We start from the raw sequence: 139,354 nt of genomic DNA, 5'->3' as shown, positions 1-139,354 counted from the left end.
AGGTTAAGACGATGAAACTGAGATGGTGTTCCTTAAGCTTCCTGTGCCTTTCTCATAGACACTCAGGCTTTCTCTAAATTCCATACTAAAGCACAGCATTTTGTTCTGGTCCATGAGACGTGGCTTTGTCACATGATTATTCCGATTTATAGCTGTGACTCCAGTCACATAATTGTTTGATTTACCACTGGGTTGTGAGATCAGAAGTATTCAGCTGAAATAAGAGTAAGACAAGAGGGGATTAGCAGGGAATTTCACAAGTATGAAGACCTCTCTCCAAGAGGCTGTGGTCCTGCTGTTTTCTGTTTCCAACTAAAGATGCGCCAAAGCACGAAGTATTTAGATTAAATATGAAAATAAGGGTTGATACACACAGAAATAGATCAGCAAAAGGGATCAAGGACTCCATTTCCTGGGAAGTCTTTTGAAAGGTTAGGCTTTATCTCTCCAAGTTGGCTTATGCACTTAGTTTCAAGATATAAAAACATCTTGATGGAGAAAGAAAATGCAATCAGGCATGTGCCTACAAGACACCAAACAAAAGAGTATAAATATCCTTTGCCATGTGTTATAAATGTGTTCCTAAAAAAACTGTGGATTGATTGAACTTTTAAAATCAGTTGCTTTGTTAACTGAGAATTTTGAATGTGACATAATTTGCAAAGATCTTAAGTATAGGGTGGCCATCGTGAATCTTTTTTCTATGAAGGGAAAGCTCCTGTTCTAATCATTGCCTACTTTACCTCTTTTAGATTAATTAGAATGTTGTGATATCAAGTTTGCTGAGTGCAAAACCCATGTATATTTTAAACTACCATGTTATTGTGGGCATTTTTTCTATCCAGCGTTTAAATGGGTATAGACCAACCTAGCACGATTCTTTTTGAAGGAACTAAGACAGAAATAATGAGACTACGCAATGTCAAGTAGGTCGATGACTATAAAATGATGTGAAACAAGAGAAAAAAATTCTTGCAAACACAGGCCCTTCAGACCTTTTTCCTTACAGTAAATAACAACTTTTGCCAAACATAGCCCTTTTTGACAATTCTCAGCATTTTTTTTTCTTCAGGGTGCCCACCTGACTGGGAGAAACCCAATTTAAATGGTCCCAGGCAGTGTCATTTTTTGTTGTTGTTGTTCTTTCACAAGGACAAGCTATAATATCTCTCTTTTGTCACCCTGAAGAGCTACAGGTCACAGAGGGAGAACTGGCATAAAGTGGAGAGGAAGACAGTGAGTCGAGGCAGGATGTGCTCGGTGTGAGGACAGACAAGGCTGGGGTAATGCCATCCATCAACGTGCAGGATCAGGAGATCCCTGGGCAGCGCAGGGAAGCAGAAAGTTTGCACAACACACCCTGGCTTTGAGGCTCAGCTCCGCTTCTTCCCAACCTTGAGATCAAACCAAGTCCTCCTCCTCTAGGAGCTCAGGCTCCTTGGATTTAAATGGTGGTTGTTATGGCCCTGCCTCTGCTGTGGATACATGTAAGGTCTTACTTAACTCAGATTTCATACCAGGAGGTAGTGGCAGGATTAATGCGGGGGGGAGGGGAACACTCAGCTTTTTGGTAAATTCATGAACAATAACTCAAGCTGGAGATTTAGGCTTTTCTAATTTGTGATCTGGTCTGATGAGAATGTTGGAGGAATGTTAGTTACCAAGAGCCTGTGTGTGAAGGAGTCTTATGCCACAAGAAACAAAGTTAAAAAAAGATTTAGCTCATTCTGCTAGGAAGTCAAGATTTTATTTTCACAAAATCCAGTCCCTCTAAAAAATCCCACTAGGAAGAGGATGTCAAAGCATCGATGATAACTATACCGCTGACTCCACCACCACTAATAACAGATGAAGGACAGCTCTGTGGTGTTTTCTATACATCGTGCCCGATTCCAAGGGCAGTAGAGATATTAATAGATTTAATCTTCAAAGCAACCCAGTGAAACAGATTGACTCATGAGCATCACCATCCCTCTTTCATTCTCATGAGGAAACAAAGGCAACAGAAGATTAAGGACTTGGCCCCAGGTTACAGAGATAACAAGTAAGCGGGCAGAGCAGCGCGGCTCCCCCTTCCCCGCGCTCAGCACCGCTGCCCCCAAGACCAGCAAATCACAAATTTGTATCAAACAAGGGCCTTAGAGACAGACAGCTCTTGTCTTCACAGAGCTTACAGTCTTCTTGAGGAGACAGACAGTAAACAACCACGTGGGATTATTCTACGACAGTATAAAGCGGTCTTGAGGGATTTTTAAATTATGTCCAGTTTTACAATTGAACCAAAGCTTGCAGAGTATCAAGCCTAAAGGGACTTTAGAGATGATCTAATTAACGCCTTTTATTTTACTGTTAAAGACAGTGCGGTGCCTGAGGTCCTGTAGGAGCAAAGGCCTTGATGCTTTTTCTCTAGAAAGTGATGGTGAACCTTCAGCTTCTTCAGTTACTAAAACAGATGTGCTTCTCCTGAACACACACGCTATCCGTATGCAACCTTCCTCAGAAGCTTTCAAAAGACTCTTTTTTAAACCATAGATTTTTTTTTTTTTAAGCAGCCTTAGTGGAAAATTTCTTTTTAAAGGGTCGGGAGTCTCTTTGCAAGCCACTGAGTCATGTATTCCTCACGTGCTGTTTCCAGCTGAATCTCCGACACTAACCCAGCCCCTCCCTCCTTTGGCTTTCAGCCCGAGACAGTGATGGAGCTGAGGAGGATGTAGCATTAACTCCATATGGTACCCTCACTCAGCTGCAGGTAAACGTGCTTGTTTCTGCGCTCCAGGGAGGGACACACCAAGAGCTCCTTCCTTTGGAGAACTGCCAGGCTTCATTTCCAATGGCTTTCCTGACCTCAGAGAGGAGAGACAGGGTCATCCCTACAGGCACATGGAGCTTGAGCCATCCAGATTCCATCCAGCCTGGGGCAGTGCGATAAAGGGAAATCCTGCCTTTGCCTCTACCCGAGCCCCTCCCAGTCCCCCGTGGCACCAACAGTATATTCTGATGCAGGTCAAAGTCCCTGAAAGAAAAGGCAGCTTGAAGGGTCTGTGTAGGGTGAAGAGGAGCAAGCTCACCACTTTTTGCCTTGGGGACAACGGGGAACTGAAAACACGTGTGAGTCTCGGATCTGTTTTTAGTCTCAGTTGTCTAAATGTTATCCCCTGGGCCATACTGGCTGCCTCTCTGAGTCACTGTCTAGCTCAGGCAATCCAGGCTGCCTCCAGAACAGGGCGAGGTCTGTCACCATCATCTGGACACCCAGATGGGTGTACCAGTTTTAATCCTTGCTGGCAAAAACAGAGGGACACTGCCGAGGAGAACTAGAGGTGACTTGCATTTGTGCCCTAATGGCTTAAAGACCCACAAATCTGGAGGTGGGGATAGAGCTCAGTGATAGAGCATATGCTTAACATGAGCGAAGTCCTGGGTTCAATTCCCAGTAATTCCATTTTAAAAAAATTTTTTTTTTAATTTTACTAAGTTACTAAGACCCAAGAGGGAAAGCCATGCTCAGATTCTTTGTTTACTGAACGTGCTAGGCAACTCGAACTAGGTGAATCCCTCTGATCTGTTATCTGAGACTTTGCCTATTCCTGGAATGGCACACAGACCAAGACATACCTATATCATTTGCTGTAATTAATCCTCCAGAAGGCATTTCCACAATGAGAAAATCTTTACTCTCCCTGCCAAGAATTTCTTGGATTACTTTCAATTTCCAGTAATCTTGCAAAAGGATTCTTGCTAATGGCTAAGAGGGAAGATAGTAATGTATTTCCATTATGGGTAGGCTCAACTTTTTTTTTTTCCTTAACAAAGGATTAAATGATGGTGAAATGATAATATCTCAGACATAGTTCTAGGAAGTATCAGCCCCTCTGTTGGCTCAGAAAGTTGATGATGACATTTCTTCCTTTCCAGACTGTTGATCCCCCCCAGGAGTATTTCATCCCACGGGCTAAACTAAGCTCCCAGCAAGATGCAGAATTATACAATCCACAGGAAACATGAGCAGTGAAAACCCAGAAAACCATCCTGATGTGGCCCTGGGGAGCCCACCTGCCAACAAAGCATCATCTCATCGTTCCTTCCCTGCTTCCTGGTCCTCTCCATCCATCTGGACCCTTCATCAGGAGACCGCCCTTTTAAGCATAATTACATTCTTGCTGACCACCCTATCATGACTATGTGTCTCTTTCTTCATTCACATAACTGAAAGATTCCCTTCCCTAACAATGCTAGGACAAGTTGGCACCTCTTACTAACAGGACCTAAAGACCTTGGTTTGATGAAATTAGGGTCATGCTAATGTGACGAAGTAGAAGTGTCAGTGGCACCTTACTACTGGATCACTCCTCTAGTCATTTTTGCTTAAGGGCCCCTAAATATCATGGACCCAGAACTTGCAATAAAATGTATAACAGAACCTTCAGGACCCCCACAATTGGGCATTTCAGGGACCTGCAGTCTGGCAGGTTTCTCCCACAGGGTTAGCACCCTCATGACAGCGAGCAGGGCGGCAGATGTGACTGAGGTCGGGGACCTGCTTTGATGAACCAATAACACCAAAGAAAGGGCCACCCAAGGTGATGCTCACAAAGGGTGTCAGGTTGTGCACATGGAAGGCAGAGTCCACCTGTCTTGTTGCTTCTAATGTCCTGATGCCTCGGCCCTAATTACTTTGCCCTCACCCCTCACGCAGCCCCACATCCTTTCCAACGGATTCATCTGTCCGTAAGACCCAGGGTCTGTAAGACCCTGGCATACAGGACCAGAGTCAGAGGCATATCACCCAAAGGGCTCTAAGGGTCTAATTCAGCCTTCCACCTCGCAGACCAGAAAAGGGAAGCTTGGAGAAATGGAATGACTTGCCCCAGGTCGCACAGTAGTTAGCAGTGGAGCAAGTCTTCAGACTCGCAGGCCACTCCTCTCCACACCTATGTTTCTGTATTAACAAGTAAGGCGTGCACCCCTGAGAACCAAATGTGGTAATTCAGACCAGTGAGTGTTGGGCGCCTGCTATGTGAAAGCACTTTTTCCAAGACTCCATACATTGAAAAAACACCTTTTTAGTGACCAGTGTACAGCATGGATGGGACTCTTCTGAGCACCTGCAAGGTACCAGGAACTGTTCTCCGACTCAGCAGTAGGCAGACAAGACACACAGCCCTGCTTTGATGGAGCTTTTGTGTCTTGTGGGGGAGATAACACACCGCATAGAACTTCAGGAACACTGCTCCCTCTGTTACCAAGTCCAAGCTCATACTCCTCACCCCACGACAGGCCAGTAAGTCCAGAGACAAAGTGTTGAGGCAAGGAAGGGTGACTTTATTCAGAAAGCCAGCAAACCGAGAAGAGAGGACTAATGTTGTAAAGAACCATCTTAACTCGGAGTAAGAATTCAGACTTCTTTTATGCTCAGGGAAAAAGGGAAGCAGGAGGGTTCAAGATTAAAGGATAAAGGCAGATGGCAGGCTTCTTGGAGCCACGTGGCCTTCAAGGGAAGAGCAGCATTTCTTTGTTCTTCTGCTTGCTCGCAGGGGCCAGATCACAAGGCTCTTGTAAAACTTCAAGTCGTTAGCAGTTATTTTTACTTTGCCATCCTTATCTCTGCTTATTGGCAAGGTTTCTAGGCTGAAGGTGAACTTACACACAAGCAGTAACAGCCATCATTAACCCAGTCCCGTGGGAGGGGAACTTCAGGGAACTTAATGAGCTGTTTGGGCAAAAGCAACATTTCTGTAACATTTAACTCTCCACATATGGGGCTAATGAGATGGCAAACCCAGGCTGAAGGGTGAGGGAGGCAGTTTCAACACGGTGTTAATTCTCTTCTTCCTCTGCGACATCTCCTTTTAAGAAGAGGAAAGCGACTTAATTGCCCGGGATCATATGGCTTGTCAGGGGCAGAACTGACTAGAATCCAGTCTCCAGCTGCCGTTCAAGGGCTCACCCTCTACACAACATTCCAACATTTCCCTGTATTTTTCTGCCTCACTCAGATGAGCAGCTCCTTTTTGAAATCTGTACCCTGAGCACTGTTCTCAGCGCAAACCAGCACCGAGGTAAGTCACCCAAGAGTTTGACCTCCTGCCCTTATTGGTCATAAGAAATGGACAGAAAATGTTTAAACATTAAAACTCTGACCTATCGATTAGGTGGCAAACTATTCAATCAACCACATAAAGAACCTCATTTGGGTTCTGTATAGTTTTAATAAAGAACTATATTCAATACTTTGTAATGGCCTATAATGAAAAAATATGAAAAGGAAATATATGTATAAATGAATCACCATGCTGTACACTAGAAATTAAGACAACATCATAAATCAACTATACTTCAATTTTAAAAAAATAATAAAAATAAAAAAGAACCTAATTTGAGAGGGCAGCAAGACGTGCAACCTTACACCTGCTCTGGAAGAAAAGCACTGTTACTGATCCTCCTAGTTTTTATCCCCAAAGTGATACAATGACACTTTCGACATAATTTTGTTTTGTTTAGTTTTGCAGGTGAGAGATGTTTCTGTTGTGTCAGGTGACAAATTTCAATAAACCCATTAATGTCGCGTAGGATGGCTAATGTTGTTTCCCAGTATGTTTTCCCTAAAGTTAGTAAAGGTAAAATTGAACTCCTTTGCACCAAATTGCCTCTGAGATTTACAGCACAGTTTGACGAAATTTTAGACCACGTATTAGTTAGATTTGGGGGGTTGTGAGGCTGCAAGTGTCTCCCTCAGGCTGTTTCAGGAGTGGACTTCATTTGTAAGGTGGCACGTGGCAGAAGGAAGCAAAAACACCCTCTGGGAACCCAGTACAGCCCCTCGGTCCGTTTCATGGAGCTGGAACGTTGTCAGCTATTGGGAGGACCCTGTCGTCTCCTGCCCTCGCCCCACAACCCCCCTCAGCCACGGGGATCCACGAGGAACCGCTTACAAGAATAGATAAAACCCTTTATGATTAGCATGTTGCACTCAATTACTTAATTCAACAAGTACCATTTGAAGATCTAAACTCATTCACTTATACATAATGGGTTACATAATGTGAAATGTGTCTATTCTTTGGAGTAATTTAGATCATCCTCTTCTGATTTTATTTATGTGATTTTATTTATTTACCAAAAGAAAGGGTATCAGTGAAACACTTCATTGTAAAATACCTTCCTGGTGGAGCGTGGCTGGTTTGCTCAGTTAGAACATGGTGCTAATTAAATACCTGTCCAGGTAGAGCGAATATATCCTGCATCTTGATGTTTGGGTTTGTTTTTTTTGTTTTTTTTTTTCCTGTTTCAAAGAGCATCAAAGGTTTGTTTCCCTCCACATTAAATTTCATGATCTGCCCATAAGCTTAAAGGGTCTTCTACTTAAGCCTTATTTCGACCTGTGGTCTGGTCAAGCTAAAGTTTCCTCATTGTCTCTACCCATTATTCCTTCTTTCTTCTTTTAAATAAAGGTTCCCTTTTCTGAGGATTATATTGACTTTATATTGGCCAGATTCATGCCTCCTTAGTCTTTTCCTCCTTCTATAACCAGTTCCAAATCTACCTTTTCCCAGAAACTTTCTCTGATGATGTGGTGACACAGGGTTGGCACACACCAAGTCTAACTTAACTTATGGCAGAATGAGTCTCTTCAAAATCAGATGGTAAACAAGATGCTTCTATAGCATCTTTCTCAGAATAAGCCAACTCATCTATCTTGAAAGCACATGATTCACGAGAAATAAACCAGAAAATCTTTTTTTGCTTCCGTGGTAAAAAAGCCTCTGTATTTCGCATTTGAAGGAAGTGCTTCTCAATCAACATGAAATGGGAGTGAAGACCTTGACTTCTGAGAAGTCAAGCTTGAGAGCTGAGTAAAGAAAAGACTTTTTCTTGGAGTTGTTTAAAATGTGTTAATGGCTTATCCAGTTTTAAACTGCTGGTCTCCTGTGGGAGATCATGTTTGCAACTCTCCAAAGATAAATTAGTTAAATAAAGTTTGCATTTTTTTTTTAGATTTTTAAAACATTTTTTATTGATTTATAATTATTTTACAATGTTGTGTCAAATTCCAGTGTAGAGCACAATTTTTCAGTTTACATGAACATATATATATATTCATTGTCACATTTTTTTTCTCTGTGAGCATTTTAACATATATCAGAATTTATTTAATCAAAGGACTTCAAAGTGATTACCTCAGGAGGCATCAAAGATGCACTGTTGCTTAAAACATTATTAGAATGCCCTTCTCAGACTGCCTTCAGGAATGTCTCAGGGAAAAAAAAAAGAATGTCTCAGGAAAATCAAAGGGGTTGTATGACTAGGATGGTCAAACTGTCAGATCAGAGAGGTGAGTTCAGTAGTGACTCTGGTACTGAACTCATCCACCACTCAAAGAACTCCCAAGTGTGCTTTGATAATACCATTGGCTGTCTTTCTGGATTTTTACAAAGACAGTGGAACTATTAAAACTTGAATCATATTTAGGATGTGGTTAAATCAAGTCTGGGTTTGGGAAAGAATCCTCCAGGCAGACTTTTTTTTTTAATGTGAAAATTAAGAGGATTTTATTGACTTTTGTATGTTCTTGGAGAAACCCATTCACATCTAAATGTTTGACATTTGCTGTGAGATTTATTCACACTGTATTTTACACGGAATTCTTTCATTGGGGGTCAGACATAATTTTTCATTTCAACAGGAATTTCACATGATTATAGTCACAAGTTCTTGAGTCACAAATTCTGTATCATCATAAGGTTCAAGAAAAACTAAACTGGTAGGAATTTCAACTGCATCTATTATTATCCACTAACTGTTAATGAAATATATGCTTAAAGCAGATACAGAGGAAGCTATCCATTTAAAAAGATGTAAAACACAGATAAAGAAAATATACAAGTTATAATATTGCAAATGTATTTCAATTTATGGAACTGACTTTTTTTTTTTTAACTCAGTAGCATGTTCTTTATATGGTATAGATGCACCAAAGGATCACACTGTGCTTTGAAAATTCCTTTTTCATGTGAAATTTACCTCTTATTCTTCTGTTTTTTAAGAGTTTAAGGATTTGCATATATTGGTGGGGGAAGGCAGGTGGGCTTTTTAAAATATATGCTACAAAGGGAGTGTTTTGTTGTAGTTTCCCCTGTACTTTATTTGTATGTAGAAGAAATTGTATAGACTTTGTCTGCAACTCATTTTTAAATTCCTCAACATCTGATTCAGTGGCGTCATACCCAGGGCAATTCGTTTCTGGAAAAACTGAGCTTTTCCATTTCTGTTTTGAATATAGAACTGATTCAGATTAAAAGAATTTCCGTGGTTCTGTTCCTATTAGAGGTTTGTTTTAAAAGCAAATGAAAATCTGCAGGAAAGAAATGAGAAGATACCAACAGCAGGAAAAGATCTTAGAACACAAAGACCTTTGGGATGACTGGTCCTTTGGGCTAGTAATAATTTATTTTTAAATAGAACTTACATGTTAGCATTTTACAATTTACAAATGGTTTTCACATCCACTGTCAATTTCATGTCATCTATTGGATGGATTAGGCAATTTATTTTATATATATATATATATATATATGCAATTTTTTTTTCTATTTTTACTAAGATCCTAAGAATTTCATCTAAAACTGCACTGGGGCCACTATCATTCCACCGTTTTTTACAATATAATCTTAACTATGTCTATAAAATAAAAGACACATACCCCAAAAGAATCCTTATTTATGGGCAGAGATGTCACTGACAGATTTCCAGAAAAAGACTACGTTTGGGGGTTTTAGATACAGCTGTCATTGCCATGTTCTGCTGTTGATAACTCATCTTTCTGAACACCAAAACAACTGGTAGAAGGGGCTATTTAGGGAATAAGAAAAATCAGTCAATTTTATGGAAAGTGTCAACTCTGGTAGTCATAGATGCTATTTGCCAAATGTTTTCAAACCCTCCTGCCTTCTAGGCACATGGCAGGATTGCACTTTCTGTCCCTTTTGAGGTTGGGTGGGACCATGACACTAATTCTGGCCAATAATTTGGAGCAGAAATGATGTCACTTCCAAAGTCGGTTCCAGGCAGAAGCAATTAATTGTTGGTGCAAGCCTCTCAGGAGCTTTTTCCCTCCACCGTGGTGGCACGCAGTGCTTCAAGTGGTGGTTACCCAGCCATCTAGGTTCCATGCTGAATACGCTGTGTAAGCAAGAAGCAGAACTTTCCAGATTTGAGGTGGTTACCTCAGCTAGACCCGCCCAGCCCGACTGACATGGCCACTCAACTGTTTGGTACCCTGAAATAAAACAAGGAAGTAGCCATCTGAACGTTTAACCTTACCACTTGTTGCTCCTCAAAGGCACCCTTTGATTAAAGAACCACCCTGTTCCTGACTGATGGATGCCAGACTGCTCCGCCTGCACTGTGGCTCCGCAGTTGATCACATAATTATACTTCACTGAGTTAGCTGCCATCATAAAAGCAGGCAAAGGGTGAGCTGGTAACAGAGTCACTCTGTCTGGGAGACTAAGGGCAAGAAAGACTTCACAGCGGGGGTCAAAGCTTGAGCTCGGTCTTGTATGGGAGGCAGGAATTCATGGGGCAAGAGATGTTGGGAATGATACTCAGAACGGCCACTAACAGGGAGTCTTTGTCTAAGTTACAAAAACATGTCTCCTCTGGGCGGGTGAATTAGAAAATGTGCCGGCACCCCCACCCCCACCCCCACCCCGGGGATGCAGCATCACGCTGAGGGCTCGGGGCTTGGAAGTGGAGCAAGGCTGAATGCCAGCCCCACTCACCGTCTCAGCCTGGCGTCCTGGTGCAGTGCAACAACAACAACTACGCAGCTGACTGCAATGCCCCAGATTCGCAAGGCTGAAAACGTGCCCGTGTGAAGGCGTGGCTGCTGGGGAAACCAAGGCGCACTGAAGAAACGCAAGGCACGCATTATTGTCAGAGCATCAACGCACGGAAAGAGGAGACGAGGCCGGAGAGCTGGGATTCACACAGGGCCTACATCCCGAAAGGACTCTGGACGGGGGTGTGAAGGGCACGGAAGCAGCGGCGGGTCACCCGCGCTGCGCCAAGCCGCACTGGGCGCCGAGGCGGCGCCACGGTGTGGACCCCTGTTCATGCTCATCACACAGCCTCCCGTGCTTTGAACCCAATGGAAAAAGTTAACAAAAGCTCTCCCGTCAAAAAAAAAAAAAAAAAAAAAAAAATCTACAGCCCTTCCTTGCGCAATCTGTTTACACGCCTCTGTCAACAGTATAAACCCACGGGAGGGACTTGACAGCCACACCAGCCCGGGAACCGCAGCCTGATTGAAACCAAGTGTCCCTCTTGCGAAACCACGCAGGCTCGTAAGACAAACCGCAACAGCCTGTTTTGATAAAATTTCAATGTGTTGTTTATCATGGACTTTTTACACTAATTTTGATTTTTTTTAATATTGTAATTTATCTTGACGGAGGGTTTTGGCCCTTCCTTGAATTTTGTGCCCAATGTGAGAGCCTCCCGCTCCTCACCCTGGCACCCCACCTCCGACTCCCTCAGATCAGATTTGCCTTGTGCGGAAGGGTGGAACAGGGGATGGGGAGGGGATGCTGGCTGCATGTTAGAATCAGTTGGGAAGTTTTTAAAGCCCTCCATAGCCTGACCTCACCACAGACCAATTAAATCAGAATTTCTGGGAGTGGCGCCCAGGCAGGGGTATGTTTTAAAATCTTTCCAGATGATTCTGTTTTGCAGCCAGGCTTGCAAACCACTGTTTTAAACAGCTATTTAGGCTTAGATGTAAGGAGTGAGGAAATGGAAGAAGTCAGGACCCTGGTCTGGGTAACTCAGAGGATGACACTGATACTTTGTAAAACAGATAAACCCAGATGGGGGGATCAGGAGGAGAAACAGATCTGGAGGTGGAGAGGACAGCAAATGAGTAGTTTTGAACCAGTTGAATTGGAAGTAGAAACACACAGATGAATTTATAAGGCTGTGAAGTTCCAGCAAAGACAGAGAGAGAGATTCGGGAATGAGCTTGGAGGTAGAGGGAGGAGCTGCAGGGGGAGATGTGAGGGTACCAGGGGTATGCGGAGAGGGACCCAAGGCTGCCTGGCGGTGGAGAAGGCTGCTGCATCCCTAAGGGTGTTCTCTCCTGCTGCCTTTGCCTCCATATCTAGTTGCACCTTTAATACTTGGACTTCTCCACCAAGATCCCTCCAGAGCGAGAGGACTGTTTGCAGAACCCTACCGGTAGGTCTGGATGAAAAACCCAAGAGGACAGACTGAGATGCCTCCTATGGACTTGAGCTCAAAGGTTGGGAAGGCAGCTGCTGCGGCTGGCCTGGAAGACAGGTGGATTTGAAAATGAGGAACAAATGTGGCCAATGCCTTTCCCAAACCTGCCCAGTCAGAAGAATCAGCTGGGCTACTTGTTCCAATACAGCTTTTCATACCTGGACCCACATCTACTAAAACAGAACCTCCAGGAGAGGGCCCTGGGACTCTGCATTTTTAACAAGTTCCCATGCAACTCCTAAAATAGTGTGAGTTTGGGAAGTGCTGCTCTGTTGATCAGAGAAGGCTTCCTGTTTGCTCTGGTTAATAGCAAAGACTGTCCAAGGTTTTCCAGTTTGGCCCAGGAAGGCAGAAAGCGATTGGCCTGATACGGCATACATACTCAATGGAAAGATTTAAAGAGTCAGCCCTGTCCCTGAGAGCACCTCAGCTGCCAATCTGCGCCTTCCCGCCCTTTGTCCACTGTAAAGCTCACCCGCCCCTACGCCATGTCTGCTGCACCCCAGTGGGCCCTCGCCAGCTCCCACCCAGTCCCAATCCAGGACACACACACCCAGTGTTCCTAAGAGAAAATGTTGCCACAGAAGCAGCTTGCTGCCTTGAAATTTAGGAAGATAAATCCTTCCCGGGCCTCTCTGCCAGCACTCTCATCTATTTCTAGTTTGGTTTAAACAGTCTGAAAGGTCCTTGCTCATCCATTTGGGTCAAGTCAGTTTAGAAAACTAATGTACTTGGAAAAAAAAAAAAAAAGACTGCCATTGATCTTTGGCAGGGGGTGGGGGTCAATCTAAAATGCTTCTGTGATTTTTGCCTTGGGGGATGCTTTTCTCTTTTTTCATATTTGAAGTTTGTTCTTGTGTAGCTCTCCTAGGAAACTGCGCTTTCCCAAGCTTGACAAAGAAAAGCCTCAGGGAGATGAAACTTGGACGTGATGACAGGCACTCAGCTCGAAAAGCAAAGAATTTCCTTTCTTTCCTCCAAGCCTCAGGCTTGGGAATAGCTTTTATCACGTTGGATTTAAGTGCTCTCATATGGACACACACACACACACACACCCACACCCACCCACCCACCCACACACACACACACACACACACACACACACACACCCACACCCACACACACACACCACCCCCCCCCCATGGTTGATCAGCTGAAATTCATCACAGTTATTTAAAGATACATGGCACTGAAGACGCCAGAGCCGCCCAGAGGGAATCTGACAGCGGTGCTCCGGTGCTCGAGATACCACAATCCTGATTAGCCTGGGCCAAACAAAACAATTACCTTTCTCCCCAAAAGTGCAACATGCGACAAATTCTCCTCTGTGTGCAGGCACTGTGCTAGGCCCTGGGGATACAGGAGGAAACAGAACAATCTTCTGTGTTCTTAAAATACTCAGAATAGTGGGAGGAAAAACAAATAAAACAAGAAATAAAGGTAATTTCAAGTAACTGCTCTAAAGCAAACAGACTGGTGCTCTGAAGACTAGCAACTAGGGGAAACCAGCATGAAACTGCCTGGTGGTGGGAGGCCTCACTAAGAAAGCATTGGAGGTGAGATGCAAATGCTGGGGGAAAGTTGGGGAGAGTTGGGGGAAGACTCCAGTGAGAGGTGTGTAGGGCTGGGCACCCGGAAGGAAGCCTTGATGGAGAACTCCTCTCAGAAGTGGGTGATTGGAAACATTAAGAACTCTAACTTGAAGGAGCAGAACCAGACAGGAGAGAGGCAGTAAGCGAGATGGATGATGAGGGTGGGGAGATGCTGGTTCCCCGAGCAGGCAGGGTGTGCAAAGACCAGAGCCCCAGACTGGTTATGTCTGACAGAACACAGCAGGGTTCGTTTACCCCCGTGTGCCTTGAGATACCTATATCACTTTCTAAGAATCCCAATAGGTGAAACCATTAGAAGCCCCTGTGTAAGGCTTCAGGGCCAAACCGAACTGTTTTGTGAAAACCTACTTGGGATTAACCTCAACTAGGTATCAGATTATATAGTACAATTTCTTCACTCCATGGAGGAAGGGTTTTCAGACTGGCATGCATTTCTGGTTGATGGGACACCTTGAGAAAAAGCTGACCATGGTCATTTTATTTGATTCTTTCCTCAAGCACTTGCTTTGGGAAAAATAAAGTGTCTGAAACTGACCACACAAGTTTTGACAGTAGAAAGAGGACAGAACCAGATATCCGAGCCCAGCTGTATTAAGTTGTTTAGGCCCGAATTCCCTGTGGACACCAAGGAAGGAAGCTCTGTGACCTTCTCAAACACGGACATTCTAGGCACTGGAGTGTCCCACTCTGAAGGGTCAAGGAAGTGGTAGCCATCAGGAGGGTGCAGAAATCGGGGTCAGGCACTGATCCACCACCCCGCACACTCCTCTACATACCCGGAAACCCTACAGCCAAGGGAGGCAAAGCATAGTCTGCCTCAATGGAAAGGCTTCCAGAAAATGACCAAAGGCGGACCATAGAATTTCCAAAGGCAGCAGGCTACCCACTGGAGGCCAAGTTCCCAGATCTGGGACCTCAGCAATCAACACCCGAGGAAGACTGTTCTGATGCTGCCACCTCCAATTCTGAAATAACCCCACGCTTCAGGTTGGGGTGGGACCGCGTAAAACCTGCAAATCCCGTAGCAACAGGAGGAAGTGGACAAGGAGGGAAAGATCAGCCGGGCGCTGTTCAGTTGTCAGCAGTGATGACAAGTCTAAGAAATGAAGGGAGAAAACCCAGAATGTGTGGGGTGGGGTAGGGAATTTACTGCTGTATTTCCGGGTCCAGGCTGCAGTCTTTGTTTTGGCAAACATTTCCTGACAAAAAGCCAATGTTCTCAGCACATAAATACTCGTCGACATTAGTAACAACAGCATATGAGACTAATATCTGTAAAGACGCCAGATTGCAGGCAAAGGAGCTGGAAATACCTTAAGAGAGTCTCACAAAAATAAGATGCAAGGCAATGAAACTCCAGCAAAGGAGATGGAGAGTGAATTCTTTAAGGATGGTGGGAGGGAGGACACAAACAGTTCACCCCTTCAAGACTTTTAAGGTGGGACGCGTTTGCCTCAAGCTCGCCGAGTAAGTGCAGTCCTGCCTCCTGGGCTTGGAGGAGAGCAGCCGGAGATGTTTGCTGAGTCCCTGAGGGTCGATGCCTGAGGCTTCACCGCCACCCAGTGGAACCTGGGGGTATGGCAGCTAAAGTAAGAGGCAGAGACCAGACTAGGTCTATTCCTCATCTGACAGTGAAAGATGATGGTTGAGCTTCGTTTCACTATCACCCATTTGGTTCAAGGGGGGTGCCGTTTTGGTTCCCAGCCATCGATCCCAGCTTCACTCAAGGACCAGGTTGCGCTAAGTCTGCACATTCTTTTTCGGTGCAGGTGTAAGAGGGAGACTTACAGGAAGGGCTACAGGAAATCCTTTCTCCAGGAGCACAGTGATTCTCAGATGCCAAAACCTCCAGTCCCTGTTGAGATGTCCCTATTTTAATGAAAGAGTTTAATTACGTGCAGAAGTCAGTGACCTGAAGCCAGGTTAACAGTTGGGAGTGAAGGGGGTGGGGATGACAAGTGCTATTTGAATGGGGAACATCCTTTTAACACCTGGTAAGGAAAAGAACTCAGTGAGGTGCTGGTCAACTTGTACAAACTTTTTTTTTTTTTTTTTTTGGCAGGGATAGCACCATTTATTAAGGACAATCAAAACAAAGACCACAGGAGAGTCCCTTCTAGGACACAGCGAATTACTTCTTAGAAACCAGCTTCCAGCAATGGGGGTGCCACTTCCAAGTCCGCTCTTGTTTTTGAAGAAGTTGACTTGAGGATGGTTTTCATGGGGTTACAAGACCTGGGACATTCTTTGCTTAATCAGAAAGCAAACCCAGAGAATTCTGTGGCTTTCACTCAGCCCCTTTTGTTTGGTTGACAGGCCGGAGACCGAGAGGGAGAGAGAAGAGGGAAGGAAAAACATATTTCTTGAGCACCCGCGCTGCCTGTGATGGATGATATACAAGAAAGTGTATTGTTTTCTCCTCACAACAAACCTCATTGGGTTATGGCCTCTTTGGAAAGACTTGAATAGTCTAGAAGGATCTGAATCATTATGTTTAATTCCCCTTTTCAGTATAAAACTAGGCTAATGTTAGTGCAAAGCCATGTGGAAAACAATCTACCAAACCTTCGTGGAATGTAAGTGTCCCTGATTCAGCGTGTCATGGACTCACCTCCAACCTCAGCCCACCCCTCCCCACACCGGGTTTTCTTTTTGATGAGAAACAGAGCCCTGAGGCGGTAACTCCCTCACCACCTTGTAAGTGGCATTCAGTCTCCATGGTTTTTTTTTTCTTCTTCTACTTCTTCTTCTTCACCAAAAAAGCAATTTTCTATGGCCCCATCCCACAGAGCTGTTTCTGGGATTAAGTAAATGATAGTTGTTAGGTACCATGTCTTTTCTGAGAGAGATCATGAACCAATTCTGTCAAATTAGGGATCTGGATCTGTCCCCTCCTACAATTAAACCTCGGGTGAAATGTGAAACGGGCTTTAAGGTCTCCTCCCTGCCTGACCTGGGCTGCCAAACCCCATTCCAAGGTGGCCACGCCTCTGTTTTCCTGGAGCAAAACCTCAGGTCTGTGACCCTTCCTGGCTCCCCCCTCAGCCTTACCACTCACCTCAAAAACTGGGGAAGACACATGTCATCGACATAAGGAGGAGGAGAAACCCATGGAGAAAGGTCAGGTTCACACCCAGTGGCACTGAACCTTGAACTTCAGGTCCCACATGAAGACAAGAGCCTGAGGCTCCCCATGAGTCCAGTGCCCACCCCTCGTCCTGCCGCAGCCACAGTAAAAATAAAGTTGCCTTCACACCTTTATTGCATCTCCAGTGAAGAACAGTGAATAACTTATTTTACAAGGAACACACCCCGGTTTGTAGACAATACCCACTTCCAGGAAGCAGGAGATGAACCTGGGTAAATCTATTTACAGAGGCTGAGGATGGGAGAAGGATCAGTGGCGGGAACTTAGAGCAAGACAGGGCACGTGTCCTCCTGGCAGAGAGACACTGGGCGTGTCTGCGCTGGTGAGGTCTGGAGGGAGAATCCTGGGGGAGCAGTTTGGGGGCTGACACAAGTTTGGGGACAGTGCCAGAAGAGAGAGGTGATCTGCGAATTGGCACTGGGGACCCTATGTTAGGCTGCACCACAGAGATGAGCAAATTTAGGGTGACTTTTAGCCTCTCCTGTCCAGGCAAGGGAGAGGCCAGTAAGTCGGCTTCCAGTGTAGATGTGGGCAGGGTGGGCTGAGAGACAGGCTTCTGCTGTGTGTGCTCAGATGTGCAGCTCTGCCCTGAGCCAAGCGATCCTCGCAGAACCAGCCTTGAGTTGGACGAGTTGGCTTCTGAGGCTGAACGAGCCAGTGTGTGGTCAGATGACCAGAGCCTTGGTCACACACACAATGACAGGGACGGTAGGATAACCCCGAGTGGCCTGAGACTCCCCCTTGAGAGACGTAGCCTAAGTGTGGGGCGAAGGGAAAGACCCACGTGCTGCTGAGAACTGGAGACAGGCACCCTGCTTCAACTCCAGAACAGAAGAATGGCGGCCGGGCCTCCTGTAAGGCTCTGGACAGCTTCCTGAGAAGGCTCGGGACTCAGCCCGCATCCCACAAACCCCCAGCGGGCTCCGCTGACTTGCTGCACTCGTCCGTCCCTTCAGGACGTGTCGTTAACTGACATCTTTCCTTCCTTCGTAGTCACTGTAAGGGCTGGCTCGAGTCTGGGCCCGCGGAATGGAGAAATCCTTCGGGGAGTTTCGATTCTGAAAAGGAAGCATTCAGACTGTGAAACCCGCTCCAATTCCTGGCCATTTCCACCACATTCCAACCTGGGCAGGAGTCGTTTACTTCCCCTTCTCCTAAACCCTCCCCTGCCCTGCACTCCCGTCTCCTGCACTAACCCCCACGAGGCAGATTGCAGGAGAGCAGACACGTAACTCCCAGGGGGCCTCTGGCGGCCATCGGGGTGGCATCGGCATCTGTTCCCAAAGGACAAATGCTTCTGGGGTGCTAACACTGCTGGCGACAAAGGAGAAGCTCATTTACCTGCAGCTGGAAGTGGGTGGAGTAAGGGGCGTAGAGCGTGTCGCCTGTCTCTTCAGTGCCTGAAACAGAGAGGAGCAAATGAGCTTGAGGGCCCCTCCTTCGTGCCCCGACCTGTGCTCACCTCCCGCCGACAAGTGGAGTCATTTATCAAAGTGTGACCCATTATCCATTTCATCCTCTGTCTCCCGAGTAGATGGTCAGTTTCACGCAGGAAGAGACTGTGTCCTCAGGCCCAGCAGCAGGCCCAGAGCAAGCTCCAAACTGGTCGAAAGCATGAATAACTATCCACGTAGCATCACTAGGGAAATGCTTTCCAGAACCTCTCCAGAGGCCTCCCCATCCTAGGACCACTCAAAAGCACATTTGAAACCAGTCTTTTCAGACATAGATCTGGCCAGAGGAACACCTAGGGTGGGTCTCACTGGGGAGGTACTCACTTCCTTCACTGCCCAACAAGGAGGGGGAAATGTTACTGTTTTCTTTGTGAAGGGACGGAATTTGTTTTCTATGTATTTGGGGGAAATCAGAGGGATTAAAACTCGGGAACAAACAAGTCAACACATACACCCATTGTGAATACAAGTTAAAGCAATCCGTTTATTATTTCCCACCAAATTTACCTGTCCAATTGACTCCATAAATACCTAAAATGTTGTCTGAATGTAAGATATTGTGAAGAACACAAGGATGAGCCAGAATGACTCCTGCGCAGAGGATGCCCTTGGAGCACACGGCAGCTACACTTGAGTGTGCAGTGAGACAGACTCTGATCAAAGAGCATCGCAAAGTTCCACAGAAATGCAGGCGGAGCGCAAGGGAGACGGGAATATCTGACTCTGGACAAGAGCAAGAATGAGGAATGACATGTCAGGCAGAGGATGGACACGCCTTGAACCCAGACACACCGGCAGGGAAATGTGGGGACTTGGTTTGTTTGGACTGAGAACACGGCCGCAGTGGTGGTGGTGGGGTTCCAGCTGTGAAAACACTCACCGGGGATAGAGGATTCGGTAAAGGCAGTAGATACGGGGGAGCCAGTGAGATATGTGAGCAGGAAGGGGTGGTGGCCAGAGAAGTATTTTAGGGAGAGTAAGCTGACAGTGGCCCATAGAAGGATTAAGGGAAGGAGGATGAGTTAGGGAGTCTGGGCGTGAGGTGATGGAGTGAAGCCGTGGACAGGAGAGGTGGGGGTGAAATATCCCCTCCAGCCCCCCCCCCCCCCGCTCAAGTTTCCAAGTGCACAGCAGAGGGACCACGGTGGCAGAGACACCAGGAGGTTTCGCACAGCAGGCTTCAAGAGCAGAGGGACTTGCTAGCTGGAGCCAGGAGCCTGGCCTTGGAGGTCCCTCACTCCTGTCCCAAACCTATTCCCCTCCCCTAATTCGGCCCAGAGACCGATGTAAACCCTAGAGACCGATGAACAGATATGTTTCAGCAAAGGCAGCTTCTGGCTATCGGTTTAGCCCAGTGACCCACAACTCCAGGCAAGAGCAAAATTGCCCCTCCCCGCCCCGTGGGCCAGAGACGTGCAGTAAAATGTAGCTCTTCGGGCTAAATCCAAATCTTCAGTACCTTTACGAAGATTACCACTGATTAACGATAAAACAGACTTCTCCCTGCTCTGAGCTCTGTGGTCACTGCACGGCTGGGCTTTATGCCCTCAGATCTGCAAAGGATCCACACTCCTGGAAGGACTGCCTGGTTGTCTTTTACAGAGAATACCACCTCACCCGCTTGTCTCTAGGAACTTCTCTAACCATTCCTTTTCCTTCCCTTTGCTCCATCTTATTTTGATTCAGAGAAACCTGCATGGTTTTATGTAGAAGGTACTAGATAAAGATTCTCGAGGGCAGCTGCTAGTTCTGCCTGTCGCTGACCAGCTGGATGATCGTAAGAAGACCCGAGCCTCGGGGACGTTATCTGTTCTATGAGGAGTGTGCCCTGGATAATCGTGTGTGCTCCTTACAGTTATAATATCCTAGGATTCTCCCCCATCTTTCCACAGGGGATTCTCCCCCCAGCCAGGCTCTGTACCTTGAGTGATTGCCTCTTGAGAGTAAGCTCTGTTCTCCACACCGTAGCTCTTCTTCATGAACTGAGGTTGACACAAAGCATCCTCCATAGGATAGTCCATGGGGTCCCGTTGCTTTGTGAGCAGCCGGAACTCAGGTAAAATATAAGCCAACAGGAAAACCCAGCCACTGGCAACCAAGGCTGAACTGAGGATGGTGTCATCCCACTGGGGGCCAGGGGTAGGGACCAAGAGCAGGGTGATCCACGCCACCCAGATGGCCATGGAGAGCAGCGTGGTGAGGTAGATGTGGGCCCCGTGCCTCTTCCAGCCACTGAAGGAGCCACTGAAGATGCAAGAGGCCGTGAGGAAGGTCAGCGCCATCAGGAAGAGGACGTAGATGAGCAGCATGACAAAGTCCTCGTTGCGCCGCGGAGCGGGGAGCTCAGCGAAGATGTTGACGTTGGTCCGGTTCATGGTGAGGACCACATACTCGACAGCAATGACGTCCTGCACCAGGCTGAAGCCCACGGCCAGGCCCAGCATCACCAGCAGGGAGAGGGGCTTCCTCCCCCGGACCAGCTGCGTCAGGCTGAAGGCATGAACCAGGAGGCAGGAGAAGCAGAGGGAAAAGAAGACACCGAATAGGAAGAAGCGCGTGGGCCCAGTGCCACCGTCGAGTCGGATGATGAAGGCGAAGGTGAGGCCGAAGATGCCCAGCACGCCCAGGAGGAAGAGGAGCTGGGTGGGGAGCACCTTGCGCCTGCTGGGGTCCTGCACCTTGCAGATGAGGACCAGGAGGGTGATCACGAAGGCCACCGAGGTCACAGCCCCGACCCCGGCCAGCGCCTCCAGGACGATGCCCCAGGCTGCATTTTTATCACAGAGCCTGTGGTACCTGGACTCCAGGCTCGAACGGCAACCATCAGGGGTTGTGGCCATTCTGGTCCTGCAAGAAAGCAAGGTTGGGGGTGCAGGTGAGTCTCCCAACGCAGGCACAGAGGACCAAGAACGATTCGGAACCAACTCTGTATATTTAGCCAGGGTTTTGCCCCTGAACTTACAACATGAGATCAAGATACGAACTTTTCCTCCAACTGTGATGGTAAATGCTAAAGGCTGATGAAGGAAAGGCGCATCTCAGACCTCCAGACCTCCCTCCCCACAACTGAACTACATTAACATTTACCCTGAAGCTGGAGAGCCTAGGGCTCTGATGAGGTGTTTCAGAGTCTCATCTCAAAAACTAGGTCACAAACAACTTGCCAGGGTTCCTGGTATTTGGGGCTGGTGTCTTCTTAGGAAGTGGTGACAATGGTAGTATCTAACCTTGACATTAGCCCTTAAATCATCATTTATCGTCCCAAGTTCTTTCCCACATTTGGCCCTGTCTCAGACATTATTTGTAAGCTTCTCGTTCTTGTGGATGAGAGAAGTTATCTGATCTGTAGATTTCTCTGCAGATGCCAGCCTTCCCTTCTCAGCCACTGCGTCCTCTTCTTCAACTCTGTTGTAACATATTAGAAGGTTTCCCCTCCTTAATTAAGGTTTATAAGGATGGCTCTGCTAATCCCAAAAAGCAGTGGATGGAGTCTTCCCTGGCTTGGCGAGCTCTTAATTAGCTGCTTAGGGGGAGGATGTAGTTCAGCAACAGAGCGCGTGCTTATCATGCAGAAGGTCCTGGGTTCAATCCCCAGTACCTCCACTAAAAAATTAAATTAAATTAAAAATTAATTTAAAAATACGGAAAGAAACCTAATTACCTACCCCCCCCACACACACACACACAAAAACAAAAGATAAAAAAAGGAGGAGGGAGGATATAGCTCAAGTGGTAAAGTACATGCTTAGTATACACAAGGTCCTGGGTTCAATCCCCAGTACAACCTCTAAAAATAAATAAATAAACCTAATTACCTTCCAAGAAAGAAAAGAAGGAAGGAAGGAAGGAAGGAAGGAAGGAAGGAAGGAAGGAAGGAAGGAAGGAAGAAAGAAAGAACTCCCTATCTAGCTGTCCTTAAGCTCCCAGGTATGCTGCCTTCTTTCTGCAACCTCCATGTCAATTTTAGACCCAGCTGATTTCCCAAACCCCATGAAATCGAATTCCTAGAGATGCAGGGCACACGTGGGAAGATAAGTTGAGAAACAGGAAGAGAAAGGACTTTGTACATTTCCTCAAAAGAGATGGTTCTCAAATTCCAAAGTCAACGTCAGATAAGATGTCGAAATTCAGGATGGCTGTGGTTTTAACAGCTTCTCAACAAAACCATAATTTTGTTTTCCGAATTTTTTTTTTTTACTGTTTATAAGTTTCTATGACACTATTCTTTTTGTTTTATTGTGAGCTATTTGTGCATGGACTTTTTTATTTTTTTATTTTTTGCTTTAGTTTTTCTTTTCCTGATAGGATTGCTCACTCAACAGGGAAAAGTTCTGAATTGACAACAATACGGTGGGGTGGGGGTTAGAAGATGGGAAGTCTCACTGAGACCCCCTCCATAGAGAAGCATCAGTGAAAGCTTTCAGCTGCTTCTAGTGCCAAACTGGGAGGGAATGTGCAGAAAGAAGTCAGCAAGAAGAGCAGCTGGGACTGAGGAGCAGGAAAAAGCACAAAATATCCAGAGTCCTGCCTCTTCCCTTATAGCAGAAAAAACAGCTTCAAGATCAAACCACAAGGCAAGCACAGCACGGGGGGACACAGAATAAACCATCGCCGGCTGACTGTCCAGGGCAAGTGGACGAAATTTAAACACCTGCTTCCCTTAAAGATGCAAAATCATCATTCCAGTTCGATGAGATGGTCACGTCCCAGCAGTTTTATTCAATAGCAATCAGGAAAAAATTATACACACACACACACACACACACACACATATATATATATACACACACACACATATATATACACACAAACACGCACATGCATTATAACACATACATATACATACATGAATTTTTGATAGATGTTAGAATACTATATGTGTGGTGTATTCAGATAAAATAACTTAAATAATATAAGTAACTTAAATCACTGATAGCTTAAATCTATCTTCCTAATGTAATGAGATTTGCTTCTCCAAGCTTGACTCTGTATTACAGAGTCATTCATTCAACCAGTATTTACTGAGCACTTCTGCGTGTCAATCACTATTCTAGACGCTCAACGGTGAAGGAGGAAACAGATGTCAGACGTGTTCCCTGCTGTGGTAGAAGAGACAGACAGACGGACCTCCTCTGCCACCACTGCCACAGCCTTCCCGTGGCCTTCCCTCACCCAAGGGACTGACACCTGCACTCCAGCCCATGCAGGTGACACCCTGGGCATCCTTACCGCATGCAGAGCACAGAGAAAAGAATGCTTAAGTCCCATCTCCGCAGGGCAGGACGAGACACAGGAGCAAAAAGAGAGGCAGATGCGACTCAAGTACAGGCAACGCCTGAAATCCAGGGACACAAAGTCTGATGGCCTTGCCCTCAGTAGTGTGGGACAGGGAGGGGGACCCCCTAGTGATGCGGAAGTTGCAGAAAGGCTAGAGCCCAGTCAGCGGAAAGACCAGGCTCCTGCACTCTCTTCACTCCCTACCTCACGCTCTCAGATTAACCACAAGGGCGGTGTCCTGCTGGAAAGGTATTTCTCTCACCGTCCCTGCCCCTCCCTGTGCCTTCCCCACCCCTCAAGTCAGTGCTGTTTGTGACAAGTAGTTGTTGTAATTACCTGATTATCATAAAGGAACCTGATGACTCTAAATCTTGAGAGACTGACGAGGTTTTCACCTAAAGGATGGTTCTCGCGCTGCCCAGAGGGACGGTAAGGCAGAGACCTCCTGCCCCCAACTGGGACCTCTGGGGCCCTCACTTCCATGCAGCAGTGCAGCCAGCGCTTGTGTCCTGGGGGCTCCTGGGACCTCTGGGCCCCTCACTTCCGTGCAGCAGTGCAGCCAGGGCTTGTGTCCTGGGGACTGCTGGCGCCCACTGACCAGGGTCTCACACTGTGAGCAGGTAAGGTAGGGGTCTCCAGAGAAAGAGAAGCAGGCGTGGCTTTCTTGGCATAAGAGAAGCCATTTTTGGCCTGAGCCATTTTGCTTTTTTGTTGTCTGTGTGTGAGTGCTTTTATTGAAGTGTAGTCGATTTACAATGCTGTGTTAGTTTCTGGTATACAGCATAGTGATCCAGCTATACATATATACATTCTTTTTCATTATAGGTTCTCACAAGCTATTGAATACAGTTCTCAGTGCTGTACAGTAGGACCCTGTTGTTTATCAATTCTACTCATACATGGTAGTTTGTATCTGCTAATCCCAAACTCCTAATTTATCCCTCCCCTCCTCCCAGGGCCTAAACCTTACTTGTCCTTGAACAGGTATCAGTAATTAATGTTCTTAAGGGAACAAAAGAATGCAGGAACAGTCTTGTCTGTTATCAGACAAGAGAAGTAACAATCACGAAGATAATACATCAATTATAAAGATTCCCAGGTCTGCTTCAGTGGGATGGGTTAGCCTGAAGCACTCAACCACCGGTTCAACTGGACCCTAAGGGAGGAAGATGACCTTTCCCAAAGCTCATGACCTCAATCAACTAAAGCCTGGACTCTGTCAACCGCCCAAGCCCCTTCATGAATATGCATGAACCTTCGCTTAAAAGGCCCCCAGTTTTGGGGGGAAGGTATAGCTCAGTGGTAGAGCAGATGCTTAGCATGCAGGAGGTCCTGGGTCCAATCCCCAGCACCCCGGTTAAATAAATGAATAAATAAATCTGTAAAAATAAACAACAACAACAATAAAATAAAAGGAAAAAATAAAAAGGAACAAAAAAAAACTTCCCGTTTTGTCCTATGGGGAGATAATACTTGGGAAAGATGCCTGGTGTTCCCCTTTCTTGCTGCGCGAAATAAATCTTACTCCCGTTCTTTGGCCTGGTTGCGCCTTTTGGCTCGATACCCACCAAGAGGCGAACCCAGTTTTTCAGGTAAAAACACAAGCAACAAGCAGTGAGGATGGAGAGGAGAGAAAGCCCATTTCCCCCAGTTTCACTTCACCTGCCGCCCCTAACCATGCCGGGGAGATGGAGAAACAGCCCCTGAAGTATCTTTAAAACACTTTTTTTTAATGCTCAAGTTTTTATTACAGGAATTTTCAAGTATACTAAAAAATAAAGAGACGAGAATACTGGGGGCCCACGTACTCATCATTTGGTTTCAAAAATAACGTGGCCACTTTTGCTTCATCTATGTCCCCAACCTATTCACTGGACTTTTTTTTTTTTTTACAGAGGTGCTGGGATTGAACCCAGGACCTTGTGCGTGCCAAGCACATGCTCTGCCACTGAGCTATATACCCTCCCACGACTAGGTATTTTTTAAGCAAATTCCAGACATCATATCATTCTATGCATAAATACTAAAAGATAAAATTTTCTTTTAACTTAATCCCACTTTAAAAATTAACAATAACCCTTTAATAGCAAATATCCAGTTAGGGTTCCTCTTTCTCAAATCTCTCACTAACATCTTTTTTTAAAACTGCTTAGTAAATATTTTTTTACCTGAGTGACTATAATTTTTTGGAATAATCCTTTTAAATTCACCCCTCTTAGCCCTCCCCCACCCCTTCCCCAGCACGACAGGGACTGCGCAACGGGTCTGCAAGGTCTAAAACCTTTGCATTTTGTTGGATGAAAAGATAACTCACCCAACTCCCTAACAAGCAGGTCTGCCCTGAGAAGCTGCGAGGTGACCCAGGGGGTGGCCCAGATGGGCCGCCAGGAAGGTGGCCGGGTCCTGAGCAGCTGAGGACTTCTAGAAAGCAGAGTTGGAAGACGAAAAGGGAAGAAATCAACATTTGGGAATAGAAACTGCCAGGAACTAGAGCGACAGCCTCGGAGAAGAACGGAAGGGCTGGAGCAGGAGAAAACGGCACGAGGCCAGCGGTCACGTGGACGTCATTTGTAGCCAGAATCAAGAGTGGAGAGACCTGGGGCCCAGCCCAGAAGGAACTTGCTCCTACAAAGACTAAGCGGGGAGGAAAGCAACAATGGACGCTCAGACTTGCTCTGAAGGGGCGGGAACGTCTCATAACTCACTCTCACCAGGATCAGGCCTGGTTGTGCACACCTGGCTTGTCTAACCCTCACGACCACCTCAACCTGCAGCTCAGTTTATTACTCTCCCTGTCCTACAATTACAGCAAGGTAGCGGACGCCCCAGGGTCACACTGCTAGTAAGAGGAAGGGCCAGGATTCAAACCCAGATTCTAACTCTATCATAGGTCTTAACACAACACAGTACAACCCCTTTAAAGCTGTGGGGGGGACCTGCCAGTTAGAAATGGGGGTGAATACACAGGCACTTGGGCTGCTTTAGGTGTTGAGCTTGGGTTAAATCCGCTGAGAAGCACAGCCTGCCCTGTGAACTGCTCCCACTCCTCAGAGTTATGCATACCCTCAAATTCCTACCTGGTAAAGAAATGACTGTATTTACAGACTGGCTGTGTGTGCCCTTCTGCCATAGAACGGGCAGGAAAGGAGGGTGTGTGGAGAAGATGAGGAAGTGGGACAGGAGGCATCCCAGGGTCTCCCCGTTTGTGAACCCAAGGCAGTGGCATAAAAGCCAACTTAAGACCTAAGATCTACGGAAAGTGGCCCATCACCCAGGTCTATCAACTCCACATGTGCATTGTCTCCTGAGGACGTCCACTTCTCCCAGCCCTAAGTCAGCCCACCATCATCTCTGCCTGGACCAGTTCAGAAGCTCGAGCACTCCATCCCCAGGTTTGCCCTCTTCGAGTCACTCTATTTGCAGCCAGAGAAAGAGCCATCACCTGCACAAGGCGTAAGGCTCTACACCCCCAGCCCCTGCCTGCCTCTCCAGCATCATGCCTCCCCACGCCCTCCTCCTGGTCCAGTATGCGTGCTTCTTAGTATCCTCCAGACAACCCCACCATCTCACTTCAAACATGCTGTCCCATCTGCATGGACTTTCTCCCCCACGACCCCCAGGATCCATCCCCTTAGAGGTCCCTTCTTCCAGGATGCTTCCCGGGCTGCCCTAGTCTAGTGAGAGACGCATCCCATGAACTCCCTGAGAGCCTCCACGTTTCCTGCCATAGCACTGATCACGCAGCCCTGCAGTGCCTGTTGGTGAGTCTGTTCCCCGCTAGATTCAAAGGCTCAATGAAGGTGGACACTGAGCTGTTAAATGTCTCTCCCCAGCCTCTAGCTCAGCGCCTGAGGCTGGTGGGCGCCTTGCCAGGATGCAAGAGTGAGCCTGCAGACAGAAGTGGAGTCTAGTCTGGTAGAATAGGGGCTGCTCCCAAGACACGTGGGGTGAGTGGCACCAGGCTTCCTCACGAGCCCCGTCTGCATCCTCAGTTCCAACCCCGTTGCTCCTGTCCTCTTCATGTGGGTCTGATGTAGGAGCTCTGGCCACGTCTGGACTCCTATCTGAGGAACTCCAGGTGTCTCCTGGCAGAGCATGGATCCTGAGGTGTTCCCAGTAAGCAGGGAGACTGCAACCCAGTCATTTGCTCCCACCCAATTCCCGGATGACTAAACCCTGCGCTCTGGAGGAAGATGATGAGGTTTTAGTGTATGTAGCCTCTGGCTTGGGACCTGAGAATGGACTTTGAGTCATAAGGGTGAGAACCCCTTCACTTATTACAGCTGCTGACCCACACACCCTGTCCGGTAATCCACTGACACCCACAACAGAGACCCCGAAATCCCTTGGCGATGTCTTAAACCCTTTTCGGATGAGTCAGGGCCTGACCAAAAGGTTAAAACAACGAAAGAGGGAGGAAAGGGAGAGGGAAGGAAAAAGAAGAGCCAGAAGTGGGGGGAAGAGGGAGAGGAGAGGGAGGCAGGGAGGGAGGGAGGGAGTCACTGGGCTCAGTTCCAAGCCATCTCTGACTCCACGCCTTTAGGAAAGAGGGGTTTCAGCGGCCTCTGTGTGCAGTACTGTCTCCTGGAGTCTCCATCCTCTCCTCTGTAAAAGGGGGCCAGGTGCTGAGCCAGGCAGTCTGAGCCCATTTCCAGCTCCGAGGTTCATCCCACTGGGGAGCTCCTTGTAGACAATTTCCAAATCTCTTTCTCCCTCTCCTTCATCCTCCTTCTCACCCCATCTCCTGTCATTAAAAGACTATGTGCCACAGACTCCTCACCAAACCCCAAACCAGGACTGGAGGTGAGGTGGAAGGGTCTGAGAGGGACACTCACCAGCAGGACAGAGCCGCAGGGGTCCGGGAGCAGGACTGGCCCTAGAGTGACCTTGACCCACTGATTGATGTGCAAGGACACATGCCAGTTTGGGAGGGGTCTCCCAGCTTCTCCTTTCCAGCCTTGGAGACCCCTCTTTTCCCAGAGAGGTGGGGAAGGTGTCGAGTTACCTATGCCCAGGCCTAGAAGGTTGCCCAGCTGGCTGTGTGCAGCCCTCCCTCCCCAGGTGATCTGAGCGTGAATTACCTGCCACCCTGGACCTGGCCCAACGATAACCTTACGTTCCTCCTTGCGAGATTTATCTTCTTCTGTCGTCTGAAAAGAAGAGGGCTTTACTGACCTCTCAGCATGACTGCCAGGGAACGACATCCAGAAACTCAAGTGCTAGTTGAAGCTAAGCCATCCCACCAGCCCAGCCAGGCAAATCTGTGAGTAGCATTTTAATTTTCTCTCTACTCTGGAATTGCCGCATTCAATCAGTAGTAATAACAATAGTCACAATATAAGCGTAACTAAAACTAATGGCGACTGTTACCACATACAGAGCCCTCTTGTGAGCCAGGCTTGATGCCGCATGTTTATGTTTTTATATGTATTCTCTTATTTACTTGTTTTGACATCTATTACCTCATTTAATATTCCTACAACCCATTTTGTAGGTGAGAAGGCTGACTCTCGGAGAGATAAAGTTACACAGCCAATATAACATAGTTAGAAAGCATACCCCTTTAAGAGTAGTCCTAGTTAGAATTTAATCTTTTGTTTCATCTCTAAATCACTCTTACAGGCACTGAAGCTTTTCTCCGACTCCAGCCTCTCTCTATTTAAACTATCTCTAAGAAATCTCCGAAGCAAGCAATCCTGCATGCGTGCAATCTTCCTGTCAATCAACAAACATTTGCCTACTTTGTGCCAGGTACTATATTAAGTGTACAAACCTCGCATACCAAAAGTGTGGCTTCTGCTCCTGGGAGGACCAGCAGAGTCACAGTGACACACAAGTAAGGTTACAGAGTGTGCAGGAGATGCTGACGGCATGCAGAAAACAGTGGCCCACTTTACCTAATGGGTTTTTTTTAAAAGGCTTCAGAAAGGAGACCAGGCAGATGAGGCTAGAAAAATAGGCAGGGAGAGGTGGGAGATTCTTAGGCAGGTAGCAGCAAATGGGGTTTAGAAATCCAGGCTTGTGAGAGATGCCCAGCTTGGCTTCGCTGAATCTAAGATGAATATGGGACATGCTCATGGAGGAACCCAGGATTGACAAGCGCTAAGTCTCCTGGGAGTTTACTCTGGACCACACACAGTATCATTTAATCCTCACAAAAGCCCTCTGGTTATGCCCCCTTTTCACAGTGGCGGAAACGGAGGCACAGACATTAAATAACTTACCAAGACCACATGGCTCTTAAAAGCCAGGTTCCATGACACCCGCTTGTGCTGACTCCTCTGCACGGGGACGTGGACGTGCTGAGCCTCAGGCTCAGAAGGGGTCTGGGCTGTGAGCACAGGCTGGGGGTCATGGGCCCATAGCAGGGACCCCAAGGCTTTGGAGGAGACCAGATCACACGGGCAGCTCATACGGGAGCAAGAAGGCCAAGGACAGAACCCTGGGAACACCGTCTCATCCCAGCAGGAGTCAGAAAAGGATGTTAAAAAGAAATTGCTGGGCTTAATCCAAGAAATAAGCCCAGGGCGGGGGAAGGGCATAGCTCAGTGGTAGGGTATGTGCTTAGCCTGCACGAGGTCCTGGGTTCAATCCCCAGGACCTCCATTAAAAATAAATAAATAAACCTAATCACTCCCCCCTAAAATAAGTAAATAAATTAAATTAAATAAAAACAAAACCAGAAATAAGCTTGGCTGGTTTCCCAGATGCCAAGGAGCAAACTCCTTCCCCCCCCCCCCAAAAAAAAGAGTGCTCAATAGAGTTAAATGCTATAAGGGGAGCAAAAAGAGAAGCCTGGGAAGGGGTCTTCAAGTTAAAAAGCGTATCAGCTCCTTTCTGTCTATCAAAACAGATTCGATCTCAGTTTGAGTTTCCAGGCTTTTCTCCAAATGGTCCTCCCACCCACCCACTTCTTCCTGCCTTCCTAACTCCCTTCCCCACATCTATGCGAGGCAAACAAATCTGCCAAGAGTATTTTCTATCCGGAAGGATACTGGAGCCTAAGACCAACCCTCACCAAGTCACTCCTGCTCACGCATTATTCTCTTTGCCAGGAAGACCCTCCTGCTCCTAGCCACAACCCATTTATCGTATTTCTTCAGAACCTTGGTCCAAAACTTACCTCTCTCTTGAGGGTTTTTTAAATTATTAGTCCCATCTCATTCTAAATTTGTAGTTCTCCTCATAGCTTTTAAAATTAAGTATTCATCCACGCTCAAGTTATTCCATATGTATGTTACATGTTATAGATTGACACCAGTTCTGACTGATAACATCAGCGCCTATCAGATAACAAGTTTTCGAGGAAATAGAGCAAATCTTCTATTTGTTGGTGTCTTTTTCACTATGTGCTCTGCACAGAGGTTGCTGAGCAAACATTTTGGATGAAGACTGACTACTGAATATAACTCAAAACAATGTATTTATTAGCAAGTGTGAGTAATGGGGAGGAAGAATTTTTGGAGATGAATATGAGCTGATGCTAATCCTCATATTTTTATACAGGCCAAGTTAAAGACGAGGGTGGGGTCGCACAGAAGTGTCTCTGAGCTAAGTGAAGGATTAGTTATAGATGGAAAGTGTCTCCAGGGGAATCTCCAGGATCCCCTCTTCTGGGTAAGCCATCTGAATTCTGATGACCTAAACGTGATGCATCAAGGCAACCGCTTATGAATAGCATCTGAATAATATCACTGGGTTGAGTTTCTATCTAGTAACTGGGAGAAAATAAATCGTTCTCCCACCACGGGCAGATCTAAACAAGCATAACCACACTCTTCATCCCAATTTCTTCACTTTTGGGTAGCTCTGCTTTGAGGGATACTAGCATCTTCCTCTATTCTAAACAAAGCAAGTGAACTTTAAATTAATATAAAATAAATTACTGAAATAGAAAAATAAAATACTGGAAATCACTTTTCTTTTTTTAACTTAAAGAGTTTGAACAAAACTTCCAAATCTCTTAGGCCCAGAATTTTAAGAAATGAAATTTCCAGAAAATAGGTGGATAAAGTGAAGTCCTCTCCTGGTATACTATCTCAAAGCCTCAAAGGCACCTTTTAAGTATTTTATTTCAACATATAAAGGTACCATATTGACGTTCCCAGGCTAAACTTGTCATTTCTCCTTACAAGCCTGTATTTCCAAACCCTAAGAATTGTACTACCCTATGCTCAAGTGTACCTAAAAATACAACATAGACTATCTAATGTGGGAGATGATGGAGAGAGGAGACTGCATGGCCAAAAATTAGATGACAACAGCAAGCAACTATTCTTACAATAAATGTAATGGAAACTTTTTTATTATGAAAAGACTGAATTTGAACCATACTATACCTATTAGAACCTCACCTAAAACAACAAAAGTCAAAAAGTTGAAAGTAAAACAAAGGAAAAGATGAAAATAAATGCAAAAAAAAAAAAAAAAAGCCATACTAACAGATGATGTTTATTTAGCAAGTATTAGGTTTCAGGTACAAGTGTAAATACTTGCTCAAGGTGAGAAACTTAAGTAAGAGTTGAAGTATTAAAATCACACAAAGTTTAGTCAAGGCAAAAAGCTATTATAGTGACCAAAAAGCTCTTTTTTAAAATAATAATTAAGAAAAAAAAAGAATACCCTACACTGAAGACATGACCATCATAAACTTCTATGCACTGAACAACATAGCACCAAAATACACAAAATAAAAACTACTAGAGATACAAGGAAAAATCAAAAGAAATATTATGGTTACAGCAGACTTTAATACTTCTTTATCAGTCCTCAACAGATGAAATAGGAAAAATAAATGGTAAATTTTTATAAGTGTTCTATGAATACTTTAATCAAAATATGATCTATTTCATATTTTATTAGATCTCTATTATTAATTATGTAATTCAGATCCTCTATATCAGTGATCAGCAAACATTTTCTGTAAAGGGCCAGATAGTAAATAGTTTAGGCTTTGTAGGCCATTTGTTTATATCTGAAAGCAGCCATAGATAATACATGGCAATAAGCCTGACTGAATTCCAATAAAACTTTATTTATTAAAATAGGCTGTGGGATGTTTCTGGCCGGGAATCTAGCTTACCAATCCTTTCTATATGATTTCTTCCATTGATGTGATCATGGAACATTTACAAAAAGCATATTTTAGACCACACACAAAAAACTCAAAGTCTAAAATAAAAAATGTACAGACTATATATTCTGACCACAAGGCAATCAAAGTAAGAATATAAGTCAAAACAAACACACCAAACTACTAAGAAAATTATAGACTCCTCAAGCAAAAACACTATTCAATTCATTGTTTTTAAAGCCAATACATCATTTCCTCAGCTCAATCTGTGGATTTTTAAATGGCAGTGGACCTGAAGACAAGCCCCCAGAAGGAGAATAAAATCAGTCAAAACTCTTCTTTACACCCTGTCGTCATCAATTCCCAATGAGGAGTGGAATACAAAGACGCAGATTCCAAAGAGGACTCCCAAAGAGACCCACGCAGATGGAGAGGGGCTAGAATCTCAGCCCTGGGAGGGGGCTGGGGGCCTTTCCAAGACCCACTAGGAGGGACTCAAGGCCTAGCTCTGGCCCGCACACAGCTACAGGGCCTGCAGAGCTGATGAGAACTTGGACTTCCTGACTCAAGGCTGAGAGCACTCCCCAAGAATGTTAGCCCTTCTGAGTTCCGCTCATTCCCGTCAGCCCTGGGAGCACCCACCTCTCCACTCCCCAGGTGGCGCCTATCTCCTGGAGATAACCTCTGCTGACCCTCTCCCGCCCTCCCCTCCACTCTGCATTCCTTCCCTCTTCCCTTTCCTAGCACACAGACCTAGGGGGCAGAGTTCTGACCCCCATCCTCGCCCCTCCCCAGGCCCAAGCCCATTGTATCTGAAGTGGCTCAAGTATTCCTTTTCTGGAATGAGCCCACAGCTGAGGCTGATTCAGCCAAACCCTTCAACAGGTGTGGCATTTACACCCTCTGAGGCAAAAATCAGCCTGGAAAGAAGCTGGGCATGGAAAGTCCTTCAAATTCCTTGATTCTGAGCTGTCTTCCCCTTCCTTCCTCCATGGATGTTTAAGGGACCATCTTGGACAGTTCGGGGCCATTCCCTGGGTCCTATCTAGTTGTTGCCTATCTGTTACTGGACATTCAACCCTGGGGTCCAGAGCAACTCAAGGGACATGAGAGGATGACATGCTGTGGAGCTGAGGGCCCACACTCACGTCAAGAGGTGGCTTCTAGAATCTACTTCCCAAAATTCAGAAGGGCACGCTTGTCATGGAAGAACAAAATAAATGGACACTTTGCAGTACCTCAGTGAAGTAGCAGTGGTCGCCACCTCCCTCCTCCTGCCAAGCACCCCACCTCCCGCACCCCACCTCAGTCCCTGCCATTCCTCTAGATCTTTCTCTCTTTTCTCTTCCCCTCCGCTGACCCCTCAACTCACCTGCCTGGCCAGGATTCCACCTACTCTGAGTTTGTTCAGTGCGTTTGAGCAGAAACTATCCAGATTGTCGTTCTGCTCTCTGCCTCTATCTTAGCTCGGGAAGCCCAGAGCGGGGGAAGTTTGAGTTGGGATAACCTAAAGGAATTCTTTTCTTGGGACTGTTTTTTCTCAGAGCCAGCTGCAGTCCACACCAGGATTTCTCTCCTCTTTATCCCCCCGCCCCTCGGGGGCCCGCTCTCCCCCCCGAGGACTTCAGTGCGGAAGCCGGGCGCGCTCGGGGCTCGGCGCGCCTCACTTACCCTGGTGCCTTCGCTCTGGCGCGTGAACTTGGCGCTGCGTCCCACGCGACGGAGGCAGCGCGGGAGCCCCTCGGTGCTGCGGGAGCCCGCGGGCGGCGATCCCGCCCTCGCGGCGCCGAGCAGTTATAAAGGCTGCTGTCGCCGGAGGGAGGGAGCCTGGGAGCGAGGGGGTGAGCAGAGGGACAAGGGGCGGGAGAGGGTCAGGGGGAGAGGACACGCCTATTCCAGTTCCACGGCACTGCATGCTGTTATGAAAATAAAGTCCCCGTGCCAGGGAATGAGCCAAAAGTCGCCTGACGTCAGCAGCACAGTCACCCTCGGAATAGGTGGTGGTGGCGATGGTGGGAGGAGGGGACCCACCCGGCCTGCCCGGCCCATCAGGCTGCTTGGGAAGTCCCCGGACACCGGGTGAAAAAAGGAATCAGAGGGGACCGCTCAGTGTCCGCCTTGCAAGGTGTCACCTCGGGGAGGGAGCCACATCCGCCCTCCCCGCTGGGCACCCCGGTCGGCCAAGGGCGAGCGCCAGGCCGCTCGAAGCTCCTGTGTCGCTCCCTGGGTCCCAGGGGAAGCCGGGCGCGGGAAAGGAGGAACTGGCCACCGTCTCGGGTCCCCAGTCAAGGCAGAGGCCGAGGAGAACCTCGTCCCGGGGCCCAGGGTCAGCTCCGCTACTCCGCTCCTCGGAACTGTCCCCAGATGAGCGCCATTAGCGCTGCCCCGGGGCGGGGAGATCGTTATCGCTCTGCTTTCCCAACCACCTCTTTTAAAGCCTCGGCAATGCAAGTGGAGGAGAACGCGGACGCCAGATAAAATTATGAAATAAAGGAATTTGCCTTTGGTATCTGGTTCCCCCTCCCTGGGCTGCCCACACCTCTTCCACGATCAAGCCAATCCCCCTGAAACATGCCTTTATTGACTGGTCAAACAATCCGGGGGTGGCTGCCTCAGGCCAGACTCCACCCCGCTGCTTTGGGGGCGGGGCGCTGCGTGTCCTTGAGGTGCTGGTTAGGGCAGCTGGTCAACTAAGCTGGGGTACTCTATATGTAAATGGACCTGGGGGTGGGCAGGCCTAGGGCTCCCCAGCTTTCTCCTCAGGTCCCCTAACACCTGAAGTTTCCAGAGTCTAATAGGCTTTTTAAAGGTGACTTTTGAGAGACAATGCCTTTACCTTTGTTAGGTTTTTATTTCAGTCCCAGGAAACCACAGCCAATGTCTTGAGTCTTGGAACACATCCCTTGAGGCTTGCAGCCCAGGGGTTTAAGTCTGCCTGCTCCCCAGGAGTGTGTATGTGTGTGGGTGTGGGTGTGACTGTTGGGGACTGGAAGTGACAGTGCTTTTCAGTGTGCGCCATCTGCTGAATCGTGTCTCCCCTGTGGACCTCAGTTTCCAATCTGTTAAAGGAGCAAGCTGAACTCTTCAGCCTTGTCCCATAAATATGTCATTCAAGCCACGAAGGAGAGCCACATGTGTAATTTAAATTTTCTAGCAGCCACATTAAAAGACGTAAAAAGAAATGGGATTAATTTTAATAATATATTTTATTGAACCCAAGAGATCCCAGACATTATCCTTTCAACATGTAATCAACATTTCTGAAATATTAAGGAGCTAATTTACATTCTTTTGTTTCAGATTAGGTTCTCAAAAGTCCAGGGTGTGCTTTATACTTAGAGCACTGGCTGATTTGGACCAGCCACAGTTCAAGTGCTCAAAAGTCCTGTGTGACCAGTGGCTGCCACGCGGGAGAGGGCCATCTCTAAGGGCTTCCCAATTCCAGTATTTTAGGAGTCTGGATCACCAAGACTAGGGTGAGGTTTATGACATCAAGAAAAAGATGTCAGATTATACTGTATAGCACAGGGAAATATATACAAGATCTTGTGGTAGCTCACAGTGAAAGAAAATGTGACAATGAATATATGTATGTTCATGTATAACTGAAAAATTGTGCTCTACACTGGAATTTGACACAACATTGTAAAATGACTATAACTCAATAAAAATGTTTTTAAAAAATTCAAACACTACAAAAAAAAAAAAAGAAAAAGATGTCAAGTCGGAGGAGGAAGTAAAAACAGAAGGGTCATGACTTTGGGGATTTTTCCCGCACCCCCCCCCCATCCTCTCCCCAAGAGGCATCTTGTTTTTTCTGTTCCTTGTTCTGGACTGAGGTCTGTCTGGTGGGTCCAGAGCTGTGTGCAGGAGAGCTTTGTGGGAATGCTTGTTTTGAAGCGTTCTTTGGTCACCATGTCCATTATTCTCCACTTTTCTGTTAACTTGAGACTTCCCACCTTGTCCTCTCAGCACTCTCTCCTCTACCCTCCTCTGAACCTCCTTTTCTCCTCCCATCCCTTTGATACACCAGCCCAGCACCAAGCCAGCCATGCCTGGGGTGAATTACCCAGGGTACAATGTTTAAGGAGGCACAGGGGCATGGCGGACAGAGGAGGATGGGATAGCGGAGTAATTCTGAGATGCCCCTTCCCGTCCAGAAGCCAGGGAGGGACCCAGTAGACGAAATAATTCTTTTGCTGACGGTCCACAGAACAAGGCTGAGGCCCTTGGAAATCAGTAGGAGAAGGACCACAGATGGAGTCTAGAGACCCAGGTATGACTCACCTCAAGTTCGCCTCCTGAGTGTGACCTGGCTCTGAGGGACAGGCAGCATTGCTGAGGGACACAGAAGGGATGCTCACGTGACTGGAAATGAGAGAAGAGAGTCTCACGGTAAGGGTTCTTGTTCCCCCTAAAGGAGAGGCTGGAGAGGACCTTCATTCAGCTGCAAGGCTGGAAGGGGGGGCCCTTTCCACGAGGACAGGCCTGGGTCTGCCTCAGTCTGGGGGTCCCAGGACCCAGTCCCTGCCGACACCTCCCTCACCACCCCCCACCAACCATAGCCACCAGGACACTCACCCTTGACTACAGGACAGAAGCAGGAATACGGCCGGCTGGGAGCAGGGCCTGGGTTCCGACCCTTTACCAAGGCCACCTCGGCATTCGGGGGCTCCCCCTTTCTCTGCTCGCACTTCTTCACCAGCAAGATGGAAGGTATCCCCTCCCTGACCTCAGTTAAATCCCATTTAAGAAGCACCTGAGTTGGGGGATAAAAGGGGAGTTTTACTCCTCAGGTCATCACCCTAATGGAACTGCTGGTGTCTGGGAACCACAGCTCCGGCCAGGTTTCTGCTACTTGTGGCTTCTCTATCCAATCGCTAGACCCTATGGAAAGCATTTGAGAGCCAACTACACACCAAGCATTGCAGGGAATATAATACAAGTGCGAGAAAGATGCTGCTCAGTCCCCAGCCCCTGAAGGGAACTTCCACTTTTTCCCCTGCCATTTAGCAGCTGTGGATGATCTGTCTAACCTGCTGGGGACTCATAAGAAAACTGCCAGAGGGAGGGTGTAGCGCAGAAGTACAGCATGTGCCTAGCATGCACAAGGTCCTGGGTTCAATCCCCAGTACCTCCATTTAAAAATAAAAAAACACCCTGCCTCAGAGGAGCTCAGTTTGGAGGAGAGATGGGTGTAATGAAGCAAAAACATGCATTGTATTACACATTATGTCAAAGGAACACACAGGACCATGGCTGGGCACAAAACGCCAGGGTGTTCAGGGTAGCCCACCCTCCCTGAGGAGGAAAGGCTTAAAGGATAACACGTAACAGCTTTTCAGGTGGAGGAGGAGGAGTTACAGGGGTTGTAACAGCCCCACCCATTAATACAGTGTGAGCACCAAGTGTGGGCAGTGGCAGAGGACCCTTGACAAGCGGACAGTGGCCAGATGGAGTGTGGGGTCCCAGACTCATCCTGGAAGCAGAAAGGCAGTGAAGCACGAGGCAGGGCGCCAACCTGAGGGGAGGTGTGAGACGCGCAGCCCCACCCGAGGCCCTAAACCCAACAATGTGTCCTTCTAAGAAGAGGACATGGAGAGACACACGGGTCCAGAGGAGGTAGAGACCCAGAGCAGGGGGCCCGGGAAGACACAGGCAGAGGCTGGAGTTATGCTGTCTGTAGTCAAGGAGCACCAAGGATGGACAGCAGCCACCAGAAGCTTCTCCCTCAGAGCTCAGAAGGAACCAGCCCTGGACTTCAGACTTCTAGCCTCCAGAGAGAATAAAATTCTGTGGTTCTGGTCTGTGACACTTGGCTAGCAGCCCCAGGAAACTGACACACTGTGAAACAGAGATGATGTTGCGTGTGCCGCTGAGGTCTGTGAAATGCAAAAAAGAGGCCGCCCGGCACCACCAGAGTCCCAGGCCTTCCTCCTGAAATGGCCTCGGTTTTGTCCTCCCCCCTCCAGCAGGAGGAAGCCGAGAAGCGGAGGGTGCGAAGGGTAAACACGGGTGCACAGGACACACGACACGAGGCCACAGAATGCTACCTGTGGGGAACCAGCACTGGTGGTCCGCACAATGGGCCAACCACCAGCTACGGCTGTCCCCTGCCTGTCCTCTGTATCGTGATGTCAGGCCATGAAAAATGCCAGGGGCACAGCTCACACCTGCCCACCTTTTCTATGACTGACTTTAAGATTGGGCTCATACTCGGTCTTCATTTAAGGAAAGTTGTGAGCGGGAGCCGCCACGCTGAAACCAGAGAGCTGCCACCCGTGACCCCAGGGCTGGGTTAGAGAATCCCATTAAGTGCCCAGACTGGTTCAGTGATGAGAACCCAACGCAGCTGCCAGCCTCCTATTCCAGCTGCCTCTGCACCCGCCCAGTGGATCTGCCGTGACCTCTCTCTCTGTCTCTCTGGGACTATGCTCAGCCCAGCGCAGGGAGTCAGAGAGCAGTGGGGTTCATCTTGGAATGAGCTTGTATGAATTGACCCTTGGGGTGAGGAAGACCTGGCCTGAATCGTATAATCAGTTCCACGGTTTATTTCCTCATCTGAAGGAAGTTCATAACATTTTAGTTCACAGGGCTGTCATGAGCATCAGACAAAACTAGGTCTAGCGCCCGGGAGATACTTGGTAATATACATTCGCTCACTCGTGAATCTCCGGCACCGAAGGCAGGAAGGCAGCGTCCCGAGTCTGTACGTGAAACCCAAGGAAAACGGTGAAGCTGGCCAAGTTGTCCTCCAGCGTCTTACCCTCGTCAGGCCTCTCCCTCACTTCCAGCTCCCCAAATGCCCTTCTACTCTCCAGATGCTGCTCAACACAGAAAACCCATTTGGACTAAAGTGTCAAAGGACTGAAAGGACGGCCTATGGCCTCTCCGGAGAGGATTTTCTATTACAAGAAATGTTGGGGGGAAGGTATAGCTCAAGTGGTAGAGCACATGCTTAGCATGCATGAGGTCCTGGGTTCAATCCCCGCTAACTCCTCTAAGGATAAATAAATACTAAAGAAACCTAACTACCTCCCCCCACCAAAAAATTAATTAATTAATTAATTAATTAAACTTCAAAAAAAAAAAAGAAAGAAATGTCTACCGATTCCACTTAGCAGTAAAAGGGACCTGGTACACACCGCAACATGGGTGAGTCTTAAAAACCTCATGCCCGAGCACACGGATAGAAGAGCGCAGGCTGTGTGCTTCCAGTTACAAAGTTCTAGAACAGGCAGAACTTATCTATGATGAGAGAAGACAGATCAGGGATTGTCCAGGGCCAAGGGCGGGGGCCGAGAGCTTCCTGCAGACTTCGGGGCTGAGGAAAATGTTCCAGACCTCCACTGTGGTGGTGGTTACACGGCTGTATCATTTGTCGAAACTCCACGAACCATACCCTTTAACATGGGTGCACTTCATTATATGTAAACTGGACATCTATGAAGGTGATTTTACAAGAAAAGAAGGAGCCTAGTGAAAAGGTTGATGCGTAACACTAAAAAATGAACCCCCTCAGAGTGGAATTCTAAGGAAACTGAAGGATGACAGAGCTGGGCTGAGGAGAGTATTTCAGGAGAACGTTCTGCTGGGACAGAATTATTTGTTGTCCTCTCCAGACAGAAGCAGCTGTTTCGGAAATGTGGTTTAGACCCTGAATCTGGAGGACTCTGTGATTCCCCACGCTCCTACCTGCTTGTTCCTCACCCCCTGGTTTGAGGCTAGGATACTTAATCGTTCACCAAATACGTGTTGAGTGTCTCTCCACGTCCCTTCCAGAAGGTGGGGACTCCACCGTGAGTAAGACAAAGCTTCTGTCCTCATGGATCTTACGTTTTGGCGAAGGGAGAAAACAACCACCAAGTGAATATATGACCTTCAGCAGAGTTGAGGGGAGGGGTTGGGGGAGCAGGTGCACACACAGGGTGGCCAGGGAAGCGCTCTCAGGGAAGGTGACATCAGTCAGAGAGCCTTGCACATACCTACGTTTGGGATCATCCCAGTTTCAAGTATTCATGCCACAACTGATCCTGTAAGCCTTTAAAACATCCCAGACGTTTCCATATTTAAGTCTTTATATCTTTGGAGCCGCCTCTTGCGCTTGGTGTGTGGCATCAAAACCGTTTGGTAAGTCCTCGTTGTTTCATTTCTTATTTTGAAAAAAGTCTCATAATAACCTATAATGGGAAAGAATCTGAGAAAAAAACGCATATTATATAAAACTGAATCGCTCTGCCGACACTAATACAACATTGTAAATCAACTATAGTTCAGTTAAAACAAAGAAAGAACCACTTGAGGGACGAAAGAGGTAAGAGCCAAATACTGACTGAAGGCCTACTTTGTGCCAGCTCCCTTTTCAGTGCGAAAGGACTAAGGAGAAATACCCATGTATTCTCTCTGTAAACATGTGCAAAGCACCTACTATGTGCCGTGTATGTGTAGTGTTTCAGATGAAACGGAACCAATGACTAAAAGAGCTTCACCCAGGTCAATAAATCACGTCTGCAGCACAATGTCCTCCTTTCTTGAGTTGGAAAATCAGTGGGTTACCACCTGTGCTGCCTGTCCTTCGGTGGCTAAGTTTATTCAGTGTGTTGGAGTGGGACCCACAAGGAACATGGCCCAAAGGGCTAGTGTCCCACAGCGGGTGGAATGAGAAAGGTCCCCAGTCTGCTTTCCAGCCCCCAGGCCACGTCCAAGTCTGGTTCCAGCCTCATCCCAGAGATGCACCAATGGCCAATTACAAGGAAAACACAGACCCAAACCAGAGTGAAACTCCAGTGGAAAGACTCTGGGCTGGCACTGGGGCAACACCCTGGGGCCCCCACTGGCAGGGCCACGCTGTGGCAGGCGGAGCGAGAACAGGGTGCTGTCGGGCCGCACTTCCCTGCCAGCCACGTCCTCAGTCTCTGGTGCTGCCCCAAAACACGACTGCTTGAAACGCCCATTCAAGACACTGAGGGGTGTGGCCTTGGGAGGGAACAGTGTAAACAGGCACTGACAAAGGTGAGTATTGAGGAGACTATTTTAAGAGAAAGTGGGAGACGATCAAGCTGCCTTCATCTTGGTAAAGACGAAGGCCCCAGGTACTTCCGGGCATGACTGCTCAGCTTCCCAGAACCAAGGCTTGTCCTGGATGCCTTGAGAAAGAACTTCTGAATTGAGACCCATGGAAACGTTATTTTCCCACTGTAAAAAAGGATGGCTCTCTTCCCACAAAATAGTAACAATACTGCGTCTATGTGATATATATATACATGTGCTTTGCAATGTTAGTTAATAATATTTGGGGGTGAGGGGAACACTTAGCATAATGTATCTGGCCCATGATGCAGCATCAGTAAACAGCAGCTCCAGGTGGGAATGAGCTTGACCAATAAGAGGAGTGAAGTTCAGAGACACCAAGGGATGTGTCGGTCCCAAATCTAGTTAGTCAGGGAATCAAACCTCGAACCCAGGCCTTCAGATTCCCGTTTCAGGCTCCCAGCCGTCGTGTCACCCCAATTCCCACTTCCTGACTGGTTTAAGGATAACAACTTAGATAGCAAACTCTTTCACAGCCTAAATTTTTTTTTTAATCTTGCATTTTTACTCCCACCCACCAAAACAATGGAAGAGACTCTTTGACGTCCTCCAGGATCACCAGCGGTCCCTATTTCGGTAGTTTATCTATTTTCTGTGTAGTAATGTGTGTCTGTTAATCCCAGTTTACTTCCTTTTTCACGATAATCACAGCTGGTGTCGTTTTTTAGTTTCCGCAGCACTTGTGTTTTCTGACTCATGTTCTATCTTTCCAGAAACTCTCCAATGCAGACATTATTATCCTTGTTTTACAGATGAGGAAACTGAGGCCCAGAGAGGCAAGCGGCCTGCATGCTGCCCAGCCTTCGAAAGGCGGCGCGGCCACCCACAGCCCTACTCCAGAGTCAGGCCGTCCTGGGGGCGTCCCTCGGCCCTGGGTGGGGCTAGCCGTGCAGGCACAGCAGGGGCTGCGCTCTCTGCCAGCTTTTCCCCAGCGGCCCAGGCGGCCTCCCTGCTGCCCCGCCCGGCTGAGCTCAGCTGCTGAGGGTGCTGCCCTGCGGCTCTAAGCTGCTTTTCAGCCATGTAGGTTTGGCAGGAGCTGCGGCTCCTCCCTTCATTTCTTTTTCCCAAGTGAAAAGAGCTGACAAGTTGACTCCACTGGGGCCAGGCTGGCATCTCTTAGCAAACGTCTCCATTCACCACTTGTCCTCCATGACTCAGACTCGGTGCCACCGCTGCACTCCTGCACATTCTGAGATACGAAACCGAGCTACGGCACAACTGGGTGCTGGTCAGGGACTTCACCTCGTTTCCCCGGCTGCAGCCCTCCTGTAACCTTAAGGGCTTCAGGCAGGCAAGGCCACTTGGTCTGGAGCAAGCTGGGAGGGGGGTGCTCGCAGTCCTGTCTCCGGCCCCCTGCCCACGCCACTCATCCCATAACCTTCCTGCTCTCCTCTGTCTTCTGAACACCTTCACCATCTGATCTGCTCTTCTGTTTTCTGTTTTAAGCTCACATCTGCAGAGAACCCTCTTACTCCAGACACTGCTTTACTAGCTATATATCCATGATCTCAATCCTTTCCCCCTCCCAGGAAGAAGCTGATAAACACATTCATGGCAAGGAACAGAGGACAGATAAGGTTTAATGGGTTAACCGTGGGGCACTTCAGTGGAAACTGAACTTCCGGTAATACTTCTATAAATACAAAAGTATTAGTAAGCCTGTTAAGGCAGGCCATGGGCGGTTTGGTTAATTTGGTAGACTTCCTTTAAGACCTTGAATCATGTTATCATGTTATCGTGATCAGGCTCCTGTCCCTCTTTTGCAAGACTGTTTCTTCGGCAAGTATCCTTCTTCACTTGGTTGATTCAACACAATGGGACATATTAAGCACCTACTGTGTGAGGGGGTTGCACTACTCTTGCGACACCAAGATCTCTACACAAAGGAAGCTCCTGAACGCCCGAGACTGCAGGAAGTGCATGAATGTGTCTTTGCATCTTTCAGGGGAGAAGTTACGTATCTTTCTGAGATTTTCAAGGTCTTTCAACTCACTAGTGGTTAAGAATGACTGCTTAACAGATTTAAGTTATAAGCCCTCTCTGTAAAAAGAATGAACATAGGAACAGAACTACTACATACACGTATACAAACATAAAGTCCCCTCTCCCTGTCACCATCTGTCATGGAGGCGTGCCACGACCTTGTGGAACAGAAGGACCCTCTCCCCACCTTCACTCTCTCTTCGACTCACGCAGCATCCATCTGGACTCAATCAAAAGAGCTGCTGTCCAAGGGACCCCATCTTCCACTGAGTTGGAAGGCTGAGGAACTGACCAGTCTCTTATTTAACCTGGACCATTTGGTGTTCACTTGCTGCTTTTCCATGTATATCTACTGTTTGGTTTGTTTCCTTGACTAGATCTGCCTTGAGTAAAAGCAATCATCAAGATAAGCAATTTTAAGTACACACACACACATACACACATATTCCTATTGTAATTAAAATCAACAGACATCTGGTTAGTCATCTGGTTCATTTATTCATGCGTTTAATCACCATTTACTGTCCTACCTGGAACCAGGCTAACCTGGAGTTAAGGACAAAAATAAATCAAGTTTTGCTTTATAAAATAAAGACCCTCACAATCTAATGAGAAACAGCCATAGAAGCACATGATTACAAAACAGTAATGCAAAGTTAAAGCAAAGAAGTAAATAATCTGGGAATTCAAAAGAAAGAGGGCCATTTCTGTTGGAGGGATAAAGAAGGCAGGAAATGTTTCACAGCAGAAGTTTCTCAAGAGCTGACAAGTAAGTTAAGACCAGACGTGACAACCCAGGACATGCTGTCCCTCCAGAGGGCTGCCTCTTATTCCCTCAAGCATCCACTCGACAAATGTGCGTGCTAAGCTCTCACTGCCCAGCCTTCGGCTCTGTGATGGCAGCATTGCACAGTCAAAGCATCCTTGGGTTCTGCCCCCTGCCCCTTTCTCCAGAGTAAGAAAGACAATTTGCATTGCAAACTTCTTGGCTGGGGTGGCGGGCACTTTATAGCAGGGGTTCATGAGCCCAGGCACTTTATAAGACCAATTAAAGTCTACCCCCATCTCTGGCTAAGTGAAAGGCAGCCTGGGACATGAGCTGTGTCAGCAAGGCCCACATAACCCCTAGACCTCCTGCCGCAAAGATCCCTGCCATCTGCCTGAAGGTGGACCACGAGCATTGGTGAGAGTCTTATTTTGAGATGCATGTACGTCGTGAAACGCTAGTAAACTAATCTGGTCGTTAGGCGGTTACTATTCATACCTTGTGTGTGAATTATAATGCAGTTCTCTCTTCCTTCTTTGGAGCCTGCTTTGCCTGCACCTGTCAAGAGCCAGCAGTCTCTGGGAATTGATGCTCTCCGGGGCCCTGAACCAAGGCCTGGCTGCCCACTGCCAAGTGTAGGTGGGAGCGGGCATCTGAAAGCTCAGGTCGGGTCCAGTCTCCTCACTGCTCTCCACCCCCATGCAGGCTTGGCATGCAGAGCTTCACCCTTATCTGGCTCCTTCCTTTGTCCTGCGCAGCTGTCCCGTGGTGTCCCCCAGGAGCACTTCCTTAGGGACCCTGACTTCAGGTGCAAAGGGAGGAGAAGCTGCACCGGAAGCTGGAGAGGGGAGATGGAAAGGCCTGGAGGATAAATCCCTTCTCTTTACAGTACGGCCTGGGGAGGCCTCTGAGGAGGGGACACAGAGATCCGAGACACTGTGAAAAGCGATGGGCAAAGCGCCCAGGGACCAATTTCACCTGCCTGCCTCAGGCCTTTAAATCGCCAACAACCATGGCTGCCGTTCACGGTGCTCAGTGATGCGAGCCACGCACACATTTTCTCACTTAATCCTCACCAAAACCCCAGGAGGCGGGCATTATCTGTCTCCCCCACTTTACAGGGAGGAAACTGAGGCTTCCTGAGGTTAAATAATCACAAACCTGGCCAGGAGGAGAGACAGGGCCAACCCCAGATCCCCCAGGCCAGAGACGGGGCTTTTTGTCACCACCGTTGAGGTTCGTGGTCACTCTCTGCAAGCGTGTCTGTGGATTGAACCTAGATTTCTAAGCGGGAGGAGAGGCCCAGCCCAGGACAGAAGGCTCCCTGCGCGCCTCAGGGGAGCTGCTTGCGCACCACGGCGCCAGCCTCCTCCCATAGGGCTTTCAAAGGAAACCAGGAAGCAGGAGGTAAGGTTTCCCTTCACACAGGTGTCTGCTGGTACCACTTTGAGGGAAGCAGAGGCTGCTATGAGATCCTACTCTGAAAGCAGGCAGACCAGCCTGGTCTTCACAGGAAGGCAGTGATGACTTGAACTGGGCGGAAGCTTTTAGTGAATAATCACTCACTGAACATCAATGAGGCATCAGGCCCCAGGGTCGCCAAGATTTAAATGAAAACAAAAGCTTAACCCCTGCCCTCAGAAAAGGTAAGAGTCTAATGTGCAGGGGACACAGGTGGTACCCACGTGTTACAAGGTGGGACGTGATGAAATGAGAAGCAGCCAGGAGCGAGACGGCCTGGGTGCTGGTTCTGAGTGGGTCTGGCACATGAGTGCTGTGGGGGTTATCAAAACACTGTCCATTCGTTCCCTCAGCAGTAAAATGCGGATAATAGGACCTACCTCTTAGGGGTGTTGAAAAGATTAAACAGCAAATGTAAGGGCAATGTTTAACTAGGGACCATTCCTGGTTAGCTCCAGAATAAACGCTAGTGTTCACAACCTTGGGCAGGGGACTTAACCCCTTCCTGTTCAGCTTCCCAATCTGCAAATTAGAGCTAACACACCCTCCAGACTTCTGAGTCTGGCCATCCACAGAGGCTGCCTGGAAACTCTAAGAGGTGTTGTGGGGACGAGGCGAGGAGAACCACTGACACCAAAAGGGCTTCCAGTAAAGCTGGGAGACGCTGAGCAGCATCAGCTGGGAGAGGAGCATAGCGCTGAGTCAGTGCTGAGTTACAGGACCCCTGCTCTCCCTCTGCGGGTCTTCAAAGTCTGGGAGGGGGTTAGGTGTGGGGAGGTGACCCAGGGGTTAAATAGTCAGGAGAGACTCCCCCAGATGTGGGACCTGAGCCGTGCCTTGAATGCTCCATATGGAGTCTGGAACAAGCACAGGGTGTTCTTGGACAAGAGATTAGAATGGGTCTTGTTAGGGGTCAATTAGAACATAATCTTAGACTTTCAGGGTCCTCTCATTCAGTGGATGAGACACCGCTGGGCTCATTCTTTGCCTAAGGTCCCAGCAACCACCTTTGCTGCCACTGGGGTCCCCTGTTCCCAGCTATTCCCAGACCTTCTGAGAACTGTGGGCTCCATAACCAACCTGTGTCCACAAACGATGTTTGAGAAACACAGCTTGAAAGGCCGAGGATGCCCCAGCAGAGTAGCTGATCAGAACTTCCTAGTGTTTTACACACCAAATAAACCAGAAAAAGCAAGTAAACACTCCCATTCTGATCCAAAGAAGAACAGAAGAGGTAGTTATAAAAGATAGGGTGTGACTCTTCAGGTACAGCTGGAAAAGAAACTCTCCTTCAAAGAGAATTGATTGCCTTGCTCAGTTCCTCTTCGGAGCAGTAATTCCTGGGGGCACATCTGTTCATTACTAGCAACTGCAGGCATAACTAATGGAAATGGGAGCCATACCTCGCAGCTAAGACATCTCTGCCCAGTTACTTGTAGCTACTTATCTGTCTCCATCAAATTGTACACATTAAACCGGTGCCTAAATAAACAAGTAAAAAAGGTTAATTTCCTGGCAGGAAATTCCTGTGTAATTAGCCAGTAGCGCCAGTCCCTGCTCTGCCACTAACCAGCACTACGACCTTCAGCAGGTCCTCCTCTCCGCATTTTGTTACCATAACCTTAGGCCAGGTCACTATGCCCCCATTCCTGGACCACACCAGCTTCTGACTGATCTCTGTCTCTAGTTTTTCTCTTCCCCCAAGACTTCCCTACTCCAAAGACCTTTAGTATAGAGATCTTCCTAAATCCCAAATCTGATCAAGTCTCCCCTCCTTAAAATGTGAACCATCTCTTCATTTACTCCAGCATAAAATTCAAACACCTTTGCACAACTTACAAAGTCACGCTCTGGCCCCTGCTTACCATTCCAGACCCTTATCTCACCCTTTCCCCTCTGGAGTCCTGTGTTCCAGCCGTATTCCACTACCCATGTTCCCCTGTATAATACGAACAATAACCGATTTATTGAGTCTTTTCTATATACCGGATATTCTAAACAGCTCTGCACGCATTAAATAACTTAATCTTTATAACACTACTAGATAATGCAATGATCATCTCCATTTCACAGATGAGGAAACCGGGATGCAGAAAGGTTAAATAATCATCCAGTCGCCCAGAAAGTAAGTGATAGAACCCGAATGCACCATACTTATCATCCGCTTGCCACTTTCTTATCTCTAAATCTTCATACAGGGGGTTCCTTCCACCTGGGAGGCTTCTCTTCCTACCATTTCCCTTCCCTACCCTTTCATCACCTGGCTACCTCCAAGTCTGCATCTGAGGTTCCCCATGTATACATATATCCCCTCCTCTGAGCTTTCCTCCCCAGGCTGCCCTCTCCCCTCAATGGCAGTGAGTCGCCAAAGATGGCCTCCCATGAACAATGGCTCCTAACACTCACGCCCTGATGTTGTTCCTTCACATGTTGACTCTCAGCGGGCCCTGTGACTCACAACCGAAGACAGCAGATGTGATACTGAGTAACTCCTTGGCCCAGGCCAAACAAAGCCCAGCAGCTTCCACCCAAGTCTCTTGGAACACTCATTCTGGGGCAAATCAGACACTATGCAAGAAGTACCTCACGCTGTGGGGAAGCCAAGGTAGCCACGCAGAAAACCACATGGAGCTAGAGAGATGCCCAGCCAATCCTAGCTGTTCCAGCCATCCAAGCCCGTAAACCGGATATGTGATAGAGAAATATCTTGGATGTCCAGCTCTGTTGAGCCTTCAGAAGACACCAACCTCAGCCACCACCTGTTGTAACTGTGTAAGAGACCCCAAGAGGGACCACGTAGCTAAGCCAGTCAACCCACTGAACTGTGATTTGTTACTTTAAGCCACCAATCTTTAGGGTGGTTTTGTTAAGCAGTAATAGATACCCAGAATGATGGGGATGCAGTGGTGAACAACAGATTGTGTCTTAGTCTAATGGCAAAGTCAAGCAAACAGGCAAGTACAACATGCTGTGATGAGTTGAGCGGTGGGGGAAGGGTGAGGGAATGACTGTCCATTTCTTAAGCACAACCAAGCTGAAAACCAACAAAAGAAAGCAGTATGGTGTGGTTGACAAAAGCATGGGCGTTTAACTCAAAAGGAGTTCTTTGAATTCCAGCCCTGTATGTGCTTTTTGAGTGATTATGTAACATACATATCAGATGTGACCTATTTATAGAAATATATTATTAATTGCAGAAAAAGAATATGGTCCAATAATAACCCAGGCCTGTCAAAGTTCACCTAAAACTAACACAGTGGAAAATTCCCTCAAGACATGTGACCTTATCTCCAGGTTGTACATTTTATGACTAAATCATTAATTATATTCCATTTACTGGAAAACCCATTTCTTTGGGAGAGAATGAATATGGGGATTATTCCTTAGACTTTGGTGCATGCTGAACGGGAGACTGGATTGGCCACTCTTTGGGGCGGGGGGAGTCAGTCTTGTTCATTCCCGCATCTCCACACGGATAATAGCACCTGGTACATGGTAGCGCACCCAGCAACTACCAGGGACTGGCTAAGAAGTGGGAAAACTAGAGAACTAGCATATTCTGATTCCTAAAACCAGCCTCTATATTTTGGTTGGGGAGATGTCCATGCTTTTCAGAAGTAGCAGGGGGAGAAGGATGTGAGCAATTCTGAGCACTGATACAGCATGGTGAGTGGTTTTTTTATATGCAGAGACACTTTTAGCAATGAATGTATCTCCAAAAGCACAGAAAAGGCTAACCAAACCCAGCGAGCATTGACTGCCACTTGGGGCTTTGTTCGTTTCAGCTCGCTGAGATTGCAAGATCACTTACGAGTCGCCTCACTAGGTCCTCCACCTTGAATGCTTCACTTCACCTCTCTGACTCGTTTCTATCTTTAGGCCCCTTCACATTCTAGAGCCTCTGTGGAGTCTTCCTTAATTTATCCTTCAACTCACTCCACAAATATTCACTGAGTGCCTATTAAGTGCTAGGCATGATGCTTAGTGCTGAAAACACAATGATGAGTAAAAACAGATTCAGTCTCACCTCCCACTGTGCTTATAATCTAGTGGGAGGAATAGATACCAATCAAATAACCAAACAGAATACTGTGATAGGTGTTACCAAGTCTCTACTTGGAAGCATGCAATGATGGCCTCTAATAGTGTTTTCAGCCAAGGCTTTCCTGAAGAAGGGTTTGCTTGATTGAGCTGGGATCTGAAGGATGAGCAGAAGTCGTACAGGTGAAGATGGAAGAAGAGGAGAGTAGGTAGAGCTAACAGCATGTGCAAAGGCCCTGTGGCAAGCAGGAGCTTAGGGACTAGAAAAAGGCCAGTAGGGGAGGAAGGACAAGTGAAAGAGTTGCCGGGGAGGTTAGTGGGGCCATGCAGAGCCTTGTAGGCCACACTAAGTGGCTTTGTCTTTATACTTTCTCCAAAGAGCAATGGGAAGGCAATGAAGGGTGGATGGGTAGGTGGGTGGGTTAGTTGCTGGTTTGTCTTTTTGAAGGTTGACAACGGTTGCTTCACCTGGTGGAGATCTCTGGAAAAAGACCCAGAATTGTGACAAACATCTCTGACTTTATTACTCTGTGTTGTTTGTGTCCCCCCTTCCCTGTGCAACCTGGAGCAAGCTACTTATCTGAGCTTCCTCTTCTGAAAAGGAAGATACTGATAGTAGCCACCTTTGAGAACTCCTATGCAAATTAAGTTAAATTAAATCATGCCCACAAAGCACTTAGAAGAGCATCCAATACATAGCATGCGCTCGGAAATGTTAGCTGTTGTTATTCTACTATTACATCTTCAGCATTATATTATCCATTGATTTACTCTCTAATTGCTCATGCCATATAATCAGCACTCCATTGCCATTTTCTTGAATCATCCTTCGTGCATTTCTTGATTTTTAACTCTCCAATTAAGACTGAAAGCGCCTCAAGACAAAAACTGTTAGCTCTCTCATCATCTAACATGTTGCTGATCTAAGTATTTGTTGACTGATTAGTTCTTCAGAGCTCGATCTGCATCTACTCCCATTTTTTGTTTTTAATGGAGGTACTGGGGATTGAACCCAGGACCCTGTGCATGCTAAGCACATGCTCTACCACTGAGCTGTACCCTCCCCCAATACTCCCATTTATTTTGAATGATGGAGGCAGCATAGGAAGGTGGAAGAATGATATGGGTGCTTGAAAAGAGGTCAGAGAATGGAATTCAGTTCTGATTATGAGCATTGATCTTCAGGGATGAGTGCAGAGCAGATGCCAGGGTGCACTTAGAAACTGCTCAGGACCCAGAAACAGAAACCATCATCACCATCAGAACCAACATTTGCTGAGTGTCTACTACTAGTACATGAGTTAACTCTTTTAATCTTCACAAGAACTCTGTGACGGTGGTATTATTGTTACCCCCGTTTTACAAGAAGCAAAGGAACAGCAGTGCAGAGAGCTGAAACACCCAGTGTGACATGGCCCGCATGCAGCACAGCCGGGTCACCCAAGTAGCGAGGACTCGTGGTTCCTGCCACCACCCTGGGTCTGTGAGACCTCCCTCAGCCTTCCCTGACCCCTCAGTCTGTCCTGCATCGGGTCTGCTCCCCAGCCAGCCTGTGCTGCCCAGGTCAACTGAGGTTGTGTCTACTCCACCAGACAGGCATTTAAGGCAAATCACCTGAACTCTCCATTTGCTGTTTTCTAATTTGAAAAACAAGAGGTGAAAAGAAGGGACTCCCAGAAGTCCACACTTCCACAGTGCAGAAGTGAGCCACCGCTGATCTCCACGTTAACCTCCTCCCACCCACTGGGATGAAGTCAGACAGGCTTCTGTGCCAGACGTTTCCTGAGTTTTCCTGGTCTCCGTATTCCCACCACACCCCCTGTAGCTGGCGACTTGGTTTAATGCTGCACTTTCTACAGCACTTTGTGCATTTTGGCATCTGATAAAAGTTCATTAGAAAACCTTAATGAGGCATCACTGCATTTATCTTGGCTTCCAACTTGCAGAAAAGATCCTTGTATTATTTTTCCAAAATCATAGGATGAATAGGAAACTGAGCCAAGCCACTCCAAGTTGAATCAACAGAGAGCAGGAGGCAGAGATAAGCGCGTATTGTCAGTACCACTTGGGTAGCCCGTCCAAAGCAAAGCGGGAGGGTCACGCACCACTTAACGTGGCGGCAAGCCCAGGTTCAGGATCAACACCCACCGAACCTTGTCTCTGATTCACAAGCTGTGGTGAAAGAAGATGCCGCCTACAGGACAGATTGAGTTGGAAATAACAGTACGAATTCTTAATTTTTCCTCTTTAAAAAAACATACAAGAAAAGGCAAAACAAAAGGAAAAGAAAGCAAATGGGCCTGAGGAAATAGCAAGGTGAGGGAAGCATCCACAGGGGATGGAGGGAAGGAGAAGGGAGGGACGGGCCATCATGACAAGCTGGAGCCCAGGGAGATGAGAAGGCATCCGCACAGAGGGGTGGCACGGGGTGGTGTGTGTGAGCCACAGCAGGGTGAGGAGGGCATATGGGCGAGGGAGGACCAACATGAGATGCTGGGGGCCAAGCAGGTGAGGAGGATGTCTGTGCCATGGGACAGGCTGGCACGAGGTCTCAGAGTCTAAGCAGGGTGATACGGAGGTCTCCATAGAGAGTAGCCTGAAGTTGGATGCTGGAGCCTGAGCAAGATGAGGAGGGCATCCATACCTGAGGGCAGCCTGGGGTGAGAAGCCACAGGCCAAGCACGGTGCGTACAGTGTCCAAGCAGGGGGGCAACCTGGCACAGTGTGTGAGAGCCCAAGTGAAGTGACGGGGCATCTCTGTAGGAGCGGGGTTAGTAGTGGCTATGGGAGATTGGTGATGTACAGAGGGACTGAGCAAATAAGGAATTAATGTGAAGGATAATAAGAGCCATCACTGTTGGAAAAGGGAGTTAGAAAAATGGAAAGGGAGAAAACTAGAATAAACCCTGTGCTGTTAGACTGGAATTGGAAATACTGGTATGAACTCATGTTTCCCAATACAGAGAGAACAGACAGAGAAATAGAGATAAATGTAAATGTGTGTCTGCATGTATGTGTATATATGCATGTATATTTATATGTACATAAGCACATGCATATATTGCCTAATTCTGTCCCCTGAGAGGGCCTGGGGACAGTGATACTCCAAGAGCAATGACCACACATAGAGCCCAGATGTTGGCTTCTAAATGCCATTATGTACTAAAAGAAACCAGCGTCCCTTGAAAAAAAAAATGGCTAATTCCAAATTGGGGAGGGAAAACACAAGATCTGTCTGGAACATCTTGTGGTCCCAGAAATAAAGAAATGCTCAAAGAATCATGGGGACATATCAAAAGGACATAGAAGCCAGTTTACAGAGGAGCCCTACTCCAGCCAAATCCGGGGTGATTTGAGCATCAGTGTAAATAATGAAACAGGAAGCTATGAATCCATACTGATATAAAGGATAAACTGAAAGTTTGATGAAGAGGGAGTAATTTATATGCTTACAAACTACCTCTTTGTAAAATAGTTATTAATTATAAACAGGACAAAAGATAACTTTATAGTGAAGAAGCCTCAGAGACATCACCTGAATCAAATGATCAAAGTGAACAGCAGCAGCAGTGAGAAAATCATAACCAGGAGCCACGAGAAACAGGCTGCCATGAGAAAAACACACGTCATCTCTCTGACATCCAGTGAAAATCATGAGAATCCATCAGGTTCCAAACTGAGGGATATTCTACAAAATAACTGGCCTATAATTTTGAATACGGTCTGAGGATTAGATTGTAGTAATATGTCAATGTTCACTTCCTGATTTTGATGGTTGCATTTAGATCATATAGGAGAATGTACTTGCTTCTAAGAAATATAAACTAAAATACTCAGAGATGATAAAGCATTGTACTGACAACGTTCTCTCAAGTGGTTCAGGAGAAAAAAAGTTCCTTGCTATACTTGCCTCTTTTCCATACATTTGAAACTGTTTCAAAATAAAAATTATTTTAAAAAACATGAATAGGGTCATATCAAAAGGACACAAGAGGGGTTTCTCCTTCCAATTAGGTATTAGAGAGTTACAAGAGACTCATTCGCACTCTAACAATGAGAATAAGGAAGTTAATCTATAAAATTATAGTTCTGTTTTATTTTATTTTTAATAGAGGTACTGGGGATTGAACCCAGGTGGTTTGGTGTCTGACATTAATTTGGGGGAAATATTAATAAAAAACATAGAAAACCTAAAAAGAAACCAAACACAAACTCTAGAACTGAGAAGTTCAATAACTCAAATGAAAAATTCACTCGAGGAATTCAAAGACAGATTTGATCAGGCAGAAGAATGAATCAGTGAATTTGAAGAGAGGACAATGGAAATTAGCTAGTCTGAGGAACAGAAAGAAAAAAGACTGAAGAAAAGTGAACAGAGCCTAAGGGACCTATGAGACACCACCAAGAAGACCTGCCTCCATGGGAGAAGTCCCAGGAGAAGAAAGAGAAAAGGGAGCAGAGAGAATATTTATAGAAATAATACCTGAACACTTCACAAAGTTGATGAAAGACAAGAGTATAAACATCCAAGAAGTTCAGTGAACTCCAAGTAAGATAAACTCAAAGAGATCCTTACCGAGATAAATTATAATCAAACTTTCAAAAAGCAAAGACAAAGAGAGAATATTGAAAGCAGCAAGAGAGAAGTGAACCATCACACACAATACAACTACCCTCAGTAAAATACGATCACCAGCATAGTTCTCATCAGAAACTTTAAAGGCCAGAAGACAGTGGGCTAATACATTCAAAATGCTAAAAAAAATCCACTATGAATCCTATATATAGCAAAACTGTCCTTCAAAAGCAAGGGAGAAACTAAGACACTCCCAGATAAACAAAAGCTAAGGGACTTTGTGACCACAAGACCAGCCCTGCAAGAAATGCGCAAGAGATTCCCGCAAGGTGAAATGAAAGGACACCAGATAATAGCTAGAAGACATATGGAGACACAAAGATCTCAATAAAGGTAATACATGGCAGCGGGGAGGGTGTAGCTTAGCACACACAAAGTCCTGGGTTCATTCCCCAGTACCTTCTCCAAAACTAAATATGGAAACTTAATTACCCCACCCCCAAAATAAATAAATAAAACAATTTTTAAAAAAGGGTAATACATGGGCAATTACAAAAGCCAGTATTATTGTAAAATGATTTGCACTTTTTGTTTTCCATGTGATTTAAGAGACTAATACATTTAAAGAAAAAAACATTGTATAAAAGCTAGTGTTACTATAACTCTGGTTTGTAACACCAAATCTTGTTTTCAACATAATTTAAGAGCCGAGTGCATTTAAAAGAATTGTTAGCTCATATTTTGGGCTGCACAATGTATAAAGGTCTTATTTTGTGACATCAACAACAGGAAGGACTGGGGACAGAACTATAAAGAAGCAGAGTTTTGTATGTTATTGAAATTAAGCTGACATAAATTCAAATTAAGAATGTTACAACTTTAGGATGTTAAATACAACCCCCATGGTAACCACAAACAGCTAAAAGGAAATGAGAAAGGACAGTGAACAGTTCACTATAAAAAAAGCAATTAAACACACACAAAAAAAGATAGCAATGCAGGAAATGAGAGACAAAAAAAAGCCATTAGGCATATAGAAAACAAATAGCACAATGACAGAAATCCCTCCTTATCACTAATTACTTTAAATGTAAATGGATTAAAACCTCCACTCCAAAAACAGAGACTGGTAGAATGGATAAAAACACATGATCCAACCATATGCTGTCTAAAGAGACATACTTTAGCTCCAAAGACACAAACAGGTTGAAAGTGGAAGGATGGAAAAGATATTCCAACCATATGCTGTCTACAAGAAATCCACCTTAAATATAAAGTCACAGATAGATTAAAGGTGATAACAAAAGGAAACATAAAGCCAACAAAGACCTCAAATCAACAACCTGACTTTACAACTTAAGGAACTAGAAAAAGAACAAACGAAACTCAAAGCTAGCAGAAGGAAGGAAATAATGAAGACTAAAGCAGAGATAAATGAAATATAGAATAGAAAACAATAGAGGAAATCAATGAAACTGAAAATTGTTTCTTCAAAAAGATCAGCAAAACTGACAAACTTTTGGCTAGATAGACCAAGGGAAAAAGAAGACTCAAATTACTAAAATCAGAAAATCATTACTATCGATTCTTCAGAAATAAAAAGGATTATTAAGCGGGCACTTTGTTGGCACTATGTTACATGCCAACAAAGTGGATAACCTCAATGAAATGAACAGATTCCTAGAAACACAAAACCTACCAAGACTAAATCATGAAGAAATAGAAAATCTAAACAGATCTATAACTAGTAAGGAAATTGAATCAGTAATAAAAATCCCCCAACAAAGAAAAGCCCTGGACCTGATGGTTTCACTTGTGAATTCCACTGTTCTTCAAATAGCTTTAAACTTCCTTAAAGAACCAGTATCAATCCTTATCAAAGTTTTCCAAAAATTTGAAAAAGGAATACTTTCTGATTCTACGAGGCCTGGATTACCCTGATACCAAAGCCAAACAAAAAAAGAGAAAATCTACAAGAAAAGAAAATCACAGACTGATACTCTCTATGAACAGTGATGTAAAAATCCTCAACAGAATAGTAGGAAACAGAAATCAGCAACATATTAAAAGGATTACAAATGACCAAGTAGGATTTATTCCTGGAATGCAAGAATGGCTCAACATTAGAAACTGATCAATGTAATATGCCACATCAGGAGAATGAAGGGGAAAAAACACACGATCATATTAATTAATGCAGAAAAATAATTTGACACCCTTTCACAATAAACACATTCAACAAACTAGGAGTAGATGAAACTAGGAGTAGATGAAATTACAACATAATAAAAGCCATATATTAAAAAGCCACAGCAAACCTCATATGCAATGATAAAAGACTAAAAGTTTTTCCTGTAAGATTGGGAACAAGGTAAGAAGGCATGAATTAGGCAAGAAAAAAGAAATAAAAGGTACCCAAATTGGAAAGGAAGATGTAAAATTATCTGGTTGTAAATGATATGATCTTATATGTAGAAAACCCTACAAGATTCCACAAAAAACTATTAAAATTAATAAATGAATTGAGCAAAGTAGCAGGATACAAAGTCACACACAAAACTTATTCGCATTTCTATATACTATCAATCAACAATCTGAAGAAGAAATTACAAAAATAATTCTATTTACAATAGCATCAAAAAGAATGAAAAATAAAATACCTTGGAATTAACCAAGAAGGTAAAAGACTTGTACAATGAAAACTAGAAAACATTGTTGATAGAAATTAAACAAGACAAATGAAAACAATCCCATATTCATGCACTGAAAGACTTAATATTGTTAAAATGTAATTACTACCCAAAGCAATCTATAGATTCAATATAATCCCTGTGAAAATCCCTATGATATTTTTTGCAGAAATAGGGAAAAAAAATTCTAAAATTCATATGGAATCTCAAGGGAGCCCTCCCCCAAAAATCTTGAAAAAGAACATAATTAGAGGAACGCTTTCTGATTTCAAATCTTAGTACGAAGTACAGTAATCAAAACAATGGAGTATCGACATAAAGACAAACATATAGACCAATGGAACAGAATAAAGAGCCCAGAGATAAATTATCTCACATATGGTCAAATGCTTTTTGATGAGGGTGCTAAACCATTCAATGGGGAAAGAACAGTCTTTTCAACAAATGTTGCTGGGAAAACTGGAGATCCACACGCAAAAGAATGAAGTTGGATCCCCACCCAATACCATACACAAAATCAACTCAAAATAGATCAAGGACCTAAATGTAAATAAGACCTAAAACAGTCAAACTCTAGAAGACAACAGGACAAAGGCTTCGTGACATTAGATTTGGTAATCATTTCTTGGGTATGATACCAAAGGCACAAACAACAAAAGTGGACAAATTGGACTTCATGAAAAAATTTTAAATGTTGTGCATCAAAAGACATTATCAGTAGAGCAAAAGGGCAACTCACAGAATGGGGCACAATATATGCAAACCACGTATCTGATAAAGAATTAATATCCAGAATACATGAAGAACTCCTAAAACCCAAAAATACAATCTGACTCAAAAATGAGCAAAGGACTTGAATAGACTTTTCCCCGAAGAAGATATACAAATGGCCAGCAAGCACATGAAAAGACACTCAACATTACTTAGGGAAATGCAAATTAAAAGATGGCTACTATAAAAAACAAACAAAACCCTGAAAACAACAGGTTTTGGCAAGGATGTAGAGAAACTGAAACACTTGTGCACTGTTTGTGGAAATGTAAAATGGTACAGCTGCTATGGAAAATAGTTTGGTGTTTCCTAAAAAAATTTAAAACAGAATTACCTATGATTTAGCAATTTCACTTCTGGGTATATACTCAAAAGAATTACAAGCAGGGTCTCAAAGAATTATTTGTACACTCGTGTTGATAGCAGCCTTATTCACAACAGCTAAAACAATCCAAGTGGAAGTGGAAGCAATCCAAGGGTGCACTTAATGGGTGAATGGATAAGCAAAATGTGGTCTATGAATACAATGGAATATTATACTGCCTTAAAAAGGAAATGCTGCCATATGCTATAACATGGATGAAACTTGAGGACATTACACTAAGTGAAATAAGCCAGTCACAAAAAGTCAAACACTGTATGATTTCACTTACATGAGGTACTTAAGAGTAGTCAAAATCATAAGGACGGATGGCATAATGGAGGTTGCCAGGGGCTGAGACGAGGGGAGAATGGGTATGGTTTCAGTTCTACAAGATGAAAAGTTATGGATGGATGGTGGTAGTGGCTGCACAACAATGTGAATGTACTTAAAACCACTTAACTGTAATATACTTTAAAATGGTTAAGATGGTAAATTTTATGTTATGTGTATTTTACCACATGAAAAGAGAAGTGGGGGGAAAAAACCACACAGGAATGTTTATAGCAGCTTTATTCATAATTGCCGAAACTTGGAAGCAAACAAGAGGTCCTTCTGTAGGTGAGTGGATAAACTATGATACACCCAGTGGAATATTACTCAGCGCTTAAAAGAAGTGAGCCATCAAGCTATGAAAGCCAATCTGAACGGCTATATACCGTATGACTTCAACCACATGGCATTCTGGAAAAGGGCAAAACTGTGGAGACAGTAAAAATATCAGTGGTTGCCAGGGTTTCTGGGCACAGCAGGAGACAAACAGAGGGAGCACAGAGGACTTGTAGGGCAGTGAAAATGCTCTGTATGATACCACAATAGTAGATCCATGTCATTATACGTTTGTCCAAACCCCGTAGAATGTATGGGGGTCACACCAAGAGTGAACCCCCAGGTAAACTATGGACTTTGGGTGGTTATGATGTGTCAGTGTAGCTTCACTGATCATAGCAAATGCATCGCTCTCGGTGGGGGGGGGGCGGATGTTGATCATGAGAGAGGCTGTGCGTGGGGCGGGAGGGCAGGGGGTGTATGGGAAATCTCTGGACCTTCCTCTCAATTCTGCTGTAAAACTAAAACTGCTCTCTAAAAACATTTTTTTAAACTATAAGGCTTTATCAGAGTTTTGTTTGAAAATTAATTTCAGAATGGAATGTAATTCTTCAAAAGGATTGCTGTCAGAATAAATTCCTAGTTTTTAGTTTCAAACTTTCCTGATACTGTATCTGTATTTAACATAACATTTAAAAAAATACTTCCATATTTGTGTATATTTATTATAAACTGTCATTAAAATACCTTATGTTTATTGTAAAACATATGCAAAAATACAAATTCAAAGAGAGTGAGTTAAAAATAAATATAAGTAGAGGGGAGGGTGTAGCTCAGTGGTAGAGTGTGTGCTTAGCATGTACGAGGTCCTGGGTTCAATCCCCAGCACCTCCGTTAAAAAATAAGTAAGTAAATAAAATCTAGTTACCTTCCCCCGACAAAAAAATTTTAAAAAACAATAAATATAAGTAAAAATTCTCTTATTTTCTTCCCATATCCTGACAAACATGTCATGTCACTCCCCCGGGTGCCTGGGCCCCACTGTGGCAACCACTCCTCGAGGCAAAGGGAAAAGAAATGAGCCCTGGCCGCAGGCCCCTGGCCAGTGAGTGACTCAGGGAGCCTTGGGAGTGGAGGAGAAGGGGCAGGAAATGACTGTACTGTGCTCAGGACCATAAATTCTGCAGTCGACGTCAGGCTATCAGTCTCACAAGACACACTCTCCCTCCCTGCACCCTACCCAGGTGATCAACACAGAGGCGGCCCCTCTCTCATTCCCGCTTAAACTGCTCAGCCTGAACCTTGTCCTTGTGGGGCGTTGGCCTCCTCCCAGGCCACCCTGGGTGATCACACATCAGGTGGAGTTCACCTGGGCAGAGATGCTGAAGAGGTGAGCTATGAAATATGATGTACCCATACTCCTCCCAAGACAGCACCTGGAACTTGGTTGGAAACAACACTGGCATTTGTTCAGAAAATTAGGCTAACCAGGGTCATCTGAACCCTGGTTTGTCCCTCAGCATCTTCTACCACTCCTCAAAAAGAAGACTTGCCTGAAGCTGCTGTCCTGAAAAGTCAGCATTTCTGCCCCCTGCCTTAGGTAGGTATTATGAACAAAATTCCAATAGAATTTTTTTGAAGAACAGTGTCTTTCTTTAAACTGCTATAACCTTGTGAGCACATTATAAAACATACACAAACACAAATTATAAAACATATACAAACCTACAAAGATACATATACTTCTTTTAAGAATCCTCAAGGGAAAAAATGAACAATCTGGTTGATCACCAAGGTCCTCTCAAACCTAAAATTCTGATTTTGGGTGAGGTTTCATGTGAATATTATGGCAGAGTCCAAACATCAATCTTACTCATTTTATAGAGACTTGGTGAAAATATAAAACTCTGGTGGAAAGGGGCCTCTCTCCCACTCCCCTTCTCAGCTCCAGCCCTTTGAATTCCACCCACATCAGTGAAATGGAAACAGAAAACACAGATTAACTATGATGTGACCAAATCTCTACTTCGTTCTGTCAGCATACGCTCACCCTACTAAGTTCCTGAACACCCTTGGATGAATTTAAGAAGTCATAGAAGACACAGAATGAGGAATGACCAGGTTGTGGTTTTAAAATATGCACAACTGAGCTCTTCTGTTTCCTCAAGGAACGATTCATCACCTCCAGTAAGTGCTGTAACACACGCCAAGCACCGAGCAAGTGCGTAAGCACACAGCAGGCTCTCCACGCCCTCACGTAAGGAACCGCACACCAACAGAGATACACACAGAAATATGCCAAATAAGAAACCTTCCCATGGTCCCCACTCTCTGGACCCACCCAGAAAACACAACAAGGATGTTGGTTTGAAGTTGGCACTGGAAGTAATAGCTCAGGTTGGAGAGTTTCTAAGAGGTCAGGCATGGGGCAGGAGTCACAGTGGACTCTTCCCACAAGTGGAATGTGTAGGGAAAGAGCCAGCACAGAAATCAGTGACAGTGGGCTTAGCTCCGGACTTCCGACCACCACGCCTGACTGCTGCCATCACTCTTTTGGAACCAGAGGGACGATTCCCTGTCATGCGGGGCTGAAAGATGTGTCTTTAGGACAGAATGAACAAACAGGTAGCTGGACAGCTAACCAGAACCAGGCTTATCTGACGGAGGAGTGAGGGCGATGGATAAAGCTTACTAGATGGATGCGCAGTTTAAGAGAGTAGGGTCTGGGAAGGGCACTGATGGCTCCGCGAACTTACTTTCAGAAACACAAACAATAGGTACTGGAGTAGGTGGTGGGGGTGGGGGGTGGAAAATAACAGTGTTCTAAGGTTACAGGGTGGGGTCGGGTTGACAGGGAGGGGGAGCATAAACAGAGGGCTAGCGACTTAATCAAAACCCCAGGAGGGAAGGGCACACTTTTGAAAAGAACAGAGCTGCATGAAGGCTGGAAAAGAGGGAACGCAGACTAGGACAGTGAGGAAGAGGTAACAGTGGAATGCAACTTCTTCTTCTTTCTACATCTGACTTCAGTTTACTTTTGTCTCCCAGTCCTCATCTTCTGGGTCAATAGTGGAGCCTCTTGAAGGCTGACACCTTCAAATACCTGAAGGTAGTTCTCATATCCACCTTGACACCCAGCCCTTAGTCACTGTGGGCCAAACATCAGACAAAGAGCCCTTTTAATCAGCCACTGTGTCCCAGTCACTCCTCACCACAAACCATCCCGGCTCAGGGCGAAACCTGCCCGTGCAGGGGTACGCTTCTCCCTTCTGCCACCTATTGGTTGGAATGAGAATGTCACATTCTTCCACCTGCTTTGCAAATAGATTGGAGTCTGAAAGCTCATTTGTCTTGTTATGCGGACCACATTCTTCGAAAGGAAAAATATATATATTATAAACGATGGTTCAATAATCACTCAATACACGCTTGCTAAATGAATAATATGAAATTATGCACACACACACTGTATTTAGCGTAATCAAATTTGGTCCCTTATGAGCTGTATGGACAAGCTACTTAGCGTTCCTCACCTGTAATAACAGTACTAATAATGGCAATCGCAGTGGCTAACACATTAATCTCTATGAGGATGAGCCACAGTACAGTTCATTTAAATCTCACGAGGTGGGTTTATTACTATCTGTGTTTCTTCAGATAAGGAGGCTGAAACAAGAAAAGGCTGAATAATTTGCCCAATGTCTCACAGCTGGTAAGGAGTAGATTTGACAGTCCGGCTCCTTAGAATACAAATGGGAACAGTAATATCCACCTGTTGTGATTTTTCAAGGAACTAGAGATACACGTGTCAAGCAGTCAACACACAGTATGTTTCAGAAAATAAGAGATATTGATCCTTCCCTGTGTGCTGGGCCCTGTGAGATGTTAGTCACATCCACGAAGAGGCCATGGGCCCTGCCCTCTGGGTAAGCAGGGTCACAGGACTACACTAAGTCTGAGTTCAGCCAAGACAGCACCTGACTTTCCTTCAGTACTGTCTTCCTAATGCCTGGCACAGTGACTAGAAGGGACTGGAAGGAAGAGAGAGAGGGAGGGAGCAGAATTAAAAATGCATAGATAAAACCAGGTTTAAGACTCGATGAGGCAGGTAGGAGAGATACTCTTATTTCCCTATTAACATGTGAGAGAAACTGAGGTTCAGGAACTCACGAGGTCCCACAGCAGCAAGGGAACAGCGCTCTGGACTCACTCTTCCCTCGCGCTCTGCTGTGTTCCTCACCCCTCCAGTGCCCTCCAGTCCCTAGATGGCAGCCATAGGTTAGCGAAAGGCGATCATTTGGGGAAGGTGTTAGGTGAACGGATGGTTATGAACAGATAAACAGGGCCTACCACCTAGGCTTTCCATGAGCCCACTTTTTTCCTGGTCTCTCTTCCACTTGGCACAAATAGCTTTCCTCTAGGTCAGAGCGTTCAGTGCTGTTTTCCAAGGTTCTGCAGTTATTTTTAGCTGGTGTTTCAGTGCATACCTGGGACAGGTGAGGCACGAGAAGGAATGTGGGTGTGGGTAACCCTTCAGCCGCTAGTGCCAGGGTCTGGGTCTCTTGTCATTCCAGCCAAAGAGGCGTGACTCACACCCTGATTTATTATCAGCCCTGAGTCTAGATTTCACCTTAAGAACTATGTGGATTAAAACTTCTTGTAGATTCTCTAATTCTGTGCTCAAGGCTTTGGGGCATACTTGCTTGACATTATTTTGTTACCTGCTTTTGATAACTTGGACGCCTTCATTTTCTGTAACCAATACCACAGCCCGTGGTTCTTTCTGGTCTCATTTCCCAGGGCTTCGAGGGACCTGCGATAGAGAGTCTCTGATTTAGATTTTTTGATCTACCTGCATATAGAAAGCTACCCACAAAACACTCTGGCTGTAAGCCAGGTGTCTTTATAGAGTCAGCCAAGTCCTAGGATATTCATCACATTTTTGAGGGACTGAGAAAGAATAATCATAATCTAGTTGAGTCTAGACCCTTCCTGACAACTCCTAGAATCCCCTCACAGTGCCCTTAAACTCCAGAGTGCCTGGGATTCTGGGCTGGCTCTAAGCCTGGAAGAGCCTATGCAGCTGAAACCCCATCACTGGGATCCTAGGACCCCTTCATAAGGTAGATATTTTCCTCATTTCACTTTACCTCTGTACAGAGGAAGTAACACCAGGATAGCTGGCATCATGAAGCCATGATGCAATGAACACTAGATAAAGTGTCTTCGTGATTCAGGTGAGAAGTAAGGGAGAATTTTTTCTGGGCCAGCACTACTATGACCATTGCAAGACACTCCCTTTATTAAGTCATAAAGTTAGGTGTGGGAATTATACCTGTGACGCTTGGGACACTGACGGCAGAGATGAACTTTACATTTCACTTAAGAGAATGTCATTTCTTTAAATGAAATCACATTTCACTTAAAATGTCACCTTAAATTTCTGTACCTTTACCCATCCTATCATTTCTGAAGACCCACCTCCTCTTTTCCACTTTCTTTGCAATTAGCTCTACCACTTGCATTCCACAACACCATCTTAAACCCCCAAAATGTAGCAGTCCAGAAAGACGGTTTGCACTGGGTTGAACTGAAAATTCAGGTCTACATGGAATCCCAGAATGTGACCTCAAAACCAATGACTGTATCCACCCCAGACACACTCTCTTCTTACAAAATTACTACACTCAACAAAAATGATTAGGCACTGGCGGAGAATATAGCTCAGTGGTAGAGTACATGCTTTGCATGTACAAGGGCCTGGGTTCAATCCCCAGTACCTCCATTAAAAATAAATAAATAAACCTAATTACCCTCCCCCCCCAAAAAAAAACTTAAAAAAAAATTAGGCATCTTCTAGGTGTAAAAGCCCTCAAAGCACAAGACTGTTCATGACAGCAAAGCTGAAAGTTGATTTCCATTAACTCTCCCTCACCCTACCCAGTCCCTACAGTGCCAGATGCCGACTTCTCCCCCGGGAGCTGACGGCCCAGCTTTATAGCTCCCGAATTACATCACCCAACAGATGGGGACAAAAGAAAGGACATACCGTCCAACAGGCACCAAAGACAAGTGGGTCTTGGAATTACCCCCTCTCTGACACTTCCTGATCTTCCTCTAGTTACCTGGGGATAAGAGTCCATATAAGAAACCAGTCTTTCCCTCTAACCACCTGATTGATCCAAGAAGTCAAGGAAGTGAATCTACTCAGGATCTAAGAGACTCTGCAGTCTACTTACAGATTTTACTCCATCCCCAAGAAAAACACAACTTCCTTTTAGGCAGGACTTCCTTTTCAAAGCCATCCACCTTCTAGTTCCTTTGCTCATTTTTTTAAAAATTATAACATTTACCTTAAATTAAGGACAATCAATGACTTTGCCATGAAACCAGCATTGTCAGTTTCACTTTTTTTTTTCTTTTTTTCCGCAGGGAGAGGCAATTAAGTTTATTTAGTTGTTTGTTTTTTCAGTGGCGTACTGGGGACTGAACGAGGACCTTGTGCATGCTGAGCACGCGCTCTACCGCTGAGCTACACCCTCCCCCCACCTGTCAGTTTCTTGCCGATTAGGAAGATCTCAGTTAAATCTATAAAGTCTTTCACCTAAAAAGGTCCTCAAGGAGTTTGAATCGTTTAAAAATAATAAATTTATTATTTCCCATTAGGTCTCATGAAACACAAGCTGAGGCTGCTTACGTATCACCATTTTACAGATGTAAAAGCTCCTTTTCTTTACAATTACAGGCCAAGTGCTTCATCAACCCCATCCTTGACTTGCAGCTGAAAAAAGCAAAGGTCTGTGTGACGTGACAGAGCAGCACACCTGACTCATGTCAGGAGCAAGGAACCAAAGTCGGTAACAGTCACGGTCTTGACGTCAGCGCTGCAGCAACGGTGCTCTCACACACAGAAAGGGGACGAGCCCTGGGTGAGCTGAGCAGATTCTGGATACAATTCTGTTGGATTTCAGCCTGAGGAACTCGGCTGGAAGGGGTCCCATTCTCTCCTCCAACTCTCTTCACAGGACAGAAAGCAGAAATCAAGTCTTTACAAAAGAAATTAACGGCCTTTCCGTTTCTTCATTTTCCCTCCAGCCACCTTGTTCCTGACACCGATGGCACCCTCCGTATCGTCATTGTCCCCGGCATCCTCCCGCGTGCGTTTCTTCTTTTCCCCATGCTCCCGTAACTCCTGCAAGAAAACAGGATGGGACTGAAAATGAATGACTGTCACATCCTGGCCTCCTCTCCTTAAAATCAAATGCTGAGTAACTCCTTACTACCTCATGTTAGCAAAGGAATATGACCAAAATCCCAATGTACAAAAACGTTAACCTTATTAGTAATCAGACATGAAAATTAAACAATAAGCTACTATTTTCAGACGGCAGACCAGCAAAGATTTGAGAGAACGGTAACATCCAGTACTCAAGCTGTGGGGACATTCACATATATGGTCACTCACAGTGTAAACTGCTATAGCTTTTCCAGGGGGCAGTCTGGCATCCTGTATGAATTTGAATTTTAACTGTAAGCTCCTCCACCTAATAATTCAATTCTGCTTCTAGGAGTTTATTCTAAGGAAACAAGACAAGTGTGCAAAGCTGTACATATGAGGATGCTCAACACAGGACTAGTTAAAATACAAAAAATTGGAAAAAGCATAAACACACATCAGTGTCAATCATGTTATGTGCTCGTAACAAAACTCTGTGTAGCCATTAAGCAGTGAGCGCATGAGGACTCTAAGACACCAGCGTCGAAGATAACAGGGCTTCCAAACCTGCAAGTGATGCTGTTCTTAAAAATCTGAACTCGCTCTCCTCAGACCAACAATTTTCAAAAAATTGGAAAGCAATAAAATATACCTAATGCAAAGTCTAGAAGTCATAATTTGATTTCCCTTGATTCAGAAGGAACTTTCAACGACTCTAAGAAATGACTCCTGCCTCGGGTGTTTAGGAAAGTAAGGTAATTAAATCGAATCTGTGCCAAGAGACAGCCTAGATGAAGCACTGTGAATAAGGTTAAAATGTGGAGGAAAAAAAAGTGATCACGTGAATCTATATTTGTTGAAAAAGAAAAACGATACACGTTTAAAGTCTAATTATGGCTAAAGAAAGAAAAATAATTAACTGTTATCAACTGTTTTCTATGGGGGGAGTGGTTTATGTGTTTCATTTACTATTTTAATCTTTTCTCTATTTTCTAAAAATGTTTCCCAATGCACATGTAGTATTTTTATAAACAAAAATACCAAACAAAGAATTCCACGTGGGCAGAAAAAAAAAAGACAAATCCACACTTGAGCTTCTCAGAAAGAGCCCCGTGGGCAGTGAAGCCTCTGGCAAGCACTGCAGGGAGCCGGCAGCAGTGCAGGGGCGCTCCTGCAGAACTTCTCACCTCCACTCCAACTGCGGCAGCTACTGCTGGCAACTGCGCCATTTATATCAGCTTATCCGTGCTCATAAAACCTTGCAACGCAAGTATTATCCCCAAGTTACAGGTGAGGAACCGATTCTGAGAGATCAGACACTCTGTCCAAGCTCACAGTTCATAGCCGCATCTTCTGATCTCAAGTCCAAAGGGCTTCTTGGCACACGTGAAACATGAACGGTGGCAGGGAACATGACCACTGTGGTCAGACTGAGTCCAAACCGTGATTCAAGCATTTAGTTATAGGGTCGAAAGCAAACTGCCTAGGATCTCTACGCTTTAGTACACTTACCTCAAATTTAGAATAATATAACAGTTTATTAGGAGGATTAACACGATAAAGTGTCTTGCACGTGGTTGGTATCATTTGCCTAGAAGCTAGTGAGAAAAGGCGATGCGTACCATTCGGGCAAATCTTTGGGCTTCAGTCACACGTTCTGTCAGCATCATAACCTCGTCATCCTGAGTTGGGAAAACAGGCAGTCTCTTCCCAATTAAGTGTTCTATGCGCTGGAAGAGCTCCACATCGTATCTGAGGAAGGAAAGCTGGCATGGCTCTGGCTGGCTGGCCACACACACCTATCTACTCCAAACCCGATGCGACAGGAGCCACAGCTCTAAACAGTACCCGTCTGTGATCCCTTTTCAGAGTGCTGGTAAAGAGCAACCTCCTGCGCACAGCCCAGCAGAAAAGCACCCCATGTATCCCTTACTCCCAGAAAAGCCCTGGGCACGTAACAATTTGTTCCTTTAGAAAACAAAATCATAATAGTTACTCTATTACTTTGAGTTGAGGGAAAGGTCACTGCTCTTTGGCTCGAGCAGGTGAAATAACAGGGTGTTCCTGTGTGCTTCCATAGGCCAACGACTTCACTCCACACCCACGGGACAGTACATGCTTCTGCGCATGTCTCTTCAGTCTTCACTAAAACCCTGCTAGGCAGGCACTATTATTTCTGTTTCACAAATGATGCAAACAGGATGAGGGGAGTTAAATGACTATTCTAGTAAGTGGTGAAGCCAGGTTCCAAGTCAGACTGCTCCAAAGTCCTGCTCTGTTCCCTACATTGCTTTGCCCTAACGTCCAGTCACTTACTGGGTGACAAAGGTGATGGCCTTTCCAGAGCGCCCAGCCCGAGCTGTTCGACCTACTCGATGGATGTAATCCTGAAACAAAAAGGGTAAGTAAACTTGAGGTAGATGGAATATAAATTAAAAACCATGCATGTGAAGTCTTACCACAAGTCTTGGAAAGAAAACAGATTTGTGCTGGAAAACGGAGAAACGGACGGGGCGATTTGTTGAGATAAATCTACTTCACTTTTTTTATTCTCCTCATGGCACAAAATTGATCGCCGTTTTTCTTTTCTTTTATAGAAAACAAATCTACAAAGCACATCTACGTGCTTACAGACAGATGGTGTAAAGGAAGGCAGCACTGGGCCTAAGGCAGGCCTGGGTCACCGCTCTGCGCCCACCGTCTCCTAGCCGCACAACTGTCTGCAGGTCACATGACCTCTCTCAACCTTGGTTTCTCTCTGTAAAATGGGGTACAAACACACGCCCAAACTCACAGAGTTAGTGTGAAAATCAGGAGAGACAGCACCTTGTCCACGGGAGTTTAACACACAGCCGAGAGACACCAGCTGCTCTCAGGGGCAGGGAAAAGGGGGGCTGTCCTTCCCAGGGGCATTTGGGAAGTCTGGAAACGTACTGGGTTGTCACTGTGTCACCTGTGCACAGAGGCCAGCAATGCTGCTAAGCATCCTACAATGCAAAGGACAGCCCCACAACAAAGGATTCCCGGCCCGAGGCATTAACGGTGCTGGGGCTGAGAAACCCTGTACTGCACTGAGGACTGCAAGCCGTCACTTCTCATCAACTAGACTGACAGAGGTCAGCACGTGGTGCGTCTGCTCCTCCGACTGCGAGCATCCGACACTTCTCCCCCGCTCCTTCATTCACATTCATTGACATCACGTCCTCAGGCACGTGCAAGATGATGAGAATGAACAAATCAAGATCTTTCCCAATTTTTGATACTTAACTAATCAAGGACTAACCCCCCCCCAAAAAACCCTAATGTTGTAACTAAGGAAACATAGAAAACATTCCATTAAGGAATACATTTTGGATACAATGAAATACTATTCAGCCATTAAAAAAAAAAGAATGAAATCTTCCCACTCATGATAGCATGAGTGGACCTTGAGGGTGTGAGGCTAAGTGAACTAAGTCAAAATACCAAGATCTCACCTATACGTGGAATCCACAACGACAACAACTGAGCTCAGACTCAGATATAGAGAACAGCTCTGGTGGTTGCCGGGCGCAGGGATGAGAGTATGAGAGTGTATGAGGGAGAGAGAGAGAGTATGTGTGTGTGCGTGCATATGTGTGAGAGAAATGGGTGGAGGAGGTCAAAAGGTACAAATTTCAGTTATAAAATTAGTAGGTCATGGAGGTGTAACATACAACATAGTGACTGTAGTTAATAATACTGTACTGCATATTTGAAAGTTGCTAAGAGAATAGATCTTAGAAGTTCTCATCACAAGAAAAAAAAATATTTCTAACTATATATGGTGATGGATGTTAACTAGACTTACTGCAACCATTTCACAATATACACAAATACTGAATTATTACATTTTAAACCTGAAACTAATATAATGTTACATGTCAATTATACTTCAATTGAAAAAAGAAAGGAAGGAAGGAAAAGAAAGGAAGAAGGAAAGAATGACCAGAAATACACTCTGGGGCTAGGAGGTCAGGTCAGCATTGGACTCACCTTGGAATGAGTGGGAATGTCAAAGTTCACAACCACATCCACATGAGGTATGTCCAAACCCCGGCTTGCCACATCAGTTGCTAGAAGAATGGAACGAGCCTTTGCCTTAAACTTATTAAGGGATCCTAGGCGCTTGCTCTGAGATGATGAAAAAGAAGAAACGAAAAGAATTTTAATCTTGAAAAACTAAGAAATCTTGGAATCCAAGACACACACACTAGGCACACTAAATACAAAAACCAAGACAGAAATTTTTAAAAGGATGTTTCTCCCTAAGTCTGAACTGGGCTTCACAGGTCAAAAGGAAACATGGAAGCAACAACAACAACAAAGATGTAAGACTAAAGCTAGAAAACAGCAACATGAAACAGAGATAGTTTAACACGACAGAAAATTAATTGAGAAATAATTCATTCAACGCCTTTAGAGACCAAGGAATCACTATTCCCTGAATAAACTAACTCAGCAGCTTCCATACCAGACAACTACCTGTGGACAGTTCTAATCTGTGCCTCCTGCTATCCTGAAAGGAGGAAGCAGCATAAAATCAGAACACCTATGGGAAGATGCATTAATGTCAGGTGATGCTACTGCAGAAATCTCCTGCTGTAAGGTTATCTTTCTCACGCCCCCAGTTTACCACTGGCGATGCTGAAGAAGAGTTACCTGACTCATCTGTCCATGGAGGGGGATGGCAGTGAATCCAAGATTCCGGAGTAGCAATGCTGTCCTCTGAGTGTTGTTACAGGTGCTGCAGAATATCATAAAGGAGTTTCCAGCCAGTTCATTTAGAATATAAACCAGGTACGTATCCTATGTCAGAAAGCCAAGATAATACATGTAATCGAACGTGGGGGAAGGGTGGAGTCCTGGGCATACAAATTAGGTAAGAGACTAAGCCTACAGTTGCTTCTCACTTATCCAGACCCCCAGCTGCCAGCTTCGCCCTCCTTAACCAGCACTGTCATCCCTGCAAACCGTAGGTCTCACATATGGCCTGAAGCCAAATGTAAGATCTGTACTCAGCAGATACAAAAAACCTTACATCAAAGCACAAAACTAGGGTACCTTGCCCAGAAAAAAGCCACACAATAAGCAGACAAAAGAAAAACCGCCCCAAGGATGGGGTTAGGAAAGAATTATATCATAACTTCATTACTGTGGTTTAATATGTTGTGAATTCCCGGAATGTTTGACTTTATCAATGATAAATGTAAGAACAGTCCACATTCTAAAACAAACAGAACAGGCTCCAATCTGTAGCACAGCTCTTAATCAAGGGTTGACACATTTTCAGATACTTTGGTTAAGAAGGAGAGGGAGAGGCAGAGGCAGGAATGATCAGCGTGAACACTTCACCTTGAATTTAGAAGGAATAAAAAGGTAATACTGCTGTAGCTTCTCAACCGTCTGGTATTTAGAGGAAACGGCACATTTCACAGGATTCTTCAGTGCTGCTCGCTGGAGTTTCTGCACCTGAAGAGAGAAAACCTAGAATAGTACACTGATTCCTAAATGTTCTATTTTTATTATTGTTACTATTACTCTGTTTCTACTTACCAATTCTTATAAAGAAGAAAAGGGAAGCCCTAGAAAAATCTCACCTTCTTGGTCATGGTAGCAGAGAAGAGAAACGTTTTCCGATCGCGGGGAATCACTTTTAGGATCTTGTCAACCTAAGACACCAAGAGCAGAGGGTACCAATAAAACATTTAGACTGGACACCTGCAAAGGCTTTGTGCAGGAGACTGAGAGTAACAAACTAAATACATCTCTGTGGGGACTTGGGGACTCAAACTTTGATTCAGTTCAGCTAAAATATACTGGTATTTACTATTTGATACCATCTCAGGTGCTATCAAAAAGATAATGCCATCAGAGGAAAGAACAGTTTAAATCAGTAGAGTGAACTTAAGAGAAAGTCAAGAATAAGCATTAATCAACTATGATGAGTGGGTCATTGAAGAAAGTAAAGACATTTTAAGGGGAATGGAAGAGAAAATCTGGTTTTGATATTTCTCATCTCTGGAATCAGGGTCAGACTCTACTCTAAAGAGGATGCTGAGGACCTGACAGTGCGAAGGGTATCAAGCATGAAAAAAGTAGCAGAGACGTCACATTAACTGACAACGGTTAAGTGCTCTGCTCAGGCAGATGTGCCATGAACCTGGTTCTAAAACAGGACATTTGAGATGCTCCAAGAGGAGGAAAGACAGCGAGAGCTCACCTCTGTCTCAAAGTCCATATTCAGTATTCGGTCTGCTTCGTCCATGACCAAGTACTTGAGGGCTCTTAAATTGAAACCTTTTGTATTTTCCAAGTGGTCGATCAGGCGACCAGGAGTTGCTACCAGGAAACGTTTAGGAGACAGGGCAACGTTTTAAAAAAAAGGACAGAAAGAAAGTTACCACCCTCTCCTAATTAGAATTTCAGAAATTAAAACAAATTAAACAGGGTTATAAAAATCCTTTCTGTGAACTCATTCCACACAAATAAGTCACATCCAACATCGGCAGGTGTTCTCCAATTCATCATCACCAGGGTCTTTTACCGTCATCAGTTACTCACCTATTACTATATGCGGTTTTTTCGCCAGGGCTAGAGATTGGGACATCGAATCAATTCCACCTACAATCACAGCTACAAAAATAAAAAGAATATTGAAAAGAGATCCTTAATTTTCCCCATAGTTCACTGAACATCTTTTAAAGCCAATGCCAGATTTCTACTTTAATTTTTCTTCCCTTACAGTTACGACTCTCCCCAAAGCTAAAATACCAAATCAGGTCTTAAGGTCAATGAACTCGTGTTAATAATACTCCCTTCACCCTCATTCTCAACCTGTGAAGAAACTCTGAAGATTCCTTTCCTCTCAGACACTTACCAGTCTGCACCCCAATGGAAGACCCCAGGGCTTCAAACTGCTCTGAGATCTGAAAGGCCAGCTCCCGAGTGGGGGTGAGAACCAAGGCAAACAAACGCTGGGGCGTCTCCAGCAGTGCGTTCAGAATGGGCAAAGCAAAGGCCCCTGTCTTCCCAGAGCCAGTTTCCGCCAGCCCAATGATATCACGACCTAGAAGACAAAGAAAACATCTAATAGCAAAAAAAATGCTCCCCGTATCATTTCCACATTATTCCACAATGACTCAATGGTGGGCACAAAGTAGACCATGAATAAATAAAATGAATTACTGAGGGAGAGGAAGATTAACTAGACAGAAAACATGGTCTCTGCCCTAAATAAGTTCAAAATCCAGTGGTGAAATACACAAGTATGTTGTAATACGACAAAAGTTTTAACACAGGTCCCCCGCAAGGTACAGTGAGAACACAAAGGAGGGAGTAACTTACTGCCCAGAGGAGTCAGGGTAGGGTAACAGAGGTGATGGGTGAATTAAATCTGGAACTAAGCAAAGAAGGCAAGGAAGAACAGTCCTCTATGAGGAAAGAGGATGGAGGCCTTGAAGAACGTAGCATGAGTAGGGAGACTGAGAAGTACAATGTGGCTGGAACACAGAAGTCAAAGGGGGAAAAAAGGAGAATGAGGAGACTCAGAGCCTCGCTAAGGAGTTTGGATGCCTTCCTACAAGAGAGAGGAACTGAAGGATTTCAAGCAGGGATTATCATGACCAATGTTACTCTTTAGGAAGATAAACTCCAGGCCTGACTGCATAAGGAGGAGCCAAGGAGCTTCAGAGCACACCGTTTACACTGCTCCTTCCGAGGGAAGATGCCAGAAGTAATTCCTTAACAGTGGGTCCCCACGCCAAGCAGGCCATTAACTGAGAAGATCTGGAAATTAATTCCCAATCCAAGACATGGTCTTCAGGCTGGCAGCTGCCCACAAGGTAGTCGAGCGCTAGGACAGCACCCGGCGGGAAGGCTTCCTGTTGACTAATGACCTCCACAGTGACGCTCACGTTATTGCCTGACTGCAGGACTGCCGAGGCTTCCTCACCCAGAGGCTAACCCTACAGTAAACCCCCTTTTCCCAGATGTAGCCTGATTTGTGTGAACCTACTCTCTCACCATTTTCAACCCTCTCCTGGGTCTCTGTTTCTCCTCCCTGTCATCCCTTGACCTCATCTGGCAACCTTACCCTTTTTCACAGTTTCAGCAACAAACTCTTTGGATTTGGTGTCTATATCCAGCTCTGGAGGCATCTTCATCAAGCTCGAATCCCTTTGTTCCAACTGTGTTGGTCTACTCTGATACTTGAAATCAATTATTTCCAGCTGAACTAATCTTTCCTAAAATTATTTTTTCCTCCTGAGTTTCCTTTTTACATCAGTGGTACACCAGTAACATGTCCTAAAAAGCTAGAAACCCTGCAGTCATCTTATGCTTCCCCACCCCTTGCCTTCCACTTAACAAACTGGGTGTAACTTTATGATTCTTTTTCTATCATTTTATCTTTTCATTCTCACTACCACTACCCTACCCATTATTTATTGCCAAAATTATTGCAATGATTTCCTAAATGATATCCTAGCCCCCCATCTCTAAACTATCTTACACAGCTATGAGATTAATCATCCATGAATACAACTCTAAGAATTTCATTCTCCTGCTAAAACAATCTTCCATAAGCACTCCACTGTATGGAACAAAGGCCGAATTCCTTTACCCAGCATTCGAGTCCTGTATAATCTGGCCCCATTCGCGTTGCTAATCTTTTCTAGCCTCTCTTTTAAGAACTCCACAGGTCTCCACACACACCCAGGCTTTCCAGCCTCCTTGGCCTTTCTTCATGCTGTTCCCTATGCCTAGAAAGTCCTCCCCTCCCATCACATCTGAATGTCTAAATCCTATTCGGTCTCCAAGGTTCATTTTAAATATTCCTAGCCAAAAAGTAAAATGAAATAAATTTCTCCATCCCATTCCAATTAGAAGTACTCTATTCTGCTCTCTCAGAAGACTTCAAATGTAACTTTATGTCCCTGCCCACCTTCGAATAAATTTACTATAATAATGTTCTTACTAGACTGTAAGCTATTGGAGAGGGCAGAATCTTACCTCTCAGTGCCTTACAGTTATATCAAATACTCAGTACCTATTTATGGAAGCAGCAAATGGAATTTCACAGAATAAGCCTAATTCCTTTTTCACATGACAGCTCTTCAAATCACTAAAGCCAATGATCATATCCCACCCCCTAACCCTCCTCTTCTCCAAACCAAATGCACTCAGTTCCTAACCCGGGACTTGTGGAAGAAGAATTCAGGGTAAGGAGTTAAGCTGGGTTTTTTGTTTGTTTGCTTTGGGGTTTTTTTTTCCCCTAATGTTTTTAAAGGAGTTAAGTTTTATATATAGATATATTTACACATTTTATGGGAAGAAATAATTTTATTTGACTCTCAAAGGGATGAGGGACCCCCAAAATGTCACCCTCTTCTTATAGTAATATAGCTAAGATTATCTTCACTTTCTCTGAAGATCTTAATAAATTCCAGGTAACTAATACTGCTGGGTCTCTGTTACCACCCACTCTAATCCTAAAAAGTGGGCTTTGGGAATCTTTAGAACAAGGTTTTACCTCGACTCCTATGAAAGTCCATCCCACTAGTCATCAACCAACAGGCTAACCACTCTTCTGCAAATGTGATACATCTGTCCCACTGTGAAAATTCTCAACTCCTCTAGATACTAACATGCCTTCCAGACACCCTTACATAAATCTGCACTTACTGATCCATAATTTCTAACAAGTTTCCTATTAGTACACTTTAATCTAGTGCTTCCTTAAAGTTGGCATCTGCTGCAGACAACAAACCCCCTTACAGGAAGCTCAGGAAAACTGGAGGATTATTTTCCAAAAGCCAGTAAGCCACAAACTTTGATATCTTTCGCGAACATATTTTTATTTCGCTTGACCTATGTGAGCAATAGCTCTCAAAAGTAATAAGTACTTAATTGAGTATGTGCAACGTCATACTGAATCTGTACCAGGCCGCGTATTTAATTTCAACCTACCTTGTAAGGCCAAAGGAATAGCTTCAATCTGGATCTTGGTGGGCTTTGTCCATCCCAGCTGGTCACAGGCTTCACACAACACATCTGTCACACCCTTAGGATTTGGAAAAAATGCACTTTAACAAAGAACAATACACAAAAACCGCCTGCCTCATCAGTACACGACTGTCAGAGCCGCCTTGCAGGTGACATGCGCATCCCTCTTTGATTCACAAGGTATTTGGCGTGAGCCTACTCAGTCCTCTCCTTTACTGTAAGTACTGAGACATCAAGACTTACCGATCCCTTTTCCACTCACCAGGGAAAAGCCAAGTTCTTTCCCTGTGTTACTTCATTTAATCCTCACAGTTCTATGAGGTCCTTACAGTTATCCCCAATTTACAGATGTGGAAAGTAAGGGACAAAAACAACGCGCCTCTGGTCAGCGACTGTGTCGGAATTCAAACCCTATTCACCCGAACCCAAGTCCCAGATACACTAAAAGCCGATTCGCACCACATGCATCATTCTGGACAGACACAACGTTGCCTGCCACCTTGGTGGAGTTGAAAAGGGCAACCGGGGGCCCTCGCGGACCGGCAGCCCTTCCACGACCCAAACCCAGAGCTGAGGGTGCACGTCCGAAACCCGAGCTTCCGAAAGCCGGGGTGGCGGGGGAGGACCAGAGCTAGGCCCCGGCTGCCTCTGCACACCGGCAGCCGCGGTCGAAGGCAACCGGACTCTGCCCGCGCCTGGTCAATTCAGTACAAAGGCAGGCCAGCGTCATCCATTCTTACCAGGTCTTTAAATGTTTTCGTTTCCTCCTCCCCTACCGCCGTCTGGGCCGCTTCGGCCGGTGAACCGTGCTCCTCCAACGCCGCCATGCTGTCCGCGGGCTCCGGAAGTGGGTCGGCGGCGCGCGGAACACTGGGAAATGTAGTTTTTTTTAATTCTCCCCCAGGCTGCGTGTTGTGCGCGCCCCCTTGCGGACTTGCCGAGATTTGCATCAGCCTGCATCGTGGAAAAGCAGTGAAAAGTTAGTGATGGATATAGGTGTTTGGATTTGTGGAACTGAGCCGAGTGCAAAAGGGCCCGATGACCAGGGCCTCCTGTCTGCCTTTTCGGTCTCTTTTAAAAAGCTTTCCCCACCTCTCACAACCGCTATGTTTCTCGCTCTTCTGACCATAGAATTTTGAACGTGTTCCTGTCACAGTACTATTTATTTATTATAATTATTTCATTCCTTTATTCAATAATATTTGTTGAGAGCCTATCATAGGGCTATGCTAAGTGCCTAATGAACAGGACAGGAACCCTTGTCCTCGTGAGAAGACAGATAGTAAGTGATCCCAGATCATTTCACTCTGTGGAAAGTGCAATTATGTAACAAAGGGAAATCAAAATGATGTCCAGCAACCTGGGAAGGTGGTTTGTGGGGATAACAGCAAGACCGGGGAAGGCATCTCTGAAGTCTTGATGTTTAAGCTGAGACCTCACTAGTAAGCAGAAAAAAAGTTCCTTCAAGAGCCCAGGGGATAATTATTTCAGACGGAGGGAACAGCAAGCACAAAGGCCCTGAGGCAGTGTAGCCAGTGAGGCTGTTCTGGATGGCAGTCTGCCACTACTGAGGCCAGTTCAGCATCTTGCATGCTCTGTGCCCAGCAAGCACATGCCTGTGGCCCAGGATGCAGGTTCTGCTGTGGTGCCAGGGTGTCCAGTGCAGTGTTATTCTGGAGGTGGGGAGATGGAGACAAGCTGGTGTCCACCACTGGGGGAGTGGCTAATTAAAATGTGTGCGTGGTGTGGACAAGCATGCCCATGACCATATGGCTAGGTCTCAAAAACCTGGTGCTGAATGAGAAAAGCATAAAATACATCATCACGTACCTTTGAAATATATGCCCACAATGTAAAATGATTATAAATCAATAAAAAATGTTAAAAAAAAAAAAAAGGAAACATATGCCCACAAGATACCACTTTCTGCTGGAACACATACAAACAGAAAGATCCACTTTAGACATTTTAGAATGGTTGCCTGCAGGGGAAGAAGAATTGGGGAAAAATTGGGAATTGGGGATCTGGGGATAAAAGATAATATATACATAGTGGGGGAAGGTATAGCTCATGCTTAGCATGCACGAGGTCTTGGGTTCAATCCCCAGTACCTCTGTTAAACACAAATAAATAGAAAAATCTATTTTTTTAAAGTTTTTTTTTTTTAAGTGCTGGGAGAAAGTGAAGACTCGATGGGAAAGTTCAGGGAAGCAGAGCGAAGAGGCCTGGAAAGGAGACCCAGATGGAAACAATTGGGAGGACTTTAAAACTGTATATAATAGAGGGTTTAAAGTTAGCCCAGTTTTGTTAAAATGTGTTACAGGAAAGAAAAAAAAATCACACATAAGATTTCTGGGGCTTTGAGGCTGCTCTAAAGGGAAACTGATTTAAACCACCAACTACTATTGTAATATCAAACTGTCCGTTCTGGCCAAGCAAAAAGCTCTTCTGTGTATTCTGGGATAATTCCAACATGGGCTCTTTTTTCAAACTTCCCCTGGTGCCAGCACCCAGCTCAGTGACAGGATTCATGTCAAGCCGACAGGGTGAGCACAGGCAGGTTCCCACCGAGAGGACTGTCTGCCTTTGACTACCCCTGCCAGGTCTGGAGTGGTTTGGATATTTACATTCTGGTGGTGGAAATAATAGAAGTCCATTCTAGTAACTGAACCATGTCATATCCTGTACTTTCAGAACAATGAGGGAGTTTAAAGAGGAAATCCAAATAAACACTCAAAATGATGAGGTGGGGAAAGCAGGCCTGAAACAATACACTGGCTCCAGGAGCAGAGGTCAAAGTGACTGACCCCACCTCCCTCCAAAAGGTTTTTTGGTTTTTGGTATTTGGTTTTAATTTTTTAATTGAGGTATAGTTGATTTACAGTGTTGTGTTAGTTTCAGGTGTACAGCCGAGTGATTCAGTGATGCACTTATACATTCTTTTTCAGATTCTATTCCATTATAGGCTATTACAAGATATTGAATATAGTTCCCTGTGCTAGACAGTAGGTCCTTGTTGTTTATCTATGTTATATGTAGTAGTGTGCATCTGTTAGTCCCAGACTCCTAATTTATCCCTCTCCCTCTGAAAGGTTTTCACAGGAATTCATGGGCCCCTTACTCCAAATACACACAAAAATATATATTAAAAATTACAGTGTATGACTGCATCTGTATAAAGATAAATGTATTAGGCAGGGAGGGTCTAGCTCAGTGGTAGAGCACATGCTTAGCATGCACAAGGTACTGGGTTCAATCAATCCCCAGTACCTCCATTTAAGAAAGAAAGAAAGAGAGGAAGAAGGAGAGAAAGGAAGGAAGGAAGGAAGGAAGGAAGGAAGGAAGGAAGGAAGGAAGGAAGGAAGGAAGAAAGAAAGAAAGAAAGAAAGAAAGAAAGAAAGAAAGAAAGAAAGAAAGAAAGAAAGAAAGAAAGAAAGGAAACCTAATTACTCGCACCCTAAAAAAGGGGGGAACATTTATTAGTATTATCAATTAAAATATTTTCTTTGACTTAAAAGTTTATCTTTTTCTTTGGATTCTAAAAGAAATTAAACCTTTTTTGTGGGCCTCTAAAAGTAGGGTGGCATGGGTGAGGGAAGGCCTGAGGACCACAGTGAAGCCTTCAAGAGGCCAGGGACACGGGCTTCTGTTGGGTGACAGCATGTGAGGGTAGGGGTATCTCCTGGACCAAAAGTAAAATGAGCTCAACTTAGGGACAAGTGTTCCGTGGATCCGAGTCAAAGGAGAATCAGCTCTTAATCAGTGTCTGCTCACGATGTTCCCAGAAGCTGCATACATGGCAAGCTATTCTGAAGAAAGCTCACTCAACTAACTGCTCCATCTTCATCATGAAGGAAGCAATGCAAAATTTAATCCGTCAAAAAGTTATCTGTAACTTATGAATTCAGGTCTGTTATGAACGTGTATGTCCAAGTGGAGAAAGGACACGGATGATGTAATCATGGAGGTGGGGGGAGAGAGAGAGGTGGGTAGTCTGCATGGAATCCAGAGAAAGGGAGAGTGGATCTACAAAATACTTCATTATCTAACCAATTTGTGTGTAGGGAAAAAAAGATAACTAGTCCTGGTTATTTGTTGATTTCTCTCCTTTTGCCTTTAGTTTGGAAAGCTTTTTTAAAAATACAGAAAATTTGTGTGATTTTTTTTTTATTCAACAAACATTCTCAAACACTATGGCAGATCGCAGGACAGACATTTAGGAACCAGAAGTAAGCAAGAAATCTATGCTTCGGCCCGGGGCCAGGGGGTGGGGGGTGTAGACCCTGTTTATAAAATAACAATAAGTAAAGAAATCCTCACAATCAAATGAGACAGACCAACCCAAAAATTAATCACAAGTAGGATGCATGGTAAAAGGGACTAAAGCAAGATGCTGGAGCAGGTATAATAGGATGACCTCGCCTCTCTCTGTGAATCAAGGACGTTTTCCCCGTGGAAGGGACTTTTCAGCTGAGCCCTGGAAGATGAGCAGCACTTACTGGCCGTGTAGGGAGTAGGGAGAAAGAACCTTCCTGGTTAACCCTTACAGTGGAAAAAAAATCAAATGAAGCTTATAGAGATTATAAAACGGCACTTGAGGAGGAAGCCCGTGTTATAGGTGGGGACCTGAGTATTTAGGACCTTATAGGTCATGTAAAGGATCTGGAGATTTGGGACTTTACTCCAAGGTCAATGGGAAACCTTCAAGGGATTTCATCGGGATGCTTTTGAAAACAGCCCTCCGCTGGCTGCAGTGAAGAACAGACTGGGGGAGGGAGAGGGAAGCAGGAAGGTCGGTTAGCAGTTGTTCAAGCAAAAGACGATGGTATTTGGGACCAGATGGAGCACTGGGATTGGAGAGAACTGGATAAAGTTCAAGGGTATGTAGAGGTTAGAGAAATCCTCGTGAATGACTTAACACCAAGGCTGAAGGTCAAGGATGTGTCGATGATTCCTAGGTTTCTGGCTTGAGCAAGTAGAAACTTGGTGGAACCTTTACATAGCTGGAAAACAACGGGGAAGAGGCAATTATGTGGAAGGATAGAGGAGCAAGTGCGTGTTCAGAAGGTAATGGTTATCGTAGAAACAGAGACCTCACCCCAGCAGGCTGGCTTGAGCTCTGGCACTCTTACCCCAATGTTATTACTGCCGCTGTGTTTTCCCTAGGACAGTAACAGGAGATGGAAATATAATACGCCCTTAAATTTTTCAGTTAGATTAAGCCAAACTGTTCTGTCTCCTGTGCAGTTACACACCCCAAAGGGTGCCCCTTCCGTGGATAATTAGTTTTGAGTCTCAACTTGGCCTTATCTTCCAAGGAACATTAAGACGTGAGTGTCTGTCCCCCACACTTGCTTGTTTCTCTCTCCATCTCTTCATCTCACCTCTTCCTTTCCTGCCGCCTCCACACCAGCAAGTCCTGTAGACGCGGCTCCTCACATTTACCTCGAGTCCCTCCACTTCTTCTGCCTCTCCATCACTGCCACCATGGTCCAGAATGAGCTTTCTTATTGTCTGATGTCCCAGGTGACTCTCAGCACTGCGAAAGGAGTTGCCACATCCGTGCTACTGCCTAGCCCAGGATACGCCTTCAGCAAATCCTTGTTCAATGAATAAATGAGGATGGTTTGCAGACTAGTCTCGTGAGAGTGGGATGGTATGAATAAATCCCCAGAACCTATTTGTTTGCTAATTATATGAATCACAGAGAATTCCTGAATCTGGGCTGGGGTAGGGGGATGGTGAAACTGACCTGGACTGGGGCCATTTAAGAAGGTGGGCTGCAGCCAGCCCCTCCTCCAATAGTGAGCACCACCCCACAGGCAGTGGCCAGGAGCAGCTCAGTCTGGCAGTAAAGCCACCTTCTCTACCAAACCTGCCATTTGGCCCCTGAAACATTAGTCTGAACCCCTTGGTTCACTATCATCCTTGGGTCTTATTTTCTGTTTGTTTAGGAGGAGGTAATTAGGTATATATATATATAAATAATTTTTTTAATGGTGGTACTGGAGATTGAACCCAGGACCTCATGCATGCTAAGCACACGCTCTACCACTGAGCTATACCCTCCTGCATCCTTGGATCTTTAGAATAAGAGATATTTTTGATGTCCAGTACCGAAAAAATCTGATGTCTCAGGTTGAGAATTACAGTGAAGAGGTCAAAGATGTTCTGAGATGTCAATAAAATATGTAAGAAATGGGTTTAACCTGAAGTGAACAACAAGCAGGAAATTCAGATGTTCTGTTACAATCCTTACAAACCACAGAGGCACGAGTTCCAAGCTCACTTCATACTGTGGGGTGGGTAATGAAGGAAAGGCAGCTTTGACTCATTTCCTGATTTCCTGGTTGTTTCATATTCCTTTCATACAATGTTGGTTTTTTTTTAATGCGTACACAATTTTTTAGAAAACCAATCATTAGAAATGGAGGTGTTATGAAATTCCTTGGCAATCCAGGCGCCATTGCCACAATGAAATAATAAGCATAAAACACAGCATCTTGCAGCCACACTTTCCAACAGAAGCACATGAATTGGCTCTGTCTTCCCTGAAAACTCCTTTCCACTTGGCTTCCAAGACACCACAGACACCTGGTGTTTCTCCTGTCTTGCCAGTGAGCCCCCCTCACCCCCACCAGCTCCTCACTCTAGATGTCAGAGGACCAGGGCTGAGGCCGGACTGCTCTATTCGCCACCCATTCCCTTAGTGGTCACATCCAGTCTCACGGCTTGAAACACCTCCTATTTGCTGAGGATCCTCAAGTTTCTAGCTCTCCCTAGCTCCTTCCTGGAGCTCAGACTTGCACATTCAACTGTCTAACCATCCATCACTCCCGGATTTGTCAGGCAGCTCAAACTTGACATCCTAAAACTGAACTCCTGGGGCGGTATAGTGCGTGCTTAGCATGCATGAGATCCTGGGTTCAATCCCCGGTACTCCATTAAAAAAACAAAAAAAAAATGAATTCCTGTTTATACTCCTCCAAAACTCGAGTCTCCCAGTCCTCCTCATGGGAGGAAATAGCAGGGTCATCCTTCTGAATTACTCAGGCCAAAACTCTCTCTCTCTCCCCTCCCACAGCCAATCCATCAACAAGTCCTGCTGGTCCACCTTCTTAGTCTATCTGGAGTCTGACTACTTTTCTCCAATCCGAGCTGCCAACAGCTGTCACCTGCATTACTGCAGTTGCCTCTTAACTGGTCTTCCTGCCTCCTAACTAGGCTTCTTGCCTCTACACACACCCCTTGACTGGGAATTCTCAATATAGCAGCAAAGGGGACCTTTTAAAATATCAGTCTGATCAGATCACTGCTCTGCTCAAAATCTTCCAATGACTTCCCGTCTCACTCGGAGTAAAATCAAAGTCCTTACAACCGTCTGTGAAGCCCTACACACTCTGGCCCCAACACCCCTCTAAACTCATCACCCATGGCACTCCCCCTCCCCTGCTCCACTCCAGCCACGCCCAGCTGCTTACTGTTCCTCAAGCATACTGGGCATGTGTCTGCCTCAGAGTCCTTGTCCTTTCTGTTGCCTGCTCCTGGCATGATACCCTCCTGACTCTCTCCCACACCAACTTCAGGTCTTCACTCAAATGTCACTTTGTCATCAAGGCCTTGCAACCCATGCCACTCCCTCCATCCCCCACAACTCTCCCCCCTCCTTGCTTTGTTTCCCTTCACGGCACTTACCACCATGTGGTAAGCAGAATGATGACCCCAAAGAGGTCCACATCCTAGTCCCCAGAATCTGTGAACACGTTATGTTACATGGCAGAGGGGAATCCCATTACAGGTGGCATTAAGGGTGCCAATTAGCTGACCTTAAAATAGGAAAAGTACCACGGGTCGTCCAGGTGGTCCCAATATAACCACAAGGGTCCTCAAAGTGGAAGGTCAGAGTGGTGCAAGGGGAAGGACTCAACCCATCACTGCAGGCTTTGAAGAGGGAATCGGAGGGTTGCAAGCTGAGGAATGCAGCCACCCCTAGTGGTGGGAAAGGCAAGATAACGCATCCTCCCTGAGATACTCCAGATAGGATTATAGCCCCGTCAACTGCTTTATGTTAGCCCAGCGAGACCCACATCAGACTTCTGGCTGTAAGAAAGTGTGTGTTCTTTTAAGCCACTTAATCTGCAATAATTTGTTACAGCAGCAATTGGAAACAAATACACACCACCTCACAAACCAGACATTTATTTCTTTATTTATGTCTGTGCTCCCTGTCAGCACTAGAGTATAAACTCCATGAGAGCCCAGATATTTGACTGTTTTTGTTCACTCCTCCAGCCTCAGTGCCTAGAAATATACCTCACAAATAGCAGGCACTAAATAAATGTTTTCTGGGGGGAGATAATAGCTCAGTGGTAGAGCACATGCTTAGCATGCACAAGGTCCTGGGTTCAGTCCCCAGGACCTCCATTTAAAAAAAAAGTCTGATTAAAAAATTAAATAAATATTGTGTTGCATGGATGAGTATCTGTGTGTCTGGAGGAGTGTAGTGCGTATGGGAGGGGATAAACACAGTGAGCTAAAGCAGCAGTTGTGATGGGGAAAGGTCACATGCTTGTGTGTAAAGGACGTCGTAAACTAAATTGAGCTTCTGGAAAAGATTATGACCCTGGGCCAAGATTGCTCCTCCCTGGTGAGGACAGAAGCAGCTCAGCAGCCTTCCACGTGTAAGGCCGCGGTGTGGGGATGGGTTCAATTTGACGGTAGTACACAAAGGAAAAACCTCTCTTAACAGCCCCTGCACATCGAGAGAAATGCTGTCCCCCAGTCCTGTTCTGAGAGGTAAATGTGCATTAGCAACTTCAAGACGAAGCTTAGAGAACTGGCCACCCTGGAGAGGTGGGACGGGTACCCCAGGGCCCTTGGAAGTCTTCTCCTCTTTGGATAACATACATTTAAAAGGAGGCCTCCCTGGGGAAGAAAGCTTTCAGAGGTTGAGAATTTCATCGTCAGCACCGTAGATTTACGATTCAGCTACAAAACAGTGCTGAACTAGGGCTGGGCCTGCATTTTTCACACCAGCCGCACAGGTTTAAGAGCCTATGGAGGTGGGACGTCAAGTTCAACATAGAACTAACTTTCCTCTCTGCTCTTGGTTCTCACCATCGGAGGTCCTGCCAACAGTTTGTTTTGCTGGTGCGGGAGGGTCTGATCCTTTCCCACAGGTCACTCAGAACCACGTGGCCTGCGGCTTCACGGAGGATATTCACTAGTGATGGCCCGACCCTGCCTCTGCCAGCTGCTGGCCCTCTGCTTTCCACCTCCCCCGCTTCCCAAGGCTCTCCCCACCCTCATCCTTGGACCTGTTCTTCCAGATTTGGCTCTTTTTGTAAAGTCCATAAACTACTTCATTATTTTTTCAGGAAAACCACAGGATTAAGTTCATCTTAGCCCTTCATAATATCACCCATCACAATCCACTGTTAAAATATAACAAATGTCACAGGAACTCAGCCCTTCTCTGGGATGTGTACTCAAATTCAGATTCAAGTTTTACATCAGGTTATGTTCCGTCAGATTGGAATAGGAAGAAACCTGTGACTCATGTAAATGAATCAAGGATGTAATATAGCATGAATTTGAGCGGAAAGAACTTGGAATCGGGAAAACCAGTTTGAAGCTTGTTGCAAACGTCAGAGAGTAAAAGCCTCCATGGGTTATGGTAGCAGCGGAATGGATCAAAATGCACTGGAGAGACATTTAATAGGAAGGATAGACCTTGGCAAAGGTCTATCAGAGAAATATGGAAGGGGAAGATTTGGAGACGACAATGAGTTCCCAAGGTAGGCAACTAATGCAGCCTTGGACAGAGGGAGAAAGGTTGTGAAACTGGGCCAGTTTTGTAGAGGAGAAGCAGGATATGTTCAGCTTTAGATGTGCTGAGAAGCAATGCCCATATATCCTTGAGGATGAAGATGCCTGTTCATTGTCCATTCATTCCACAAATGTTACATCCCATCTCCTGGGGCAGGAGCTGGAGAGACACTGTAGAGAGGCTTAATGATATCTGAGATATTGTTTCTGTCCTTCAGAGCCTTGGAGGAGGCACAAATATCTCTAATTAAAGGTGTCATGTGATAAGTCTGTGTAAGAGACACAAAGATTGCTCTTGAACCTCTAGATAAGTGCAAGTCTACACTGGGCTGGAATCAAAGCATAGCACTTCAGTGAGAGGGATCAGGGTGGGAAGAAACAACTCGGATTTTCATTTTTTGAACATGCTCCCTGTACCTGCTTTACTCAGTGATCTTCACCTTTGTTTTCATCTCATCTAGTACTCAACAAGTCCAAACTGACTCAAGAGAATCCTTTAGCACTGGTTTCATTCACACCAACATCCAACCCAGGACTGGTGAAACACTGGGAATGGACTGAAGGATCAGAATATACGATGGAAGTGGGAGGGATGGCAGCCTGGTCAGAAGTTTAGGAATAGAGGAGGAAGAAGATGGTCAAGGAAGCTAAACAGAGAGACATATAAGAAAGGTGTCACAGAATCCAAGAAAGAAGAGTGTTTTAAGAACTGGGTAGTCAACAATGTCGAAACTGCAGAGAAGTTAAAAAGAATGAAAATCCAACAATTGACAGTGTTTCCTACACAAAAGCTCAGGGAACAACGTTCAAAACAAATCATCCACAAAGCGTTATCATTTTGAATAGTTTTCTGACACTTAGAGCCATTGCTGCCCAGACCTGTTTACTCAGCCACAAACATCCAACACTGTAGTGCATAGCTACCACGCTGAAATTGAGCACGCGCCCCTAACAGGAAGAAAACTGACCAGCAGTTTCAGCGGCAGTTTCGATGGAACGACCCCAAGAAGTTTCATTTTCAGAGGTTTTTATACAAGATCTGGAAAGGCCTGTTGAACCAGTAATTCCTTTATTCATGTCTGTGTGGTTACTGTCAATATCGTCTGTCCTGGCACATCAGCTCTTAGCAAAATGCTCTTATTAATCACATGCTTCCATTTCAGGTGTTTTGTTCACAAGAACCTCGCCATGTCTGTGACTTCTGGGGCAGCACTACAAAATATCTATGCATAAGCGTTTACAATCAAAGCTGAAGTTTGATCAGTTTTCAAATTGCACCCATGTTACTTTTTGCAAATACCAGCCATTTGCAAAAACTACATTTTAATTTCTTATTGATTGTGTGATAAAACTTGTCAAATTGTACTTGGAACAGTACCTAGTCAGTTTCCAATAAATGTTAACTATCATTATTATCTTTAAATACCCACATTTATTTTCTATACTTACTATCTAAATGGCATTTGATTTAAGCACTGAGAAAAGTATTGTTCTTCGATGACATTTTGACAGTGAAGTTTTAATAACACAATCAGTTTTAATAAACGTCTCCATGTCAACCAGGGAGTCTGGCAAAGGAAATTTGGGGCCTGAAAGAAAGATTTTGGACATCACTTCCCCTCCCCAATTCCATCCACAGAAAAAGCTTATCTCGGTTACAGTTGTTTGGGTTAATTTAACGACTGGATCCACACAAATGCTGGGACAAGCCATGCTATGGCTGCCCGGTGTGCTTGGGAGGCAGTGATCTTGGGCATGACTCATTGCAAAAGTTCTGGAGCAAATCAGGTTGCAGGCCTGCCGGCACTCCCAGCCCTGGAGTTATATTGGAAACGTACAATGGGATTAAACATCATTCTCTGCAGATGTAGCTTCCTATGGACAAGCTTCACCTGTGCAAGCAAGACCACATCAGAGGGTCTTCTCTCCACAAACCAGTGCTAATGCCGCTCAGAATTGGGGTTGGGGGGGCTGCTAAGGATGCCTAATATTCATTCCTGGCCCCTTAGGGGTCTCGCTTCATCAGCACAATTTCCCCTCTCCTAACAACGCTCTGGTTGCTAAGGGATTATTTCCAGATCTTAGGGCTCACTCTTTGTCCTAGTCCAAACCACAGCAGGGTTTACTTTCCCCCCTGTGAGTCTGCCAGGAGCAAAAAGTAACAACATCCCAACCTCCTGTCAACTCAACAAGGAGAGATTTATTGCAATTAACTAAAAGGATACTTGTTATGACAGGAATACCATATGCTTCAGCAAAGATAGGATCCCAGCTCATGGCTGGCCTTTGCAAACAGCCAGGATCCTGCCAACACAGCGGGGTTTTTTTGTTTGTTTTTTTGGTTTTTTTTGGTTGCACAGTCATTAACAGGGCAACACCCAGATTCAGGGATGTTTCCAGAGTGGAGACTCCAAGGCTGGCACTCTGACAGTGAGATCACCTCCAGGGCAATAGTTCTCAACCGACTGCAGCAACCACTATCGGGCCTTTGTTTGGATTGCTGGCCCCACTACCCAATGTCCACCCTCCTTTTGGTCTTTACAAAGAGAATCCTAGGTATATTGGGAACAGCTAGTTCCTAGCTAAAAGTTCTACATTTCTCAGCCTGCCTGGCATGGGCAAGATCACTGACTCGCAAGGTGAAGTCCCCTGGAGATTTCTGGAAAAGTTTTGCCTTTGTAATATAAATGCTGCCCCTCCCCATCCCTTTCTGCTTCTAGCATTTGGGTTTTATGAAGACTAATTTGGCTGATTCTAGGATTCCTTTCAGTTATTTCCCAGGTTGTTATGTTCAAAGATTTGAACTGTTGGGTGTCTGATTTCTAGACAGTAACAGAATTCCCGAATATGAGTAGATTACTTTTTAAAAATGGTTTTATGCTGTTTGATGCTGAATATTCTAAGTAAAAATGATTAAATCTCTGCTCTTTTTCAAAGTCACTAATTTATACACAGGCTAACATGAGATTAGGGATTTAATTACAGGGAAGATCAAGAAGTGTGAGGAATGGGCAATTTAATTCAATAAAAGGAAAGGACTGATTTTGCTGCAGTGAGGGAAAAAAATGTGGAATTCAAAAATTGCTGCATTTAACTGTATCCCCATTTATCTCTGCACAATGCCTTTATCTCAATGTCTCAATTCCATCTACTTTCTTTTCACACCAAGGCATTGAGTGAGAACTATATCAAGTTGACAAATTGTTTGACGTATCTGATCTGGAGTGGCTCCTACACCACTCTTCTCTCTCTTTTTCTCTCCCGGTAAATACTTTTGACTTTGACATTTACCACATTGGAAATGACAGGTGCCTGAGCACAAATGCATCGAAGAGATTAGAATCAGAATGTTTGCTAAGGATTATTTTTTTTAAGAGTAGAATCTAGTTTCATTGAATCCCTGACATGCAGAACCAAATGAATCTCCTTTACTGTGAAAGGAAACAATCCAAATGATTGAAAACCCCAGAAGCCGACAGAAGCACTTAAACCTTTAGTATAAACATATTTATTTTTCAAACTCAGATATTTTTCTGAAGTACACTTGTCATCTAAATACTCCTTTCTCTTCTTCCCTTTACAACATAACATTTCAATCTCTTTGTTTATAGAATGAAGGCCTGAAGGAAAAGCCTTGTTCACATTCCCACAAAAGAAGTAAATAAAATACTTGCCTCTAGGATCCATTTAACTGAACTTGACTTAAATCTGGGGAGAGGCATCCATCTTTTTAACAGACACATAAGAAGATGGATGATCTGTCATTATTAACGAATTCCTATTAATATAGCTAAGCAATTCACTAAATTATTCAATTGCATTTACTGAGCTCCCATAATGTGCAAAGTACTGTTCCAAAGTAGACATCCTTCTTTAGATGTAAAGTGGGTCACTGAAATTATAGCTTCAGCAGTGTAAGATTTTGATACACTCAAAATACCCTACTGATAGGAAATGTTTACTGCTGCTGCTTCCAAAAGTGCCCGGTTTATTTCTAGGGCACAGCTCAGGCATTGGAAATTAATTCACACTTAAGCACTAATAAAAGATGGAGTTAGGGAGTGACTGTACCTTTTTACCATTATATAAACAACCATGTGAAGTACATTCTGGCGATCTAAAACGCTAGCACGTGTGCAAGGTAATCTAGGAAATGATACCATTTAAAAAAAAAAAGTACCAACTTTAAAATAAATCAGGATACAGATCAATTGCAGTTTATAGGAAAAAAAAATACAGAAACACCAATCCATCTCCCCAGCACTGAAATTCCACTTCCTCAGACACACTGCCATCATTGGGAAGCATGGGGGTCAACTGAGTAAATTTAAAGCATATTAAATAATTAAATAATAAAGCCAAGTTTTTGTGTGTATGGTCCCAAAGACTTTTCAACATATTTTTCAACAGTACAGTTGTAGGAATGGAAATTGAAGAAATTGGAAGTATTTTCTTAGAGACAGCTTACAGATTTCTTATAGCTCCCAGAGTGAAAATATAAGACATCACCACCATAATAAAAGCTAGTTTGTCTATTGTCCATAAGACCCAATTTCACCAGACATCAGGCTTCCAAAATCTAAGTACTTCCTTCATATGCCTCTAATTGGGTCCCCCTCCCCCAAACTAAATAGGGAAGGCTTTTCAGATCAAGTGATACCTGCTGGCAAAGTACATTCAGGATAAATATGCTTGTATCATTTCAATATTCACTAAGTCACACCTCCATTTATAAGCTTAAATTCAGCTCCTGGTCTCTCTATCCAGAACTTCCCACATTTACTTAAAAGGATCATTTAAAACACTGTGGGGAAAAAAAAACTCCCCTCTGAAGGAGAGAGTCTTGTTGAAGGAAAGCAATGCTGTTTTCAGCTAAGGCCCCATCTTAGAAAGGCAAACTCAACTTCATCTCCCGACAAGAACCTCAGTAGTCCCCCGTTCAGAAACTTGCTATTCCCTACTTTTTTTCCCCCTAATGTTGTGGTTAAATAAAATTAAATGCAAATAATAAAAAGAAATTAAATAAAGTTAAAATAAATTAAGAAGAAAAAAAAAAAAACACGGTCTGGAGGTTTTTAGAGAAGATAATATAAAGGTCAGATTCCATTAAGTTCACATTCCTTTCTGTACCGGTGTCTACAACGAGTGGCTAACACTGCCCTCTAAAGGGTTGATTGTGTTACAGCCCTTAGTTCGCCTGGGGGGAAATTGCACCAGGATGCACTGACAAAGCCGGCTCCCACGCACATTCTTTTACTTCTGGGACACAGTCTGTCCCTGACCTTCTGTGAGTGACTCTGAAGACCGTGGAGCCCCTAAAGAGGCTACAGACTTCGTGAAAGCTCATTAGGGGCTCAGAAACTAACACCTATTGCAGTGGTTTTCAAATCTTAGCAGACATCAAATCACCCTGAGGGCTGTTTAAACACAGGTTGCCAGTCCCCACCTCCAGAGTTTCTGACTCCTCAAGTCTAGAGTTGAGTCTAAGAATCTGCCTTTCTAACAAGTTTCCAGGTAATGTTAATGTTGCCAGCCCAGGGGCCACACTTGGTGATCCAGACTTGGTGCTTGGCACTTTATCTCACTTAATAACTCCCAACAGGGTGAGATTTTAGCATCCATCTTACAGATCAGGAAGCCAAGTCTCAGGGAGAATAAACCCAGGACTAACTTAAAAGCCATTGCTGCCTCTCTGCACTATGATGTAAGTAAATGAAGCAGTCGCTTCCTCTTCCTTGGCCTCAGTTTCTTCCCACAAGGGGACAGGACTTAAATGACCGTTTAGTTCATCTCCCCTCTCAGAGTACCTGGAGGTCTGGAGTACGAAGCCATCCAGGAAGGTCCACTCCATCCCCAGGCTGGATCTGTGAGTGGGCACCCTGAGAGGAGAGGGGACAGGTGTCACGGGGAGGGTGCCCCTGCTGCATCCTGAACCCTCCTACACAGTTCAGAGAGGGTCTGATTTGCTCTAGACTCTGGAGTTCTCTGTACTCAGAAACTCTGGCAGAGAGGGTTTAAAGCTAGTGTCTCCTCTCACAGGCATTTTGATGACTTCAGAGGGTGGCCATGTCTGTACCCTCTCCAGCCTGGGCTCAAACCACTGGGGCGGTGGCAGGGGCAGGGACGCCACAACAATTTTTTTTTCAGGTCACATATTCCACCAAGATCAGGCAAGTAAAAAGTCCCCAGCGCTCAGCCCCAGGCAGGATGTTGCAGTGATGGGAAAGGACATGGAAGGACATGCCCCCACCAACCTCCCCCCCCCCCTTCAAGAACAGTTTTTCCCGTCCTTTGCGTTCAGGTCCTAACCCAACTTGGTGTTTTTGTGATGGAGTTACAAATCTGGAGCATCCCAGAGGGGTTGGTTTCTGGCCTCGGTCTTTAGGGAGAAAAGATGTTCTCAGAAAAACAGCCCCGCGGGCTAGTCAGCTGAGATCTTGAGGTCGTGGCCACGGCTGCTCTTCGTGCAGAGCTGGACTCTGGACTCCAGCTGCTCACTGAGCTCGTCCAGGGCCCCGGTGCAGGACTCCAGGCTCTCGGCCAGTTTCTGAATCTTGGCCTTCAGCACGGCCTGGCTAACTTTGGTGGCCCCCTCAGCCCGCCTGGGGATGAGGAAGCCGCGGGAACCGAAGAAGACGATGAAGTAGACAGAGTTGTACAGCGCAATGGAGGCGTTCCTCCCGCACTGCAGCAGCTGGCGGTCCCCGCGGCCCTGCCCGCGGCAGAAGAAGTCGAGGCAGCTCAGGATCTCCCGCATCTGGTCCTGGCAGGTGGCCGTGATCTCCTGCACCCGTCGCAGCTCCCGGGAGTTGCAGAAGATCAGGGAGAGATCAGACGTGATGGTGATGGCCCCTCCGGCGGTGGCCACCCCCAGCCCCACGGCCGACGCCAGCAGCGAGACCCCCAGGGTGACCGGGCTGAGCGAGAGTCCCACGATGGCGGCCACAGCGCCCGCCGCGCTCAGGGAGCTGCCGGCCACGTTGGCCACCAGGGAGCGCCGGCGGAGACGCTCCAGGCGCCGGGCCACCTCGCGCAGGCGCAGCAGCTGCCCATGCAGCCGGCCGCGGCGGTCCAGCAGCAACCCCTGGAAGCGGCGCAGCGCGTCCGCGCCCTGCAGCTCCCGGGCCGCCGACCCCTCCATGGCCTGCGGGGACACCACACGCGGTTAGCCCGGAGTCAAAACACAACAGCTACTGCCACGCAAGGGGAAACGGGTCATTTTCCAGTGAGTCATGTGTCAAGTTCTCAAAGACCCGTTCTGTAATCTGGGACAAGTCCCCCAAGTTCCCAGGACCTTAAATGTGCATAGGGCAATAGGAGTAATGCTGTTGTCCGCTTTTCTCCCAGGGAACGCCAAGGATGGACTGGCTTTCTTATCTTTTAAATAAGGGCGGGGTGGTATTAGAAGTCTACTTCAATACCGAGGCCCCTGCTCTGTTAGAAAGGTAGTACTTTGCAAGTGGTCGGTTGTACCTGTTTATACAGACCTTCCCCTATGTGAAGATTTGGATCCTAAGAGCCTTGCAGTAACAGTTTTTGTTTTTTTGTTTTTGTTTTTGTTTTTGTCTCTGATGAATGAAAAACATTCAGTCACCCAAAACTCAAAAGTCAAACTGTCATTAGTAAGAAACATCTTTCTACGTTAGATGCTCACCTGAAGCAGCTCTTCTGCCTGTTTCTCTTCCCTGCTCTTATCTTAGAATCAAGCCTATGATGTGGTTTTCCTCATTTCTTCTAACTAGAGCTCATAATGTGTTCAGAAATCTCACTCTCTGATGACTGCTAATTAAAATGAATTATATTCAGTTAATACCATCATGTCCCTTTATCAGGAAAGCATCTTTTAAAAATGAGTCATGGTTGAATAAAGTTTAAGAAGTGGCCAAAATTTCTGTTTAACAACTCACTGAGGGCTACCTGTACCAAGTTGAATTGAAGCCAGTTGAAGATGACTAACAGAGAGAACTGTACATCCTGATAAAAATACATCCTTCCTAGTTGCCAGAAATCCCCCCCTTCATAGTCACCTTACTTTTCATTGTCAGTAACTTCTTGAAAGTGGCAAAGAAGCCATAGAAATAGGACATTTCACTACTGAGAGATATCAGGGCAGACATCATTATTCTCATCTGGAAGATGAGGAAATTGAAACATACACATGTTCTAGAGGCAGCTACTTTTTCATAGAGCCTAGTCTAGAATCTTGGTCTCCTGACTCCTAGGTCTTAATTTTATTTGCATGCCTCCATAATTCCACCCACCACTGACAATTTTCCAGATAAAGACACCTTTCAGCAAAATGAGACAAAGTCACTCAAAATATATAATAGACCAAGGATATAACCCCTGTATTACAAATCCAATGGCTATTTCTCAGATAGTCTCCCTCTGGCCTCCCCACTTACCATTCACTCTGGCTATCTCCAGGAAAGAAAAAATCTGAGGCTGTTTCTGTATGAGCAGACTTTATAGTAACAGAGAGCCAATGACCGCCCTGGGAAAGCCTGGTCTCATTCTGAGAATTTGCCGTTTCCTGTCCTGGCCCCTGCTGCCTTCATCCAGAAGGATATGACATGGTGGAAAATGACCCGCCAGCCTCGCAGCACATCCCGTATTTAGGAAATGAACATTGTGTGCTCGCTTTCCCCCAAACGCAGGAAAAGAACCACAGGCTCTTCCCCAACTTGAAACAAGTGTTGTCATTGTCCCAGGGGGCATACCCTGCCTTTCCTCTCCTGAGAATAGCTGATGACGTTATCTGGGAGGACATCAAATGCACCCAGGCCGACGAATTAGAGTTTCTGGAGAGGCCACCGTTACAAAATCATTTTTTAAAAAGAAAAAGGAGGGAGGGGACCCTCTTATGTCTGAGAGAGCCCACTCCTGATCTACCCCTGCATTTTAAAAAGCCCTGTGAATCTGCGAGTGGTTGAAACACGTGATTCATTCAGCTTGCAGCCTGAAGAATGCGAGGCCACACCCACAGGAAGTGCTGCGTGCAGCTTGTGGCATCTCCAGCTGCGGGGAAGATATTGGAGGTCTCAGAAAGGGCACGCATTTTGAGCCAAATGCGTCAGAAAAACCAGTGGGGTCAGGCTGCACAAGGAGCTAATTATAAACTTTCAGTGGCAGCGGGGATTCGGCTTCCTGGGTTTTCATCTGAAGCAGCGGCTGTAGCCCAGGCAATAGTTACATGAGCGCATTCTGTCCCACGTTAGTGAAGCATGGGCTGAAGGGCAATTTTCTGGATCATTCAGGGGAGGAAAATCAAAGGAAAAGCATCCGTGGGTGCTTTCTTGGGGCATTCAGATTGGTGGCAACAGTTCAGCCTGGAAGCCTCCTCCTACAGGGTCCCAGATACATCATCCTTCTTCCAAGACTCTCACCTTCGAATCAGGAAGGCTGGAGCGGTTTTTCACGTCGGTAATTATTGCCTCAACTCTCTGATGCAGCTGAAAAGCCTCAACAGCTGTATCAATTAAACCCTCCACCTCTATAACTAGGCTTTGTACTGAGCAACACAATGCCATTTTCTGCTACTCAAAATCATGGTCCTTTTGAACTTAATTTTGAATTTGTTCCTTTTCCAAATATCCTGGTTACATCTCCTCAGAATATAAACATAACCCTTAGTCAGATGCCTTCAGTATCTACCTGTAGGAAAGTGGTTTCCTTTGACCCCATAGACATAATCATTCCAAAGGGGATGTAAGGTCAGGTAAATTGGGGCAGCATGGGGAGTGAGACAATGTACCCTGATTCTTTGGTTCTTATATGCTCCTCCAACTTCCCTGGACATTTTCTTATGTGTTTTCGGTTTAGATGAACACGAGTAAACCTTTATGTCATGGATGGTGCATTTTGCTGCGATGCAGAGAGACTCATCTCCAGAGCATCAGTAATCATGCTACAGAACTAGGATGAAGAGGAGAAGGTGCAGGAGAATGCACAGCATGTGTACTGACCTCAGCCCACATCCTGGAATTTGTTTTTCTCTGTGTGGTAGACTCATTTTCTTCAGATTTGTGTTTTCATGAGGGAAAAAGAATCCAATCATTTGATAGTTTGGGCTTGTTGAAGTTTTACTGCCTGTAAAAACCTGGTACTTCACATCATTTATAAGATTGACATGACCATCAACAGATGAATAGATAAAGAGGATATGGTATATATATACAATGGAACACCACTCAGTCATAAAAAAAGAATGAAATAATGTCATTTGCAGCAACATGAATGGAACTAGAGATTATCATACTAAGTGAAGTAAGTCAGAGAAAGACAAATATTATACAATATAACATATGTGGAATCTAAAAAATAATACAAATGAACTTGTTTACCAAACAGAAACAGACTCACAGACATAGAAAACAAACTTATGATTACCAAAGGGGAAAGAGGGTGGGGGAGGAATAAATTAAAAGTTTGGGATTAGCAGATTCAAATTACTATATAAAAATAGATAAACAACAAGGCCCTACTGTATAGCACAGGAAACTATATTCAATATATTGTAATGACCTATAATAGAAAAGAATCGGAACAAACTATGTGTATGTAACTGAATCACTATGCTGTACACCTGAAACTAACACAATGTTGTAAATCAACTATACTTCAATTTGTAAAAAATAGAGTTAAAAGGAAAAAAAAGGAACAGACACTTGAATGTAACATTTTTGATTCAGTGTTTATTTACTTTTATACATTTAAGCACAGTAAGAAATTTGAGGTCTAATTGGAGGTATTTTGATCCAAAGTGTTTCATAGGCAGTTCTCCCCAAAATCTGTGGACTGCATCCTCAGACTTCTTTTCTGAATTGTTTTTTGGGGGACTTGTAGCACATCACCTCAGAGAGGCTATATTAAAAATGTTGGTTGACCCTCAGGCTATCCTTCAGATCTGTTAAACCCATGATGCAACTAAACCACAGTGCTAACTTGAATTCGTAGTCCTGGAACCATAGGGAAATACAGTGCAGGAAAGAGAAGAAGAAGAAAGCTTTTTAAGTATAGGAATCTCTAGACTTCAGCCCTGGAGAGCCTAGGTCAGGAGGAGTGGAGTGCGGTCTGGAAAAACATAGGTTGACTCTGACCTGCAGAAAGGGCTGTGAACCACTGCTGTAGAAGCTGGGAATTTTCTGACCACTGGTTACAGGGCAACAGAAACAGTCCAGCTAGGAGATAGCAGTTTGTACGTTAGGTGTCTATATAATGAGATTATGAACAACCCATTAGCTTAGTTAAAATGATCACATTTTAAAGGTAAAGTGATAATTATGCTTAGGGTCTCCCAGAGGTCTAGAGAAGACAGGGTCACCTCCATTTTTTGAGGGTCTCAGTGAATTTTTAAAAATGAAGAAATTCTAAAAGAAGATATAAATAATTGTGGTTTATTTCTTTTAATGAGAGTGTAATATGTCTTACATTGTCAATAACTCTTATTCACAAGATAACCACTGGATTTATAAAAGAGTGCACTACATTGACAATGTGACACAAGTTTAAAGTGATGTGATGATGACTTTTTCTTTTTAATCCTTAGCAGTTTTTCCTCGGCGACTGTACATAGACCACCTTTCGGAGACAACATAGAAAGTATAAAACTGAGACAATTTGTGAACGTGAGGTTTAGGCCAAAGGTCTTTCAGACTTTCCTTTGTACTAGGTCCCAATATATACAGTCATCCAAATAAACAAAAGTAAGTTAAAATAATAACATACCCACCTGGGACGCTTTACCATATTTTTTGGTAAATTTCATAAGCATAGCAGATAGTTAAGTTCTCAAAATTGCTTGTTGAATTAAAGAAAAGTGTTTTGTTCTCTTGGAGAAATGTCATTATTTTTATAATAATTTGTTGAGAATTTAGCATGGAATTACAAGCTGGTAGGTAACTGAGAGCCCTTATTCTGTGAGGACTTTCAGGCTATCCATGTTGCCTGATGTTCAGCTTTTACTGTCATAAACTCATGGAACTTGCACAGGAAAGGAAAGACCCAGCAAACACTGAATTCCAGCCATTTTCATTTCTCCAAATTGGCCTCTGATCTTCGTTAATGTACACCCACATCCTTAACCACTAGTGTTTAAACACTGGTCTGTGTTCTTTTTTCCACTTAACGGTCCTGCAGATACACACTTCTCTATGTTGACATAGTCCTCACCTCTGTCTTTTTTAATAGCTATGTAATAATCCCATTGTTTGCTTAGTCATTTCCCTATTAGACACTTGGATTGCTTCCAGTTTTTTTTTCTTCCCCTATTTTAACTGGAGTTGCCAAGAACATCTGTGTAAATTTTCCCCCTTTGGATTATTTCTTTGGGGAGCATTCACAAACAGGAAAACACCAAGTGAAGGAGAATGAACATGGTCATAGTTTTTGCTACATGTTATACTGCTTTCCAGAAGAACCAGTTTATGCCATCAGCTTTGTAAGGATCCCTGCTGCAGGCTATGAGGCAACTCAAAGTTTCCTTATATTCAGGGTTAATTTATTGGGTTTCTGTCAGCTCCACGATCATGGATCGAATAACTACTGTATGCCAGCCATCATGATGGATTCTGAGGATAAAAAAGCTGAGTAAGACACCATATCTGCCCTCCAGGATGGAGGCAGTCCACTGGAGAGAAACGCACAGAACAAATCATTTCAACTCTGTGTGGGAAGTACTGGAAGTGTGTGCACCAATGGAGCCCAGGAAAAGTGCATGCCTACGAAGCCCTGGGGGTGACTTTCTGGAAGCACTGACATTGAGCTGAGCCTTGAGAGCCGAACAGAAGTGATTATCCAGACAAAAGTTAGGAGGGAGAGGAGGGCAGGCTAAGGGAACAGAGTGGACAAAGACATGGTGCGGTGTTCCAGGTGCCATCCAGGTGTGACGCTGAAGGGGTACATAGGAGGTAAATCGGGATGGCTCTCAGATGCCGTGCGGGGGAGGATGAACCATCAGAGGCTTTTAATCTGTGGTCTTGCAAGGTTAGATCTGACATCACTGACAGCTGTGTGAAGGGTGAGTTTCAGAGGCACCCAGCTAAAAGCCAGGAGATGCGTTAGAAGGCTTTGAAGTAGGTGAACGAGATTATCATGGGTTTGGACAGCACTGGTAGAAGAATGGAGTGGATGAAGTAAAATATATATTTTGGAAGCAAAACTGACAAATCATTCTCAAAGCTTCAGCTCAGACATGGTACCCATCACATCCTCTTACACTCTAGGGGTCAGTCAAGTCATGTGCAACATCACTGAGCTAGAGAAGTGTACTCCTTTAGGGGGAGGCAAGAGGGAGAAATGCAAACCATCGGACCATCTACCACAGTGTTTTCCTTGTAAAGGAGATATCTCAGGATGAACTGTGACACCACCAATGATCTCATATAGTCTTTTCCTCCATCAGTTATTTCTTTGAACTTGCAGTCTCCATATGGATAGAGAAAATCTCACTCTGGCTAGTATAAACAAACGACTGCTGAGAATCTAAGGGAACATGCTTGAGAGTAGGGCAGGACCAAGGAGCTCTGGAAAACCAGAGCTGGAAGTTCAGCAGCTGTTTTGTGGCTGGAATGGTCTGTCTGGGTGCCATTGACCAACCGCTGTTCTTCTCACTGCATCAGCTTAAGAACCAAAGTCCTAGGAGTGATCACTGGATTGTCTGAGCTTAAGTCAGATGCTCATCCCCTGGCTTTACTGGGTAGATAAAAGAAGGGTCAATCACCTTCAGCTTTCAAATAGAAGATGGTAACTGAACTTCACCCTCCTGCCAACACTACATATGGTCAGACAGAAGAAATTTCACACTAGGAAATGAGGATAGGGTTGGTGTATTAGGGAGGGGGAAACTGACGCTTGGGGGAATAAAAAAAGAAAGGAAGAAAGAAATCCACAAAATTTTAAATCTAATTTGACCCACCTGGGGTTTATTATACTGCATGGTGTGAGTTAAGCTATTTTATTTTTTTTAATGGAGGTACTGGGGATCGAACCCAGGACCTCATTCATGCTAAGCATGTGCTCTACCACAGAGCTATACCCAACCCCTCTGAAGCTAATTCTTGTCCAGACTGATCACTTTATAAAACAGTAACATGCTTTTCTATAGATTTGTTATTGCTGTCTTTGTCTTACACTGATTTGTTACTGTTGTTTACAGCTACTTCTGGAAACTCTGTTTTACTTATCAATTACCTGTTTTTAATTCAATATAATATAATCTTGAAAATCGCTGTTTCATCATAGGATTCTTATGTTTAAAGGAAGAATCTGTCTTAATTGCCTTTTTCCAGAAAAAAAAAAACTGTAATCTTGTTTTCTTATTCTTCTGGACAGATCTGACACCGGGAGCTCTCAAATTGCCCCCGTCTCCCTAACGTGATCAACTAAAGCCAGTTTAAGTTTGTTGCACTTCCTCCTCCACAGGTGTGCACACCTGCACAGCACACCTGGGATCGTGTGGGTGAAACATACATTACCTCATTTATAGAGAAGCGTTTGCCCCATGGGCCCTATTACAGCATAACTTCTTTACCACATGCCTTTTCCTCTGGTGCCAGAAGGACTGCAGCTGAGTCCACATCCCTCCGGTAGCCATAAAGATTCTCTTATCTCCCAGGACACCGCGAAACTATTGCCTTTGTGTCTTCCTTTCCCAGGCTCAGTCATTATCTCTCAAGTTCTCAGACATATACAGCAATCATTGCCTCCTGATTATAACACCTGCTGGTTCTGTAGGTACAGAGGCATAATAAATCTTAAGAGTTCCTTCAGCTCTCAGATACTTGAATAGTTTCATTTTCAGCATGTCTCTTGTAGATCAGAGAATGTTAGATATTGTTTTTTAACTTTGCTTAATTCCTATTTTTCATAAAAGAATTTAGTCATTTCACATTAAACATTATAGTGAAGCAAGGGTGGATCGTATCTTCCAACACCCTGAAAATGGATTGTTCTTGTTCTAGTTACTTGCTTTATTAAAAAAAAAAAAAAAAAGTTCCTTCAGTGGCCTTTCAAATCATTTGCTTTTGAATTAGATGAGAAAATAACTTTTTGTAATCCACTTTTTCCCCTACGAATTTATTACTATAAAAATTATTTCTGCTTTTACTTTCTATGCTAAAAAAAGTTTAAACCACCTTTGAAAAAGAGGGGAAGCATATCTTATAAGATAGACCTCTCTGTATACAGTGAAAATATGGGGCTTGAATCCTGAGTCTGCGGTTCCTGTGTAACTTTAGGGAAATCACTTAACTTCTCTGAACCTCAATTGCCATTACAGAGTTTTCTTGATTAAATTATAAATGAATGTGGAATCCTTTTGAGACCTAGAAATTTGGGTACAAATGTAAGTTACTGGTACCAAACCAGTGACTATTTGTAATTTCTGATGTCCTGTAGGCTTTTAAATAGTTCATTTGTACTTTATTATGCTGATAGTATATTATTCAGTTTACCAGCTGATTTTGTTTTTCATCATTGTGTTAGTATTGCCTGTCTGTGGCTCTCTCCGAAATACCTTTTTTTTTCCCCAGCTATGGGGCAGTTCAAAAGTGATTTTTAGCTGATCAATTTTTTAACATTCTTGCCCCTTTTGTAACTGTAGTAGATAACTTGGGAACATACGCCTCACTCTTGATGTAAAAGTAGTTTTTTATCTCCATCCAGAGGATTCCAGGATCTGTGTCCGTATCGTGTTACATGACCCTGCTTTACTGACTGTAGCCTATTGGGCCAGAGGTGGATATCTGAATGAAACTTGGCCAGTCTTTCTCCTAGGATTTTGAAATTTGGACCTAGACAGAGTTAAGTTAGTCTTTTCAGTGGCTGGAACTGAAATATGGAACTCAAGATCTGTGTAGAAGCTACATTTTTCCCGTTATATGCCCAAAGAGCAGAGAAAGTTTGCTGAGAAAAATAAAGAGACAAGGACCTGAGAAGCAAACAGAAAGTCTTCATTTTTATTTCTTGCCATCTTTCTGTTCCTTGAGCCATCCCACATCCTTATTTTTTTTTAACTCCCCTTTTATTCTTTGAAGGATCTTGCTTTCTGATCTTTGCAACAGAGAACACTAACCAACACGACAGCATATAAGATTTACTCTTTTACTTTAACATGAAAAAAATAGATTTTTGGAGGTGTTTATGCAATGCCCTTAAGTGAATTAACTGTTTAATAACCATTTAAAGGCTTCTCCTACCATCTTCATCTTAGGCATAACAGTGCTTTCTTTTCATGGAAAATATAGCTTATCTTTATTTTTCTAACCACAGAAGTAATATTTCTTGTCATAGATTCGTATAATATAAAAACGTAGGAGTTAGAAAGTTTTCCCTCTCCAGCTGTTTTCATCCCTTAGAAGTAATATTAAAGTTCATAGGTTGGAGGGGGAGGGTATAGCTCAGAGGTAGAGTGTGTGCTTGGCATGCACGAGGTCCCAGGTTCGATCCCCAGTACCTCCATTAAAAACATGAATAAACCTAATTACCCCTACCCTGAAAAAAAACAAAAACAAAAAAATGAATTTTAAAAAAATGTGCAAAATCAGTGACAGCTCAAAAACAAAAGTTTATAGTTTGCTATGTGTTCTTCCATAATGTTTACAATATAAATATGTGGTTGTGATTTTCTTTTACAAAAATAGCATATTGTATATATGGCTATACTGCTTTTTTCGCACTTAAAAAATATAACACAAATGTTGTGCTAATCATTCAATATCCCCGTAGATTATTTTTGGCCCTTTTCCTCTGCCTGCTCTGTACCCCAGCAGGTTGACTCCTATGTACCTCCTCACTCAGGCGCCCTTACCAGATGCTTCTGAATGGGTCCAGCCAGTGGGAGATACCCACGGGAGATCAGAGCAGGAGGAATGAAGTCACAGTATTCCTTCCCTGCTTTCCCTCACTTCAGCTCTGTCTTTTGCAGTACAGTCAGCCCTCCACATCTGCAGGTTCCACATCCCCATGGATACAGAGGGCCAACTATATGGGGTCAAGCATCCACAGATTTTGATATCCATAGGGGGTCCTGAAACCAGTCTCCCATGGATACCAAGGGATGACTACAGCTGAATCTCTCATTGGCTATAGTTTCACTGGTTGGCCCTGCCTCTATGGTTCCAAATCTCTCTGGAGTCCCATCGTTTATGTTCTCTCCCTTGTACCTTGTACCTTAAGCCCTAGGACTGGTAATAGCTTTCCACTACTGCTAGTCTGTGGGTACGCCCAGATGGCGTAATTTGTTTAACACTGCCCAACCTCTGTAAGTAAACCCTTCCTTAAAATCTCTTCATTTGAACCATCTGGGGTCAGTTCCATTTCCTGCCAGGACCCTCTCTTCTACAGACACTTTTCCAAGGTGATACACGTAGCTGTTGCTCATCGTATGGACAAGTCATGATTTGTTTAACTATTCCTTTATTGATGGACATTTATCGTATTTTCAATTGAATTGTTTAGTACAAACAATGGTGCAGTGAACATCCTCGCGTGTGAGTATGTGTATGTGTGTTTACTTTTGGTGAGTATTTCTGTAGGAGAGATTCCTAAAATTGGAATTGCTGGAACAAAAGACACACTTATTTTGAATCTGATAAATATTTTCTCTCCCTCCCAGGCAGAGGGTCAGCAACTTCTTCTCCCTGGAACATAACTTACATTTATATGAGCAACAAACAAGCTATAGCTATGATGAATGAAAAAGTAAGGCTCTGGTGGAACATGCATGTTTAGACCTTTAATCCAAAAGAAATCACGGATATTTTTTAAAGCTAAAAATAAAGTAAGTCTTTGTAAAGGAGTTTCTGAATCCAACAGCTATTCAGACAGTGTAATCCTTCAATCAGCTTTATTTCAAGGAAAGAGAACAATTTCTGACTGTTTGAATTAATCTGACCAGAAAAGGTTCCAGTAGTCCCTAAGTGTATTAGATTAAGCACATGATTAAGAATAAAACACAAAGTACATTCTGCTGGTAAGTTTCAGAGTACATTCACATAATTTGCAACTTCTATTTGGGGCTCAGATACCAAGATGTTTGCTGTCATACTCAAGGTTTAAGTTTACAAGATTTAATATCTCAAAAGCATAGATGTAAGAAGCAAAGACAGAGATGTTCACTGAGCATTGTATGTAATAAGTTAAAAAAATCTAAATTTTCACCAGTCAGAAAATGGTTAAACTCTGTTACGTCCATACTATGAAATTTTATGCTGCCATTTTAAAATGCACTTCCTTGATTATAAGTAAATTTGAGCATTTTTCATATATTCACGGTGATTTTTGTTTTGTCATTTCCCCCTCATATCCTCCTATACAGATATCTTCTCATTATCTCCTTTGCCCATATTTTTATTGGGTTGCCTTTTTTTTCTTATCCATATACAGAAGGTTTACTATGATGTAGGAACTAATTCTTGCTATGTATGCAGCAAATATTTACTTCCATTAAATTGTTTGTCTTTTAATTTTACCCATGGTGTTTTGTAGTCCTGACATCATGTAATCAAATAATCTATCAATACGGCTTTTGCCTTTCTGTGTCTTCTGATAATAATAATAGACTCATCCAGGTTCTTAATGTGAACTTAATTAATATCTGTGAATGGTATGAGGAGTGATAGTCAAAATAAATTTTGGGAAATTGTTCCTAGTAGAAATATTACCATGACTATTAGCCTCCTACACTAACCCCCAGCTTCCTTGAGTGAACATAAGCTATGGGGAAGTGTTTTACAGGAAACCTTCAGAAGAGAAAAAAAAGGAGGCCACCAGAACTGGTTAGAACCAGCTAAATCTAAGAAGGCAGAAGACTTGACCTCCAGTAGACCTTGAGCCTCATTATATGCTCACCAGAGCCTAGCCAGAGCCTAGCCAGTTTGACACATAAAATTAATCATCACATGCCTCATTCTTTAAGTCATGGTCCTTTGTGTCATTCAGTCCAACGGGGACTGCTTCCTCCTGCTCCTCCAGAAAGCATGTATGGACCACCCCAGATTCCTTCCAACCAAAGGTTTTCCCCTGGCCTATAAGAAATACCCATCCATCCAAATGTTTGCCTCCTTCTGTCCTCCCACGTACTTTTTAACTCCACGATCCCTTTACCCTGACAGAGCAGGTGTGCTTCTGGGCCGACTCAGCTTTCAGTCAGACTTGCTATTGAACTAGAGATGATTTTTTTCAATCTCTTCTCAAAATTAATTTTTAATTATTGCTCATTTTTAGTTTAGGAAATACTATTACTTAAGTAATTATTTTCTTACCCAGATGGAAGAATTACAGAATAATGATTTGTACAACAGTGTTTTCATAAACAAAATGGATTTAAACAAAAAACAAAAAAAAGGCTGTTGGTTTACTGCTGTTTTGCCAGTTCCCAGAACTGTGCCTTGCATGTAATAGAGGCTCAGTAAGCATTTATTGAATGAATCTGTTAATGTAGTAAATTAGTCACATTTTCATTTAGATCATTCTCGCATTCTAAAATAAATTCTAATCACTCAGGATGCACTACTTTTTCAGAATACATCTACATTAAATCTACTTACTGAGTGACTGATTCTTCCCTGCTCCATTTGGGATTGGGCCTGTTCCTTTTCTTGTGCTGTCCTTGTCCTGGATGGTATCAGAGTTAAGTTGGGTTTATAAAATGAATCAGATAGATTTCCACTTCATTCTGTGCTCTGGAAAGGCTTGAATCGGATGGGACACATCTGCTCCTTGACTACTTGGGGGAACTGATTGTACAATATTTGGGCCATGTACCTTTTTTGTAGGTATTTCTTTTCTTTGTTTTTTTGTTGTTGTTGTTGTTGTTGTTGTTGTTGTTGTTGTTTTTGTTCTTTTTTTTTTTTCTTTTTTCAGTTTTTTATTTTTGCTAGGTATTTCTTTGACAACCAGTCCATTTCTTTTGCAGTTGTGGGTCTGGTCAGGTTTTCTGCTTCTTATGGATTCAATTTTTTTAATTTAGGTAGTCTTCAATGATTGTTTATTTTGTTAAATATATTGGTATACATTATATATTATAGTCTTCGAAATTTCCTCTTTGTGAGTATTATGTCTCTTTTTTATCCCAATGTTAATTTTATCTTTTCCTTTCTCTTGACTAAACTTCCCAAAAGTTTATCTAATTGCTTGTTCTTGTCAAGAACCTATTCTTCTTTTCTATTTTTCCTTAATTTTAGGCTTGCCATGTTTAGCTAATAAAAATATAGACTGCAAGCATGTACCCTCATTAGTTTCCCATTTTATCTTTATTATTTTTTCCTTGTACTTTCTTTGGCTTTGTTTTGTTTTGTTTTGTTTAGCTTCTTGGGTTAAAAGCCTAGGCATTTATTTTCAGTCTTTCTTGTTTTCTAAAAAGCACATTTAAAGCTACAGATTTTCTTCTTTCATCGCATTCCACGGGCTTTTGTTCAATTCTAAATAATTTGCAACTTATACTTTGACAAAATTATTTAAATGTCTCTTCTTATTTTTAATTGTTAAGTATGGGGGCGGTGGGGGAAGGGTATAGCTCAGGGGTAGAAAGAGTGCTTAGAATGCAAGAGGTCCTGGCTTCAATCCCCACTACCTCCATTATAAGTAAATTAATTTAAAAAATAAATAAATATATATGTACGTAGAGAGCTTTGGGGATGGTTCTTTTTAGCCTCAGTTTCTAATTGTATTATTTTATAATCATTGCTGGTGGCCTGAAATCTGTTGAGCACTTTTTCACTCTCAGGTACCTGCTCCCCAAAATTTTTGGTGCTGTGGTACATACAGAAAACTATATTTGTGCCTCTAATTGGGGTAAACTAAAAGGAACTTAGATACCCAGATAAGGATGCCAGTGGGAGTCGGGCCACAGTCCCCAAAAGCCTCTGGCCTATCCTTGGTCCCACTCAGTCACCCACGGTATACAGTTTGAGAAACATGCTGTTTTCATGAATGTTTTATGTGTATTTGAAAAGAATGCTCTTTCTCTTCTTGCTGATACAAGCATATATGCATGTATGTTTGCATACATGTTCAAGATTTCAGTTATCTGATTCAAATTCTCTATAGTGACTTATCTTGGTCCGTTTTCTTAGCGATCACATACTCCTCTTTTCCAGCTAGTGGTAAACACCATGCTACATTTGGTGCTCATCATTCCATGCATTTGATTATGCTTTAAGTACTACGCATGTACCCTGAATCATATATAATACTCTTTTGCCTCTTTTATACTTTGTATAAACGATATCTTACTGAATATCTCTTTTCAGCAACTTGCTTTTTTCATTCAATACATTTGCAAAAGCCATTGCTATATGAAATGTGTAGCTCAAGTTAATCGTAATCGAATCAGATTCTTTTGTAGGGGTCTCTTTGTTAATAGAATCCAGTTTAACTGCTCATTTTCCTACTGACGTATGTTTGTAATTTTTGTGCTTTTATACTATGCTGCTCGGAACATTCTCATCCAAGACTTACTATGGCAGGAGTTTCTCTAAAGTATTGACCTCCAAGCGGAATCGTTGGCCCTAGATTATGTGCATTCATAACTTCTAAACATTACCAGACTGTTCTCCAAAGTGGACATACCAATATACATTCCTTCCAGGGGTACATAATAAGTCCTATGGCTCCACGTTCTCGCCAATGAATGGTATCTTCACATTTATTTATTTATTTATTTGCCAACTGGCTAAAACATTGAATCACTTTGTTTTTCTTTGGGTTTTTATATTCGTAGCAAGGTTCACCATACTGTTATTTCTCATTTGGTTTTTCTTTTCTGTGAATTTTTTATTTTTTGTATTTTTTTTTCTAATGGGTTATTTGTATTTTATTGATTTTAGGAGTTCTTCATGTAATCTGGATACTAATCTTTGTGTAATATTTCATATGTTACAAGTATCTTCTTTCAGATTATAACTTCTTGTTACATTCCATTTTTATGATGTCTTTAAATAAGCAGACATTTGTATCTTTTTTTTTAATTTTAATGTTGAAATTATCAATTCTTTTCCTTTTTGGTTTGGGTTTTTGACTTCCTTTTGCCCTAAAAGGCAAGACCATAAAAAATATTTCCAATTTTTTCTTCTAAAAATTATTTTTCACATTGGGTCCTTATCTGGAATTCATTTTTGTTACATGATATGAGTTAGGAATCCTAAATATGTATAATGGGCATCATCTGCCAGCATCACTGATAGAATAGTTCATTCTTTCCCTATAGATCTCAAGTGTCAGTTTTATACAAATCATGTTTTCATAGATGGATGGGGCTGTTTCTGAGGTCTCTGTTCTGTTCCTAATTGTTCGTTTGTCCATCCATGCACTAATATCACACTGATTTAATGACTTCATATTAAAGGTGGAAGTCTGGTAGGAAAAGTTCCCCCATCTTTTTCTTCTGTTTGATTGGTCCTAAAAGACTCCTAGATTAAAAATTACTGTCTCTTAAAACTATGAAGATAACATTGCACTGATATTTTAAAACAGTGTTGCCAATGAGAAGTCTGATGTTAATCTGATGCTCCTTCCTTTGTAGGCATTCTATTTGTCTTCCCTGGAAAATTAAAACATTTTTCTCTTTATCTTTTCTATTCACAAACTCCACACTATTTGTGGAGATTTTGTAGGGACCTTTCGATCTGAGGACACAGCTTTCTCTGAATGATATATTTAAAACGTTCTGCCTTTCTTCTTTACTGTGTATTCTCTCTTTCTGGAACTCTTATTAAAGTTAGAATTCTGGACCTATCTTCCACACCTTTTGATTTTTCTTTCATACATCCCATCTCTCCCATTTAGGCTCTGCTCTGGGAGAATTTTTTAGCTCTGTCTCCCAGTTCATTAATTTGTTCTTCAACAAATTAATTTAGCATTTTAATTACTTCAACAATCAATTGAAATTCCACAATCTCTAGTTTATTCTTATTTATAATGTGTGTTAAGCTTTCACATTCCTTTGATGATACAAGTCATACTTATTTCAAAGCCCTAATCTTCTTGCGCTATTAACTCTGTTGTCTCAGATGGAAGTTTTATCATCTGTTGGATTTCTTATCTCTCTTTCACGGTGGCATTCTTTAAAGTTTGGCTGTCTCCTCTCTCCAGCAAGACATCTGAGCAAGACATTGTGTTCTTGCAAAGTTCAGAGACGTGCAGTGGCAACACACTCAGTTGTCAGATTTTATTTGAGGAGCTGTTCTTTCCCACGCAGATATACAAAACCTTTTCATTTTTACTTCCTTTTTGAACCTCAGGTGTCTGCACCGCAGCACTGCCATGAAGGTGACTTCTGTCTAGTGACAGAGCTCCCACAACAGCCAGGAAGCATTTTCCTTCCTGCACTGAGATGGCTCTGCCCACTACCTGTTCCTGTGGAATTCCTCAGACCTAAGAAAACCATCACTGGGGAGCATTTCTCCACCATATATAAATAACCAGTTTCCAGCAGCCTTGAGGACAAGGAGAGGGAGTAATTCTTGAGCCACACAAATTCAAACTTAGTCCATCTATCCCGCCCTCTTTTGCCCTTGAAGATGGTTCAAAACAACATAAAAGAGGAATTTAAAGTAGGATTGTTTGTTTATGTTACCCACCTAGGCCTCGCACTTGTGCACTGAAAACTAAACTCTCACTAACGCTCTGTGGTCCAGAGAGAGCCCAGGGCCCCACAGTTTTAAAAACAGCAAATATTTTCCCACTCCTTTAATATCTAAAAGGACAGTATATGAAAAGACTGTTTCTTTCTCCTTATAATTGAATCCTTGCCTCAGCTGTAACTGCTTATTAAGGCCTCTTCAGCTCCTGGCCCCTGTGCCCATGCCAAGGTCCTCTTACAGCCTCTGAGTGGCTTTTCCAAGGTCTTTTTCCCCAGCCACAGCTCTTAACAGCCAACTGCGCCACCATAAAAAGCTACCTGGTCCAATATAAGCCTATACAAACTGCCAAGATCAAAATGTCCTGCATATTCAAGAAAAAGAGCCCAGGGTCAAGGCCAATCCCTACCACGCTGCAAACCTTGATCACTCCGTGTGTCTCCATTTGCTCCTCTCTGCCTTTTCTCCTTATTTGTTACATGTCAGTTTTCCGGCCAATGCATCAAAAATGGGAACGTTGAAGGGGCACCCGATAAAAAGCACTGTTCCTTCTTTTATGAGTTCAAAACAAATTAAGAAATGAGATAGAGGAATAAGAGAAGAAAAGCAAATGATAACTTAATTCCTGAGAAAGCTGGGTTGCGGGGCTCAGTTTACTATGGGAGTCAGGAGAGTTTCCCAACAAGCAAGCCTCAGGATGAGATCCAGCAACTCGATCTGATCCAAAGTAGACTTGCCTCGCTGTGGGTAGGAGAGTCAGCCTGCTCCTGGCGCCGACCTCACGCTGGCTGGATTTCAAAGAGGAAAGTGGATGGGAATGAGCTGAGCGTGTCCATTTTATTTCCCCCCAAATCTGCCAATTAAATCATGCCCTCTTTCAGTTCAAGGCAGAGTTAAGAAAGGGCAGAAAAAAGCAAGGTGTTAACAGTAATGCAACTCCCTTCACCTGGAACTTAAATTTTTTTTAAACTAGTAAAATATATGTATGTATTACTTAGATAATTAAATAATTTGATTTTGTTTTTTTAAACCAAATGGTAGAAGCTGCTTCCTGGTGAGACGGGGGTGCTACGGTTACAATCTGGAAGTCTAAAGATAAGATTTCGCAGGCATTATCAATTAGCATTAGGAGACGACGCCCTACTCTTTCAAAGAGTTCTCCATATGTCTTTATGAAAACACTTAAGTTCACACATTTATTAACCATGCACTTAAAAACATGATTCATATCGCTTTGCAGCCTTTGGGCTAGGATCAAGTGTAGTATCTGTTCTTATCAGTTTAATATCTGCTATGTCCTCTTTCCAAAGACAATATATTAAATGGATTTTTGGAGCAGGGAGTTGGAATAGGAGCTTGCTCTGTCCACTGCACACACTGACCTGGTACTGCCGTACCTCCAGGAGCAGTTCCTCTCCTGGGGCGGAGGGGTAGGAGGGCATGAGTCACAATTTGGAGCAAGATTTAAATACGAGTTTTCCTCAGTTACAGAGACAAATGTTTTTTGCCTTCTCAGCTGTCCTTCTATTGCCCTTGTGTTCTTTCTTTTTGTCTCCACCACGTGAGTCACTCCCCACTTCCAGGCTTGAAGGAAATGGCCACACCACAAGGTGTGAAATTAATTTCCTGAATGGTCACAGAGTGGCCAGATGATGCCGCCTGGGAGTTCAGAAGCTTTAGCTTCATGTAGGGTGAACGTTGGCCAAGGGAAAGGGAACCAGGATGAAACAGGCAGACAGATGCTTTCCTTTCTCTTCATCTTGGAATTCTCTGAGATGTAGCTTTTTTGTGCAACCCTTCCTCAGAATCCCTGAGTACTGAACAAATACCCCTAATGAGAGACCTGCTATTCAAACACTACTTTGGAGGGAGGATATAGCTTAATGGTAGAGTGCACGCTAAGCATGGACAAGATCCTGGGTTCAATCCTCAGTACCAGCATTTTAAATAAATAAACCTAATTACTACCACCAACCCCCCCCAAAAAAGGTTAAAAAAAAAAAAAACGCAAAGCCTACTTTGCACCCTCCCTTCGCCTGTTCCTCACTCTCACCATCTGAAACTACTCGGGCTCTTTGGGGTCATCTTGCCCGTACTCGAAGGCCACCTGCGGAGTCCATGCATCCAGTCTCCCACAAATCCAGCACTTACCGAGTGTTTCTTAAGGAAGCAATGAGATTACATCACACATTACCTAGGAAACCCTTTTAAATATTCTTTAAGTTTTCCCTCAAAAGTTCTACAGCTTAGCACTCATCCATCTCTACATCCTCTCTTCTTCAATCTTCTAATAAAATTTTCTTCCTTATTCTGTGGTGGATGGAAAAGTTCAGTCTCCTCTCAGCACTTCAGTTCTCCTCACTGCCAATCGCCCTGCTTATTTCAACAGAGACCCTCTAGTGAGCTGAGCACACAAGGCACTCATTCTCTCTGGTGGGCAGGAAGGCAGGTATGGCCAGTACATCATTTTAATATGTGTTTCCTGTGTCACACAGGCATAAAACAAAATTCCAAGCAGGAAGGAAGTGGAGGGAAGAAGAAGCTACATCAAGGTGGCGCAAGCATGGGGTCCAGGTGGGCATGAGTTTGTAGTGATGTCTGGTGGAGGGATAGTTCCAGACCAGGAGTGTGGCCCTGGAGACAGGAGCAGACACAGCATAAAACTGGGTTCAAATGAGGCCACATCACCCATGCAAGAGGAAGCCAGGAGATAAGAAAGGCTTTTCAGAAATACTGGGCATAGGAGTTCAGTTTAATACTCATATCTTACACTCAATATGCATTCCATAAGTTTATTGCTGGGATCAGAACTGATCCTGGTGAACTCTAATTCAAAAGGACACATGCACCCCAATGTTCACAGCAGCACTATTTACAATAGCCAAGACATGGAAACAACCCAAATGTCCATTGATAGACGACTGGATAAAGAAGTTGTGGTGTGTATATATGTATATGTGTGTGTGTGTGTGTATATATATATATAATAGAATACAACTCAGCCACAAAAAAGAATGAAATAATGCCATTTGCAGCAACATGTGTGGACCTAGAGATTGTCATTCTGAGTGGAGTAAGCCAGAAAGAGAAAAAAAATACCATATGATATCACTTACAGGTGGACTCTGAAAAAGAGACACAAATGAACTTATTTACAAAACAGAAACAGACTCACAGATATAGAAAGCAAACTTATGGTTACCAGCAGGGGAAGGGGGTGAGAAGGGATCAATTGGGAGTTCAAGATTTGCAGATACTAAGTACTATATATAAAATAAACAACAAGTTTCTACTTTATAGCACAGAGAGGTATATTCAATATCTTGTAGCAACTTATAATGAAAAAGAATATGAAAAGGAATCTATGTCTGTACATGTATGACTGAAACATTATGCTGTATACCAGAAATTGACACAACATTGTGAACTGACTATACTTCAGTCCAAAAAAAAAAAAAAAAGAAGAAGAAGAAGAAGAAGAAGAAGTGACCCTGGTGGCAATGAGACCGATTCTGAAAATGGACAAACAGATCACCTGCCTAGAGCCGAGGGTTGAGGAACCAGGAAATCAAGCAGCTCCCTACTCTTAATATTGTCCCCTCATGCTTAAGAATAATACATTTTCCTTATGTATTAGTTTTCTATTGCTGCTGTAACAAATTACTACAAACTTGGTGGCCTGAAACAACACAAACTTGGTATCTTGCAATGCTGTGACCTGGACGTCTGATGTGAGTCTCACTGGCTGACACCAAGGTGTTGACAGGGTAAAATCTTTTTCCTTGCCTTTCTCAGCTTCCAGAGCCTGATTAATTTGATTAATTAAGACATATTGTGCTGTGTAGGGGAGGGTACAGCTCAGTGGTAGAGCACATGATTAGCATGCACGAGGTCTTGGGTTCAATCCCCAGTACCTCCATTAAAATAAATAAATAAATAAATAAATAAATAAATAAATAAATAAATAAATAAATAAATCTAATTACCACTCCCCTCCCCCACCCACCCCCACAAAAAAAGACATATTGTGCTTAGGAGAGAGGCCCTGGCCCTAGGAAGCAGGTCTAACACACCAGCCCTGAAGAAAACATGCATATTATCCCCAGCATGGACTGTGTTACATCAGATTATTAAGTAGTGTTACGACACGCCCTTGGCTTTGAATTGTTCTCAGTGTTCCTCAAGTAAAGAATAATGTGTAGTCAATATTCACTCCACTCAGAACAGAACAGCACAAGTACAATGCTCTAGTTGCTAAATCTGAATGGAAGAATGTACTTCTATGAATATACTATGCAAATTGGAGAGACAGCAAGAAGTATGGGAATAGGTGTGGAGGGAGATCAGTGAACAGGGCAGCAGAGGACATATTTTGAAAAGTTGCCACGTGTGTGTATAAATTGGCTTCCTCCCATTGGGCGTGTGATATGGTGATTGATAATAAGATGTATTTGGTCTTCATCTCCTTTTCTGGCACAGAACTCTTAAAACCCTTGAAATTTCCTAAATGGTAAGCAACGAAGGTGTCTTTTTTTTACGTTAATGAGATGACTTTTCGAAAGTACCTGAGGGGTGGGGGTTGGTTGCCAGAGGAGCCAACTGTGTGATTAGAGGGTTGGAACTTTAGTCCCACCCCGAGACTTGCTGGGAGACGAGAGGGTCCCACTAACCATCCCTACCAGGCTGAATCAGTCACCAGTGGCCAATGATTTAGTCAGTCATGCCTACGTGGCGAAGTTTCCATAAAAACCCAAAGGGATGGGATTTGGAGATCTTCTGCATTGGTGAACACATGGGGACTTGGGAAGAGTAAGTAACATACTGGGAGAGGGCAGACCTTTCCCCAGACCTTGCCCAAGGCACCGCTTCCATCTGGCTGTTTCCGAGTTACATCCTTTTACAATAAACAGGCAATGTAGCAAGTAAGTTGCTTCCCTGAGTTCGGTGAGCTGCTCGAGCAAATTAATGGAAGCCAGGGCAGGGTCATTGGAACCTCCAATCCACAGCCAATTGGTTCAAAACAGGTGATAACCTGGACTTGTGACTGGGTTCTGAAGTTAGGTTGGGGTAGGGGATGGGGAAGGGGGCAGTCTTGTGGACTGAGCCCTCAACCTACAGAATCTGATGCTATCTCTGGGTAGACAGTGTTAGAACTGAGTTGAAGTATAGGAACCCAACTGGTGTCAGAGCATGCTTGGTGGTGGGGAACCATTCCCGCCCCCAACACGTCAAAATTGACCCCAGAACCTTTTAGGCAAAATATTGCCTTGCACTCCTAGTGACATTAGCTGGCACCTCATAGCATGTCCATTAGCCACCATTTTCACACGTAATAATAATAAATTTTAAATGCACTTTCAGATACATTATTTCAGTTGATTATGAAGACAACCTCAGCCTTGTAAGGAGAGGTTGTTAGTTTCCCTCATAAGCTTAGAGAGGTTGGCTAGGCATCCTACAGAAGAATAATGACCCAGCCAAAAAGTTTGTCATGACCTTGCTGATGGAGACACTGGAGTCATCCCACTGAAGAATACTGTCAACTAACCAGACCCACACCTCCCACCCACCCCCACTCCCACCTCAGCTCTGGGTGTATCCCATCTGAAAAGCAATCGGCCTTTCCAAGACCAAAACCCTGGGACTAAAATGACAGGCTGAAATGAAGATACAGGACTTCATTGTTCTTTACAGAATTACCTTCAAAACAGGAACTCAAAAGCAGATAAATGAGAAAACTTCCCGAGCTGCTCCTTAATCACCCAAGGAAATGACTTTTTAATGAGACCCCTCACTAAATAAACAAATTAGCAAACATCACTCGGCTACTGTTACCTACCTACACTTCCCCCAAGGTAAGCTGGGCCCTCGTCCCAGGTAAATGATGTAGGGGGTTCTGGGTTCAATCCCCAGGAGGTAGGAAACCAACACAAACAAGCATAGCAAATACAAAGCTTTTGAGCAGCTCCTTCTTTCCTACTTTAAAATAAGGTGGCTTTTGAGAAACACCCAACTCTATTTGGAGTTAAAAAGCAAAAGGAGTTTCAGAGGCAAGATCGAATTAAAAGTCCTTCCTATCTCAAGTCAATCAAGCAAGCAAGCAAGCAAGCAGTCATCCAGTCTCTTTCCTTGGGCCTTCCGTGGTTCTCCCACCATAAAATGGCCTTCATCCCTTAAGAAGGGGCTTCCTAACCTTAAAATACCTGGTGGTAGGTGTAGCCTGCCTCCCCAAAGTGTCTACTAATCATAACTAAGTAGCATCCCGTTTGTCTTCTTCTCAAAGCAACTTCAGAAAGTGATGCTGTTCTTTCCATCGTGACTGAGGAGAGGCTGAGGTGCAGAGATTTTCCTGTAGTCATTCCGGGCTTTGTTTTTGTGTCTAATGAAACAATTATGAAAGATTTAGGGATATCATTTTTCCATAAACGGCAAGATATCGCTGGCCAGAAATATTTAATCACTCTACCGTCTTTCAATTGGGCAGAAAGTGAAAGAGAAGGATTTGGGATCGCGTGTCACACTGAGCGAGCTGGCCTCGTTCTCACTGAGATGATTTACAAGAATAACAGGATGGCCTCTGAAGCCAGGCTGAGAGTCAGCAGGACCCAAATTTGAGCCCTTTTTTTTTTTTTTTTCAGCTGCTTAATGTAACCTTGAGCAATAGCTCCCAGGCTTCGTTTCCTCATCGATATAACTACTTCTCAGAATTTCCATCAGAGTTAAAAGAAATAATGTAGATAAGTGACTCAGCACACACTGGGTGCTCCGTAAATGTTGGCCACTGTTGTTATTTATTTAACTGCAGAGAGAAAACATCTGCTTATCAGACTAGTGGGGGGTTTTCCTGTGGGCAGACTGTAGCAAAATGCAGCCCAGGGCACTTCAGAGAGGTGTAAACCAAAACCTAGTATTTGGAATCATTTTTTATAGTTCTTCTCACTATAAACTGGGGATAATCATATGTGACTATTAAAACTAAGTTGGTAGAAAAAAGCATGGAAGTTTGCAACAGATGGTCCAGGCTACAACCTAATATTTATTCAGTTGCTTGAATTCTACTGTATTTTTTCCAAAAGAATGGAAAGAGTGGTAAGACATAATTAATGAGCTAGAGTTTCCAGGTAGTATATTTGACATAGATCAGTGGTAGAGTATATGCTTGGCAAACACAAGGTCCTGGGTTCAGTCCCCAGTGTCTCTGTTAAGGGATACATTAAAAAAAAAATTCCAGGTAATACTGGACACATCTGCCCTTCCACGTGCAGGGGGAGAAAGGCTGACGGCCACTGCCTTGAGGGACCTTGAAATTTGTAATTGCATTAAAACTTCTAATTCCTTGTTCAAGCCAGATTTAGAAGGAACTTTAGAATTGCCAACCCATATTTAAGGAAACAGATTGGAAATATTTGGTTAGCATATCTAGCTCAGAGGAAGGCTATGTCTTTTTTTTTTTTTTTTTGGCTATATTATCCTATTTTTATAACCCCTGTAAATAATAAACATCTTCTAATCCAAGAAGTGTAAAATTACCTGCGCAACCTCAAGATGAAAAGTTTACTACAAAGAGATGTCTGTTACTCAGTGTTATTACATGAAGCATAGAGGAAGTTAATAAAATAGATTTGTTTTCCTTTTTAGAAATGTTCAGCACATCAATTATCTCGTAAGTTACTCCAAGTTATCTCTGCAAGTTACCCCTAGATATATTTTAAAAATATTATTTTCAGTTGCTATCCAGTAAAGGATACATTTCAAATGTATCTTGATTAGCCAGTCACATGTAACAAAAGTTCCTTTCCTTGAAAATATCTGCAGGAGTTCTGAAAACATAGTAACTTCACTTTACTGTAACACTGATACTCTTTTTCTGTTCCAGCTTTTGCCTGCTTCTTTTTAAGACACAAAGAGTACCCATCTTCTCAATCTCCACAGCTTTCAGGCCACTTGACAAGGGCAGAATGCAAATTACTCAGTAACTACATATTTAAATAACCACGGTATAATTGGAGTTGAGCAGAGGTGTCCTGGCGGAAAAAACAAAACCAACCACCCTGTGCAAGATGTGTACTCTCCTCATTCAAAGTCCCCCCCCCCCCCCACTATCTGTCCCCACCTGCCAAGCCAATTTTATCTCTTCGTAGGTCCCGGAACACCCCTCTCCCTGAACCTGTCTCTTGCACAGCTCCCAATCAGAATCAGTTCCTTGCTCAAAAATCCTCAAGGATTTCCGTATCAGTTAAGATTTGCATTTGGCAGCTAGTAACAGAGCCCAGAAATAATAGTGGCTTAAACAAGATAGAAGTTTATTTTTCTTTTCTTTAAAGGAATTCTGGAGATAAAGTGATGCAGAGCTCATACAGCATCGCCTCTAGTCCCTGTATCTTTCTGCTCCACAATGCACCTTCTATCCTCAGGAACAAAGGATGCCTCCTCAAATTGCATCCATCTTATCCACCTTCTAGGCAGCCAGAAGGGGACAGACAGGCAGCTGTCAAACTTCTTTTCAAACACCTTCAGGGCCTAACACAGCCCGGCATACATCATGAGCTCTCTTTCAATAACTGCCAGGTCCCTAAATTAATACAGCAGCAATACTGAAATAAGGTGATTTCTCATTTACAAAACTTTAGTCAATTTTAACAGTATACCCAGGGCACCAGATTAGAAACTATAAGGTATAATTTGAAACTCTTCTATGACCCCTGCTTTCAAATAGCTCTATAATTGACTGGCCACAGTACCTGAAACTCCAAGAGAGATTTATTCTGTTAAGAGGCTATTTTTCCAGTAAAAGGTACTGTATTACACTGAGGGGGTGGGGAGACTTCAACTAAGTACAAGGCAACTTATTACAAATGAAAACTTAAGGCGGCCACGAAAAATACTCAGCACTATCAAGCAGCATAGAAGAGCCAAGATCAGGAGACATTTCAAGAGGGATAGAAGTCTATGAACATCTTTTGGTAAATTTTGTGAGTTGAGCGATTTGTGAGTGCCACAGAATAAATAACTCGAGGAGAGGGAGAAAGGCTGCCCAGGGCTGGTCAGAGAAGTTGCCTGCTGGCTGCGCTGATGGGCCCGGGTTCCCTGTGTGCCACAGGGAGGAGTGGGGGCCTTAGAAAAGAGGACCAAAAAGTACAGGTGAAAACCATCTCCTGCACAATGCGGACCGAGGAGAGGGCGGGTGTCATACAGGAAGTGCTGAAGCTGGAGAACCTAGGAGCTCTGGGTTCCAGTCCTGCCTCAGCCACCTGCTGGCTGGGTAATCTTGGGCCATGGACAGCCTCTCTGGACCTCAGTCTTCTCGAAAGAGAGGTTTGAGCTAGATGGCTTTAGGTCCCCTATGGGCATTAAAATGATCATCACTGGATACTAACATTTCACGTTAGTATGACAATGATGTAATAAGTGTAGTCATTGCCTACAAACATTGATTGGTTTATCAGATCCTTATTCTTAAATGTGCCTCTAATTTGGGGTTTTTGTTCTCCATATCCTTCATTATTTCTCTTATTTTCACACTTTGCCCTTTTCCTCTGTGCACTTGAAGACCTCAAGTTTTTTCCTCACTGTTACTTTGAGTTCTCCACAAAGTAAATTTCTTAACAATAATAAAAAAAAAAAAGAAGAAGAAGAAGAAAATATGAGCATGAGTACCTCAGGAGTGAGAGCGGGTTAGACCTGGGAAGGCAGCAAAGGGGGGCCATTGTGTGGAAGCCATGTGCCAAACCAGAGGCATCTCTGCAGCTCTGCTCCCGGGGGCCAGAGACACTACCGTAGACGTGAGCGTAGGACTTACTCTAGCCAGTACGGGAAGGCACAGCAGAGGCTGTGGCATATTCCAGAGCAAAAATATAATAATAAGACAGCAAACACACACATAGCTATTATTCTTAGGGAGGTCTTGTTATAAGTTATTCACACACACATTAATTTTATTTTTTCCCCAGAGAAAGGTGTTCTTGAGATTCTTAAGAGAGAGGAAAAGCAAGAAACAGAATTAAGGTACATCACACACTTGGCCCAGGGCCCAGCAGGTAGTAGGCCCTCATCATTGTGGTTGTTACTGTAGACACACAAAAGGTCTCCTGTAGACTTTCCCCTTTCTCCTCCCATGTAAGCACCCTCCACAGTCTAGAGCATCTAGTCGGCCATTCACCAAATCTCACATTCCCACAGTTGCACAAATCCATCAGAAGACGCTAATGGGATTCCCATCTCTTCTCAGGTATATAACCCCAATGCGGGGCCCCAGGGCTTCACAGCCAGTAGAGGATATGCTAGAGATAAGGGTTTTGTTCCCTCCTTCTCACTTTCCATCAGCGGTTCTCTCTTTTGAGCCAAGATTTGTTTTATTTTATTTTACTGGCAGAGAGGAGGAAGGGAGGCGGAGGGCAGAAGAGAGAAAGGAAACAAAGAAGATAAGATGCAGGAGGTATGTCAGGTCTGGGTTTTGGCGGGGGCTGATATTTAGCGCTTTTGTGTTTGGGAAATATGAAAGACTGAGACTGAAGACTGAAACAGAAACAACTGGGATTGGGGCTGGGAATGACAGTCACTTAGATCAGCTCCAGAAGAATCTGAATTGATAGCTGAGATGAATAAACTGTGAGCAATCAATTTGCAACACATGTAAAAGCTTAAGGGATAGACCAACTCTAGGTCATTATACCAGTTTAGCCAGCAGAGGTCTCTCTTTTACTAACCTTCAATTGGGGGAAAAAAAAAAAAAAAAAGAACCAAAATCCCTGTGAGTTGTCCACTTTTACTATTCCTCTTTTGAAGTCTCTTTCCACAACCAAATATGTAAATAATGAATCGTTTGAACAAAGTATTTGTGAACACTTAATCCAGGTGCTCAGTAAAAATGAAAGGCTAAAATGCCGAGCTAAGCAGGGAGGGTGTATCTCAAGTGGTAGAGTGCTTAGCATGCATGAGGTTCTGGGTTCAGTTCCCAGTATCTGCTTCTAAAAATAAATAAATAAACAAACCTAATTACCTCCCTCTCCCCCACAAAAAGTAAAATAAGTAAGTTTTAAAAAAAAATTAAATGCCTAGCTTTTCAAAGAAAATGATTTCATATTCACCCCTAAGCTGTTTACTCGCTTAGAAGATTCACACCAACTATACTGGCAAAGGGCAAAACGCGAACTGGCCCCTGAAACAACCCAAGCAATCAGCTCAGGTTGACAATGAAGAGAACGCAAGCTGAACCAGTAGCAGGCGTAACAGAAGGACGTCAGCTGGCTGACTCTGCAGACCGACACCTGACCATGGCACTGGCCTGGGACCGCCTTTGAAATCTGCAATGAATCAGTTGTGACCAGCATCCATTCTGATGGTCCAAGGACTTCATGTCCCCTTCACTTATTGAGACAAGACGTTGGGTGTTTTTTTTTTTTTTTTGAAGTGTAGTTGATTTACAATATTAGTTTCAGGTGCACAGCAGAGTGATTCAGTGACACATAAACGTACATATATTATTTTTTCTTTTCATATTTTTTTCCATTATATGTTATTACAAGAAACTGAACATAGTTCCCTGTGCTATACAGTAAGGCCTTGTTGTTTATCTATTTTATGAGTAGTAATGTCTGTCTGTTAATCGCCAACCCTAATTTACCCCCCTGCCCTTTCTCCTTTGGTAACCATAGTTTACTGAGGCCAGAGTTTTAAAACATTTTTTGACATTGTGTATGTTGAATAGCATCTCAAAGAGATACAAAGGTGTGAGCCTGGACTTTCTTTGCCACACCCTGTCGGAATGATCCCAATATGAGACTAAGGGTTTGGCCTGAATTAGACAAAAGGAGGAAATGAGAGAGTTTAATCGACGCTTAACTAAAGTCACTCTCTTCAGGTTGTCCAGTGGCTTCCCATCACTCCTGATGTAAAGTCCAAAAGCCTATCACCATCTGCACCTGCCCACAGCTCCAGTCCTAGCCCTCAGTCCTGCTGCCCCGTCTGCTGCCTCCCAGCCACAAGCCCCTTCCTTCACTTCCTCAAAGGCCTTCCTGGACATGGGGCCTGGGGCAGGGCTCTGCCTAGATCACTTCCTTCCCGCTCCAGCCTTCAACTGGTTAACTTCTGCCCAGTCTCTAGGTCTCAGCTGAGGTACTTTTTTGAGCAGAGACTTCCTAGCCCCCACCTAGGTGAGACCCTGTGGGCCAAACTCTTATAGCATCCTGCAGGACGGCCATTACAACACAGGGGACTGCAGAAGGCACCACACAGAGAGAGATGCATTTTTAAAGGCTTATTTCTTTTCGGTGAGCATAGGCTGGCCTGGGGATAGTGTTTGGACTTCAGCCCCAGCCTGATCTCTCAGCTGGACACGTTTGTATGGGGCCCAAACTGATGGAGCACAAAGCAAGGTCCCTCCACAGCACACATTAACAATTATAGCTGTGACTCCTTGTCCATCTCCTCCAACAGCCAGCAGTTTCATGAGGTCAGCGCTCCTGTCTGTCACGTGGAGACACAGAGCTTGGCCCTTAGAAGGGGTTCCATGAGTATTCAGGCAACAGCGAAACAGTGTTTGGCACCACTGAGCAAGCACTAGGTTATACCTTCACGTGCCTTTTTCTGTGAAGATAATAATCACTGTTCAGCCGACATTCTTGTACTATCATCTTCCTTTGACTCCCGTGACTATGTGGTTTATGGCCAAAAATCAGGAATCTAGCTTCCCTGGAAAATAACCTGATCCACAGGGGATGGAATTCGTGATCTTGACTAGGAAACAGGAATCCCAGAATTGTAAGCCAGAAGGAACCTATAAATCATCTTGTTTATATTCCCTACTTTACAGGAAATCATGGATTTGATTTTTTTCATCTGTAAAATGAATACTGGATGCAGTGATCTCCCATTCCAGGTATTCTGAGATTCTGAGTTTGGACCCAGGTCAGTCCCATGGAAAGTGACAGCTCAAGACTGGACCACTAACTTGAAATTTAAAACAATCTCCCCAGCACTAGGTCCTAAGTAACAAAACTACGGCAGGCAGTTCATCTGTTGAATTCCAGGCAGAATCCCTGGGTGTGCCAAATGCCAAAGATCAAGGAATGTGAGGTTTGGGATTATATTACCAACAGGATCCCCTGTGGCAAAAAGATGGAATAGGCTCAATTTTCCATGGTTTGTTAAGATATCCCTGAGTTAATGGGGATGATATTTACATACCTCACTTCTGTGCCCTGGAAGCAAAACCATATACCCAGACACACACACAGTCCTCATAACTCATATATGGATTTAATGGTATCTGAAACTAAATAGAAAAATGAAGAGGAAATGAAGTCTAGAAATGCTTTGTTCTCTGTTAATGTTTGAAAACAGACTGTATATGACACACAAAGAGAAACTTTCTCTGTGTTCAAGAACTATAAAGATACAGGAAAAGAGGAACATATTAAATGACAGTTTGAGTATACAATAAGAAAAATCCAGATTTCAGGAAACCCAAGAGGCAAAAAAACCAAAAAACAAACAAACAAAAAAACCCACCAGGTTCCTCAAAGAATTGCAAGGAAAAGAAAAAGATACAGAATGAATCAATAGAATTAAGAATCAATATCAAGAGGAGATGGTTGCACAACATTGTTAGTGTACTAAATGCCACTGAATTGTGCACTTTAAAATGGTCGATTTTATGTTATGTAAATTTCACCTAAATAAAAAGAATTTTTAGAATAGATAAACAAGATTATACTGTATAGCACAGGGAAATATACACAAGATCTTAAGGTAGCCACAGAGAAAAAAATGTGACAATGAATATATATATGTTCATGTATAACTGAAAAATTGTATTCTACACTGGGATTTGACACAACATTGTAAAATGATTATAGATCAATAAAAAATGTTAAAAAAATTTTTAATCCAAAAAAAAGAACTGTAAAGATAATTTTTCTCAAATTTAAAATATCTGTATGGTTTTTTTTTCTTGTTAAAACCCATTATACAAAATGCACCCAATAATAAAATGTATAAAGTCTCTTCACAACCTCACTCTCAGAAACGGGAGCAGTAACCTTCCAGGTCAATCTAGGCATATATGTGAATTTTTAAATTTTTTTGTAAAAATGGGATCATACCATATTGTTCTGTGCCAGGTTTAATATTATGGAATTTTCCTATTAATACATACAAATTCCCTGGGGTGTTTTAATGGCTGCAATCTGTGTTATACTTGTACATACTATAGTTGGTTCAATTAAATAATCTATCTTGTAATCCTGTATCTAAGGGGATGTTGTTAGCTTACTTTTTCATTTCCTTTTAAAATCTAATATATAACTTAACAATGACCATTCTGGTAAATATGTATTTAGTCACACATGTGATTATTTCCCTAAGTTAATTTGTCTAACTGCTAAATCAAAGACTAAACTACAATCTATAAAATAAAATACAATATGTATGTGTGTGTAGGAATGTAACATTTTTCCCACATGGTAGCTATAACCTGACACCGTTTTTTCCATAATATTGTCCCTCTCCACTGATCGGACATTTCATATTTATCATATAATAAATTCTGCTTGAAGTTTTTAAAAGAATAGCAAATCTGAAGGGAAAGTGAGAATCAGGTAGTGATTCTGGACTCAGATTATCTGACAATATATAAGCATTAAAAGCAGGAAGGATGATATGTGTTGAGAAAGGTTGTTGTACCTGTTTTAAGAGGCTGATTCTGGGGATTTCTATGGGCAAGTAAGGTGATGCCACTAAACCAATGATTAAATGGCTTGGATGAGAGGGATTTCACACTGAAATTGAAAGGTGGTCATGGCTTCCACACATGCAAACTCTTTGTTTCTCTGGCCATCAATAAAGCTGGAAAAAAATCACTCAGTTTTGGATTCAAGGGAGGGAAGCAAGTGTTAAAACTATCAAGAAAGGATAATGGCCAACTTTGTATCTGAGTGATGCTAACTGTAAGTCTATTTGCCTAAACTTATGTATTCTGTATATAACTTACATCCCAATAGTCTTGAATTACAATTGAGCATGTTTTCGCATTTTAAGACCTTTTTGTATTTCCTTTTCTAAAACCTGTGTTCATATCCTTTGCTTACTTTTCTATTGGATTATTTGCTTTTTCTCATTGATTTGAAGGAATTCTTTATTTATCAGGGAAATTAGCCCTTTGATATATGGGTTGCCAGCATTTTTCCCAGTTTGCCATTGTCTTTGCATATGGGTGTGAGTGTTACTGATTTAGTACCACAAACAATTCCAGACCAGGTCCTTTCTAAGATAATTAGAGACGGCCGTAAACCCAATAAATGCCTTATTTTTCAAACTTTGTTTTAAATTGTGCCAAAATATACATAAAACTTACTATTTCAATCATTTTTTGCAGTATGTTTTCTGTTTATTAAATTACCCCCCCCCCATTATTTGTTCTTCTTAAGGGTAACAATAGCAGTAATTAAAAATGAGAAAATATATTTACAAGGTCAGTATAGTGCTGGTTGTGGTTACTTGAGAATCCAAAATAAGAACTGAATGTCTGTTAATTATACATACAATGGTTATTATTTATTATATACTGTGCTAAGTTCTATACACACAGTTTCCCACTGAATGGTGTTACTAACCCTATGAGAGAGCTATAAGCATCCTCATTATATAGCTAAAGAAACAGAAACTATAAAAGGTGAGGTAACTTGTAAAAGGGTCTCACAGGCAATAAGTTAGGTAACTCAAGCAGTCTCATTCCAGAGCCTCAATAAGGATGGGCTACAGAACACTGTGAGATTTTTTCTTTTTAACATTTTTTTGATTGAGTTATAGTCATTTTATAATTGTGAGATTCCTTTAGATGGAACATGGATGAACTTTAAAATTATCCCAGTACAGTAGTTCCCCCTTATCTGTTTTCACTTTCCTCAGTTTCAGTTACCCGCAGTTAACAGGGGTCCGGATATATTAAATGGAAAATTCCAGAAATAAACAATTCATAGGTTTTAAATTGCAGGCCCTTCTGAGTAGCATGATGAAATCTCTCGACAGTCTTGCTCCATCCTGCCCAGGACACAGATCATCCCTTTGTCCAGTGTATCCATCCTGTATATGCTACCCACCCCTTAGTTCAGGAAAAAACATAGCATATACAGGGTCTGGTGCTATGCTGTTTCAGGCATCCGGGGGGGGGGGTGTCTTGGAACATATTACCCATGGATATGGGGGGACCACTGTACTTACATATTTATTTATTTAACTATTGTAGTTAATTACAATGTAACAAAATTTACCGTTTTAACCGTTTTTAAGTGGCATTAAGTACATTCACATTGTTGTGCAACCATCACCACTATGTCATCATCTTTTGACTTTCTGTGGCAGGTTTTGTCATGCAGAACATTTTAATTTTTATGTCATTGAATTTATGAATATAAAGGTAAATCCAAAAGGATCACGACAAGGTCATGATTCTGGAGAGATTTAGATTATGGATTTTATGTGCTGTGTCATGCTTAGACCTTTCTCACTCTGAGATTATATTTTTAAAAATCCTCTGAGATCGCTTCTAGTATGTCTATGGTTTCTTTCTTTTCTTTTTTTTTTCTTTTCTTTTTTTTAATTTCACTCTTTAATCCTTCAAGAATTTATCTGGTATGAAGTGTGAGATACGGATCCCACTTTATATTTTAATGCCAATAGGAATTACATTTGCAACTAGACAAAATTCATTTTAAATCCATATTGGAAGCGGGTGGGTATAGCTCAGTGGTAGAGTGTATGCTTAGCATGCACAAGGTCCTGGGTTCAACCCCCAGTACCTCCATTAAAAAAAATAATAATAATAAACAAATCCATATCGTGGGAAAAGACAAGCAGAAGCAGCCAGGAAAATTCTGAAAAGAAGAGTAAAGGTACTGGTTGGAGTATAGAGGATTAGTGCTATGAGTAATTAAAACTATTCTAAATCAAATCTATTCTGGGGGAGGGAATAGCTCAGTGGTAGAGCACATGCTTAACATGCACAAGGTCCTAGGTTCAATCCCCAGTACCTCCTCTAAATAAATAAACCTAATTACCTACTCTCCCTCCAAGAAAAAATCCATACAAATTTAAAACAACAACAACAACAACAACAAAAAACTATTCTAAACAGTAATTAAAATAATATGATCCTTAGTGTTTAAACTAATCAAACAATGGAACAAAATAGGATGATCAGAACTTACCAGAACTCAGTATAAAGGTTCAAATTTAACATAAAAGGTATAAATTTACTGCCATTTTTATCATGGTGACTATTCCTATCCCAAAACATGGCACACATTTTCACTTGTTCCCATCTTCTGTCAGAGATACAACCTGAGAAGGAGAACACTGCTCCACCTCCCCACAGCTTTCCTCTCTGCTGACAAGAGGTAGTGAAACGTTACCGGTGGAGACTCTGTCTGGGGTCTAAATTTTCCCCCAGAGTCACTCCTAACATATTGGACTTCACAGGTTTTCTATATATATACTGTTGAAAGCTGTGACCAAGTCTGATTTAATCAGACATATCTGTACCATATTAACATCATCTGGGCTAAAAACCAATACTAAGTGTCAAAGATTAAACAGTAGGTGTCAGGTTTTGGCAGAATTCTTTATAAAGGTTCCCAAGGCTGAATTTGGGCCTTAATTAAACTTGGAAAGTTAGGATGGCAGCCAGAAGTTACCACCTACTCCTCAGTATTATAGCCACCGATCTCAAAGATGGGGCTTTGAATTACCATAGGTGTTGGTCTAGAATAGCAACGTCCAAATGGAAGTGCAGTGTGAGTCATATCTATAAATTAAAACTGTCTAGTAACCACACTAAAAAAAAAAAAGATGAAACAAATGTAGCATTTTAACCCAATACACCAAAAATACAATTATTTCAACATATAATCAAAATAAAAATTATTAATGAGATATTTAACATACTTTTTCATACCAATTCTTGGAAACCTCGAGTATATTTCACATTTACAGCACATCTCAGTTTGGACTAGTCACATTCAAGTGCTCAGTAGGTGCAAATGGTTTCTGCCTACCATACTGGCCAGTACAACTCTAGAAAATGGTAATGAGCAAGGGAAATTGCTTAATTTAGTAGAAACCCAGAAACTCCAAGGTTGGAAAAACAGTATCTCAAGGGTCTGGAACAGAGTTTTATAATCACTAGCCCTAATGTTCACTTGATATTTGAATCTTTTCCAGATGTCCCTATCAAGGGTCATCCAGACTAGTGCTTGAGTGGCACTTCCAGGGGTGAGGAGATCACTGCTTCCAGAGGCTAGCCAGTCCATGGGGGGCGGGGGAGCAATCTTAACTCAAAAAATTCCACTCTAAGGGCACGAGCAGGTTGCTTTATGGTGGTCTGTGCAGTTTAGTTGGTTTGGAGTAAACTTAAGGTTGGGTTAAGAAGTACGGGGGGATTTTAGAACTAAAATATGGACTGTAGGTTGGACAGGATGGGAACTGTTACACTGAAGGCTGGGACTGGACATCTCATTAAAATTGTCAGCTACACTGCAAGAAAAGTAACAGACCCCCCAAAACTGTATATATGCTAACTTCATTAACCTGGAGATACAGTGATTTGGAGAATGATTTGAATTATTAAAAACTTTAAAATTTTTCACAGTACAGTAAAACATCACTGGGTAATAATTAATGAAGAATATCACTTGCATTAGACCTGTATTACAAGGAACATCCTAAATCGTACTTTATCAAAGAAATTAATTCCAGACCCAGAAATCAGAATCACTTCCAAAGTCTTAGTTCCTATCTCGATTTTAACATTTTCTTTACTCAAAAACACCCTGGAAACCACAGACAGGGAAAAAAAATTTTAATTCAGTAAAAATGACACTGCCTGAATTACGATAAATTCTGATTGGGTGGCGCTTGAAATAATACATTTTTGCTGTATTTGTGTTTCTTCTGTTAGTTTCTTCCCCTCCCCCTCCTTGGAAATGAGAAGGTGTTCTTTTCCGGGCCACCTTCACCCTCCCGCCCTCCCCAGTTCTACCTTTCCAGGGCAGGGGAAAGGTGCATCCTCGCCAGGGCTCCTGCCAGCGCCTCCTAGTACCTCTGGCCAGCAGCCGGTGAAACGACGCGCCCCGGACATCCATTAACGTTTTATACTACACTCTGCCCTCGCCGGAGCATCTCCAGTTTTGCTGACTGGGGCTCCACGCTGCGCGACCCGCCCGCACCCTATCAACCGCAATTCGGGGGGAAAATTTGGGACCAGAAGCTCCACCCACTCTCCTCCCTCCAGCCTCCACAAAACCGGCTACAACACCCCACCTCGGGCTGCCGAAGTAGGTTTCGTCACACAATCTGGGGCACAGTATTTTTTACAAGAAAACAGGCATCCAAAAAAAAAATTCAAACTGCCCTCGCGGGCCAATGGGGAAGAAGCGGGAGGTGGGCGGAGCCAGCGCGCGGCGGGCGGGGCGGGCGCGGGGGCTGGTACCGCAGGGGATTCGTAAAAACACGGCGGGCGCACGGTTTGGCTTTTTTTTTTTTTTTTTTTTTTTTTTTTCCTTTTTCTCCAAAACTAGCTAAAGCGCGAGACTCCGCCCGAAGCTGTAGCTTCTCGGATCCACCTTAAATCTTCAGTGGACTCGGCGCAGGGGTCAGTGGGCGCAGCCAATGCCAATCAAGTTTACAACCACCAGCACGGGAGGGAAAAAAGGAAAAAAAATCTTCAAGTTCCCTGGTCCGCACACACACTCACAGGGACGCACGCATACACGTCCGCAAGCACACAAAAGGAAGGCGGGGGTGGGGGACAGGCGCTCGAGAGAGAAAGGGGACATGTTTGCGAGACGCTCGCTCGAGGCTCAGCGCCCGTGGCCCGAGCGCTCGGGGAAGGCGCGCGGGAAGCGCGGCCCGGCCCTAGCGCCATGATGGTGGCCGCGGTTCGGAGCCCATTTTCGGGGGGGGGCGGGGGGAGCTGCAATGATGCAATCCCCCGTCCCCGCGTCCCGGCTGCGCGCCCTTGTCCCTGCCTTTTCTTCACGTTCCCTTTGAGGCGCGTCGACGTTTCGCGCCCATCACGCCTCGAATGTTTTTTGTGTTTTTCACTTGCTGATTCCTGCCTTCGCTATGTGTGACCCCACGCGAGACAGGCCCGGTACGCGGACAGCCGCACGGCGACTTGAGTTTACGTGTAAATGCTACACTTTCGGTTCTGCCGGGTCTGGCCGGAGCTGACCCCACCCCGCCCCACCCCCCACGCGAGCCGAGATCCAGGCGGTGCCCACCCCGAAGGGGGGATGTTTCTAGCGTGACCGTGGACTCTCTTCCCTTCCCCTCGCCCAGCTCTGCTCGCAGGATTTTTACCTTAATTTTGGCCGAGAGGGAGGGGAGCGGGCGTAGGGTGTGGCCCAGGTGAAAGAGATGGCAAACTTAAAAAAAAAGAAATTTATACTCTCAAAAACAGACCGGAGATTCTAGGCGAGTTTTAAATCACCTTTTTCAATTCAAAAAGGCTTCAGAAGAACAAGTGTCTATGTTCATGGGGATGAAGATGAAATGGCGAAGGCAGCCTTCCTCGGCCGCCGGGAAAGGTCGCTGCGCGCGGCCAGGACGGTGGGCGCACGGTGGCCTGAAAGGCCGCCCGCCCCGCTCCTCTCCTGTTGATTTCCACGGTCCCCTCCGTCCCTCAGTCATGCCCCTGGACCTACATTCTCCTAGTTCTTCTCTGCTCTGGTCCCCCGCACTGGGCAGCGGGGATGCGACGGGGGGACTTGGCAGAGCGGGTGTAAGGGAAGAAAGCGACCCCCGCGAGCGGCTGTAGCGCTCGACCTCTCGTGCGCGCGGCTGAGGCCCTCCTGGGCCGCTGGCGAGCGGAGAAGCCTTTCGAAATGCGCGGGGCTGCGGATCATTGGAGCCCGGGGTGGGGGTGGGAGCGGGCTGCTGCCCTGGAGGGTCCACGAATTCGGAAAGATTCTCCCCTCCGCTCAAATCCCCCAAGCGCCCCGGAGTTGGCGGAATACTGATGTGCCGGGTCTGACTGTAGAGAGGAATGAGAGCTTTCGCTTCTTTCTTAGCCCAAAGGAGAGATGATGGAGGGAGGCAAGTTTCGGAGAAACCGCCCAGCCCCGCTGCGCGGGCCGAGGCGCAGCCGCCCTCCGGGGCCTGCGGGCGCCCCGGGCGGGGGAACTGCGCGCAGCGACCCAGGCGGTGCGGGAGCTGCCAGTTGCAGACAAGGAGCAAGACTTAATAGTCTTTCCGTTCCAAGACCCCAGCCAGCCAGACCCCGCAACTGCCGCGGCGGACGGGCGTGGGACTGCGGGGCAGGGTGGGGAGACGACAGCGTAGTGGCCCGGGTAGCGGGGCAGGGGGTGGCTGGCGATGCGGCCGCATCTCCTCGGAGGGACGCCCGCGGCGGGCCCTGAAGTTCGGGGTCGGGAAGAGGACGCTCCGAATCCCGGGGAAGCATTTGGAGACTTGACACAGAACGGACGAAAGACGGACACGGTGACTTTGGGGGCTGCGTTCCTGTGAACGTGCCTGGCGCCGCAAGCATCCAACTTCTTCCTGACCCAGCTACTCCTAAAACAGTCTCAAAAAATTCACATTAAAGATGCCTATTTAGGAAAGAAACAGAGTATAAGCAGCAATTAGAAGAGGATTTTCTTTCCCGTCTATTAAAGATACTTTTTAAAGTACCCTTTTTGGCTCACAGAGACTTTATTTCATTATTTCCTGACTCTCCACTCCTTCCTCCCCATTTTGAATTGTTTTTCTTGCTTTCTCAGTCTCTTCCTGAAAAACACCCTGCCTTCGTGTTTTGAATAGAATCACAAAAACACCTTTAGTCTTTAATTAAAATAATACCTACTTGGAAGATGTGGCCCAGCCACAGAAGGACCTTCTTTTCCCTTCCCGGCAGAAGAGGAGAGTCAAACCTGCTTTTTTTTTTTTTTTTTTTTAAGCAATTTCGGGTCAAAGTAAGCTGAAATTATCTTGTTTAGAGCCCCTTTTGGGGTGCAGTAAATTAAATGCAAGTTATTTTGAGCAAAGTAGCTTAACCCAAATCCAGATTTTTGCGATTTAACCATTTGCAGATTCCTAGAAAAAATAATTTACTTTTACACCTTAGCCACATTTCCTAAGAGAGTTTGAAATTACAGGAATCATCCTAATAAATCTGATTCTAAAATGCCTTAATTTTTTTTTCTTATTTAAATAAAAAAATACCTGTCTCTGCTATGTGGATATGGGGTCCTAGCCCCTCAGATTTGGTATTGATTAACCAGTTTTGGGTTGTGTAGATTACAACCAAGAAATTTAGAGATTGAGGAATTTCTGTGTGATGACCAGTTCAATTCGAAGAATTCCTGTTATATCTAAATCAGTGTGGAATGCACACTCATTTCTAAAAGACCTATATATCTGAATATTTTGGACAAGAGGTGTAGATTAGATGGTCTGAACAATTGCTCAAATTCCTCACAACACTGCATGTGTAAACACAGAATTTAGAGAAGTCACCATGTTAGTTTCATTTTCAATCCTGCAAATGTGTGATCAGCCTACACTTATGTAAGAATTTTTGGTTCTGACACATTCATATCCTAGAAGACCTAAATATCTGAACTCACAATAGAGACTTTGACCATCTCATTAATATGAAAATGTGGCTTTCCTATTCTCCACTTCTAAAGCTTTGTCCACCCATACAGAGTAAGTGGAAAAGAGTGACCACTACATTCGGACCTACATAAAACATATCTGAATGGTGGGCCTGAATTATCTAGCTATTTGCCACTTCATATTATATTTGGGTAAATGTGACTGGAATGCTGGATTAAATACCTTAAGCTTGGTAAAGCACATTACATACAGCTCAACTCAATGAATAGCTATGGAAGTTTTCTTTATTGATTGCTTGATGTGTAACAATAATTGGAATCTTTTTCACACATTACAAAAAAATTATACTTGGCTCAGTATGCAATCTTTTAAGCATAGCCATATTATTTAACAGAAGAAAGGGGGGAAAACTACTCTACCCAATACAGCATTTACAAATGCACAAAACAGGCCACTTTGGCTTGTATATTTGTCTAGATTAAAAAAAAAATCTCTTTTTAACATAAATAAGTTAGTATAATTTTCAGTGTCTTTACAGAGTTATGTACACAGGTACACTTCAAACGGCTTTGTTTTATACACATACACAGGAAATGTAAAAATACTGTTTAAAGATGTAGTATCCGTTTCACTTGACCCCATGGGTGCTTTTCTCCATATGCACTGTCCTTAAAAAACACCACTTTCCCTTGGGCAAATCAACAAATAGGATGGGAAGCTTCAAATTAAAAATTATTTCATTATTTTTTATGTCAACTTACAGATCTTTAAAAATATCCAAGGATTTAGAATTATTTTGACTGTCTACATACCCTGAAGTGAAAAGAAAATTAAGAAATTTTCTCAGAAAATCTGATAAAAATTAGATGGTCAATTCTGAGCATTCAGAACTGCCCCCTATACATGCCAGATTTTTGCCCAGAATTACCTGGAGTGATTACCAAACTACTGAATAATTTAACTGGTAAATTCCAATTTTAAGGGAAATTGGGGAGAGCACTGAGGATCATTTTTTGTTGTTGTTCAAAAAAAAAAAGAGAAAAGTCTACATAACGGAATCATCAGAGCTCCCAAATGAGAAAAAGCTTCATGTAAAAATAAATAGCAATTATTTCCAGCCAGTGTTCAAATCTGGATGATTTTTTTAAATGAAGTATCAGTTCTCACTGAAAGGGACATTACATCTTTAAAGAAAACAACTCAAACACTTCCCCCAAGCTGCTTCTCTTCATGCAAGTCAAATATTCTCCTTGCTGTAAATCGAAGCAAGCTCTTCAAACCACCCCCACCCATGCCAATTCCTCAGCCCCACCCGGCCCTCCCTTCCCCAGAGTTTATGTGCTACATAAAAGATAAAAACTATATACACAGGTAGTACAATGAAGCAAATAAGGAAAAACCTAATTGCACAATGCTACATCCAATGCTTTTAGAGGCAGATGATTTAAGAGTGCCTAAAATTTTAGTGTTGTGTTGTTGCTGTTCAGTGCTTATATGGGATGTCCAATCCATGGAGTCAGCAATATGTATTTAAACTTTTAAATTTATATCTTCCTTGCTTCATCAAGCAGTGAAGTATCTGATCAACAAGGAAACACTCAGTTCTGCAAAAGAAACAAGAAGAAACAATTAGGAGAAAAGCACTAAGATAACATTGCCAATATATTACAGGAATTATTTTGCTACTGTCTTGGTTGGCAAATATCTGAGAGATGGAAAACAAAGAATGTACTAAAAGTTGGTGACTGGAGTCATCTCCATCCAGTATTTCTTTCACTGGATTCGTACTGTCCTCTGTGCTGTGTACTGCTGTCTGGAGCAGTGGTTCTCAACAGTGGGTAATTTTGCCCCCCAGGGGCATCTGGCAATGTTTGGAGACATTTCTGGTTGTCACACTGGGTGTGGAGGAGGGGTTGCTACTGGCATCTACTGGGAGAGCTCACAGAAGCTGCCAGAACATTCTACAACACACAGGACAGCCTCCCACAACAAAGAAATATTCGGCCCAAAATGTCAGTAGTGCAGAGGTTGAGAAACCCTGGTCTAGAGAATCGGGGTCAAAGATAGTAAGAAAGAACATGGACAGGAAAATTAAGAAACTGTTAACATTTCAGTATCAAAATTTTCTAAACTGGAAAAACAACTGGAATTACAACTTATAAAGGCTCTCCAAAGAAAATTCTGTTTGTCTTTTTTCTCCCTGAAGTATTCTAGTTACTTAGCCATATGCAGAACATACACATGAATGCTTGTGAAAAGGTCCTTACTACTACTTCCTGTATTCTCTGAACTGGCAATATTTACTAACAAGTGCCTCTCTGTATGTCAGAATGGGGCCAGATCAGAATCCAGTAGGTCTGATTCACTGTGGCTCATCTGATGAGCTGGGCCACAAGTCACAAACCAAGAGCCGCAGGTGTTAAGGTTACTTCAGAAAACTTTTTCACCCAGTTTACCTACTTCATATATAAGGAGTAGTATAGAGGTTCAATAGTGCCATTTAGCATTTGCTCTGGAAAATATCAGATGTATGTAACAAAGCCCTAGATATGATATTGACTTAAAAATAAACAAATTTGAATCCAACCTTCATCCCTGTTCTTTATTTTTAAATTTTTATAAATGAGGATTTTAAAAGTTAACACCAACATTTACTAGGATATCTTCATATGCGGGGCTATGAGTGTGTTTTGGGAAAAAAAGAGGTCGTGGTCCTTGTCTGTAAATTTACAAACTATTAATATATGTAGTTTAATCATTATGTAGACAAATCTATGTAAAGTTGGGGGCTGAATTATTCAAATTAGCTTTCCATGCTGATCATATTTTAGTAGGTGGAAAAATCTCCACTTCCCTTGTTCGGGGTAGACCTACCTTTGCCAGCCCTAATATCTTCTCTCCATTTCCCCCTACAAGTATCCAAATTATCCTGTTATAGCACAATTAGCATACACATGCTGACGTGTTCCTGGACTGCTTACTCTGGCAGAGTTACTTTAACTTCTGCTTTGCAACTTCAGTGTTATCAGAAATTCTGTTGGAACCTTAGTATTTTTGAGCCTTCCATTTTGGTTTTTTTCAGTACACAGGTTCCTTCTCTGTCCCCCAAACTTATCAGAAAATGGGGAAAGTGACAGTTTATGGAAATGATAAAGATAAAAGAAAGGAACATACCTCTCTTTTCACATTTCTAACCATTTGATTAACCAAATATGAGCCATTTGTACCTCACTTTTACCTCAATGTTAAATCTTTTATTTGCCATTTTGCCACGTATGGCTCAAAATGTGCTACCGAGTCAACTTGATCCTCTGGGAGATGAATTCTCATGGAGTGGGATGGAGGCAGACCCCCGCTCTTGTTCAGATGGAAAAAGAACCTATTGTTCCCAACATGTTTTGATGGGACTCTCAGGAAACTGACCTTCCTACCTACCAGGCCTTGGTTACAAGTACTTGCCTGGGACACTTGTTCTAGTCATTGGGTGCTTCAAAGGAAAACGATCTCAGGAGGTAAGAACACTGAAGAGTTACAGTATCCTTACACTGATTTCCAGCCTTCCACATTCTTACTTTTTTGACCTCACAAAATATAAACAAAATGAAACCCCACAAACTCGAATCTGCCAGCCACCACTAAGATCGGGCATCTTGGGGTCTGAAAACCAAGGAATTCCTGTAGCCCCATTCGGTGTCACTTATTTGCTCCTGTTAATCAACCCACCGAGCAGTTTACGTTTGACGCCTTCTGAGGCCGGGCTTCTTGGGCGTCTGCTCCACTGAACCCGCGTTGGGGGAACCGTCTGAAACGTTTTCTTCTGATCTGTTGGCTCTTTTGTTTTGAGGAGAGGAATCTAAGGGAGAGGGGGAATTTTTAAAAGAACACAAACAATCTTTATTAGAAAAAACAATAGCTGACAGAAGTTGGCCCACTAGTCAGGGGATGAAAACCCACCACCTCCACCCACAACCCTGGCTCTGTCATTCCCTGTGGCCTTTAAGGGCACAAAATGAGTTTGTTTTCACATAACAGAAAGTGTATTCTACTCCCCAAAGCTCTCTCTCCAAAGCGAAGAGGGAGGCCGTTGATAAACATCCCAACGTTGTCACCTACCGCTGGCAAGCGGGGAGGAGCCGCGATGTTTTCAGTTAGAGAAATTATCAGATAACACAATCTCAGGCTTCTGACTTAAAAGTCATAAACAGACAAGGAATCAGCTAAACAGCGTTTAAAACTTAAGAGTAGGAAAGTGCGCTCCCCAAGAGCTGAATCAGAATACGCTGAAAAGAAAGTTTGAGGTTAAGGACCCTCAAGCAGGGAAAGCAGTGCCGCAGACAAACACAAACAGACAGACAGACATTTTATGCATCTGGAAGGGTCATTACCGTCTGTGGCAGGTCGCTTCCTTATCCCAGTGCACTGCTCCGCTAAGCCCGTCTGGCTGTCCGGTGCATCAGTCTTTTGGTCTACCAAATGCGTGTCCTCTGAGTTGGCCTGGGACCCAATTAAAGGCACCGCCTGGCGGGTCCCGCTGACATCCTGGCCCTCCTGCGCCGGCACCTTGCAGGCGCCTTTGGGTGGCCGCGGGGGTCTGTAGTAGAACTCGGGCAAGCTGCCCTTTTCCACCTCTTGCCACTCGTATTTGCCCTCCAGGGGCTTGTGATTCTGAAAATCAAAATTCCACTTGAGCTGGTTGGCTTCTTCCATGTCTCGGCAGTGCTTCTCCAAGTCCCGGGTTAACTCTTCGTGATTGACCGGGCCGAAGAGGTTTCTGCAGGCCGAGGGCTTGGGGTACTCCGCCTGTCTGGCGTCCATCCGCTCCAGGCTCGGGCTCCCGTTAGACACTCGCACGTTTGACATCCTCCTCCCGGGGCTTGGCGACCGCCTCTCTCGCGCTCTCGCAAAACAAAACCGAACAAAGCGAAACGCCCCGACCCAGCCCGAGCCCCTCTTATAAACCCTGCGACTGCCCTCGGAGCCAAGAGAAACAAACACGGACGAGTAAGTGCCCGAGCGTCAGGAGCGCGCCGGGCTGGGGGAGGGGGCGAGGGGCAGCCCCGGCCAGGCAGCCCCGAGTCTCCGCCGATCAAGTGTACGGGCGAGCAGGAGGGCGGGGAGGGGAGGGGAGAGGAGCGGAGAGGAGGGAGGAGGGGGCAGAGCCAGTCCGAGTCCCGGCCGCTGCGAGCCCGCGGGTCCCGCCGACCGAGCGGCTCTCCAAACCTTGCCGGCGTCGGAGTCGCGGAGCGGCGAGAGAGTGGGAACAGGGGAGGGGGAGAAAAACACCCCGAAAAGACGAGCCCCCTTTTTTAAGTTGCCCAATATGGCGGTGGAAGGGAGGCTGACGAAGAAGAAGATGATTGACACCGCAAGTCTATTTAAACAGAGGAGGAGATCATTGGTCGCGGCGCCGGGAGCCGCCCCGCCGAGGCTGGCGAGCGCGGCCTTAAGGTGGCCCCGGCGCGGCCGCGGCGCCTCCCCGCTCCCCGCCTCCCGAGCGCGCCGCCGGGAGACTGGCTGGTCGCGTGACTGCTGGAGGTGTACGGCTGCCAGCAAACCTGCTCCGGCTGGCCTCGGAGAAATTAAAAATAAGACAAACAAACTCGCCAAACGGCTGGGAAGCCGGGGAGGGGCCTTTGTGGCGGGGCCGCCGGGGCGGCGGGTTCTGGTCCCGGCGCTGCGCGGGCCGGCGCGCGGCTGCTCTGGAGCCCAGACCTCCCGCTCCTCGCCCGGGAAACGGAGGGGCTGGACCAGAGGATCTCGAAGGTTGCCGGCAGCTCGTGCTGCGCCTCGCTGGCGATCTTGTTTTTCCCCACAGAATTTGCCGAGCGGGGGAGGTGGGTGGGGGTGGGAGGCTGGGGGGCGAGGCGGATGGTGGGATCTCTGCCCCCAGCTGGGCTCTCCCCCGGGGCCCCAACCGCTCGCGGTGCGGGGGAGGGATGCGGGGAGCCCCTCTGCCTGGGTCCAGTAGCTGGGGGTGCGCAGTGGTTAGCTCACTCTTAACCTAGAAGTATGTGCTATTCTAGGGGAGGCACGGGGCTTAGGGGGAAAGCCAACGAGGACGTCTTTCTATAAATTAGCTTGGAATAGACGCAGCATTTGTAATGTATTCTGAACTCCAGCGCTCCCTCAATAAAAATAAGAAAGGATTTCAAGATCAAAAACTCCACTGTTCTCCCGAGTCTCTAATAAACTTTGTAGCCATCTCAGACACATTTAGTTTTAAAAAGCGAGGTTACACCCCTGGCCCTGGTTCTTGCTTCCCAAGCACAGTTAAGGCCACTAACAGGCTGCGTGTGGGAACTCGTCTCGTTTTTGTATTTTTCAATCCTTTCCCGGGTTGTAGCAGTTTCCTCTACCTGAGTCCCGCCGCCAAATACAACAGCTCCTTCCTTCCTCCACCTTTCTCCCACCAGATTCACTTCTCCAGTCCACCCAGAACAACATTCAGATGCGAGTGAACGCTTTTAGAGGGCTACAAGTCGTTGAAGAGTGAAAGTAATCGGAAAGTCCAGAATGTGAAGTGATTTAAGAAACCACCACAACCGCGTCCTCACGTCTGATAATTATTATTTGGGCATCTCTCTACTCCCCTTTGCAGCTTGAAATTTACCTATCAATATGATCTTGAGCAAGGTGATGTAAGTTAAAACAAGATGCTTAGGGCTTTTATCTGAGACAGAGCTCAAAGGGTCTTTAACTGTCTTCCCCTATTCCACCCCCTCCCCCCCATCTTGGCCTGGATCAAAGTTACACATTTTACTGGAAACTAATCTCCAGTTCTAATACTAAACAACAGCAATGTTTTCTTAGGCATCTGTGCTACAGATGAGTTGACTTCTAACTTGTTTTCTTAACCACGTATTGTGTGTCCACTTTGTGTGCCTGCCTCACTTCGTACACTA

At 44.2% G+C, this 139,354-nt stretch overlaps 5 protein-coding genes and 1 non-coding gene across 7 annotated transcripts in view; 2 read left to right on the top strand and 4 right to left on the bottom strand.

Annotated features, from left to right (window-relative positions):
* The window catches only part of GPRC5D (G protein-coupled receptor class C group 5 member D), an 8,297-nt gene extending 4,125 nt beyond the window's left edge, over positions 1 to 4,172 (top strand). Inside the window, exons 3-4 of one of the 2 annotated variants that reach the window (XM_010946449.2) lie at positions 2,682 to 2,749; positions 3,916 to 4,172. In XM_010946449.2, the coding sequence (XP_010944751.1) occupies positions 2,682 to 2,749; positions 3,916 to 4,005 (158 nt within the window). In that variant the 3' untranslated portion in view covers positions 4,006 to 4,172. The remainder of the gene's footprint in view (positions 1 to 2,681; positions 2,750 to 3,915) is intronic. The other variant, XM_010946450.2, reaches the window with a different exon arrangement.
* Positions 4,173 to 17,131: 12,959 nt separating this feature from the next.
* Positions 17,132 to 35,268, bottom strand: GPRC5A (G protein-coupled receptor class C group 5 member A). The gene is made up of 4 exons (XM_010946448.3): positions 34,516 to 35,268; positions 20,416 to 21,341; positions 18,382 to 18,440; positions 17,132 to 18,098 (listed from the first exon to the last, which is right to left on the bottom strand). The coding sequence occupies exons 2-4, from the start codon at positions 21,332 to 21,334 to the stop codon at positions 18,006 to 18,008; spliced, it is 1,071 nt and encodes a 356-aa protein (XP_010944750.1). The 5' UTR covers positions 21,335 to 21,341; positions 34,516 to 35,268; the 3' UTR covers positions 17,132 to 18,005.
* Positions 35,269 to 65,822: 30,554 nt separating this feature from the next.
* Positions 65,823 to 77,329, bottom strand: DDX47 (DEAD-box helicase 47). Its single transcript, XM_010946447.3, has 12 exons — positions 77,172 to 77,329; positions 76,396 to 76,489; positions 73,307 to 73,495; positions 72,991 to 73,062; positions 72,650 to 72,768; positions 72,027 to 72,098; positions 71,782 to 71,898; positions 71,089 to 71,235; positions 70,423 to 70,560; positions 68,725 to 68,795; positions 68,031 to 68,160; positions 65,823 to 66,384 (listed from the first exon to the last, which is right to left on the bottom strand). The coding sequence occupies exons 1-12, from the start codon at positions 77,256 to 77,258 to the stop codon at positions 66,253 to 66,255; spliced, it is 1,368 nt and encodes a 455-aa protein (XP_010944749.1). The 5' UTR covers positions 77,259 to 77,329; the 3' UTR covers positions 65,823 to 66,252.
* Positions 77,330 to 89,751: 12,422 nt separating this feature from the next.
* On the bottom strand, positions 89,752 to 129,082 carry APOLD1 (apolipoprotein L domain containing 1). The gene is made up of 2 exons (XM_010946446.3): positions 128,872 to 129,082; positions 89,752 to 93,403 (listed from the first exon to the last, which is right to left on the bottom strand). The coding sequence occupies exons 1-2, from the start codon at positions 128,968 to 128,970 to the stop codon at positions 92,681 to 92,683; spliced, it is 822 nt and encodes a 273-aa protein (XP_010944748.1). The 5' UTR covers positions 128,971 to 129,082; the 3' UTR covers positions 89,752 to 92,680.
* LOC123614476 (U2 spliceosomal RNA) lies at positions 111,067 to 111,257 on the top strand. Its single transcript, XR_006721887.1, has one exon. It is a non-coding gene; the product is annotated as a U2 spliceosomal RNA (small nuclear RNA).
* A 3,636-nt stretch (positions 129,083 to 132,718) lies between the features above and the next one.
* On the bottom strand, positions 132,719 to 137,787 carry CDKN1B (cyclin dependent kinase inhibitor 1B). Its single transcript, XM_010946445.3, has 3 exons — positions 136,838 to 137,787; positions 136,176 to 136,305; positions 132,719 to 134,056 (listed from the first exon to the last, which is right to left on the bottom strand). The coding sequence occupies exons 1-2, from the start codon at positions 137,310 to 137,312 to the stop codon at positions 136,184 to 136,186; spliced, it is 597 nt and encodes a 198-aa protein (XP_010944747.1). The 5' UTR covers positions 137,313 to 137,787; the 3' UTR covers positions 132,719 to 134,056; positions 136,176 to 136,183.
* Positions 137,788 to 139,354: the final 1,567 nt, after the last annotated feature.

The sequence above is a fragment of the Camelus bactrianus genome, chromosome 34, assembly GCF_048773025.1.
Source record: "Camelus bactrianus isolate YW-2024 breed Bactrian camel chromosome 34, ASM4877302v1, whole genome shotgun sequence".
Classification (NCBI taxonomy): Eukaryota; Metazoa; Chordata; class Mammalia; order Artiodactyla; family Camelidae; genus Camelus; species Camelus bactrianus.
This window is presented reverse-complemented; position numbering and strand designations above follow the sequence as displayed.

Excerpts from the sequence above, each read along its gene's own strand:
- GPRC5A (XM_010946448.3), bottom strand. The coding sequence starts at position 21,334 with ATGGCCACAACCCCTGATGGTTGCCGTTCGAGCCTGGAGTCCAGGTAC. Across the intron at positions 18,441-20,415 it reads TCAAGAGGCAATCACTCAAG|GCACTGAAGAGACAGGCGAC; the intron begins GTACAGAGCCTG and ends TCTCTGTTTCAG. Across the intron at positions 18,099-18,381 it reads CCACCCACTTCCAGCTGCAG|AATCGAAACTCCCCGAAGGA; the intron begins GTAAATGAGCTT and ends CTTCCTTTTCAG.
- DDX47 (XM_010946447.3), bottom strand. The coding sequence starts at position 77,258 with ATGGCGGCGTTGGAGGAGCACGGTTCACCGGCCGAAGCGGCCCAGACG. Across the intron at positions 73,063-73,306 it reads TTCCATTGGGGTGCAGACTG|CTGTGATTGTAGGTGGAATT; the intron begins GTAAGTGTCTGA and ends TTATTTTTGTAG. Across the intron at positions 71,899-72,026 it reads CTGCTACCATGACCAAGAAG|GTGCAGAAACTCCAGCGAGC; the intron begins GTGAGATTTTTC and ends TTCTCTCTTCAG.
- APOLD1 (XM_010946446.3), bottom strand. The coding sequence starts at position 128,970 with ATGTCCGGGGCGCGTCGTTTCACCGGCTGCTGGCCAGAGGTACTAGGA. Across the intron at positions 93,404-128,871 it reads CTTTCCCCTGCCCTGGAAAG|GCCATGGAGGGGTCGGCGGC; the intron begins GTAGAACTGGGG and ends GTGTCCCCGCAG.
- CDKN1B (XM_010946445.3), bottom strand. The coding sequence starts at position 137,312 with ATGTCAAACGTGCGAGTGTCTAACGGGAGCCCGAGCCTGGAGCGGATG. Across the intron at positions 136,306-136,837 it reads GAAGCGACCTGCCACAGACG|ATTCCTCTCCTCAAAACAAA; the intron begins GTAATGACCCTT and ends CCTCTCCCTTAG.